The following is a 142489-nucleotide window of genomic DNA, read 5'->3' as shown; positions in this document are numbered from 1 at the left end:
GCATGATCTGGGTGAGTTCCAAAAGCTGTGTTCCACAAACAGAAGATTTGATGGAGCAAGTTGTTCCATAGGCTGTGTTCCACAAACAGAAGATGTGATGGAGCAAGTTGTTCCATAGGCTGTGTTCCACAAACAGAAGATTTGATGGAGCAAGTTGTTCCATAGGCTGTGTTCCACAAACAGAAGATGTGATGGAGCAATAACAACTATCACATTAGTATCACATCAGCATGCTGACTAGGACCATTTCAGAGCCTGATGTAGCCAGTAAAACCTACCTTTACTCCACCTGGTTTGTCCAAGGTAGTCATATATGCAATGTTCTCTCTAAGCTGCCTCACAAAACAAATGCCAGAGGCACAAGAGGTTGAACTGAGTTCATCCCATTTTTTTGTTTGTTTGTACTATATATACTGAACAAAAATATGAATGCAGCATGCAACAATTTTAAAGATTTTACTGAGTCGCAGTTCATATAAGGAAATCAGTCAATTGAAATAAATTCATTGGGCCCTAATTTATGGATTTTGCATGACTGGGTAATGGTACAGCTATGGATGGGCCAGGCCCCGCCAATCAGAATGTTTTTTACCCCAGAAAAGTGCTTTGTTACAGACAGAAATACTCCGCAGAACTCTCTAAAACAATGTTGGAGGTAGCTAATGGTAGAAAATTAACATTGAACATGCCAATTGCATGCTCCCTCAAAACTTGAGACATCTTTGGCAATGTGTTGTGTGGCAAAACTGCACATTTTAAAGTGGCCTTTTATTGTCCGCAGCGCAAGGTGCATCTTTGTAATGATCATTCTCTTTAATCAGCTTATTGATATGCCACACCTGTCAGGAGGATGGATTATCTTGGCAAAGGAGAAATGCTCACTAATAGGGATGTAAACAAATTTGTGCACAAAATTTGAGAGAAATAATTATTTTCTGCAAATGGAAAATTTCTGGGATTTTTTATTTCAGCTCATGAAACATGGGACCAACACTATACATGTTGCATTTATATATTTTTCAGTGTAGATAAATGTTTTTTCTGTGATCAAATCAACATTATATCAGTCCCTTTTGAATACAACAAACCAAAACAAATCTAACTTTGCAAGATTGAGTCTGTGATTTTGTTGAAGGCAGACCCAGAGCGCAATGGACTAAGAATTCGGGCTCGTATCCCTCGAGGGGTCTTTCAATCACCTGCGAGTGAATCGTTTTGCTATCTCAGGTATAAGAGATTGGATGATGAGGGCCAGAGACAGGGAAACCTATAGTTTATTAGGTACTGTGAGAAGAAGAGGTAGATACAGTGCCTTCAGAAAGTATTCACATCCCTTGACTTTTCCACATTTTCTTGTGTTACAGACTGAATTTAAAATTGATTAAATTGAGATTTTGTATCACACAATAACCCATAATGTCAAAGTGGAATTATGTTTTTAGACATTACAAATGTACTAAAAATGAAAAAAATGAAATGTCTTTAGTCAATAAGTATTCAACCCCTTTGCCTAGATAAGTTCAGGAGTAAAAATGTTCTTAACAAGTCACATAAGTTGCATGGCCTTCATCTCAGTTCCACTTCCCTTCACCATGAATAGGTTTATTGTCTTTTTAAAGAGGATTTTTGTCTTGGACCTGAACTGGTAGTGTGCTGTTTTGAGGTTTCTTTTGCATTGTGTTTGGAGAGTATTAAGGCCTACAGTATATGGGAATAAGGAGACAGGAGGAGAACGTTGAGTCAGTGTGTAGACTGTGGTGCTGGTGGGTGTGGGTGGGTGGGTGGGGGGGTCAGCGTACCCCTCTGTCAGAGCTGTCAGGGGTAGAGGAAGACTGATGAAGAGACTATTTTACATTGACTGGTTGAGCTCTCAGTAAAGCCAACTCACAACCAACCAGCCCTGCTGCTTACAAACTACAATTCCGTATGTATTTATTTGGACAGTGAAGCTACATTTTAAAATTTGTTTCTATACTCCAGCATTAACTTTCTCACTCATCATTATTCACGATTCATTCATGGTTATCCGTAATCATAGAAGCATCCACATTAATGTAAAAGTGTTCAGAAATATACAGTACCTTCAGAAAGTATTCACACCCCTTGACTTTTTCCACATTTTGTTGTGCCTAGATATAACATTTATTAAATATTTTTTTTGGGTCACTGGCCTACACACAATACCCCATAATGTCGAAGTGGAATTATGTTTTTAGACATTTTTACAAATCAGTTAAACATTTTTAAGCTTAAATGTTTTGATTCAATTAGTATTCAACCCCTTTGTTATGGCATGCCTAAATAAATGCTGGAGGAAAAATGTGCTTAACCAGTATTATAGTAAGTTGCATCAACTCACTCTGTGTGCAATAATAGTATTTAACATGATCTTTGAATAACTACCTCATCTCTTTACCCCACACTTACAATTATCCGTCAGTCGAGGAGTGAATTTCAAAAACAGATTCAACCACAAAGACCAGGGAGGTTTTCCAATGCCAAGCAAATAAGGGCGCCTACTGATAGATGTTTGTTTTTTAAACGGACATTGAATATTCCTTTGAGCATGGTGAAGTTATTAATTACACTTTGGATATTGTATCAATACATGCAGTCACTACAAAGATACAGGCGTCCTTCCTAACTCAGTTGCCGGAGAGGAAGGAAACTGCTCAGGGATTTCACAATGAGGCCAAAGGTGACTTTAAAACAGTTACAGAGTTTATTGGCTGTGATAAGAGAAAACTGAGGATGGATCAACAACATTGTACTTACTCCATAATACCAACCTAAATAACATAGTGAAAAGAAGGAAGCCTGTACCGAATAATAAATATTCCAAAACATGCATCCTGTTTGCAATAAGGCACTAAAGTAAAACTGCAACCAATGTGCCAAAGAAATTAAGTGAATGTCCTCAATACAAAGCATTATGTTTGGGACAAATCCAACACAACATATAACTGCGTACCACTCTTCGTATTTTCAAGCATGGTGGTGGCTGCATCCTGTTATGGGTATGCTTGTCATCGGCAAGGACTATGACGTTTTTTAGGATAAAAAGAAATGGACTAGGCCTCCCGAGTAGCACAGTCTAAGGCACTGCATCGCAGTGTTGCAGCGTCACTACAGCCTGGGGTTCGATCCCGTGACCGAGGGTCCCATAGGGCGGCGCACAATTGGCCCAGTGTCGTCCGGGTTAGGGGAGGGTTTGGCCGGAGGGACTTTACTTGGCTCATCCCGCATTAGCGACTCCTTGTGGTGGGCCAGGCGCCTGCAGGCTGACTCCAGTCGTCAGTTGAACAGTGTTTCCTCCAACACATTGGTGCAGCTGGCTGCCGGGTTAAGCCAGCGGGTGTTAAAAAGAGCGGTTTGGTGGGTTATGTTTTGGAGGATAAATGATTCGACGTTCGCCTCTCACGAGCTCGTTGGGGAGTTGCAGTGATGAGACAAGATCGTAATAACGGAATTGGGGAGAAAAACGGGGTACAAAAAATGACAAAATTAGAAACGGAATAGAGCTAAGCACAGGCTAAATCTTAGAAGAAATCCTGGTTCAGTCTGCTTTCTAACAGACACTGGGAGGAAAATAAATGTGCAAATATTATACAATCCAGGTGTGCAAAGCTCTTAGAGACCTACTCAGAAAGACTCACAGCTGTAATCCCTGCCAAGTGGGATTTTAATGCCTATTGACTCAGGGTTGTGAATACTTATGTAAGTGAGTTATTTCTGTATTTCATTTTCAATACATTTGCAAAAAATTCTAAAAACATCTGATCACTTTGTCATTATGAGGTATTGTGTGTAGATGGGTGAAGAAAAAAACAACTATTTAATCAATTTTGAATTCAGGCTGTAACAACAAAATGTGGAATAAGTCAAGGGGTGTGAATACTTTCTGAAGGCTCTGTATATGGAGTACATATTGTAGCAAATGTAAAGAGTAGCACTGATTGGGATTTGAACCCAGGTCCAGTGACTATCAAGCCAACACCTTAACCATTATGCCAAGAAGTCTGAAGCTCTTGATAACATCTCCATTTGTTCAGTTAAAGTAACAACAGAATGGTGTGGGCATATACTGGTCATTCAAAATATTAACGCCAATATATCACTGATTGGTCAGCTCGTTCTCCTAAGGATGACATCCTCCTCTGTGAGGAAATAGCAAGCATTTTGAAATGGCCTGTTTGAGATACAAGTTTGAGGTGGTGTTTTTTAAGTGTTTTTTTGTTGTCAATTTACGCTTTGACTACGAATATGAGTATAGGATGAGTCAACAACGTTACTAGGGTAAGAGTTAACAGAATAGGCTATTAACTTTTAAAAGTGAGATTTTCACTGGGAAGGGGAAGGCCGACTTGGAATTTCCGAGTTGGATGACCGTTGAATTTTTGTTGTTGACTATTTGTTTTATTGATCACAGAAGTAGACGGTCAAATTTAGTTTAAAGTTAAAAGGAACTCAGTTTTGGTATAAGCCTATTTGTTTGTGGACAAGCTACATCACCTATACCAGTAGCCCAACAGGCTCCTAATGCCGCTTTCATGTCAACGATTTGGAGCTTTCAGGTGCTCGGAAGTGACGCAAGAACCATTCTCACCATTGACAGCTGAACTCACGGCCATTTTTGTTTACATGTTCAGTGGTCCGTGGTCCGTGACGTCAGAGTTCAGCATCTGGGAAAGATCTGGGTCCAAAGATCATACCCGAGTTTCTTAGTCATAAATACGAGTTGAAGGGGCGTTCAGGTGCATTTTTCCCAGTACGAAGGTCGTATTTAAGATTTCCCACCATCACTTGAACGCAGCATAATCTACGCGAAGTTCGTTGTGTTTCCATCTCGCCCATTCATAGATAGGTAATGTAACACATATACCTTCATATCATGAACCTGCCTGCCACCAAATGCACCGACGCTCCAACGCTGTCCCGAAGCTATGTCTAAACGTCAATACGCCTCGCTTGCAATATGGTTTTAGAAACATTTGGAACTTTCACATCGGCAAGAATTAAAACAAAATAAAATGTTAATCAGGTTACTACGCACCTTTATAGGGCTATGGTTCCCACAAGGCCACGTTACAGCGTTTTGTTTACAGAAGACAGAGGCGACCAACTGCTCTAATTATCTCTTGAAGCATCTCCTAACACCTGTGGGTAACGGAGGACACCAGAATAGTGTTGTAACCGAAAAATACTGTCGGCTACAAATGTGTTCAAATCGGTTCAAACGATGTACAGTAGGCGGCCCAAGTGTATATTTTCTAGTTGCGAAATTATTTTCATGTGATGTGAAAGTAGAGGGCTTTATGTTTCCAAAACCATATCGCAAGGGAGGATTATTAAGGCTTCTAAACGTTCAAACAGAGCGTCGGTATTGTAGTTCATAACCAGCCATACCTTCAGCTGAGAATCCAAGAGAGGAAACTGTAAGCGCCCTTGAGCCCCCTTGGGTTCTTGAGAGCTATAGTGTTTCCCAGAAGTGTTAGTGGAGAACCGTTTGGGTGAGTATATTTGATAAAGAATCATGTGAAATAAACACTGAATTATGTAAACGTATTGACTTAAAAGACAACGATGGCGTTGCAAAAAGAGGCAGTTTGAAAGCATCCCCCTATCTTGCCTCTTGCCAGCCATTGCTTTATTCTTGTCTCTGGGGCTACATTGTGTGTAAACATATGGTGTAAACATGCATACATAAGATATTGGGCCATGAAACTCTGGCTTTATATCCATACAGCTATGTTAGGTGAGGGGAATTGTTATGGGCCAGTCTGAATTGACTCGCATAAACAAACGCTATAGCTACAACCTGTTTAGTTCCACCTGAATAAAATAACCGGAGACACCCCAACTCTCTCATGTCACCAGCTCTGAGCAGCGCGACCCTTCTACCTCCTCCCCCCTCCCGAGCCCGGCCCGGCATTAAAGCCCTCTCCCGTGCGCCGTAAATAATGTTGATAAAGACGCCACCGAAAACGACTTTCACGCGTCGCCCGATTGATTTAACGTGACCTCCGTTTCCAAATGATATTGGAAGTCTATTTAAACAGATGAAGGCTTAAATTGTCTCGCTTGTGTGTGCATTAATTCCCCATTCATCATCATTACTCTGTGATTGGTCCATCCACGCCTCCTCGCCAGCCCCGCGCACTACGACAAGGGCCTGTAAATTAGAATGTAGTACAATTTAAACAGCAGCCGCAGCCTCGGATAGGATGGCTGTGGTTTTTTCTCTATTCAGTGGACAGCTGCTCTGCACCTCCCCTATCAAAACGCTTTGTGCTAGTCAGGGTGTCGACGAGCCCTGCGCCAATTCTCACTAATAACATCTTCTAAGGCCGAGGTAATTGCTGTTACGTGTGCAATAGAGAAGCCTATCATATCTTGTAGTTCGGTCATATACTGTCTTCCAGCGATTACATTGAGTGTTAATGGTGGATTAGGCCATTGAGGATTCAACGTAGTAAGGGGTAGCTGGGGATCCATATGTGTTGTTGGGTAAATGTGGTTGTAATTTGTTTCACTTATGTGTCATTCTGGCTCTGTGATGCGCGTTTGAAAAGAGGATGACATGGTGGTGAAGGCTGCTACTGTCTGGGCTCATCCAAATCAGCCCCAACCAGTCCTGGCCACTAACCAGAACTCACACTGCCACTGTCCAATGGGAAACAAGCAGTCCTGGCCACTAACCAGAACTCACACTGCCACTGTTCAATGGGAAACAAGCAGTCCTGGCCACTAACCAGAACTCACACTGCCACTGTCCAATGGGAAACAACCAGTCCTGGCCACTAACCAGAACTCACACTGCCACTGTCCAATGGGAAACAACCAGTCCTGGCCACTAACCAGAACTCACACTGCCACTGTCCAATGGGAAACAACCAGTCCTGGCCACTAACCAGAACTCACACTGCCACTGTCCAATGGGAAACAACCAGTCCTGGCCACTAACCAGAACTCACACTGCCACTGTCCAATGGGAAACAAGCAGTCCTGGCCACCAACCAGAACTCACACTGCCACTGTCCAATGGGAAACAACCAGTCCTGGCCACTAACCAGAACTCACACTGCCACTGTCCAATGGGAAACAAGCAGTCCTGGCCACTAACTAGAACTCACACTGCCACTGTCCAATGGGAAACAAGCAGTCCTGGCCACTAACCAGAACTCACACTGCCACTGTTCAATGGGAAACAATTGTGAAATGGCCAATGCATTTCAATATCTATTTCGTTAAAATTTTATTTTTTCTCTATTATTTTATTATGCACAAGCCAAAACATTTTATTTTCGTCCTGCAATCTCCGTATAAGGCAGAAATATGGCGTGATGGCTTACATAAATCTGCCTTGTGGCTTCTGCCGGGCGGCTTAAACGGTGTATTATTCCAAACATATGCATTTTAATCAGCTCGGTCACACTTACAAGAACTCCAGTTAATAAGGCGATCAATCAGACGGGCGCGGGTAGGTGGAGGGTATTTCAGAGGGGGCTCGCGGGGGCTGCCTGATTAGGGCGAACCTTTTACCTCGTGACACACCGGAATGCACGCCGGATGGGAGCATGATTTAACGAATAATTAGCCAACACATTATTTTCTCTTCAGATAGAAAAATAGATATAGGCTAATATATTTTAGAAACGTGTGTTTATAGGAAAGGGAAAGGTATCACGATAATAAGGCCGTATTGTTTTCTAAAATGGTAGGCTAAGTTAAAACAACAGTAAGCTAATGCTGTCTCGTTTATTCGTTAGATAACGATTGAAAATGTATTAACTAGAGCACGACCATGACTTAGTTTATCTAATTTTACCCTCAATACATAGTTAGGCCTATATAGATAATTTGTTACTGCGTTTTATAAGAGCATTGAATATTGGAATTTCACATTTCATGTTGGAATGCTTTTATCAATCCTCGAATTAAATGTCACACATTTGCACTACTAATTTGCTGAAATAACTTTTAATCTACCCTCTCGACAATTTAAACACCTATTAAAAGCCCCTGAGCTCGTGGTGCTACAGCCTGTTTCTAGTGTTCCATTATATACAGAAATATCTCGTTTACGGAGAGCCTGCGCCTCAATTATGCGTCAAATGCAACAAATTAAGCTCGCGCTGATTGGTGGGGCCAGTTAGATCATCGATCTTTTAGCTTTCCAATGTCTTCTCGAGACAACAAATTCTGCCGTTGTCTATTAACCGGCGGGAGAGAAAATAATGACTGGCCTTAACGGATCCCGGGGACCGCTTAGCTGTTATATCCTCTCGCGCGCCCATCACAAGGCGACGCCCAGCAATTCTGTGTTTTGACACCGACCACTTCAGTCAAATTACTGCTCTCCTCAGGAGCAATATGCAATGACAATGCCCTGGACCTTAGACCTATTTTATATTCTATTGTTCTATGGCATTTGTCTATAATAGTCCTACAAGTAAATACATTGCTAGGAAGTTACATAGGCCTACTTATATTATTTTAGGCCTAACAATGTGCAATTAATTGGTTCTATATCAATAGAATATGAATAACATTTTGGAATATCATTGTTTTGATTTGATTTAGATTACGATTCTACATGTAGACCTTCCCTTGATGCCCAGGCTGCAATGAAAACTTAGAATGCCTATTCCGTGAGTTGTAGAATAAAACATTCGATTGATTTTGTTGTTTGAAATGCTGTTTATTGCAAATTTGAAGTCCAGAACAATCCAACAATATATTCAGCAAAAATTACCAGAGAGTGAATTCGCTCTCTTGAGCCTTTTTGCAACAATTTCCCTAAAACACGACAGGGTTATTTCGATGAAATACTATGCCAGTAACAGTGCAAAGCGATACATGGAAACAAAGAAATAATAGCAATTTCCTCAAACTATTTTAGAATGAGTATAATAAATATAAGGCTTATAGTATCAGAATCAGTCGTTATAAATGCATTTATCCAAGCATTCGGTCTTCTGAACATTGGCTGAGGGTAAAATAGAATGGGGGAGAGAGCTGGTGGCTAGTGTTCAGTCGAGGGTATATGGGTGAGATGGGCAGCTAGAGCGAACTCGGCCTAATTTGCCTGGTGTGATTGTCCAATGGCTTGTCTCTCTCTCTTCCCCCGTCAAGCCAAAGCGAGCTAATCCGTTCCCCTGGCGCCTTGTTACGGTTTGGCAGAAACGATCCCTCCCGGTCTCCGCGCGCGGCCGGTATTATCATTAATTCAACACTCAAAATTCATCTGCCACGTACATATACATCACTTACTAATTTTACCAGCATCTGCACATTTCCGCCCCAGACCTTCAAAAAAGGGACACTCGAGCAGAGAGAGGGAGCCATAATGAGACGGTGCAGTCTGTTAACAAATTCCCTTGTTAAAAAAAGAAGATGGAAATCATCATTCTAGTGTAACTAGCCTACCCATATATGTAGGTCAATTTGGACATGTGAAGAGACTACAAATAATGATAAACCGTTAACACCATCCATCACGGAGATAAACGTTTGTCTGTAATTCCCAGTCCGCCTGGGCTCTCTCTTTCCTCGCACCAAATTAATCTTAGATAAATCAAATGTGTTTTTTTGTACGATCTCTGAATATTTGATGGTCTGCATGGGGTTGTGGATAGCGTGATGTGTGAGATCATCGCGTTGGTGCTTGAAAACATATAGCTTTAAAACTGGGTAGGCTATTCTCTGCACTCCGAGCTCGCTCATCTCTCCTTTTTGTTATGTGGCAGGTGTATGTAACAGCACGCGCTGCAGTACCTGTCGTTTATGCTGCTGCGGGTATGGAGTCTGCTCCACACGAGCGTTCTATTCATGCTGTTTGAGTCTTGTTCATGTGTTTTCTTTAAGTTTGATAAAAGCTCATCATGGTAAAAGCGTATGGCCCTCTTCTGCGCTTCATTGACTCAGTCCAATGAACACATATGGCTGTGCTCTCTTGGTTTTATCTGGTCAATGGCACCTCCTCTCTCTGGTCCAAAGTCACCGGCGAGGACTTGCTCAGCACCGACGGTGTAAACGTCAGAAACGCGTCAGTCCTGCTCGTTGGGGAGCACGGGAAGTCTGACCCGGTGGGCCTCTGTGGAAAGCCGTTTGTTTGAGCGGAGTGACAGGCGAGGCAGGAACAGGGGCTCCCCCCGGGACCGAGGCTGTGGGCCGGGCTGGGGTACAGGGAAGGGTGCCTGAACGCACACAGCAGCTCCGGCCTCTGGTAGGGATGAGACAACATCCGGAAACTGTCGAGGGACCTGAGTGGGTTGGAGAATGGGGTGGCGGAGGAGGCCGAGCCGGCTCCGACCCCAAGGTGGGAGTAATACGGTAATGGCAGGTGGGACGGGAAGGAGTAACCGAGATTTCCGGTGGCGGCCGCGTGGTTCATCATGTAGGTGTAGAAGGCGGGGTCGGCGGGGTGAGGCCACGTCATGGCCAGACGCTGCCGCTTGTCCTTCATTCGGCGGTTCTGGAACCACACCTATGGAACACAAACATACAGACAGGCGTGGTAAAATATGAACCTTCATACGTCTGTGATGAGACAGATAACAGATTTACAGCTGTTTTTGTACGTTTACCCAACGGTTCCAAATGGCCTTACAGTTAGAGAGCAGTGGGGCAGACCTACACTGAGTGTACAAAACATTAGGAACACCTGCTCTTTCCATGACCTACACTGACCAGGTGAATCCAGGGGAAAAAGCTAAGATCCCTAATTGATGTCACCTGTTAAATCCGCTTCAGTTAGTGTAGATGAAGGGGAGGAGACATGATAAAGAAGGATTTTTAAGCCTTGAGACCATTGAGACATGGATTGTGTATGTGTGACATTGAGGGTGAATGGGCAAGACAAAATATTTAAGTGCCTTTGAACGGGGTATGGTAATAGGTGGCAGGCAGGTGCACGGGTTTGAGTGTGTCAAGAACTGCAACGCTGCAGGGGTTTTCACTCTCAACAGTTTCCTGTGTGTATCAAGAATGTCTGACCGCCCAAAGGACATCCAGCCAACTTGAACCAACTGTGGGAAGCATTGGAGTCAACATGGGCCAGCATCCCTGTGGAACGCTTGACACCTTGTAGAGTCCATGCCCCGACGAATAGAGGCTGTTCTGAATGCAAAAGGGGGTGCAACTAAATATTAGAAAGGTGTTTCTTAATGTTTTGTAAGCTCAGTGTGTGTATATATATATATATATATATATATATATATATATATATATATATATATATATACTATAGGCCTATGTGCTCAGTGTGTGTGTGTATCATATATATATATATATATATATATATATATATATATATATATATATACTATAGGCCTATGTGCTCAGTGTATATATATATATATACTATAGGCCTATGTGCTCAGTGTATATATGTATATATATACTATAGCCCTATGTGCTCAGTGTATATATGTATATATATATACTATAGGCCTATGTGCTCAGTGTATATATATATATATATATATATACTATAGGCCTATGTGCTCAGTGTATATATGTATATATATACTATAGCCCTATGTGCTCAGTGTATATATGTATATACTATAGTGTATATATATATATATATATATATATATATATATATATATATATATATATATATATATATATATATATATATACTATAGGCCTATGTGCTCAGTGTATATATATATATATATATATATATATATACTATAGGCCTATGTGCTCAGTGTATATATGTATATATATACTATAGCCCTATGTGCTCAGTGTATATATGTATATATATATACTATAGGCCTATGTGCTCAGTGTATATATATATATATATATATATATATATATATATATATATAGTATAGGCCTATGCAAATTCCAGCTCATTAATGGATACATAAGCTCGCCCCTCAAATGTTTTCTGTTTAATCATTAACACAATGAATTAACGTTTCATTTAGGTAAATATTGCCCGTGAAATTGCATTTACTGTATTGTTTTGAGAACCCAAATAAATATAGTGGTTAGAGCGTTGGACTAGTAACCGAAAGGTTGCAAGTTCGAATCCCCGAGCTGACAAGGTACAAATCTGTCGTTCTGTCCCTGAACAAGGCAGTTAACCCACTGTTCCTAGGCCGTCAATGAAAATAAGAATTTGTTCTTAACTGACTTGCCTAGTTAAATAAAGGTAAAATAAAAAATAAATAGGCTGAGTAGCCTAGCCCTCGATTTGTCTGATATGATTTCAGGTGAACTCATATTTTCTTTTTAGATTTGCAACTAAGATATGTCCTTTCTATGCCAAATGTGTTATATTGGCAATAGGCTTATATGTTGTAGAGAAACGTTATGATGTTGAAATAGGTTACTATTAAAGCCGAAGAGCCTTATTTTACCTTGATTGTGGTCTCTGGTAAATTTAGTGAAGCCGCCAGTTCGCATCTCCTCGGCCTGGACACGTAATTCTCCCGGTAGAATTCCTTCTCCAACCGGCCGATTTGCTCCCGAGTGAATGCTGTCCGGTACCGTCGCATCGCGTCGGCCCCGTAGGACAGCGAGCCCTGTCCCGAACCCATCTTACCAAGATCCATGCCGCTGTCACTCGGGTGGCAGGGGGAATCCCCGTTTCGACCTGGAATGGGTTTAAAACATTAATCAGATTATTACTTATAGAATAGCCTAAAGTAAAGGTACATTTGATGACAATAGTATCCTACAATTAAGTGTTGTACAGGTTTTCTTTTGTTATTTTAGTTTTTGTATAATTGTCACTGCAGCCTTTATTTTTCGTTTGACTGAGGTTGACAAAAATCGAAAGCAGAGCACCACAACTAGCTAAAATGCATCTCATCATAAATGAAAATAATCCAGATGAATGAATACCATAGCTAACTGCAGAAGATATAATTATATTAATCCATCATTGTGATAGTTATATTTTATGCAGAACCCGATTTAATGTGAAGAGAATAGCATATATAATCATTCGATCAACATGTAGGCTATTTCTTCCCATTAATTTGAAAGCACGACCTCAAAATGCATATGGTAAGCATTAGACAATTCATTTGGAGCCTATTTTTCATAAAGACATGACCAGTTTGATGTCACTTCTCCCGGGGTTTGGTCCCTAGATAATTCCAATCAGTCTACCAACGGATTAATAAGGTCATTTAGTGTTTTGGGGTCTGCCATTTTTATTTGTGGTTTGTTTACTTAAAATCTCTACTGGCAGTATGCGTGCAAATTGGTTCATTTGCTACAGGGTTTCTGGCGCCGGGGCGACTCGTTTTAAAAGTGACACTGTGGTTAAAACCCTAGCTAAGGGGGTGTAACCCAATAACAAGCTGAGATCTCTCATGAGTGTGGATGTAACAATCTATAGAGAAATTCATTCATTCCAAATGAACGTTGTAATAAAAACAACAAATATGTTCAGTAAATGGTCACTCCCTATCCATAATTCAATCGTACGGAATATCTTGCATATGTTACGCCATAATTGACTTTTTTCATTCTGGACGCTGCATGCACAGAAATAGGCTACTAGGAATCGATTGTAGACCATGTTTACACCGTCACATCGATTGCATTCAATAATTTACATTTTCCCACCTTCAAAATCACATCCATGCAATGTGTTGAAGAAAACGAAATGAATAGTGTCATGCCGTTTTTTTCATTACCTTTCCCATTGGGGTAGTCCATGCTTTCTGGCGTGCAGCTCACATCAATTTCCTCATAGAAGTCTGACTCAGTGTCCGAGCTGCTGATTTCTTTGTTGGTGTGATCTATCCGGCGTCTCTCGGTAGAAGAGGACATGCCAACCGGCCTTACATCAGCGCACACGCGTCCCTGTGCGCCCTCCACCTCCTCGTCCGCTCTGTCTCGCGAGTAGGGTGCAGAACCCGGGCTCAGGCAGGTCCTGTGGACCGTCTTTCCTTGCGGTTCTTGCGCGGGGCTTCCAACTGCTTCCGAGAAATTAGAGCCCGTCTTGCCAACCACGGTGCCAAGTTGACCTCCCTCCGCGAGCATCACCATCTCCTTTCTGTTTTCCATTACCGACGAACGAACGAACGAACGCGCGTGGAATGAACGGGCGCCAAATCACTATGGAGAGAACCAAGCTGTCTGTGACACTGCAGGCTACGGATGGCGAGGGGATTCAGTCGTGAGAGTGGAGAAAAAAAGAGTAGAGGAATTGATTGAAATGAGAGAAGAGAAGAGAGGGGGATGTACGTTCTGATCCTGCGAGGCGAGAGCTTCAGAGTGCGGCACAAGCCCTGGGAGGGATCACCATTGCGTTCTCTTTCTCTCGAGCTGTCATTCTTAATAGGGCAGTCGTCATAATGGCACCCCTGATGACGCCACGCATCGATTGGATGTGGATAAACAGAGAACGAGCAATCACAACCGCGGGATGAGAGATAATAGGGAAGACAAGCAGCTTTGGACAGGAGTGTTGGCTACAAGCACATTATCACCACATGAGCTAACGAGCAAATGATTTTGTGCAGGTATAAAGAGTATATATAGTCCTCTGAACGTCAATGTTCTCCAATCTTCAATTTCCACAAGGAAACAAAACCGTTCGTAACGATGAATTCTGAAAAATCTTCAAGATTTCAATTATATATATTTTTAAAACGTTCTAAAGGTCATTCTTAAGAGGTACTCAGTTACTAAAATGATGAACAACATTGATGTCAATTATAATGATAAATAATTATTCACTAATTTATAGGACACCAGGTTATGTGTAATGTGATGCCATGAAATAATCCATATTATTATCCCACTATTTACATGACAAGGGGAAAATGATTTGCGTTGTTTGTTGTGACGTGGTCATCAAATAGCCCACACAAAAAAATTTGGGGGAAATATTATAGTGTGTATTTGAAGCTAATTGGTTTAGCATTGTGATATTTGTAATCCACAATAGGAGCACAATATGACAGTATGGTAAGGTTTGTTGCAACGTGCAAAGGCTCCCCTTAATTGTGTCATGAAGTACTGTATGTGTGAGTAAATCTGAAGTCGTCAGCATACAAAACGTATGGCTTGTCTAAAACAAAACTCTGTGCTTTTCAAACATCTAATGTGAAGAACAATGCATGACAATATAAGGCCTGCTATTCAATTGAAAATCTGATTGCAGTAAACTGCACTGGACAGAATGAAGACCATATTAATGTATTTGCCAAGTTATTCAGTTTAAAGGAAAGCGTTGCAAGTATTACAATCAAAAGCATCGGAAAGCGTAACAATCAAAACCGTCGTAGCCACCAATGCATAGGAAGATCTTATAACAAAATAATCACGTTGTTATAATACATTGTCCCTGAGAATTCAATTCCAAAGGGAAGTTAAATCAGATCTATTCTCAGTGGTGCTTAATAGAGGTGTTTAAAACATGTTCCATTTGGAATAACATGCTTCATGCGCGCCTCGAAGCGTCTAATGAAATGAAATGGAGATGTCCACTCTTTAGTGGCCTGTCCAAGTGTCCGTAGCACCCTGCGTAATTGGAACGGAACACGCAATCTTCGTCACATCTCAATGGCCCGTCCTATCACTCTCCACCCCCCCTCTCCATCTCTCACCCCCTCCTCTAAAGTGGTGTCAAGTAAAGTGCTCAGAGGTCAAGTCCTGGTGGCCAGAGTTAAGATTACCTACCATTTGACATATTAGTCTGAACAACCAACAACATGGGGCTACACAGCCTGGTCTCATAGACTAGAGGTAACATAGAAATGTAAATCCGGGACACTAAAATTAGTATATGTTACTTGGTATGGTTACCTAGATGGTTGCTTAAGGCGAAAACGAAAGTAGGGTGGTTGGTCAGGGTGGGTGGATGGGTGGGCGTATAATGCAAACATCTAACAACCCAAAGGCTGTGGGTTTGAATGTTGTCATGGACAACTTTCACATTTTTCCTAATATGCAACTTTTATACTACTTACTACTTTTATCTACTTTGCGACTACTTAGCATGTTAGCCAATTATTCCCCTAACCTTAACCATTTGAGCTAAGCCTTCCCCTAACCTTAACCTTAACCCCTACCCTAAACCCTAGCCTAGATAACTTTAGCCAGCTAGCTAATGTTAGCCGCCTAGCCACCTAGCTAGAAGATATTATACAAATTCGTAACATATAGTACTTTTTGCAAATTCGTAACATATTGTAAGTTTTTCTAATTCTTAACTTATAATACGAATTGTAATTCATAACATATCATACGAAATGGGTGATGGACATCCAGAAATGAACACATACCATACCAAACTTAATATATCATACTAAATCCGGTATCTCTCGGATTTAAGTACAGAATAATACGAAATACTGTGAGACCAGGTTGGGCTACAGGAAGAATTTTGATTACAACCCAAGGCCTATAATTTAGGAAGCATTGTTTTACTGTAATTGCATAGTTTTACCAGGTGTACTATAGCCTTCATTATGGCTAGGCATTATTTGAACATAAAGGGTGAAACTTTAGAAAATACAAAATAAGCATGTCACAAACATCTGTAACTTCAGAAATATTAGAGGGCTACACATTAATGGACTAGTCAACCATTTGATTATTGTGAATTTTATTTTCTTTTCTTGTGCAGCCATGTCTCCCGAGTAAAACAAAAACAAAAATATTTCTGACATTCTATGCGCACACACGCATGTGTTCTATGGGGGATTGCGCACGCGCAGATAAAGGCAACGCCGTGCATGTTTTCTGTATGCGGGACGTCTCCCAACCTCTCTTTGATCTATGTACTCTAGCGCAGTAAAAAGTCACTAAACACAGTGATAAAGGACAAGGCTTTTATTAAGGCTATGGCCTTTGGGGAAGGTTGAACTTGATATTACCACTTTAAAGATTTCACGGTGTTTTAAGTTGAGCCCTGGAATCGTAATGGGGCCCATTACAACTCTCTGGCTGTTTGTTTTCTGCTTATGCGTCACGCATTACGCATAGCATCCTCAGTATTCTTTCTCGATACTATTGAAGGATGGGCTCATATAATTAGGGATTATGATACCTCATTTAATATAATAGTATTTCTATGAATAGGCTAAATATAAACATCCAGATCAAGTTGTTATTACCTCATTGACGGAGATGAAGTATGGAAAGGTGAGTCCCTATTCTCCAAACGTCTACCAAAGTGCACTTGCACAACAATAACCATCATGGATAAAACATGGTGCTTACACCAATGCAATGCTTTTCAATTCCTGATGCGGAGTGTACAAGTGCTAATCATTCTTTCTCCACTCCTCTGATTCCACTGTTAGACTGAGCAGGTTAGGGATGGGGCAGCAAACATGTCTGTAGAATAGGTGCATTGACTCATATTACATGTCCTACAGTTCATACACAGTATCAGTGTACTGGGGACTAGGATGACGTCAAGGGTCGTCGTGACAAGGGGATGCCACCAAGCAGTCTCGCGCAGCCATTGCTGTCCTCGTGCGCCCTCGCCTGTTGAAAAATAGGAAGGCACAGGAGCCCTCACGGATTCTTAGGGGGGCGACTGACCGAGTGAAATTCCTCTCTCACAGTGCACACTGGCCCATCTCCCCCCTCCTCCCTCTGCCTTCCTTTTCTTCTCTAGCTCTCACTCCCTCTACTCTCCGCTTACAATCACAGTTCACAGTAAAGGTGTTTGAGCTGGTTCTGTAAGGATATTACATTCCGTTTTTAAGGTCTGCAACTTTTATCTCGCGATCCTCTGTATCCATCTGAAATACACTACATTATATTGTTAAAACTAAACACGTTTCGGATTGGATTATACTCTCATTCCATTGTCTAATCATAGGCTACTCTCTTTCCCCATAGGTCCATTTAGAGTTGCATAGGAATTGTTGTTTTCTTTATCTCCCATCTGATGATGCTCTGTCTGGCAAAAGCAGGAACTTTTTGCACAAGAATTTTGAATCTTCTGTACTAAAAAGCAGTTCTGCAAACAGGCAATTCTATCTTTTAGATTTCTATTTCTGCCTGTCTTTTCATTTTGTAAGAAATGAAGGCTATGCCACTTCAATCATTTTAAGCCCTAGTAGGCTACCATACAATTATTCCACCTGTGTGATAAAATGGAAGTTCTTGAAATGAAAATGAGAACGTGGAGAAAATTATGTTATGTTATTGTCCCTCCATGAGAAGTTATCATTGAGGACGTTGTCCATGCTAGATAGATAGATAGATAGATAGATAGATAGATAGATAGATAGATAGATAGATAGATAGATAGATAGATAGATAGATAGATAGATAGATAGATAGATAGATAGATAGATAGATAGATAGATAGATAGATAGATAGATAGATAGATAGATAGATAGATAGATAGATAGATAGATAGATAGATAGATAGATAGATAGATAGGCAGGCAGGCAGGCAGGCAGGCAGGCAGGCAGGCAGGCAGGCAGGCAGGCAGGCAGGCAGGCAGGTAGGTAGGTAGGTAGGTAGGTCAAGACAAGCGCTAGAGACATAAACGTTTATGACGTGTCCGATCCACCCAGTCACAATCGGAACCATAGTAATAAAATGTATCATTAGAACCTAACTAATATTTCGCTTTTTACTTCAGCAGATACAATTCCACGGTTGGGAGAGAGACGGAGAGGGGAGTTATATTCCTTAAGCCTATGTTCAGAGATAGGGACCTGGCTACCTGGATCAACCAACACTACTGAAAGTATGTAAGTTCCTCGATGTTTTCAAGTTTGAGTTATCAACGAGACATAGCCTACTATGTTTTAAACTATTGTGGGTGGTTTGAGAAACTTTGCGTTATAGGCTATACCCTATATATGCTGTATATGCATAATATATAGCCTATATTCCATTGAGCGTTGTTGTATTCATAATATTGCATTAATTGATACCAAAATGACTTATTTCTTCAAACTGTCTTGCTTGGATTTTGTTAACACTTAAGAATATTGCCGTTAGTCCTACTGTGTAAATAATCATTACAAGTACTTGTCCAGATTAAGAATGACTTCCACACCATGATGCATGTTGGGGTGAAGTTTAGGGTTAATCTGCTGCCATAGGTGTAATAATGAGTAACTAACTACAATACTAATTAATGCTGACCACTGTACCACGGGGGTCTAGGCCTGCTTATAATGCCCCCCTTGTATTCATACTATTGGATGCATTGATCATTTAAAACGGATTGCATTTAATACTGTGTAAACCGGAAAATCACAACGTTTCCATTCCAAAAACATCTGTTGGCTAGGCCATATGCTAGGTTCCACTCTCATTCAACTGTTTCCCCTCCATTCATCTGGGTTCATGGAAATATACCGACTTGTCTGAGAACACTGAACGTTATTTTATAGCCCAAGGCTAAATATTTGAAGTAGACATACCCACAATCACAGCTAAATGTAAACCCTCTGTGTATTTTGGCAGTAAAGCATACTAGGCTACTCCATAGTTCCTAGCTACATAGCTGGTTATCACGTGTTTTATTCTGAATCTCTGATCTGGTGATACCCCCTGTGGCATAATCACTAAGTATCTTTTAGGTTTCTATTTCTGCCTCTCTTCGAGTTTTGCAAGATCATTTTGAGTTTTTAAAACCATATAAACTCGTTATACATTAAATATGTATTAGCATAATCCTTTGTGTGGGGTGAAATACAAATGCATTTTTTTTTGTACTGTAACGCCTATTTAAAAGGCAATTCCATTGATCTGTATTTGTTTCTATATACCAAGTAGACGGACATTTCGTGAAATACTTTTTTGCAAATTTCGAGTAGACCTACATCACAGGTTTCCATTTCTTGTATATTAGTTAGGCTGCTACACGTTTTGTAATTCATTTTCTTCAGGTTGCATCGGGTATATTAAACATCTAATATAGAGAATCCTTGCAAATATACATTTTTAAATTGATAGTCGTGTTTTATTTTCAATGAATCCCTAGGGTGAATTCGGTATAAGTGGGACCCAATTTGCATTTCGGTCTTCTGTAACCTCTTCAGACATCTATCCAACATATTAGCCCAACAAATGATACATCTCTGAAATCCTCAAGATGTCTCCTAATCACACTCACACACACAGGAGGCATGACACACCCATTTGTGCTTTTGGGAAACAAGGCACTAATACTCTAGTGGCGGCTCTAACAATGAAAATAAACGTCTTAAACATGCAAGGCAAGATCAGGTGGGACCATTCTAGCCAATGAGAAGACACATACTCGTGTGACCAACGGACTCCACTAGTTACCACAGTCACAAAGTCAGAATTGGTTATATCATAAAAATGTATGAAAACAATCATTTGCTTTTTTGTTTCAATTTAAGGTTAGGGTTAGGCATAATGTTAGCAGTGTGGTTAAGGTTAGGGTTAGCTTTAAAAACACATTTTAAGGAGCGACATTTTAGAAAGACGGGGTTTACGACTTTGTGGCTGTGGTAACTAGTGAGAACTAGCCACAACTCCGATATAAAGTGTTTTTTCTAAAAGTTGCCGGGATCTTAGGTGTCTCACTTATATCAGTGCACTTCTAACAACCTAATAATTACGAATCTTCTATTCAATCAAATAAGCAACACATAGCAAATAAGCCATTCAATTTATTGTTATCCAAATTCGACACTCTCTCATTGACCTCCATACAAAAACTGTAGAAGACAGATTTTGGCCTCAGTTGTACCTCTCGCTTCACCTCTTCCTCCCTGGTTAGATAAATGGGACACTATTATTATAGTCCTAATTATACCCCAATGGGTTTCAGAAATGTATCATGTGTTGGGCTAATATGTTGGATAGATAGATGTCTGAAGAGGTTACAGAAGACAGAAATGCAAAAAGTGTCCCACTTTTTTTAAATTCAGTCATATAACAGTACAAATAACAGTACTACAATAAAACAATGAACAGGATATAGCATTACAAGAAGCAGAGCCCTGCCTAACCTAAGTACAGGGGTCCCTAATGTAGACTGGATATCTTTCCTCCATTGGAAAAGCCTATCAGATTGTCCCACTTTAGCTACTCCAAGCTGTCCTATTTTAGCTAGCTATGGTTGGTAAAGCGGGACAACAACAAAAATACAGATTTATAAAATTGAAACATAAAATTGTCAACTTGTTTTATTTATTTTGATGCACCACTACATAGTATGCACATTTACATCACAATGTGGCACTGTGCATCATTTATGACAGTTTTATAACCTTAACATCAAAACAGAATAAAAGCTATGTCACTGATCATACCATGTGCTTCGGGTGGTGAGCTTCCTGTTTGAAGCTTGCTCTGCCCACCCCTATGATGTCACACCAACTAAGTAATGTGGTTTCTCTGCAAGGGCTTTAACAATAGCTTTAATTGTCTCTTGCCAGACCAAGAAATTAACACATCAGGAGTAAACTGTTATGATGTCCCAATCTTTCTGAATTCACCCTACCTCCTCTTTTTCATATAGGCATATCTCATGCCCTCTTGGGATATCCTTGTTTGCCACTCTTTGTGCTATAGGATACAAGATAGCCCCTGTGTTACCTGTGAGGAGTTATGCAACTTTGCAGTCAAGACAGATACTATCTTGTGATCTGTCAGCAGATAGGCTAACACTTACAATGCTCTTTTGCGCAATTCAAAGATGACCTTGTTCGTTTACAGTAGTGGCACTTTATTGTATGTGTTTTAGATAATGGGACTGGGAGGACAACGGATGGGTTAGTACGACTCGTTCATTGTTGGTTATATCCAAATACATGTCTGTTCTCCATATAGGTGGGCAACATAAGTGCAAGAACCGAAAGGAAAACGGGACACAGCGTGTTGTGGTTTTGCTCTGGTGTTTGCTATAGTGTCTTATACACCGCGATTAAAAAGAAGCGGCCCTCTCAGCAGACATTGCAGATTGCGCCCCTCTCGGTTTTACAAGCGGGCCTAAAGTGAACTTGACCATGGAGTCTGCGCAGTGCGCGATAAAACCCTGTGAAACCCTGCAACCCTACTGTCTCAGTATTTTCGTTTTGAACGAGACTGCGCTATTCCATCAATACCCACCAGGGCAAAACAAATCAAACACGTTCAATTTCAATGGATTTGGTTAGGATTGTTAGTAAAGAGGATAAACCAATGGAAGAATACGTGTTCTGCTATCCTAGCACCTCCACCATCCCGGCTTCAACTTGGCCTTGAAACTGGATGACGCAGCCACCAGAGCTTTTAATGCTTTGACCTTGAAACGCGCCCGGAAATATGTCTAGAGAGTGCAAGGTGGCTCGAGCTGGAGATCTCTTCTCTCGCTCATCGCGGCTCTATTTGTTACCGCTAACTGGTCTTCTCACACGCACTGCATTTCCGTATAACGAAGAGATTAACGAGCCACTGAAACCTACATCACTCCATTAAACCGAAAACACAATTCAGTAGCCGACGGTATGTTTTACCACAATGTCATCGGTAGCGTGGAAAACCGTGACGCTCAACACTCACCTGGCACGACCCTGAAACGCTCCATAGGCCTACCTGTTTTCATCTTTATAACTAGAACTCTGCTGACCTTGTATTTCCAGATATGGGGCTTGAAAGTGACTCGTAATAATATATAGGCTAGTATATCTTTCACCTTCATTCTACCGCTATTCCAGTGTATGAAATCAATGTAGAATCCTTATCGACCCGAGTTCTCCTTTTGAGTTGGTAAAGCCTATGGAATACACAAAGCTTGGCTAACTGAAAAGCCAACACACCTGATCGGTAGTCTTATGGTCGAGGAGATTCACATGTTGGCTTTGGGAATCGAACATGGAGAACCCCTTGCCTTTTCTGTACCTTTCCTGGATATGAAGCCATTGAAATGATCGAATTTTAGAAATATGGCCTTCAACGAATGTCCTGACTTTATGTAGCCTATTGCATCATGGTCACACGTTTATTTGTGTTTATCTTTTACAAGTTTGACCAGGTTCACCGAAACCTAGTTTCACTGAAGACCAAATGTTGACCACATCATTTGTAGCCTATGTGCAAATGTTATATTGATAAAGAAGGTGAGACGAGGTGGGTTTGTGCGTTGGTTATATAACAATGCAATTGGAATGTAGCCTCATTTGATATTAATTGTATTGTGTCCAATACATCTTCATGTTGTTATCGGTGTGTTATTGTGTCTACCTGTGATGTATTGGGAGTTCTGTTGGGTCGACGACCCATTGTAACTTATTGACCTGATGAACTGAATGTGACATTGTGCAATACTTTGTGTTTCTTTAAGAATGTATATTTGGTTTATGTGAAATCGAAGCTCGTTTTAATGTGACTAACATGGCATGTCTTTGAATAGATTTTATTTGGCATGTTTCAGAAAGTGAAATGAAAGTTCTATTTTATTCGATCTATTCATTTTCCCCTTAGAAAATCGTGTATAGCTGATAACCATGGCAGCATGGATGGGTTGTTTTACTAATGCAAAACATGTAGGAATTTCCTTTACAAAAATGAATTTTCCTTTGGAATGATGAGACATGCGACTAAATCACGACGGGTTAGAGGTATTTCTTAACCGAGGACAAAGTAAAACATAAAATACTATTTCGTTCACTGTAATCAAAGGTCTGTGAAGTTTGGACATGTTTAATCAAAACCAACGGATGTCAATAAAGATGTATTTAAAGTTTGGCTTTTGCACAAATTATGTTTGTTTTCTTGAAAACTAGGAATGGTAAAGCCCATCTAAAAATGTAGGCTAGCCTATATATTTATGCGAATGGACATTATTGTTGAACAATTGCAGGCTATAGGTTATATGTTTGTTGGTGTAATTTGTAAACACTTTTTTGATGTTCGTTTCCATAAACTATTGTGTAATATAGCCTGCTGCGTTTTAATAACTTTATTTTATGTTAAAGCTAGTGGGACATTCTGTTTTTGCTGTTTATTGTTAATGACGAATCGTTTGGCCATACAAAAACGCAAACGGTTATATAGTGAAGCATCTGTGCCATAGTAATAACGTCATCAGGAAAGAAATTGGTAAACAAAAATGTTAGCCTAATTCCATGGTGTCTCGATCTGAGTTAACTTGTTGATAGGTAGTGAGTGAGTGACTGGATGTTCTGCAACATATATATAGACGTCTTGATTAGAATTTGCGTTAAACATAATGCATTTCCCTTTGTATGTTAACTGGAAAGAGGTACACGGCCTCATCCCTGGGACAATAATGTGTAGGAAGGGCCCTTGTCAACAGAAAGAGCTACAGTATCTTACAGGGGCTGGTGAAAATTAGCCTAATCCGTCCACTGATGGGGGACTGGTAGCGCTCGAAAATACAACAGATGTGCAAATGGCTAGCGGCTGAAGTTCCATTGAAATGAACTGTAGGCCTATATATTTACTGGGATTCCATTGTGCCAATAAATGTAACATGTAGCTTACAGTTTTAGCAGCCCGTTAACAAAATGTTTAAGACTTCTACTTTGTGACACTTTGAGTCAGAGCGAATGTATAACGGACCTGTCAGTCAAAGGCGCGATTCAAGAGCCACCCTGTTGACTCTTATTTGCCAATTTCCTTTTTATTTTATCCTTTAGTGCTGCATCACGTTGCAGTCCGGGGAACATAGAAGAGTTACGTGCCAGGCCGCCCTGTGGTTCACTGGCTCTACCGCAGAAACATATTTTTATTTATTTGGCTTTACTTTCTATACCACAGTTTAGTTTCACATCACACTACAACAACTGGATAAGCCACATTTTTCTCACTTTATGGATTGGAAAGAATAGACGGGTTGGGAATAGGTCCGCATCTTTGCAACGTATTCTACATATCACCAATTGTTATTAGAAATCGGTAATGTAACGATAACGTTAATTGGATTTCTTTCCACATGGTTTCGATTTTTCTTGAATGGTTTTACAATTATTTTGTAGGCCTATTGTTACGTCACATAGGATGAAAACATTGTTATTTGCAGCGAAATGACAATGCCAGTCGAAACTAAGAGTCTATGCTCTTGGTAATGACTTTACAGACGGGTCTCCCTAGCCAGTAGAATGTCTGGGCATTGTTGTGGCGCATGGCGGTGGTCTGTTCCTCGAAAGGGATGTCTGTTCTGGTCAGACCACCAAAACAGACTGCATCTGCGCGCGCCATGGTCTCTGTGACAGCTCCCGATCTGTTTTGATTGCAGGCCCCGCGCCAGAAAACCCGGGTTTAAGACAGAACCTTGCTTACATTGCCATTTATTTTACAAGTTCATGTAAATATTTAATGTCATGTATTACCGTTTCAAACGTTTGATTTTGGAACATCTTTGTTGGTTCAAGCCATGTTAATGTGAGCAAAAAGAGAAAATCCAAATGTAGCCTGATGATTCAAACCTGATTCACAAAGCCGTTCTATTTGTGTCATAGCTTCATTGTTATAGGTTAGTTAGGCCTTTACACATCATGGTTAGCTACATAAGAAAATAAAAAGAAAATAGCTAGATATTTGATGACGCTAAATCGTGTCATTTCACGATATATATTGAATAGCTTTCTCAAATTTGTTTATGACTAATTAGGCTATAAAGATCAAGTTCAGCACCGGATGTGGATTATGTCTAATCTGAAAAGCTGAAATATCAATTTATGGATCACAGATTCTCCTTCCCGTAACATGAAATTGATCACACATAGGCTATAGATTGGACAGATAAGCCACATATAAACCACACACATAATTGTTGGTTAAAAAAACACACACTTATTTCAATATTGCAAACTTTCACCAAAAACTTTCACAAAAAAGAGTTGGGTTAGATGAATCAAGTTTATCTAGGAAGAGGATATACATCATGTAGAATCTAGGCTATCCTAACATATGTATTGATGTGTTTTAATGACATGTTAACATCTGAGTGCATGCGCAATCTCTGTCATAATATTATCTTTTTTTACATTTAAATAGGCAAGTCAGTTAAGAACAAATTACTATCTACCCTGATGGCCTACCGGCGTACAGTGGGTTAACTGCCTTGTTCAGGGGCAGAACGACAGAATTCTACCTTGTCAGATTCCTACCTTGTCACCTTTTGGTTACAGGCCCAACACTCTAACCACTTGACTACCTGCCGCCGGTGACTGCGATAGTTTATTAAATCCCTCATCCATCCAGAATATACAAATAACTACAAAGAAATAACTGGTTTGGATCTTGCCTATATAGCCGACAGGTTAAACAACATTGAGTACATTTGTATTGGAAATCATGTAGAATACTAATGTTAATCAATAAGGTTATGTTTTTCAACGTTTTTCGGCTTCAGATAGACATTGTTTGAGGCTTTATGTTCTGTCTCATATCTGACGTCTGATACATTGTAGTAGTATTTATTAGGATCCCCAAATAGGGGATCTACTCTTCCTGCTGTCCAAGATCCCTCATCCATCAAGAATATTCAAATAATAGGCCTACAAAGAAATAACTGGTTTGACGTGCTAATAATGCCTACGTTTGTTATTACTGTGTAATGGATCATTTGGACCCTGCACGCGATCTAGCTTTAATATCGAATTCGTAATGGTAGTATTTATACTGTGGCTGAGGCACAGTGCTTTTGACGTTTTTATTAACATTATTATGACGTAATAATAGATGAGAATGCCTATGGAAAAATGCTTCCTGAATTATGTGATTGCATCACAATAATAGTATTATGGCGCGAAAATAGGCAAGAATGCCTATGAAAAATGCTTGAATTCTATATGAATGAATCCTTGAGCACTTTTGTTGGGTTCCATTTATAGCCTGAAACAAACTTTGCCATTTGACGGCTTGCATTATTTCATTTAGGCCTATTATTGGTTTTACAGCGCTAACTACAACCAAATGACCATATTTTTCATGGCATTATACTGTACCAGAGAAAATAGGCTATAGGTAAGTCTAGGCTGGTTTTGTTTAGAATATTCTTGCTTTTTTCTCCTGAAACAATATATTTGGAAGGAGAGCCTTAAGGAGCGCCGTAAACACGACAAAGCAGACAAAACACTACGACATGCCTATACTACTTCACATAATGTTCACCCGTCTTCACCAAAAGTCTCCAAAACACGAGACTGGCTTGCAAATCCAACTTTCCGATTAGCCTACTTTTCAATGTGAGAGACAGAAGTGTGCAAAACACATGATGCATAAAATGTTTCCTTAGACACAACGAGAATAAAACGTTCGAGAAAACAAAATGATAGTAAAAGTTAATGCCCTCCAAAGCTTTCATTAGGCCAGGAATTCTCACCCCTCTTCCGCCCTTTTCAAGAACTCAGACGGGTCCTTCAAAGACTGAATAACCCAACAGACTCGTCGGCTAGACAGCAACTTTCAACTTGACCTTGGCCTCTAACCGCGTCTACCCCGTAGGCTATGTAAAAAACACCCGAGTTGCCAACCTTGATAACTGTTTTCTGTCTTTGCATATTGTAAACATGTCGGAAGAGAGGGATCTGGTATTTGTTGGACACACTGTCTATCCGAATTCTCACTCATTTCTTGAATGCTCGAACCTGTCGCTCTAATTTGAGTGATATGAAAACGGGGCATTTTGATTGAGAGAATCTCCCATGGATTTGAGCTTAATTATCTTTAGTTGAAAAATGATGGACGTATTCCAAGTCTATACATGTTTTTTTGTTGTTCTAAAGCCTTGTTTATTTTCCTTCTTTATTTCATGTCTCTTGGATGAGTCATCCGTGTTCCCCACAGTGGTTCGGTCTGTTCAAACACTGTTAACATTAGCTAGTAGTCCATCTCCATCGTCGTTTATGGGATATTGGGAAACGTGTCCTTGGCGACCATTCCTTACGCTATGTACTAATTATGTGAGCTGTATTGGGGTGTGTGGCTTTGAATGGATTATACTTTGTGGAATTAATATAGGCCCACCATGTACAAAATAATCAGCAATGACATTGTGTCATAGACATGTTTACACGGACTGCCTTTATGTGCGTAAAAGCAACGTGAATGGATGTATTTAAGTTGGTGAGTCACCGCAGTCTTTTGAAACCGTCTGGACTACTAGGTCCTTTTTATTTAGCTTTCCAATGATAAAATAAAAACCCTTTTCCAACCAATTTAGGTTTGATGTGTAACCGTATATAGGAGTGATATTTATATATATATGAGTGATATATATATATATATATTATTTTTATTTTTATTTACTCACGAAACCCTCTCGTTTTGAGCGGCAAAAAGACAAGCCAAATCCCTTGATAGGTACGGTCATCTTACAAAGCCGCATTTTTTCTACATTTAATTATCTGCACTGGGAGATATTTATCGTCCTCTTTGCATAGCCTATCACGTGGCCCCTTCTTGGCCAATAGAGGCGCGACCTTGGTGCACCCGGGCGCGTCAGAGTCGCTTACTCTCTCGGAATCAGTATCTCCTTTTTTCAGCCTCTATGCTTTTTTAAAAAAGAGCCAGAAGCCTCAATGCTGGATGTCGTGCTATGACAACGTCACTGCTCTTCCGTCCTCGCTGGGTCGACCCGTCGGTGATGTTCCTCTACGACAACGGCGGCGGTTCCGATGAAGTGAGCAAGAACATGGACGCTGGCGGTGGTGGTTTTGCGGGAGGCAACTTTGCGGCGAACCAATGCAGGAACCTGATGGCGCACCCCGCGTCCCTCGCTCCGAGCACGGCATACTCGTCAAGCGACGTCCCAACCTCGGGAATGGGCGAGCCATCCAAGCAGTGCAGCCCTTGCTCGGCTGTGCAAAGCTCCTCCAGCGCGTCCCTGCCCTATGGATACTTCGGTAGCGGCTACTATCCGTGCAGAATGTCGCACCACAGTAGCATAAAGTCGTGCGGCACGCAGCCCCCCTCTGCGTACGGGGAGAAGTACATGGACACATCCGCTTCGGGCGATGACTTCAACTCCAGGGCCAAGGAGTTCGCCTTCTATCCGAGCTATGCCTCGGTCCCATACCAGCCCGTACCCAGTTACCTGGACGTGCCAGTTGTACCAACTATGAGCGGGCCAGCAGAACACAGGCACGAGCCCCTGCTGCCCATGGAGAGCTACCAGCCGTGGGCTCTAACTAACGGCTGGAACGGGCAGGTCTACTGCACCAAGGAGCAGCCTCAGCTCGGACACATGTGGAAATCCTCCATACCAGGTACAACATAGGTAGAGAGCCCTCAGGTTTTACGCAATAAACCAGAACGACTTTTCATTGTGTTTGTTTTTGCTTAATCCACAACAAAATGTTAGAAACGATGTGTTTTCTGTAAAACGTTATAACGCGTGTTTGTAAATTCGTTTATCAGAATACACTCTTAGAAAAAAGGGTTCCAAAAGGGTCATTCGGCTGTCCCCATAGGAGAACCCTTTTTGGTTCCTGGTAGAACCCCTTTGGGTTCCATGTATAACCTTCTGTGGAAAGGGTTCTACGTGCAACCCAAAGGGGTTCTATCTGGAACCAAAAACGGTTCTTCGAAGGCTTCTCCTATAGGGACAGCCGAAGAACCCCTTTATGTTTTAGATGTAACCTTTTTTGTGTATGGCTTGTGAACGGCTTACTAAATCCATTTCCGTTTTGCTCCACCAGACGCGGTGTCTCCTGTAGGAGGGGACCTGAGCTCCTTCCGACGTGGAAGAAAGAAGCGCGTGCCATACACCAAGGTGCAACTGAAGGAACTTGAGCGCGAGTACGCGGCCAATAAATTCATAACGAAGGACAAACGAAGGAGGATATCGGCCCAGACGAACCTGTCCGAGCGACAGGTCACTATCTGGTTTCAGAACAGACGCGTAAAGGAGAAGAAGGTGGTCGTCAAAGTGAAGAGCATCAGCTAGTTCTGACTGACATACAACAATGGGATGGGAATAACACACACACACACACACACACACACACACACACACACACACACACACACACACACACACACACACACACACACACACACACACACACACACACACACCCACACACACACACACACAATATGCTATTCACGCTTTTTGATTGGAACAATTTAATCCTTATTTCCCACCGAACATGGTTCACAAATGTACTCTGCCAAATGCATGCCGGGACCTTTATGGAACGAAAATGTAGAAAACTCTGGACCTTCCATTTTCCTCCATGGTGTAAAATATTGTTTTCGGTGAATGGAGCCCAAAGCAAGGAGAAAGTTAGGGCCGTATAATTTTTGCAACTGGCATGCAATAACCTCAGGAAAACAGACACTCTAACTTCACCGTGTGGAGAAAAAAACCCATTTGGAAATCCCCAGGAAGTGACGGCATTTAGGATTATAGCTTCCACGGTTAAATATTAATCCGTTCCATTTCCCCTTCAACACTCCACTAAACACGTGCATGTTAATTTAAAGTTTAGCTTCTTCAAACGGTTCTCATGCTCTTACTCATAACGAATTCAAGGTGCAATCCCGCTTGTAATGCATACATAGTTGTCTGGGAAATGTGTGCCCATGTGAACCATATGTCTTTTATATTGTGTGTGTATTCATGTGGTTGTATATAAAGGTAAACTATACAGACAAAAATATAATATGTCAAGGCTATCTGTGTCTGTTAAATATGTAAAAGTATTGACACAAAAATCTGTCCCAATAAAACCCGGACATTGTTGAATCATACATATCCACGACCTCTGATTTGAACATCAGTCCAGTATATTACACAGATGGTTTAATTTTTGGTGTGACATTTTGAATGTCAGTCGTGATATTTTGTCATACCTATTGAAATGTGAAAGGATTTGTCATGAATTGGTTGAAGATATTCTGAGATTCAGAAGCAGTGTGAGAGGCTCAATGATCAGTGTGTTGGCCCAGTGTGTTGGCCCAGTGTGTTGGCCCAGTGTGTTGGCCTGTTTACCGTGTGTGAGGAACATGTCTGTCCGGCGTATGATTTTATGCTTGAATGCGGAAGATCCGGGTTTGTCCAGACTGTGTAGAACTACTCTGGGCTCTATCCATTTCGACGTTAATTCCAGGTGTCGCCTGAGTGCGAAGGTATTACGAAGTGTCTGAATCTACCTGTTGAGTGCATCGAAAATGTCTCACTCAAGCAAATAATGGAAGTGTTATTGTGTGTATGTGAATTATTATAAGGCCTATATCGCCATCTAGTGATGAGATTGTCTCAAGCACTACAGGTACCTATTAGTGGAGACTTGCATCTGAATAGGCCAAGTCTACTAGGCTACTTCAAGTAGTCTTACTACCACAGTCTGATAATAATAATAACAACAACAATAATAATAATATTAGGCCTATATGCGACATTTACATGATAAGGTTGTGGAAATATTTAGGAACAATACAAACATTAGCCTATTTGAAACGATAAGGCTACTTGCTCCAACAACTCTTTGTTTGGCCTATAGTGTTTCCTGTAGACATCAGTTATGTGTACGTTCAGTTATTTTCGATTATTTACATTCACTTACATGGTCTTGTTATTTAAAACATTTCCATAAGCATTCTTACTTATCATCACGTCGTGATAAGATGAATAGAATCTTTAGTCGGATGCACGTTGCCTCAGCCACAGCTAAAATATCACCACTGGTCACAGATTTCAACTATTTAAAAATTGCTTCCATATAAACGCTTCAGCGTCACAGAGGTATCAAATTTGGGGTTTTGAAAATGAGTAGAGCAATGTGCTGCAGATAATATCCATGCGGCGTTTATTGTTGTTTTCGATTTCCTTGAGGTCTTGCAATTAGCTTTGGTTTTTAAATGTATTTTCAATCATTTCTTCAATCATTTCGTCATCCCAAGGACAATGCATACATGAATATGTTTACCATTTTGGCATTTCTTAATCCCCAATTATGTGACTGATCATATTTTGTTATAACTGGTGACCGTCTCGCTATCATGTCTGCTGATAATAACAGGACTACAGTATCAGTGAGGTAACTTGATGCACAAGGCCATGAATGCAATACCATTTCAGCTCTCACTTTTTAATTTTAATGGAAAACAAACTAGCATATAGATTTGGGTTCTTAAAGCTAACTGTTTCAGTGTAGGCTGATTACATGCACATCTGTAGTATGTCATGTAGGCCTACAGCCCTTGAATGTGACATCGAGAGAAAAAGTGGGCCTCAGCATTTTGATTCGCTAATGCTGCAGTATTCCACCCCACCAGCCGTAGCAGTACAACTATTAGCCTATACGATTGTGACTAATAAGGGGTTTAAATGGATCATTTCAAAAATATCAATTTCTTAAATACAATTTTGGCTTGACCATACTCTGGTGACTGATAAAGATCATCATTTCTACCGTGTTGCCTACCACTTATGGTTATATTACTGTATTAGTGACATCATATCCGTTTAGTCTCTGTGCACTAGGTTTAGGCCTGTATCATAAATATATACTATTGCACAGCTCACTGGGCAAAAACTGGTTAAATCAACGTTGTTTCCACGTCATTTCAACAAAAAAACGTAAATGTGATGATGTTGAATCAACATGGAACAATTATATAATTTGAAAAAAGTCATCAACATAAGGGAATTTCGTATTTTTGTCACCCAGCTTTTAACCTGAATCCAATGACATGGTACAATGTTTTGGTGATTTCACGTTGAATTCACGTTAGTTCATAACTTATTCCAAATGTAAATCATAACTAGACGTCGAAGTGACGTCTGTGCCCAGTGGGAGACCATTCTGCAAATATAAAAAAACAACGCTGACATGAAACTAGCAAAGCAAACAAACACATGGTGATTATAGAAGGGAAGAGGTTTGCACTTACAGATGCCAAAAGCTCCTTGTTTTTATCGTCGTGATTGCAGGCTATGCACATTTACTACAAGCATTTCATGATCAAATAGAAAAAAATGAATCCTGTGGTCACTGAATTCAGCCAAAAAATATAAACACCTAGAAAAAAAGTGAATGAAAAATGTTTTTACAAGATGTACTAAAATTTCTCCCACGAATCACACTGTGCCAAGTGTGGCTACATATTTCAATTTCATTGAGGTAAGTTATGTTTGTTTTATGAATAAATATGCTGAGTGTAGGCTATGTCGCATTGCACATACAATGCGTTTAACGCATGAACCAGCAAAGTAAACCATAAAGCCTGTACAGGGAAACATACCAACATATTCGATGTTTTCTCCCTGTAAGAGTTTGTACTATCCATATTTTGTAAAGATATTGATTCCGTTGCTGCGGGAGAGTAGGCTTTAACAGAAAATGTATATGCTTAAAGAAAATGTAAGCATTTAAGAAAAGCCATGTCATAGGGCGTAGGGAAATAAAGACAACGTAGCCTACTCTACACATTATTGTAAGCTACCTGTAGCCTTGCCTTTTGCTATTCTGAATCAGTGGACATGCATGCATCACAAGTGTGAGTCCACTGATTCAGAATAGCAAAAGGCAAGGCTACAGGTAGCTTACAATAATGTGTAGAGTAGGCTACGTTGTCTAGCCACCTCTCATTCGGAATCACACATGCATTTGGATTAGAACCGTCTCGTCCTTATATTTTTGCTGGTTCAAAAAGTTGTTTCTATGATGACAACGATTAAACATCGTTGTAGATTTTATTTGTCATAGTCTATAGGCCTAGTCAAGGCAATACTAATGGGTTATCACATCAAAATGGTGTAACTAAATCTAACCCAAATGAGGCTATAAGCTTAAGGCCGCAAGTGCTCGAAATAAGTTGTTTATACTTGTATTTAATTGTGTATTAGGCTAATAGTAATACATTAATAAAATATGGTTTATGGTTGATAATAAATTATGATTTTTTGTTTATTAAAACATTTTTTTAATTGGTAACAAGCTATGTAATAATAACTGTTTAAACAATGATGAGCAAAACATCAATCAATGTGTTGTCCAAAATTCATAAAGAATTATAATGTAAAAATATGCTAATATATAAAGACATTTAACGTCTTAGTTTGTCAATTATTATTTATTAGACATTACACTATTCCTCTTTCTGATAAATTGAAGTCAGGATCAAGAATGCCTCAGCTGAGAGCACAGTCTGCGTGCGCTTTACACGGTTCAGACGCAAACACACGTGAACGTGCACACATCCCAGGGAGAGAAATATTCAAACTGTGGCAGGCGGCCAGAGCAGAGCAGAGCTGGACTGGATTCCATATTTGACACACTCCCAGTGCTCACTGCAGCATTGTTGGAGTTTTGCTGCCACCCAAAGGCAAAACCAGGAATGACAGCTTCTGCAAATAATCCATGGAGCAATTCAATTTGGCATTCCCTGTTGCGTAAAATGAATTAAATGGGTTGAGAGAGCTTCACATTACTCACTGTCTTGCTTGATTCACGCTTAGCGGCAAATGGGCAACGTGAAGTAAGAAGTACATGGTCGTCTGTAAATCTTTTTTGCTGCGTTATCAAATCAACCTGACGTGTTTAAAGGCTATATCATTTCACTATACATTTTCCATTTCATATCTGCACTAAAAATTGTTGCCTTCTTCCATGGAGTACGACTTTTTTAATCCGTTTTAACGGCTGTTGGTGTCTATTCACACAAAACAAAAACATACATTTTTGTAAGCTTTCAAACATGATTAATTAAATAGAAATCCACATGAATAGACTATATGTAGGCCTATTGTATTAAGCGAATAGTTGTCTGCTGGAGGAGCAGCCTATACTCTCACACTGAGCCTCGCTCTCCGCAGTTTGTCAGGCGGGGAGGAGATGAGTAAAGGCCGGGGCTAATGGTGTGCTCTTTACTTTGACCTTCACTGTCTACCTGGGTAATGGAGACTATGGCGAGGGCTGTAATCTTCAAATGGCAATACCCGAGATATACCGATGGCGTTTTCCATATGCCTTGCCTGCTTGCCAGAATAGCGCATACAGTTGTGCCTTAACCCGGTCGACAACGTGGGATACTCCGTTTTAAAAGCAGTCAACTTTAGGCTGGTAGACACCGTGGGATACCGGTGTTTTAACAACAGTTAAGCAGAGGATCTTGCCCGAGACTATGTTCACCACGCCTCTGTAGGCTGCGCTCATGCCCTGGCCTATTCATTTACTAATTTGTGTAAGCGGTGGTATTTTATCCTCTGCCCATATAAATCCGTAGGTCTATGCTCAATTTCCACGAGGAAGGTCTATGGACACCAATACATGATTTTGTAGTCCTCTCCAAAATTAACCTTGTGTGCGCGCAAAGGAGTCAGGCTGTGTAGTCTATTCTTTAAAAATGTGTAATTAGGTCTTACTTACACACTTTGTTAGTCATTTGTGTCTTAATTACATGATGCTATTGTTCTCCACTTTGTATTGACTGAATATAGGTAGCCTATTCATTCGTTTTCTTGGGCATTTTGCTTTGTTGTCGATGGAATTCTTTGTTATTTTGAACAGCAACACAGATCATATAAACTAAAGAATAATCTGACCCTACGTATCATTATAGACCCATGCGGTTCGTTTTCGTTTCATACCAATCCCTACATAATTTCTTCCCGTATTTATTTATACTCTGAACTCTAAAACATGATATTATTTTATGCTATGCTATACTTAGTTTCATATTTAGTAGTCTAGTTGAACACATTGAGTTGTATGTTAGCTAGACTATATTCTCTGTTACTATTCTAGCCTAAAAGAATATCACGCAGAACATAGGCCTACAAGCAAGTCATACACACGCCATTTTTTTATTTTGTTACTCAGATATAGGGTGAACTTAGAATCGGAGAGAATTAGCGTATGTATGATTTAAGGCCTGTTTGTAGGCCTATGTTCGGCGTGATATTTATTTCAACTATAATAATAACGGAGAATGTAGCCTAGCTAAAATACAGCTCAATGTGTTCAACTAGGCTACTAAACATGAAATAAAAAAAGGCTACAGTGGAGACATAATCTAGCTTTTGATTGAGCTAAATGTCGAATTGACCCAAGGAACAGTGCACGCGTATACATTGTTGTCACACCTCTATATGGTCAATTCATTTTACTATCCCATTTTTTTATTTCACCAGTGAATAATGTAATAGAATAATCACAAGTGACGTCCATATGAGAAAATCAAGTTCAAACGCAAGAGATGCGTCGACAAAAAGCAGGCCTGTTTTTGTTGCTTCTGTCGTCGTCAGAGAAAACTCTGAATGGGCAAATTTGGATATGCATAGGTTGCTGCCATTAGTGGGTCTACTTTACCCTATTTTAGACTACATGCCCAAACTGCTGTGAATCCTATAGAAGGCTATAAAATGGAGAGAAAAATACGCAGTTTTGTTTCACAATTTATTAAGCTATAGCCATTGCAACATTATTTACATAGGCTAAGCCAAAGGTCCATGGCGAGATTTTTTTAAATGTAGCTTTTGCCTTGTGAAGTTATTTGCGCGCCAATTTTGAGCTAAATCGACAATGATTATAACCCATATTCCAACACAAGGTTAGTTCGGTTCTTGCGGTTGTCCACTCTCCATCGCTGATGTCATTTTACATGTTTTGTGGCACTCTGTCCATGGGAGTTCGATGAGAGACTGATATCAGTCGTATCCCTTGAATTGACCCAAGAGATAGTACGGCTAAAGCCACGTCCTCCCATTGACCATGGAGTTGAATCGTGTTCCCACTAGTCGAGGTTTGTCCTTGTGTGGTCCCTCCTCTGTCCCTCTGTCGTCGCCATCGCCCTCTCCCAACATTTCTGTGACCTGTGGATAAATCAACAGTTCTTTACTGATTTAAATAAAGTTCACGCCTCCTGGTATCTTCGTGTTTGTTAATTCGTATTGAAGTACATGCCAGGGCTTTTTGCTCAAGTTTCATATGAATATATCTGTGTAGTAGTAATCGCCCTCCTTGACGCCCTCTTCGCTTATAGTCATAGACTTGATAACGGCCTACAACTCAACAGCCAATATGGGATATAAGTTAAAAAACACCTATATTTTTTTTTCTTCTAATCTGGGCATGAGATAATCGTAAACTACATTTGAGTTCTACTTTTTACGAATCAACATATGGAAAGGAAGCACATGTTTGTATGGAAATCCAGAGCAGTCACGTTAATGGTAAAGGCGATGTGTTTTGTGTTGAGGCTGTGCGTAATTGAGTAGCACCTATATACAAAATAAAAAAAGGTCGAATACTGTTCATTAACTGTTAAGTTTCAAGTTGTAATGTCACGTGCACAAGTACAGTGAAATGCCTTTCTTGCAAGCTCCAAACCTTTTATCAATATCAATATAGCACTAAAATAACATAACCTAGAACAAAAACACACGATCAATACAAATAAGAAATAAAAAGAACACGATAACGTAAGAAGCTTTATAGAGGGTCAGTTCCAATACCATATGAACAATGTGCAGGGATACTGGAGTGAGAGAGGTGGATATGTATCGGGGTAAGGTGACTAGGCATCAGGATATACCATAAACAGAGAAGCAGCAACGTGTATTAGGATTTTATTTTTGCACTTTCTCTATGCACACTCACGGGACTCTACTCACTCACGCACCCTGACACTCCACACACACATAATATGCTCACACATTTATACGGACTCTACACAGAGATATTCTGGGTTGGGGTTAGAATGAATGTTATTGTAACGTGAGAATGGGTTGATGAGATAGATACATTATGCATATAGCCCCATTGGAGGAGCGTATTCGAGGTTTACTTTGAACATGTAAATAATCATTCAACTGCAATTGCTGAATATGTATAGGACATTACCAACGTTTTTCTTTGAAAACAGTGGACTTTACGCCTAATGCAAGGTCAATTTAAGTAGCCTGCGCCATTTTGTTTCCCTTTCATCGACTCTAAGCTGAACAAATAAACGGTACACAAAACATGGTACACACCACTTTCTGAATGGTAAAATCGCACTTTGATCAACAACAAAAGTTAATGATTGTCAACCTCTAACTTGCTATTATTGTGTAGGCTATCAATAATCCTTGAGCTTTAGTAGTACGTTTAAATTTGTAAGTCGCTCTGGATAAGAGCGTCTGCTAAATGACGTAAATGTAAAATGTAAATGTAATTGAACAACAAAGACAGAAACAGTGTAAAATGTAGGGACATTTTAAAGACATATCCTCGGACAGCAAAGATTGAATTGTTTCTTCATGTAAAAAGATTTGTGCCATGTGTGCCATATTTGTCAAAGGAAACGACACCAATACTGCAAAGTATCTAATATTGACTTAGATATGTCTAAAGTTAGTGTTTGGTCTTTCTCTTTAATAATGCTTGCTCTGGCAGTCCTTTCACCTTTATTACCACCAGTGGGACTATATAAATGCCTATTCATATCCCTTTGTTGAGAACAGATCTAGTGAAGTGAATATTTTACTGTGCGTAAAGTGCATTGTTTAATGTAGCAAATGGAGAAGACTATAATCAATGTGTTCTTGATCATTACAATTCTCTGAAGTAATATCAAGTTTCCTACTAATCTCAGTGTAAACTTACTGGTGTCTAGGGCTCTACTGAAAACTACACCAAAACATCTGCTATTCCAAAGTCTAGGACGCAGTCCACGAAAGTTAAGTTCATTTTTAGACCTCACTTCACACATGCAGACGTCGATCGGTCTGGTAACCTAAAGCCACCTTCTCCTTTCCTTAACTCACAGAGTTGCTGCCAGGAGCTGAAAATGCATTTATAATCAGGGAAACTTCATCCGGGGCATACCGTGCCCTTAAATGGCGTCTGCAGTCCTCACTTTAAGGGCCTACCCCGTGGGCGGTGACCCTGTCCCTCCCCCGAACTTGAAGTCGACCGCACAGACAAAGCTATGGCGTGGGGGGCTTTTACGCAGAAATGCCGTCTCGTTTTTTGGCCACGGAAGAAAAGCCACAATAACTAAAGAGGGATGTCGTAGGGTCGACATGAATCAAGTGTGTTATGAAGCGTCTTCCTCGAACATAAAAACTGTTTACATGAAATGTTGAAACTTAAATGTCTATCTATTTCTTGTTTCTGACTTTAGCTAACTATTTAAAAAACCGGGGTCAGTATAGACATTGTTTACATTGACAAAAAAGTGTTTGCAGCTCATTTCAATTTTGATAAGAGTAAGTTAGAATCTTACCTGTTTAGGTTTAGAATGTCTATTTTTTTTATTTGTCGCTGGACGACTTTGGCTCCTTAGTCCGTGTAGGTGGCAACTTCCTAACACGCCTGGTCGGTTTGATGGTGTCTGGCGGAGATGGAAAAATAGGAGCTAAGGCACTATAAAAACTCAGGTCTGTGCAGAGCAGCCCCTGGTTTTCCTGGGCACCCTGTGCTCAATTACGGCTTAGCACAAGTCGTAGAATGTGTCTGGTTTGACGAAGAGGCGGAGCGTGTGGTCGCGACGGCACGGTGTTTGTTTGTGTCCCCATAATTATTTAACGTGACGATGCATGGACGGATAATCAGGGATATTCTAATGCTTCTCGTTTTTTATATTTTGGAAGAGGGGTTTAGCTCATACTTACCGTTGCTTTGTACATGTTATGCTTTCGAAGTCGTATTACATTAGGCCTACATGTGTCATGTTGGCGCGTCCTGAAGCTCCGTGTGTGTGGAGGGAAAGGCAGAGTAGATTTGGGTAAAGCGCTGCGGGACAAGGAGAGAGTCCCCGCGGTCCTAATCCGTCCTCTAGTCGCTCGTTCACAGAACATTGGAGTCAGATTCCACAGTCTCACAAGGCACAACACACCACTGTGGTCCTTCACACTGTTGTTGTGCTTTAGAAATAAACGCATAACACGCAGGGAGACTGATATCTTAGCTATCCTATAGTCAAGACAAGAGGATAATGCTATACTCTTAGGATTGTAATGAAAAGGTATCATCAAATAACACACTCCAAAAGGATACATCTAAATAGATGTTGTTTTTTATTTCAATGCGACAACTTAATTGTATAATATACTTTATTTGGTTGTTAATGATTCATATGCATATGTGTTTTCATTCTATTTAACGGTTGCAAAATGGGTAGGCCTACAACACTCGTGAGGAAAATGCACTTTATTGTATTTTGTGTAATTATGAGATAGAGCGGTGGCCTTTTTTAATGTTTAAGCATTAACCTTTTTTGACTAGTGTTCCACCTTTGGTTAGATTGTCTATACATCACGTGTTAATGATGAAGTAAGTGTTTACACAACATGGTCTTTAGAACGAATAATGGTTTCGAAAATAAGTATTGCCCATAGGCCTACGGATTCCATGAAAATTGTTTAAACCTTTCTCGGGAAATTGGGTTTAAACGAGGATAATATCTGGAGAAATCATTAAAAACAAAAAGTTGATTCAACATCAATGCATTCCACAATAGTGGCAGTTGTAGTGTGTTGGCGTTCTAACCAAGAATTCCAATATTGTCTGGACCGCTGAAGGGGGCTCAGTCGGTAAAACCGAATTGTATTATATTTCACAATGTCTTGTAGATCATAGAGAAATGTTTATTTACTCAATGCATAGAAATATCTGTGCGTGAAACGGGAAGATACGCATTGTGCGATCTGTGTGTATTAATATTCTTAGCCTTACTTATACGCGGTGAGAGCTATATTCGTATAGGCCTATCATTCACAAGTGATGGAGTTCAAGCTGAAAACAATCTAACTGTGTAGTAGAAGCCTAATTGTGTAACCTAACTAGTAATGAACTATAATTTGTATAATATGTATGATTCAACAAATGTCCATTTCCAATTAGGCCTTTTATTGGTCTAGCTCTGGGTTTTTCCAAATATCCAGACAGACACCCACAATCGCACATTTCTCTCTATCTATTTACATACTTCCTGCGTTCCAATATGAAGTAAGCCTACTGATCCAGTGGTTCCTTGGTTATTGCTGTCGTAAACAATATTGTGCAATATTGGCAACTTTTTAAATACCGTTTACAAAACGTCCGTTTTTTTTTAGGTGGCAAAAGTGAGATGATCTAGGGGTTTGGATTATTGTAAAAACCAAGCGTCGATATGAGCTATGTCTGTTGGTGTTGTATACGTGCTGCACAGCCTAAAATGTCTGTTTGGTAGCCGCGCCGTCGACACCTGCCTGGAGACAGGGCCAAACATGAAGGCTTACTTCAACATGACCCTGATTGACAAATGTTGCCGTGAAGCCAAACGGTCATGATATAATGTTGTAAAGTATGAGCACACACCTGTGAGAAACATCAAACATAACAAGAAAATAATATTTTAGTTGGTGTTTTTGCAACTGGGGCGGCAGGTAGACTAGTGGTTAGAGCGTTGGGCCAGTAACCGAAAGGTTGCTAGATCAAATCCCCGAGCTGACAAGGTAAAAGTCTATTGTTCTGCCCCTGAACAAGGCAGTTAACCCACTGTTCCCCGGTAGGCCGTCATTGCAAATAAGAATGTGTTCTTAACTGACTTGCCTGGTAAAAATCATATTCAGTAGTATTGGATAGATAATGACTTTATTATCCCCATGGGAAAATGTTGGTTGCGGCTCTGTGCATACATAAAAACACATAAAGATAGACAAGGAAATATACAGTTAGAAAAAGTGCAATTCATGAGCGATGAGTGATTGTCTGTACACTACTCACTGGGCACAGATGTCAGTTCAACGCGCGATTTACATATGGTTGTGTTGTCAACGTGAATTCAACGCATAATGAGCAAAAACAATTCACCATGTCATTGGATTTAGGTTAAAATTTGGGTGTAAAAAAATCGAAATGCCCTTACCTTGATGACTTTTGGCAAATCCAATTAGTTTTCCACGTCATCACATATATTTTTGGGGGTTGAAATGATGTGGAAAAAACGTTGATTCAAACAGTTTTGCTCAGTGGGTATACACAACAAAACACCATGTCAACTACAATGTTAGCTGTAGGCCAGCCCGCAGGTCCCACTGGTCGTTTTCAACATTCAGGAGCCTTACTGTCGCTGGGACAAAGGATTGCTTGGTACTATTTCTTTATGCCCTGGTGGCCTGTATCGTCTCCCTGAGGGGAGTAGCTCAAACTCCTGGTAAAGAGGACGTCTGTGGTCCATCAGTACATTTCGGGCTTCTGTGAGGGCTCTGATATCATAAATGACCTCCACACCTATTGATTGAAATGCTAGTCCTTTGGTCAAGTCCAGAGGATACAGATATTACACGTGTTGGCACGCCTCAAATGCATAAGGTTTTTACCAAAGACGACATCAAACCCTCAGGAATACCATAAAGCTTACAAGACGCATGGATTCAACGAGCCCTCCAGATTAAATGTCGAAATGCACATAGCATCTTTAAAATTGATATTGAATCAGGTTAATCCTTCGATAGCAATATGTCACTTCTCTACATTTTAACAACCAATGCAATTATATTTTTTTCTCTGACTTGCAGCATATAAGGGAATTAATTTTAGACCGACATAGCGATAAACCACCAATGTCAAGCTTCAGGACAACTTGCAGTCTGTCCCTCACTCAAACTCACACTCATTCACTGAATAACTCCTCGTGCTCGCGCACGCGCGTTCACACTGACTCGCACACACTCACACACCCTCTCTCATTGCGCACACACACACACGCTCTCATACACGCGAAAGCTGTCAATTTCTGCCGCTGGTCACGTGACCCACGCCTCCCTGGAATGGATGTAGATTGCTCTCCACGTCAGCCTACGTCTAAAAATTTCTGCCTCGCGGACCTGCTTCAAAGAGGCAAGAGCCAAGGCGCTCCAGAGCCATGTAAAGGGCGGCTATAGAGGCATGACCCACATAGAGTAGTAGAGTGAAGGAGTGATGGATTTTGACGAGCGGGTCCCCGTCGGTTCGAACATGTATTTGCCCAGTTGCACCTACTACGTCTCGGCGGGGGCAGACTTCTCCGGTCTACCCTCGTTTTTGTCCCAGACCCCGTCTACTCGGCCCATGACATACTCGTACTCCTCTAACCTGCCTCAGGTCCAGCCCGTGAGAGAGGTGACGTTCAGGGACTATGCCGCCATTGACGCGTCCGGTAAATGGTCACACCGGGGGAACCTTCCCCAGTGCTACCCCACCACGGAGGACATGGTACATCGGGACTGTCTGTCCTCGCAGCCCACCATGGGGGAAATGTTTGCCAAGAACAACCCTACCGCCGCTGCTGCGTATCACCACCACTCCGGCGCGGGCTGTGCAGTGTCCAATTTCTACGGGAACGTTGGCAGAAATGGGGTGCTGCCCCAAGCCTTCGACCAGTTTTTCGACACAGCGTACGCCAACGCCTCAGAAACTCCGTCGTCTAACGACTACTCAGGGGACAAAACGGCCACCAAGCAGACAAGCTCCGCCGCAGAACACGCGCCATCGTGCCGGGAAACGGAGGGGAAGGAGCCGCGCGAAGATACCAGCAGCCCGGAGTCCTCTTCCGGCAACAATGAGGAGAAATCGAGCAGCAGCAGTACGTATTAAGTCAGCACCCTGGTTATGAGAGAAAGTTTGCAATCTAGCGCGCTGCAGTTAAATTTTTTATATGCTGTTTTATAAGCGTATAAGGTTTATATAGGGCCTGTAGATTTCCCCCAACAAAACTTTGTTATAAACTACAGGATCACGTGCTTTGAATTGAAATTGGCTGTGAAAGACATCAGGGCTAGTGATTTTTCTAAACATTCCCTAAAGTATATAAAAAAAGCACGTAGTTATGACTGTGAATTGTAATGTAGCCTTAACACTCCTGGTCGAACATTCATCTTTTGAATCATAAATGTAGCCTAATTTCACGGGTTTCTTGGCGTTAAAATAGCACTCGCGTGTAATGAGGGTGGTGCCTCTGGTTTAGAGGTTAGCACATTGGAGCTCGTGCCCTAAAGCAATCAGGCAGACTGTGTTTTACACTAGTATGATGTTAGTTACTAATGTGAGAAATCACGACGCTGATCAAATATCATCTATTGATGTGTTATTACTGTTTATATTATTTTTAAATTAATTGCATTTTGTCTATACATACTATAGTCTTACATGCATGCTGCAAACTGCAAACTGTCAATGATCATGTATCAGTGTTCATTCCTATCCAGAACACTGCATATGCTATTTCATGCTTTCATATTGTAATTTAAATCACTGCATAATTAAGTTGTAGCAATATTTTCTTTGGATTGATTTGGCCAATGCGTAATTATAGTCTACCTAAAAGCCTATATAACCTTGCTTATAAATCCTATAACGTAGTCATGGATGATTTGAGATATTTCGATTTTTTTATATGACCGACATTTTCTTCTCTTCTAGATGGACAGAGGACTCGTAAAAAAAGATGTCCTTATACAAAATATCAGATCCGGGAACTGGAGCGGGAGTTCTTTTTCAGTGTGTATATCAACAAAGAGAAGAGACTGCAGCTCTCTCGTATGCTGAACCTCACCGACCGCCAAGTGAAAATCTGGTTTCAGAACCGAAGAATGAAGGAAAAGAAATTAAACAGAGACAGATTACAGTATTACACCACGAACCCGCTGCTTTAGGAGTGACTTGTCATATGCGTTTACAGACTTATTGACTCGCTGTGGTCTCTTTCCCCTGACATATGTGTCAGCAACAACAACACAACAACAGCAATGGCTGTAGCTGCAACACGATGCTCAACTGTTCATTTCAAGTTCGTGGACAGGCAGCAGAATCTCTCCTGATTTCAACCCGTTTGAGAATGAGCATGATTTAACTGACACACTGACGGCATTTTGGCCATCAGACTTTGTTTCAAAAAATATTTCTGCGGATGTTGTCCTCACCAAGACTATGAACTCTTTCTTGTGTATCCTAATATTATTGTGACACAGTCGCCTTCATTTTCTTCTCACAAGGCGGACAGCCTTATCAGTCTACCAATGACTGACCGAGGTGATTAAAAAAAAACATTAAAAAGCCTCTTGTAAATTAAGTTTTCGGTTTTTAAGATCGTACAAGTGGTGACGTGGTAGGCCTATAGGTTTCCTGTGACAGTGAATATGTGATGTTGTGCATTTAATAATGGAGGCTAGGACTTTGGTGTGACCAAATAATGAGACTTGGGAGGGTGAGATTGTAAAGCGTCTTTTTTTGTACGGTTATTTATTTTGTAGCCACTAATTTCCTAAAGAATACCAACTGCAAAGCTTTATCAGTAAAATGATAGGGATTCTGTGTTAAATTGTGTTGACCCCAAACCGTGACTAAGTCATTCTACCATTGTAATAGTTTCAAAACAACACATGTAATCTGGCTGTTTATATTTTGTGTACTTGATTACCACACCCAATTTGGATTTGAATTTGATGTTACTGCACGGAAAGCCCACAATGAGAAGAATGTTAACCCCATACAGACAGAACCAGATATAAGCTTGTTTAACCTCATTGCTGTAGCAGCCTATAGTCGAATTGTTGCCTTGCGACATGCGTGTAGATAACACAGGTAACGGACGCAACAAGGCCGCAGTCTTTTGATAACCAGATTGAGAAAATATGCATCCAGGTTTTGTTCAAATAGGACGAAATCTTTTTTCCATTATTCACAGGTCTTCATGTTTTTCATTGAAGTAACATGAATGTTAAATGCGTTTAGAATATACTGTCAGGGACATAATCTTGGATCAACTGCTTGTTATGTCCGACACATTCTGTATTATCCTATATTTCCAAATTAAAAATGAAAATATTATTGAAGGAATGTACAAATGTGACTGGTTATTGTACTCAGACTCGAAACCGTTTTGAAAGCTGTTATTTCCGCACACTTTACCTTCGCATAGGCCTTTTACGCACAACTCAAAACATTTTACGCACAAAAATAAGACAATAAAATATAATTTTGAATTGTTCAACCTGTTTTGTTAATTCATAATTGATAGATTAAACATCCAACATTTGGTAAGTATATTTAAGAGTAATTTACTAGAATTTGAAACCTTATTCGTGTGAACTATATTTATGTGAGAGATTTATTGATTAATACCATTATTTCATCAAGCTACCAAGATTACTTATTTATCGTAAACGTTGATTTGCACATACATGTTAGGCTACTAATTAGTTAGACTTATATTTCTTATTTGTGTGAGGTTCTATTTTGTCATGACTTTTGCTCATTGCAATTTTATAGGGTGACATGCACGCTTCCCACTATAGTCAAAAACTGGTTGAATCAACGTTGTTTCCACGTAATTTCAACCAATACAATCAATGTGATTACGTTGAATCAACGTGCAAAACGGATTGGATTTGCAAAAAGTCATACATTTAAGGGATTTCTTCCCCACCCAACTTTTAAAGTAAATCCAATGACTGGGAAATTGTTGGTTGACTTTACGTTGAATTCACGTTTGTTGACAACTCAACCAAATTTAAATCAAAACTAGACGAACTGATGTATGTGCCCAGTGGCTTATCGCTCAATGGAGTTCATTCATTGGCTTTGAACTTTGAATATTTTTGTCTCAGTTACCCACAACGCTGTGGTAAACAAGCCTAATACAGTCTCCATATGCATCTAATTTTAATTCACATACTTCTGACTTGTCTCTCACAGATAAGATTAAAACCACCCCTTCTTCCACAACATCCTCCTAAGTGAGAACCGCCATATTTGCTGTTATTATGACTCTGTTTATGAGTGCCAGCCGCAGCGCAATGGCGTTCATATATGACAGTCAAATGGGCCATTAACGCAGGGAGAGAGAGGCTGAAGTTTATGGTTGCCTCTCTCCGCCATAGTCCGGCCTAGCCTTGCCTGGCTCATCCTTTATGGCGAGCTGGAATTCCGTCCCTAATTACTAGACATCCTCCCCGTTGCCGCAGCAACGCGACCATAAAACCTGTCTGAGAGTCTGGAGCATTTGTACAATTGGAGTGCAGTGCAATAAACCGTCTGAGACCCAAGGTTATTCACTCTCTTACCAAGGAGACGAGAGCGACGATTGAGGAGAGGACGGATAAGAAAAGCCTCTGCTCACTGGCTACTTCGACTTCATTTGAGAGTGCATTTCCCCCATTGCAGGTTGTCCTCCTTGGATCGGAGTAGTGGCCATGGCCTGGTGCACATTCGCAGACGCTTCCTCCTGCCACCGGGCGGCGCTGTTGAGATCAAAGTCATTGCCGTGGATCTTTTCATCTGCAAGAAGAACCCAGCGTAATAAACCTTCAAGATTCTCGAGGGAAACTTGAAACGCAGGTAAATTCTCGAACAAAGCCCTTGCATAGCCTCATATTCTGTGAGATTACTTGCTTTTCCCGTAAGTCGATTATTTCAACAGTTTTATTATGCCCTGCTGTATTTAAATATTTATTTAATTTAGCTGTTTTGATAATTCGGTTGCACATGTCAATTTGGTGGTCAGCATTAGAGAATGATTGGCAGTAGAATTGTTGAGGGCCTAGCTAAGATATGAAATGTAGTAACCTAATAATGCAACACATCTGTGTGATGCTGTGTGCTCTGCTCATTTTGTTGGACTTGTATATTTTATATGTAGGCCAAGAGCATGGCTCAAAATATCTTGTAAAATCTCTGCCCAAAATATCCAGCACACAGGCCTAGTTTAATATATCGATGTTATTTACAGGCTGAAAGTATTCTTTCTCAATCAGGGACAGATGGAATTAATGTCTTATCTGAAGTTTTTCATTATTAAATATTCAGTCAGTGGGTGTTAAATATATATATATATATATATATATATATATATATATATATATATATATATATATATATATATATAGAGAGATATATAATTCATGATTTTTCTGATGACCTGGAACTAATGTACGCCCTCTTAAATCACAAAAATCACCTATGAAGTCACTACTCTCACTCAAAGCTTGGCTTTTTGGAATCAATCTGCCTTTGGTGTCCTTCCAGAATGCATTACACTCTGGGCGGTGCCAAAGTATAAGTGATGTGATTGGGAAAGTATTTGATTGTGAAACGCCAGGAACGTGTGTCCCTTTCCTTCCTGTTATAGAAAGCTAAAGAGAGGGGGAGAGATTCGGTATCAGTCCAAGAGGCGAGGGGGGTTCTCCATGGCTGTTGCATGCGCGTGGACTCCCGTCTCCTACTCCTTTGTTTCTCGTGAAAAATAAATACTTCCGCCGGATGTAATAAAACTCCGCATTATTGTTCATAACTGCACACGCGACGAACATGATCCGTTCGAAACGGCCTCCCCGGCCACCATTATATGAGGTTGATCAAAGACATTGGCCAGAGTAAACTGTTTTGGTGGAAATGATAGCTGGACAGCTGTGAAATGAAGATTTAGTAGCCACAATTAAGCTAATAACTGTAACACGGAGATATAACTGATAGGCTACAAGTCAATACAGGAGCGTGGGGTGTGTGCTGACGTTTCCGAGCTGCATGTGCACAGCATTAATTATTGTCAACATTGAGTGTTGAATTTCCAATGGCTGATACCTCATAAGATCATAGGATATTTTTTGCTGATGGTGTTTTTGCTGATGTGTCTGGTAGTTTAGTTCACACATCATGTTATGCTAAGTTTACTCACTGTTCATTTTATAGAACAGGCAAAGAAATGTTTAGCGCACGGCATTTGTCCCTGGTGTATAGTCAACCCCAGTTATGCATCATATAAACATGTTCATTCCTTATACTTTAGAATTGAATAAACTAATAACAGTTTCACATCTATGTTTAATTGTGAGACATATTATATTAGATTTTTCCTGAGAGTTGAATTTGAAATAATTTGTGAACCTGTATAATGATGTAGAAATGGGCATCTAATGGGCATGCTGTTTAAACATGTTAATGTAGAATTCTATTTCCATTTTGCCTTCAGATGGACACCACAGGGTGAAAACCGAGGCGGAAGGCCACAAGCCACCTGGCCCTGGTAATGGTCAAAGCTGTCTGATATTAACTTCAACCTGGCGATGGAGAGAAGGCGCAGCTCACCATGGACGCAACAAAATGGAGGGATACCAATTGTGTCCCTATAATACCCCTAAAAGGGAAAGGGAATAACCTGAGCAAGTACGTAAACATGGTTATTGAAACCCCCAAAGCATAAATGTGGCCTTAAAGGTATAACCCACAGCGATGTTATGCACGTGTGGTGAGTTGTGTGAATAATACATGTATTGATAGGACATGGCACACCTTTTTATATTTTGATAAAATCCTAGTAATGAACATCTGCAGTAGTTTTCATTTTACAATGCCTTTAGGCTATAACACGCTTTTACACATGGTAATCACACACAATTTACATCAGCTGGCTTATGTCCTCATGCTTCGATGCTAAATGTACAATTATTTACAATTAATCAGACACCCAAAATAATCTAGTGCTGCTATTTAAGTCAGGAATACACAGTCTCCTTTGATATCACCATATTTATATATATATATATGAAATAAATGTAAAGCAACAACTGCTTTGAACACCGATACAGTTGCCGTGCGTGAAGCTTATGATCTTCCTGGTAATTAGGCCTACCTCCTTTATCAGTGTTTTATTTCTGTAAAATCCATTGACTTGTCAATGAATTAGACCCACGCAGTGATCTCTTTTATTAAAGCACTGTAAAGGAAAGTGTCGTTTTATTTTCTTCTTTACGCCTTGTTTACTATACCTGTTTGAACCTGGGAACCTTAATGTTGCCTTACAGTTGTCACCTACAGTTGGTGAAGATTGTTGAAAATGTATGCGCGTGGAAAGGTTTAGGCCTTTATTGGGCCTGTTGTTGCGTCTGTTTCTTATTTGAAACTAAAATGGTTTCCATTTTGTCTTCTTCTGTGAGATGTATGCATATGGAATGTATTAACTATAGAGGCATAGGGAGCAATAGGGAGCCATATAGGGCTTATAGCAAACGAATATTTGATAATAATTATTTTATGTTATGCACAGTTCAAACGGATAGGGGTTCAGACAAACTTCTCTTAATGCTGCAAACCAAATTGATAGTCGATAGGTATGCTGCACAACTTCCCTATGCGCATGCATGGGCGTGCATATACCTCTTCTTTATTTTCGAATGTTTGCATTCTGCACATAGAGCCTCGCCCCTCCGGCGTTATGGTGGTGCATTAAAGCAAGGTGAGAGATACCCACTGATTGCTGTGCTGTCTCCTTTATCTGCTTCAGACCCATGATGGATATGGCCCCGGTTGCTACGTGGCTCTGGAATGGGAGGGGCTCTGCGTATCCGAGCGTTCCTATTGGCTCCAGAGTCTGCACGGTGGAGAGGGGGGTACCTCTAATCATATCCAGCATGTTTTGCACAAGAAATGTCAACCAGAAAGGGCTATCTTCTCCCCTCGCCAAAATACACCACAATAATGGCATGCTCGGACAGCCCCGCAGGAAACGCGTTTTTTGTGGATTCTCTGATCAGCGGTCGGACGGAGGGTGGAGGGGGACACTACTACCCGGGCAGCGGCGTGTGTCTGCCCCATAACGCCGCATCAGAGGTGTCTTACGGGCTACAGAACTGTGGATACTTCCCAGGTATAGGCAAGCGGAGCGACGCAGGTCCCCAAAACATGATGTCTGCCGCGTCAGGCGCGTATATGTCAGGCATGGAGATGTGGATGGACGCGCAGAGGTCGTGCCGAATGGATCAGCAACAAACTGTGGGTCCCCAGGTCGCGCCCTGCTCGTTCCCGCCGAGTATTAAGGAGGAGAGCGCGTACTGTCTCTACGAGCCGCAGAAGTGCCCCAAAGCCTCGACCGCCGAAGACCTGACATACTCCAGGCTAACCACGACAGGCTCAGGTTCAGGCTCGTGCACAGTCACCGACGGCGGTGGTGGTGGGGGTACTGTACCAGTGCCTGGCTACTTCCGCTTGTCTCAGATGCACGCACACTCTCATAAAGTTTACCACGGCGCCCAATCGAACCCCTCTCATTCTCACTTTGGCCTACACCCCCCTGCACAGACTCGCTTCCACAGCCCGACCCCCCCACCGTCCTCAGCCTTAGCCTGCTCAGCCACGGCGGCTTACAAGAGAAGAGACACGGAGGAGGCTCTGTCTTCCGGTACCGCGTCCCAGCCCCAGCAGACGCACGCCCCACTGGGGGACGAGGAGGCACGAGCGTCCTCCGACGCGGAACCTTCATCTCCCGAGGAAGCTGAAGAGGAGCTTGAGAAGGAGAAGCCAGCGAAAACACCTAAAGGTGAGCTGAGGTCATTGAAAGGTGTGGTCACTCACTCACTCTGCCACGGTTGGTTTTATAGCGTGCTGTATAGTAAAGCAGGTATGGGGATGCGTAAAAAGGTTATATGGTAACACCTGCGGAGAGACTGATTTCGTCTTTTGCATTCTGAGGTCATTCAGGTGTTTGTTTTTATTTAGTGATTATATATGGTTTATGTGGTCTTGCCGTAACCCAAAGGCTAAATGTTTTGTCATTGGCATTAGCAGAGGAGACACCACGCTTTAGTTGAGAGAATTTCGCTGCCTAAAAGTCAAGCTGGTGTTAAAGTTTTGAAAGAATAACAGAAGTAAACCAGTAAAAATGCTGTGGTAAAAAAAAAAAAACTTGTATTATTAAAAATAAATGCAATTACTTGCTTAGGCTTAGGCTACTGCAGGTTTATTTAACATTTTAGGACTTTGTTTCTTTGGACAAAAAATGACTTGACTGCCGCCCAATATAGGCCTAACAACCCATAAACAAATAGGCTACTAAAACCGTTTTTATTTTGGGGCGGTGATATTTGTTCTTGTTATAGTAGATCTAGAATGATAGAAAATGTTATACATTTCAGATTTGTTTTTGTTATTGTTAGCAAATGTTTCAAGTTCAAGCAAAGTACACAAGGCCGTTGAACCTTCCTTATGAAAAGGCCTATATCAAACCATTGACTTGCACAAAACACACACACACACACACACACACACACACACACACACACACACACACACACACACACACACACACACACACACACACACACACACACACACACACACACACACACACACACACACACACACACGCACGCACACGCACACACACACAACCTATCTTACATACATAGTTGATAGCCTAAAAGCATGTATACCATTTTCTTTAGGAGACACAGAAAGCGAATGCACGGCCAACTGGCTAACAGCAAAAAGCGGACGGAAGAAACGTTGCCCATACACCAAGCACCAAACACTGGAGCTCGAGAAGGAGTTCCTCTACAACATGTACCTGACTCGCGAGCGTCGCCTAGAGATCAGTAGGAGCGTGCACCTGACGGACAGGCAGGTCAAAATATGGTTCCAGAATCGCAGAATGAAACTGAAGAAAATGACCCGGGAAAACAGGATTCGGGAGCTCACGTCAAATTTTGGTTTCTCGTGATAACTTCGAATGTTTTCAATAAGCTTTGTATTGAACTAGCTTTAGTTCTAATGCAAGATGTAAAGGGCACATCTTTAGTAGGCCTACATACAAACCTAGTCTTTGCATCGTCCTATATAAGCTAGTGGTAAAACGTGAATGTTTTTGGGTTGTCTCTTTTTCTTAATATTTTGTTAATTGTTCGTTGATTCGGTTCTGTTGCTGTCACTTGTTGGGATAGGTGTCTTGAGTAAAACAATGGAAGGAATTTGCTTTGGGTCGTATAGGATTGTAGCCTACCAATACTTAAAAATATATATATGTTTGTTGTAGATACAAATATAGATCACAATTGAGATGTACGTTTATATTGCATATATGTGGGGAGTTTCCTTTACATTTATACTGCATGAAACAACATGATTCAAATCCATCTTTTCCTGCATTTTGCAATGTGGATCACATTAAAATGTAAGGCCTATGTATCCACAGTAAGGGAAGAAGATGAGTCGCCCTGTCAACGTATTCTTCCGATGTAAAGTATATATTATGATGAGCTGATTGTAAGTGTACATAGAACAACATATATTTGATCCACTTTAGGATAATATTGTTGTGTAGACTCGAACTAAGGGAAATGTAGGCTACATGAGCAGTCCACATTGTGAAATAGTTTTTATTGTGTATATCATTATGTACATATGAGGTTGTGTTTTCGTGTATTGCGTAATAAATGATCAGTTCACATAAACTGGATTAGTATGTTTTTTGATGTCCTTGTTCATAACTCTGTTCTTCTCGCTCATTCTTTGTCTGTAAAGAGAATAGGCATTTTGTACAGGCCAGTTGAGGTTGTAAGTGCACTTTGGGTTGCTTGTGCATTGCTTGGCTTTTGTCTTCAGAACTGTTTTTAGGATCCATGGAGTAGCTCTCGGAAACGATTTAGATATGACACCAGTCATTATGTCTAGGCGGTATAGGCATATAACACTGCAAGCCTAACCGGCTTCAGTAGAGTTTTATGACTGGCTCGTATATAGCGATTCTCACTCTCCCCAAAGACTGGCTTCAGTCGAGAGAGCCGTTAAGCCGGAGAGGAGGCTATAGACAGTCGTAGAAAGTTACACTGCATTTAGACACAATTGGACGAAGTCATCTTCTTTTCTCTTGTGATTGGAATAGCGCAATAACTTCGATGAATGGGTGAGTCAATTTGTTATGTTGGATTTGGGTTTTCGGGACTCCACATGTTTAAAAAAGCAGGTTTCCAGCGGAAAGATTTGATACTGAACATGTAAAAACATTGTAGGCTATTTTTAATACAGTCCTCTTATGAACAGCATGGGTGTTGAGATCGATATGAAAACGAAAGAAGACGTGGCGTTATGCATTGGCTGCTGTGCGTCTTGAGGCGTCGAGCGGACTGTGGAGTGGTTTAGGTAGTTTCATGTTGTTGGGATCCATTTTCTACCTCTACAACACGAAACTGTCTGAATTGGCCCAGTTTAATACATCGAAACGTCAGTCAACTTAATCTGGGACACGTGCAATCTAACTGGATTTGATAGTATTGAATAGTATTGGGAGTGTTATTTGTGGTGATATAAATAAATGAATAAAAAATAGGACATTTCTTATTGCCTTTACCTGTTGGGAAAGACTTGCTGTCGTGTATATCTCTTAACATATCGTCAGTAATATTTATACAAACTCTTCTTGTTATTTTTCATCGTTAAATTAAGCCCCTGAATGCCTGCGTCCTATATTTACATTGGTAAAAGCTCAGCTATAGGCGGGTTGGACTTGGAATTAGCGTAAAGCTATAAGCATGTTTTCTGTCAGTCGTGACGCGGCGACGTCAGACAAGGCCTCGGTTACGACCACTGCATTGGAGAGGAAGGGGAAGTTGAGTGGGCAACAGCGACCTCAGTGGCGCGCCGGTGGGCAATAGAGCCGGATGCTTCCGCTGCGCAATACAGCCCGGACACAAAAGAGGCGAAGGGCTTTATGGTGATATTTAGATCCGCCAGACGAGCTGTTATCTGTGGGCAAAATAAGTAAATAGCCCCTGCGGTAAACTGGGTCCGTGTTGAAAAACACCCTGATTTAGTTTACAGCCTTAAAGTGCCTTCCCTTGTGTCTTTTCTTTTGAAGATGCCTGTCTGCTCTGTGTTTTAGTGCGCATAGCCTTTCCCTATCCACTATCCTCTTTGTTTGTTTCTAATGTCTCTAACACATTTTCATCCATGCCTTATCTGATTCTGCACAGTGGTATACGTTCGAGGATGAAATATTATCTGTTACGTTGTAGGTGTGTGGCATAGCCTACTGTTTTTTCATTCAGTAGGAAAATATGCTGGAGTGGATTCTTTAGCAGCAGTGAACCGCCTGTGACCATGTAGGGTGTTGGCCTAGCTTTCCGTTTTATTGGATGGTAATAAATAGAACACGTATTCTGTGTGCAGCTATCTCCATTCTCTAAGGCTATGGTGGTGGTGGGGGGGGGGGGGGGGGGGGGGCAAGGTTCGACACAATGTCTGTAAAGTGTTACGCAGGCGTTTCCTCTCTTCCTACTAGTCCATATAGTATCATATGTTGTGTCCAGACTTGGGGTGCACGTTCAGTAGCTTCTCACCCGCTCTTGAATTACCCCTCATGTATTAGTTACCCCACAAGTATTAGTTTGTGTTGTATTGCTTATCCATTGAAAAGATACACCTGGAAATCAAATGCATAGATAGTGTAGGCTTGACTATCATTTCCGGCGTTCCTGTCTTGGTTTATATGTCGAGTTTCAAGTTTTAATGTCACATGCACAATTACAGTGAAATGCCATTATTGCAAGCTCTAACCCCAACAATGCAGTAATCAATAACAATGTAATACTAAAAATACAATGAGGTAGAACAAAAACACACAAGAAAAGAAAATAAGAAATGAGAAGTATACGAGAAAGTAAGTACTCAGTCCGATGCCATATTAACAATGTGCAGGGATACTGCAGTGGTAGAGGTAGATATGCAGGCAGGCCTATAGGGGCAAGATGACCAGGCATCAGGATGTATGATCAACAGAGTAGCAGCACTGTATATTATGATTGTATGTCAGCGGGTGTCTATAGAGTCACTATAAATGTATGTGCATATTATGTGTGTGTGAACAAATGATGGAGTGAGTGTTTGTGTGTGTGTTGGATTGTCAGTGTGCGTGAGTGTGTAGTACCCTGTGAGTGTGCATAGAGACTTTGCAAAAATAAAATACAAGGGTCAACTCAGATCTAGTAGCCATTTTGCTAGCTATTTAGTAAGCTATTTAGCAGTGTTATGGCTTGGGGATAGAAGCTGTTCAGGAGCCTGTTGATGTCAGAATTGATGCACCCGTGTGGAAGCCAAGAGAACAGTCTATGGCTTGGGTGGCTGGAGAATGAAAACGTGTTAGATTTCTGCTTTCAAATTTGATTACAACGTGATCTATGTGTCTGAATAATGGCATAAACAACTCCATTTGTAAACTATCTATTATCTATTAGTTGCATGTAATTGTCACGACGTAGGCCGATCTCCAATTTTTTGTAGGGAAACTCCTAAACTTCTAAGTGCTTTAGTAGTTTACATAATGCTATCTTTGTTATAATTTTCTACTTAATAGTGCATTGCTGTTTTCGTTAGCCACGGCGGAATTCATAATTGGCACGATAGTGCTGGTATTTGTAACAGTGCTAGTGGTTCTTATGATAGTGGTCTCTCATAATAGGCTAATAACATTCCTAGTAATAATAGGATAATGTATTGAATAGGATAATGTATTTAATAGGATAATGTATTTAATAGGATAATGTATTTAAAGTAGAAGCCAGGTATCGATTTACATGCTACTATGTGCACACTATTTTCTACGACGAGTTTTCACAATTGTCGTTTATTTGTTTTAGCTTAATTATTTAAATATGCCACAACTAGGCTATGCTTTTATGCTTCACAATTAGGCTATTGAGATATATGAATAAACATGTATGTTTTTTTTCTCTAGGCGTAATATAATAGTTGTTTAATTCCTCGGTTCTGTTTAATAACCAGAATTCTCTTGTCCATGGATATACCAATGTAATATTAGCCTAGAACAATAACATTGTTTTTTCCAAATGTATTTTTTGAAGACATCAGTGAATAAACGACCATATTAGGGTTCTATAGGTGTGAGTAAATAGGTCTACTATGCAAACACAAATACAATTCTATACCCCTTTCCATTTTCATGCTCAAAATAATCTTACATTTACTGAAATAATGTTTTTTTTCCCAGTAGGTGATATATAAACAATATCATAGGATGTTGATGAAATAACAAATGAAACTAGTCAGATATTATTCTGAGCAGGGTTTTAGTCCGATTAGTTTTATTGTATAATACCAAACTAATATGTTAATAGGCTATACTAAAGAGCAGGTTATAGCACAACATTATGTGCGTAAAATGTTTTTTCTTTGGGAATGTTTGGTCATAACTTTCTCTGGTTCGAAGACAATGAAAATATGAAAGGTTGAAACATTTTGACGGAAGATGAAAGAGGTTACATACTAGGATGGAAAGCGTCCCAGAGCATTATTTTTAAGGAAGAATATCAAAATAATTTACGTTCTTTGGCGCCATAGAAAGAATGCAATTTAAGACATTTGGTTTCGTTAATAAGCCCCAATATGGAGAAGTTATTCTGGTTAATTTCAGCCCCTGTGGGTTTTGTTGTGAGTATCATTGGTAATGCTTATTATCCTGTAGCATATGTGTAGATATCCCTCGCTAAAGGTGTGTTTTACCTCATCTGGGAGGATTATTTGGGGGATTTCCTGACCTATGCTAACAGACAGATACTTTCAATGGTATTTTCAATTGTATTTTTCTCAATGGAGTTCAGCCTCTCCCTTGTCATAGCCCTACATTTATATCAGCAATTGCGTACTAATCATATCAAATAATAATACTTTGCTTTTAAAACTAGACGTGGTCACGTTTTAAGACAAGAGACCCGCTAGCATTTAATAGTCAAAGAGACTGATTTATTATTTATTGTTTAGCCTTTGTGATCACGTGCGCGCATCACCCAATCGAATGGCAGCCCTGCGTCCGAACTATTAGTAGACTGTAGTTCTTTGTGGTGCCAAGTTGCTACTTGATTTCTTTGTTATTTTGTGAGAGTGGGGTTTAGTGCGTGTGTATGTGTGTGTGGTGTGTGTGTCGCGCTTGTTTTTGTAAGTATCAGTGTATGTGTGCGTACATGTGAAAGTCTCTTTTGCCATGTCGACATCTGGAACATTGACTAGCTACTACGTCGACTCCCTCATCTTGCCTGAGAGTGAGGCGCTCTCCGCGCCCAGATACACCTCCGGTCCGGGGGGGCTGCAGCACGCGAGGCAGCCCACATTGATCACCGATCACACTGAGCTTGGGCCCTGCACCTTCCCGACGAAAGCCCCGGTCTTCAGCCCGTCCTGGGACCATGTACCGGCACAGTTTCCAGGCGCCGTGTCGTCGATGTACCACCACCCGTACGGGAATCACCGAAGCCCAGCTCCAGGCGACGTGGAGGGTCGCTACATGCAGTCCTGGCTGCTGGAGCCCATGTCAGGGTCCTTGCCTTTGACTGGATTACCGACGAGTCACCACTACGGGATCAAATCCGAGAGCCTGGATGCGGGAGCGGACAGCGGCTCCCACACGGCGCTGCTCCTGTCCGATTTCGCGGACGGAACGGTGGAGACGGCATCCCCGGTGGACAAGGACACGCTACCAGGCCAGACCGGGGACCTGCAGGAGGGAAAACCTGCCCTTGATCCAAGTAAGTGCTGCTTCATCCTTTGACATTTGGCCATGCTATGTTCTGTAAAGCTGCAGGGATGCAGGTACAAATGTGTGAGTAGTAGAGAGGGCGCGTGTTTGAAAATATGCCATTCAAGGCGTGCCATTCATTTATAGCGACTTGATAATAGGCTAGCTTTCTCTCACTCATTTCCGTCTTCTAATACTATGGGTTTCAGATTTTAAACAGGAGCAAGAGCCAAGTATGGGAGTGCATTGCTACTTTGGAACGCATTTAGATTTTTACATTCAGAATTGATATACAGAGCTTTTGTTATCAGCCTCGTCCCTTGTGGGTCATATGTTTTTATGACATTTTGCCCAGCAGCACCGGGCTCACACCAGTCTCGTCTCGCACTCCCTCTCTCCAGATAACCCGGTATCCAACTGGCTCCACGCTAGCGCCACGAGAAAAAAGCGCTGTCCATACACCAAGCACCAGATCCTCGAGCTGGAGAAGGAGTTCCTCTTTAACACGTACCTCACGCGGGACCGTAGGTACGAGGTCGCGAGGCAGCTCAACCTTACGGAGAGACAAGTCAAAATCTGGTTTCAGAACCGCAGAATGAAGATGAAGAAATGTAATAAAGATGGTGGACCAAAAGATGATTTATAGGTGAATGAGAACGTAACAAAAATATCCGAAATTAGGGGGATATCTGTGAAAAGGCTCTTTCTCTGCTGGACTGCATTTTTATAGCCGTTGTCTCATTGTTTTATCCCTAACAGAGGCTGTTATGTGTCTTGTAAAAAGCATGTCCGGTTCTACTCGTCGGTTTGATGCAACTAACTACCTTTATATTGCACAATTTAGCAGTGCGCATTATTTTTTGTTATTAGGATGTTAATGAATGAATTAAAGGCTCGGCTGTGAGGGCATCTGTGTAAGGCATGTACCCTATTAATAGGCCTGTTCTCTGTGCTCTTTTGTGTGTGGATGTCTGTAGCTATGTGTGTGTTCTCTGGTTTGTAGATATAGGCCTATGTGTATTTCAGGTTAAACTGAATTTAGTTTCAAATGTTTTGTTGTGGTCGTTATTTCAACTATTGGTCAATTTGAGTTGGAGGTACAGGCTAACGTAATGGTGGCATTTTGAAGCGGGTGCATGAGCATCAAAAAGCCTCTTTAAAATGCATATTGAACTGTTGATAATGTTACTAGAAGCTACATAACAATGATATTGTCTCTCAACTACCTAGAATTGCAAGAACCTCATTTCATTTTAACATGACTTTTCGTTGTGAAGAGACAGAATGCTTATATAGATAGTATACTATGTCTGAATTTCAGGGAGTAACATTTGAGAGGACATATTTGTTAGAAAGGGAGAGAGACTAAATAATAACTGTATGCTACCTAATGAATACCTCATGGTCTGGGGACCTTCACATGTTTGCTTCTCAAATGTAATTTGTACTATTTATTGAATAAAACAAATTATATCTGCGAATGCAGCCACGTTGAATTATTATAATTTCTTGTGCATTTGCATGTCACTGTTCAGTCTAAGATTTAATTCAAATTAACGTGATGCTCTAAAATAAAATGATCAAATTCTTAAAGCTATTGACAGTCAGATGTATTGTAGTTTACCAAATGTAATGTGCATAGGACTATTCTAACATTAGTTTGCACTTATATTTTCTCTCAAACAAAATATTGGAACAATACTAGCAAAAACACTATTAATGGTGTGTTAGAAAAATAATAACAATTACCCATTTATTTAATTTTCCGTGAGTGAATTCGATATTGTGAACGCGCACTTTGTTATTCTTTCTTCAAGCTCGCTCGCACGCAACACACACACCACACACACACACACACACACACACACACACACACACACACACACACACACACACACACACACACACACACACACACACACACACACACACACACACACACACATATACTCTAAAACGGTGTATGTGTGGGGGGGTTCAAACAGTCTGCAGTCCGGGCAAACAGGCAGGCCCGGCGGATCGCTGCACGCTTGCTGCTCTGCTCCGCTCCGCGCGCCTTGGCAGAGGAGGTTGTTAGCTGTATACAGCCATAAAAGACAATTACCACTATAACCGTTTATGGGGTGCAAAGCGCTGCAGGGCGAGAGGACCCAACACAAGAAACATGTCGAAAGCTTTGACAGCTGATGCCTAAAATAATGTAGTACATGTATTCTTCAGCTATGATATGACTCCACCGCTCAGTTTAGACTCGGTGCTTCTGGACACATCATGGTCGCTATGTTTTCAAACCGTCAACATGAGCAGGGCGGTCGAGGTATTCAGCGTTCAAAGATTTACTATTTAAAATGTAGCTTTGGCGGCATTCAGATTACAATATATTTGATCTGAGCTTCTATTTAACATTTGTATCAAGAATGAGTTAGGTCTATTGATGTGGGCCTGCTTCCACCGAAAACCTTTGGTTTATAAATCTTGAGAAGTTCCCTCAAATCTGCGCTGTAGTCTACCAAACATTTTATATCGACAAAGAGTAGCTAATAAAAATAGAAATTATAGATAGGCCTACTTGTGAAATAGGCTACAACTGGACCTTGGAACTGTAAAGACACATCCTCACAGAACCACCCTTGTTTTATCAGACAACATCATTCACATCAGACAGGCACATATATTTTAATGCACGAATATATTAGCTTTAGTAAATAAAAACAAGGAAATTGCAGTTGTATGGAGCCATATAGTGGTGTTGTGACGCGCTGGGCCTCGAGGACGCAGATGGACCCCAAACTTCAAAGGCTCAGCCAGAGACATAGCAATAAAACGCCTGGTCTGCTATACTGTCTGGCATTCCACTTTTAATGGCTTTATGGCCGTCCAGACACAATTAGACCGTTTCCAGAACTCGGCACCCATTTGTTTTTTCTCTTTTCTGTGGGACTGCAGCATGGACAAAAGGCCTAGCGGAAATGATCCGCTTTATTGGCGTCTCCCCGACTGTTGCTCGCCGGACTCATGGTCATCTCGGGCGACCCTTTGTTTGTACCTGGCCTGGGAAAGTTCTCTCAGTTTCTCTGGTGGTAGCTAGTGTTCTGTTCACGCGCTGAAAAAACAGAAAGGGCAATAAAACAACAGCGTTATGAGTCAAGACCTAATCTCAGTATAGATGAGAACAACATGAACATTTTAGATATACTATTCTCGATTGTCATCATCGGACCTCCAAAATCTGTATTCTATGTGGAAATAGAACTGCAGGCAATGAGAGCCAAATACATTAATCGCATTCCTATTATGTGATTTATTTATGTATTGGCCTAATGGGGAATGGGTGTGATTGCAGCTCTCTGGGCACTGCACCTTTTCCACCCTGCAACTACGTGTAGTGACCAGAGGATGGCGCTGATGTTCCATAACAAGGCTCAAAATGGCCTCGTTTGAACACTTACCCTTTCTGATTACTTCCTGATGAACATATTTTGACATGTTTTGGCCTATTGGTGTATTTTCGTTTTCTAACATGGTAATTCTAATTGTTGCTTGCTATTATAGTCTTTATAATGATGTTAGCTCTTGTAGACGTTGACACATCCGCGGCAGTATTTAATATTTAATAATAATATACATAAAAAATACAAAATATTATGCCTTAGTCTAGTCACAAAAAACATTTGCACGGTTAGGCCTATCTTTGATTTGACGCTACAGAAAAACCTGAAACGTAGTTGTTCCGCGTGTGAAATGAAAGAAATCAGGCTTTTAGAAGGCCTAACTATTATCGTTAAAATGTGTTTATTTCATCTTTAGTTTAGGCCTATAGGAATACTAAACATAAATAGTGCTTTCTCAACAAATCTTTTGTACATATGATTCGTAAAGTAATTGGAAAATAATTTTGCCCTTTTCAAATAGGCTTATCGTTCATCTACATTTGCAATAGCCCTACATAAAATGTGACATGTGTTGAATTTGCATTTAGGCTAATCAACTTTGGAATATTTTGATATGGCGTACTAAAATATCATATGTTTGGTGGTATTTAGATGAGCCTAAATGCTCAGTAACTCCACATATAGAATTTCGTTTTTTTTTTTTGTCCCTTCTGTGTTTTTTTCCAGATAACATTGCGGAATGGGAAAGAATTTACATAAACGTTACCAAATTAGGCCACGGACTATGGCATATAAATATGTATAGCTATCCCTCGTTAAATGTGTTTTTTACATAATTTGGGAGGATTCTTTTTGGGATTTACTGACCTATACTAATAGGGACAGATACTTTCAATGGTCTTTTTCAATGGTATTTTTCTCAATATATATATATATATATATCGGATTATTTCAACATAGTGCAACCTCCAAGAAAGCAACATCGTTGTTAGTTTTAAATATTCAAATTGACTTATTTAATTTGCTTACCTAACTTTTATGTTTTGAGTTAATACTTTGCTTAATCTAGCATCAGGTTACCACTCAAAATAATTCTCAAATATTTCACTTAGGCCTATACTTACTTGCAACAATTACTTTTATATTATCTTATTTGAAACGTAACAATGGTAACTGAAAATGTTTACAATTGTAAATGGTATTATTTCAATCACCACAATATCAAAAAAACTGTTGTAAAATGTTTCAACTTTGAATTGATCAGTCCTTTGTAGCCTATAATCTAATTATCATGTTTTGATGTTTGTTGTGTCATGTAGTTCAGTTTTACCCATGGACAAATGTATTTATATGAATTGAACAAAACCTTTTGAATGAGTACACAATGCAATTTTATACTCTTAGTTGTGTATAAATTACAGATGTTATGAGGTGGTGAAAACGATTGTATTATGGTAGTATTATGGTGTATTATGGTGTATTATGGTGTGTTATGGTGTGTTATGGTGTGTTATGGTGTGTTATGGTGTGTTATGGTGTAGTATGGTGTATTATGGTGTATTATGGTGTATTATGGTGTATTATGGTGTATTATGGTGTGTTATGGTGTGTTATGGTGTGTTATGGTGTAGTATGGTGTATTATGGTGTAGTATGGTGTATTATGGTGTATTATGGTGTAGTATGGTGTATTATGGTGTGTTATGAAATGAAGGCTAAATGCAACAGTATACGTTTATTTTATTTTGATTACATTGTATTTTGTGTCATTTCATATGTATAGGCTTCCCACAGTGTTTATGAGAGGGTGTGTGTGTGTGTGTGTGTGTGTGTGTGTGTGTGTGTGTGTGTGTGTGTGTGTGTGTGTGTTAATCCTGGGAAATTCCATGGTAACAGAGTGATCCTGAGACTCAGATTGTTCACTTTAAAATGTCTAACAAAAAACAATGATTGCAAAGTTAAATAAATCATACAACTCTATGCACAATGAGTACTTTAATCAATTTCCACTGTTTTTTGTTTGACATACATTTTAAAGTGAAAATTCGGAGTCTCAGCATCACTCTGTTACAATGGAATGGCCCTCCTACTCTGCAGTCTGTGCGCTATAATGAAATCTCCGGCCCCGCCGGTGATTGGCTACATCGGTCACAGGGCTGGATCACGTGGGTGAGTTCTTTGGTCCTGGGGAAAATGGGCTTCGGTGTAAATCCAGGGTGTATTGCTGTCATATATCACACTACCTCGTAAAAACGACACTGAAGATTCTGGCCCAACAAATCACAGAGAAAAAAATATGAGTTCTTATTATGTGGATGGTCTTTTTAACAAATATACGGCGAGCGGTTCTTTCTTCACTAACGCAGACCTAGGTTCGTGCACTCTTGGACCCGATGGAGAAGGACCCGCATCTGCTCACAACGCCGCAGCCCCTGCCTTCCCACCGTCCCTGTCCGGACTTTACAACGTCAACAATGCAATCTACCAGAGCCACCCGATGTTCAGCCCTGGTTATGGCCAGGGGCCGGACATTCGCAGTCTGCACTGCAGCTCCTTCGACCAGAGCCGTCTGTTCGGGGACAGCTGTGTCCAGCCGGGGCCCCTCACCTCGCCAGAGGACAAACACTACCGGATGTACCCCTGGATGAAAACATCAGGTACAGTCTAAGATGAGTCCTTCCTTCCCAACCTGCTCCTGCAGAGCTCTGCTATAATGTCAAAACCTTGGGATAGTTACCGTGGTCTTAATGGCGCAATTAATTACTTGAAGCCATTGGTATTTCATGGAAAGAATTGTTCAACTTTTATTGCGCAAGTAATGAGTTCTGTGGCCATAAATGTATTATCCCTTCGCTTCTGCAATGCTTTTTGCCTCTGCTTTCTTACTGCTTCTACTCCCCTTTGTGACAATAAAATACCAGACTATGTAACGCCAAAATAAAGGAAACACCAACATAAAGTGTCTTAAAGGGCTTTGGGCACCACGAGCCACAACAGCTTTAATGCTCCTTGGCATAGATTCTACAATTGACTGGAACTCTGTTGGAGGAATGCAACAACATTCTAACACCAGAAATTCCATCATTTGGTGTTTTATTGATGGTTGTGGAGAATGCTGTCTCAGCCACGCTCCAGAATTTCCCATAAGTGTTTAATTGGGTTGAGATCTGATGAATGAGAGGGCCATCGCATATGATTTACATCGTTTTCATGCCCATCAAACCATTCAGTGAACACTCTTGCCCTGTGGAGAGGGGCATTGTCATCCTATGGGGTTATAGCCATGGTAGCCAAAATAATGGCCTACCCAGCATTTTTATATATGACCCTAAGCATGATGGGATGTTAATTGCTTAGTTAACTCAGGAACCACACCTATGTGGAAGCACCTGCTTTCAGTATACTTTATATCCCTAATTTACTCAAGTGTTGCCACTATTTTGGCAGTTACCTGTATGTTATGGTGTAAATCAGTGATCGTGCGCTCTGCAGTTCAACCTTTTGACTGGGATAGCAGATGTGATTATCCTCATCAGTCTCAGAAACCTTTTTGTAGACATGGAGATAATCTATATTAATGGTGGTTGTAAATAATGGCAGTGGTTGGAGCAGTGGTAGCCTATTAATAGTGTCGTTTCTGGCTAGTAGGGAATTGGTAGGCAAGCCAGTGTTTAATAAAGATATACCCTACCAATGAAACTAGCAGTAGTAATTGCTTAAGGGCTATGTGGGAATGACCTAGTAGTGGTGGACAAACACATGCTTCTGATTGGAGAGGCATGCAGTGCATTAGCTACAGGCTACAGGCTAGACTCTCAGCTGGAATATTTTTAATGGAAGGAAGTCTTTAAAAAAAGAAAGTTTATTGAAGTGTATATAGGCTACATGAGGCAAAACATCATTGACTGTCCTAAAACATTTTAGTAAAAAGACATCTTAGTAAAAATGGCAAAGACACAAACTGTGTCACAGACACAATGTTTTTATTTTTATTAATTGATTAACTTGTATAGAAATAATACATGAATGCAAGATCACAGAATTGTCACATATGTCATTATCAATATCATGATATTATCAGAGTTATTACATATGCCATGCTTGTGTAGGACATGGTCTTATGCATGGCAGAGCAATTTGTAGTATTTTTATTCTTGGACCTAGCAGATTGAAACCGTTTTCTCTTGTAGATCCAAACCGAAAGCGTGGTCGTCAGACCTACTCCCGGTACCAGACACTGGAGATGGAGAAAGAATTCCACTTCAACCGGTACCTGACCCGCCGGAGGCGCGTGGAGATAGCACAAGTGCTCTGCCTGACCGAGCGCCAAATCAAAATCTGGTTCCAGAACCGGAGGATGAAGTGGAAGAAAGATCACAAGGACGAGTCCTCGAGCTCGACCCCCGGTGCCAACGGCGAGGACGTAAACGAGGATGATGACAGTGATCCGGTAACAGACGGACAGTCCAAGGCCGAGGACGCCGAGTACGGAGATTCCCAGTCCACCGGTGTGGCGTCAGAAACCCCTGCAAGAGGAGACGGAGACAAGGAGGCGATTAGAAACACTCCATAAATGTTCATATTGGTCACTAAGGAAATGTTCTAGATGTAGACTATCACAGAATCGATACACTCTGTTCGATCATGCTATTCAGAGCTTAGAAGCCTGATTGAGGAAACGACTTGCAGGGCTGAAATTGAGACGCACTAATTTAACGTATACAAGCTAGTGAAAACACTGGTTATAGCTATAAAATGCATATGGCTATAGGAAGATGAAAGGGAACGGATACTACCTATTTACTCTGCGCTATTACTATGAACACTCAATTTGATCTTTGAATGTAGAACAAGTCTACTGTAAATGTTATACAATATTTAATGTTAATCGTTGGGAACTATTAGATATTTTACTACTTAAATAACATTCCTGAACAGAGAACTACCTAAGGCGACAGTTGCATTCACGCAACTTCAGAATTTACCTCCAGTTTCAATTGACTTCGAAGAACCTTTTTCGCACTCTTTTTGTCTCTATTTCAAAGCGAAATAAATGCAAATGTTGAATCCACTGGTGAATATGGCTTTAATGTTTAACTGTCGCTTATTATCGTTATATTGCGCTGCTGTCTGTTATCATGTCTAATGTTGTGAGAGCTTGTCTTTTGGGGTCATGTAAAGATTTGAATAGATATTTGCATGATTTCCAAACAGCAATCAAAAAAATGAATTGTCAAATTTGTATACCCTACCTCAGATTTTACGTTAGAGACTAAACCTATAGCCTACCACTGTCTCACTGAATTTCAGCACTGCATAAGAAGTACTTATAAACACTGCATTGTAACGTCGTGTTGTTATTGTATTGTCATCTCCTTTTTGCTTTCAATTATTCTAACTAGCTATAGCCTAGGGTCAATAACATTTTCATGGACGTGAGTGTGTCTGCTTGCACGTGCAAGTCTGTAAGTTAGGGAATTGGTGTGTTTCTAGGCTATAGCAGAGAAGCGGTCCAATGTTCAGAAATTAGCATTTGTTTTGCAATTTGACTAGTGCTTGGATTCGTCCAGGAATTTGCATTCGACACTCACCGCTTTTCCTCTGCGGTATTCTTATTGTGACATTATGTAAGATGCAATAGTAATCGAATAAAAACAAAAACATTCATTTTGGAAAATAGCTTCGTAACGAATTTCCTGTAACCCAACCATGCATTGATCAAATCTTTAGCCAAAATGTTATGAAATACAACCTACATGCCAACATCGATGGTATACCCTACATTAGGCATGAGTGAACATACTGCATCTTACCTTTTCACATTCATTTAGTTATACTAACATTTTAACATTTAAGCCATTTGTTTTTATATGACAAGAAATACTGAGCCTACAAAAACGCTATTACGCTACTACATAAGAACACGGTGGCCTATTTCTAACGTGAAAATAGATGAAACCAATGCAACATTTGCTTAATAAAGAGACTAAAGTATGTAAACTATGAGGACACAGACTGTACAGGCTAGCCTACTGTGAAGGGGAAATGACTGCATTCCCCCTCCTTTCGGTAAAATGGCGCCTAGTTTTGACCTGCCCCCTCCTCTCCCTCTCTGTTTCTTCCTCTCTCCCCCTGTCGCTCTCTCACTGGGTCATAAATCCGTTGTTGTTTATGAAAATTTACAACATTGCAATACAACTTTACGAGGCTCCTCGGCTTCCCATTGGTCGCCGCTGGTCACATGGCATAGAGCCGTGAACATGAACTTTTTATACATAATTTCCTTTTCCAGAATAGAACCGCACTCATTTAAAAGTGTCTGCCATCCAACCCTTTCTGTAATGTAAAGGCTTTCGCTCTTCCATTTCTTTTCGTCGTGGGTAACGCTGTTTTGCTTTTAGTTGTTTTTTATACGCAGTGCAAGGAGCAGTGCCCTTCTCATGGAAACGGACGGTTTGGATTCATTACCGGGGTCCTCGTGACGGTTTGGCACAATGGACGGGTTGAGTGCGTCGTTGCCTGATCCCGGGAGCGCTTGGATTCGTCCAGGACCCAGCTGTCAGAACTGGGGATCTGGTCGCTTTGCGCCAGCAGCACTTGTCTGTCCTCTACCTGTGACATCACCACACACCAGGAGACCCGAACACCTCACATACGGTAAGAATACTACACGATTGGATATGATTTTGTAATAATGCATTAAATAGAGTGAGCATTCAAGTAAAAACAACTTTCTATGCTTGTTTAGTTTTAAATAGCGACGGCTTTCAGAAGAGTGGTTGGAATGTTGTGTTGTAGGGTTAAACGGGTTATGTCCGAATATTTGATTTGATAATAACAATATGATCATTATTTGCATGATTAAGATCAATGCTATGGTTCGTTGATTGTGGTCTCTGGGCTTGACCTATCTAAATATGTTATTCAATACTAATGTAGGAAAATGCTTTTTCAATATCAGGATTTGAATAATTTATTGGCGATGCAGGCTATTTGTGTTTATTTGTTGCTATTCAAATGGAATGGTCTTTCACCAGCTCCGAATTGGAACTGTGGCCAATAGGCCTACTCATTGTCGCCCTCTGGTGGGAGAAGGGTGGTGGTGTTTTGGTCACAGCGTTTTGTCCATTTTCTCTCATTTACAGTCTATGCGTTAATTGCGCCAACACAGAACTTTCCTTTGTCTTTTTTATTCGTGCTATTGGTTAAACCATAAAACAGGGGTGTACATTGCTGTTTGTATCATGATAGCATGGTTTCGGCAGATGTAGCAGTTGTTTTGATTTGAGGAAATTATAGATTAGCTTAATCTAGAGTATCCTCGCTCCAGTTTTCCTCTCCTCCATGATGTAACATCAGCACCACATCATCGAAACGACCTTCTTATCAATGACCCATTCATCTCGACCATGTTCACGCTTATGATATTTAGAAACGATATGGACACAAAAAATATGCTATTAATGCTATTTTGCTGGTAATATGCAATTCATTTTCATAAGAGTTTTAAATCCTCTACACTGGCACTGCATAAGGCCCAATATAGCTGGAATGTATTGTTCTGAATAGCAGTAGTGCTCAACGTTTTTTTATTAAGCTATATGATAGGTGAGGTAATACTACATATATTTTGTCTGTGTAAATTCAGACTACATATAGAAAATGGTAAGGTGTAGGGTTATGCAAATAACCTGCAGAATGGTCAAACATCAAGACCTCATGACCAGATGACACCGAAAGAAATACATGCAATCATTATGCAGAAAGAAAATACACACCCCCATAAAATGGAGTTCTGATTGTGAACAGATGTTCAAGTGTTCTTTACATAAGATCACTGGACATCACAGAGAGACAGAACGTCACAATAGACACCATTCATATAACAATAGATTGTCACCTCCAAATCATGTCATAGAATAGAACCTGCGAGACCGAAACGTCACAATTGATATGGCAAGATTATTACCTCAAAATATGACACAAATTGGACACCGAGAGACCGAAATGTCACAATAGGCATCAATACCAAGGAAAATGTACAACACAATAGCCTATTGTTGTGATGCATTTTATTACTGTATGCGTGCGTGTCAGTTTGCATAGTTTTCTTCGACGAGTTTGCGTCTTAGAATTTCATCCGTTATGGTTCACCTCATAAATGTGTTTTTAGAGTTCCGTTTACCTTAGTGGCTCCAATTCAATATCCTCCTCGATATTTACAGTGGTAATGAAACTAGTCGAGAAAACATGTCATATATTCAGATTAAGAGTGTTTAATAGTCACATGTACAGGGTTGCAGGTGTGGTTGCAGGGTACAGTGAAACCCTTAGGCTTCGAGCTCCAAACATTAGAATATAGCCGTGCTGCTACTCCCCTACACTATACAAAGGTATCTGAAATTCTGCTTGAACAGTTTTGTCTGTTACGCACGAAATACATCCTATGTAGCTAATGAAATGTATGAGCAAATAAAACTGAAGCATCGTGACATTTTACTCACTCATCAAGGTTTGAAGCTGCATTTCAAATTGTTAGCATTTTACCATCTGGAGAGCACGCGCCCCTCCCTGCTCTGTGCGCCACAAGCACGCACACAGAGTCCCTAATCCTGATTCTGTTCTCTCTTTTTTTACATCCTGACGTTTCTAGCAGATGCAGACACTTGAGTAGAACGCAACTAGTCCTGTCGTTTTTTTACTCTCGCGCTTCCTGATTTGCCCCCTTTCTCTGGGTGGGATAATTTCTTGGTAACTTTGTTTCTATTGGCGATTGATAAATCAGATGTTAGCTCTTAGACTCCCTAACAACCTCTTTAAAGTCACAATCACAAACACTCCTGCACATTCTAAAGCACAGAACCTATCCTTGCTCCTTCCAGCATCCGGACCATGCTTGTATGCGCTCTCAAACTATCCCTGAAATTTAAGACCCGGGCTCGCATACAGGGCTCCTTTAGACACCGCTGTACACATCTGGTCCTGAGTGCAGCTTGTTCCTCGGCTACTGCAGTGCCTGAAGGGGCCCTATTACCGCTGTGAGTCTGCATCCTTCGTACAGCGTACTTATCCATCACGCAGTTAGTGCCGACGCTCTAAACTGGCTTTGTGGGGCGTCGTATAGCCTAAATATCGTCTTTTGGGGATTATAGGACCAAGAGGTCCAATGGATTTTGGAATATTAGGGCCTTCGTTGCCAAAACGAGACTACTGTAAACCTGCAGTCGCGTGCCCCAGTTTCTAGTAGCCTAAATAGACGTTCCAGATTAACTGCACCATTTTCTGCTTACTAGCCACGTCTCTTTTGTAAGGCTACATTATTTAAAAAGTTATCGCTCTGCCTGTCCTGCCTGTACACTAATATAACCCTGCTCCAGCTATAGAGTCACATTCTCATCAACTATTATTATAATCATCACCACTGCTCCGATTTTAGCTTAGGCCTATATACAGTTTATCTCTACGTTACACCAACAAACCAGCAACTCAACACCGATGAACAGCAGCTATAATCAAATAGTGCTAAATGAATGTCGTCATATGTTTGTTATTGTTATTGCTTGTATTGATTGGGCCTACATTATTATTTATTCTGCTGTTACCGATATATGTCTTTCTTCATATAATATTTCGAACCTCATTTTAGATTGTCATTACGTAGTGCCTTATCTTTGTATTTTGAAAACTTGACAACACTTATCTAGGCAGATTCCAGTCCTGTCAGTTCTTTCGCTTCCTCACTCCGAGGACGTTATTGATGGAAGGAAATGGGTGTGGGGAAGATGCCGAGCAAGGCCAAGGGAAATTGTTTAATTTTCCCTTTGTTATTTATCCATGTAAAATGAACGAACATTCTTATACAAAAAGATCATGTTTATTTCGCCTATCGTCAGACATTCTCTGAAAATGTATCTTCTAATCTGTGTTTAGATTACAACATGTGTTTAGATTACAACATGTGTTTAGATTACAACATATGTTTAGATTACAATGTGTTTAGATTAAAACATGTGTTTAGATTACAACATGTGTTTAGATTACAACATATGTTTAGATTACAATGTGTTTAGATTAAAACGTGTTTAGATTACAACATGTGTTTAGATTACAACATGTGTTTAGATGACATGTGTTTAGATTAAAACATGTGTTTAGATTACATGTGTTTAGATTAAAACGTGTTTAGATTACATGTGTTTAGATTAAAACGTGTTTAGATTAAAACATGTGTTTAGATTACATGTGTTTAGATTAAATCATGTGTTTAGATTACAACATGTGTTTAGATTAAAACATGTGTTTAGATTACAACATGTGTTTAGATTACAACATGTGTTTAGATTAAAACATGTGTTTAGATTACAACATGTGTTTAGATTACAACATGTGTTTAGATTACAACATGTGTTTAGATTAAAACATGTGTTTAGATTACAACATGTGTTTAGATTAAAACATGTGTTTAGATTACAACATGTGTTTAGATTACAACATGTGTTTAGATTACAACATGTGTTTAGATTAAAACATGTGTTTAGATTACAACATGTGTTTAGATTAAAACATGTGTTTAGATTACAACATGTGTTTAGATTACAACATGTGTTTAAATTATAACATGTGCTTACATTACAATATGTGTTTAGATTAATTTCAAACAAACCTATATTTTTCTGCTCCTCCTTTTCCTGTTCTGAAAATGGACTTAAATTATCCATATTTGCAACAAAAAAAAAGGTATATTATTGTTATGCCATCGATGTTTTCTAGAGATTAGGCTATTCATTACACACAGCTGCAAGATTTTTTGCAGATTATTTTTGTGCCTAATTATCGAATTAGCATAATTCAGTCATTCGGACTTCTAAAAGTATTTATGGATTTCACTTGAGGGGTGAAGTGTTGTCTATTGAGACTACTGTATTGTAGCCTACTTTCTGTCGTCATCTAAAAGACGACACTTAAATTGTTTCAAATGCCTCATTTTTAGCGTATCTAACATTTAGGAATGACTGCCTTTCTATTCTATTGGATTATAAATGCAGGTTAACCGCTCTATGCACATCAGTAAACTAAGCTTCACCTGTAAAATCATTATTAGTGATAAACACATGCAATGTATTCAAATGTCCAAAGAGTTGATTCAACTACATTTAAGGTTCTAGACAATTATTTTTTTAATATATTTTTCTTGTACTTGTTTTTTCTTGTACTGTACGTGTTTTATTCCCAACGAGAAGGATAATGTTTACCATCGACGAGGATAACATTGAATACCGATTTCTCTCTATACTCTCTATCAGTGGAGAGGTTGCATATTCAGCATACACTGCGTTTCTTGTTGTATTGTTTGGGGAGACCATGCTTTTGCCGCAATGGTCGTTAACCTCTGAACGACCCCGTTCGGAGCCCACGCCTCAAACACTGTCGCAGGCAGTGCCAGACTGCGGCCAGAAGATGGCGCGCGACGACAATCCAAGAGACGCAACCCGCGCCCCGCGAGCGCCGTGCCTAGGCGCATACCCAGGCGCGCCTCCCTAACATCCCACCAAGATTTCCTATTTGTGCACGAGTTTACCTCTGGAGGTCATCAAGCAGGATTTACGACTGGTCAACAAAAGCACGTGATTCTTAGCCGTACCCCATATTTGGGTGCCTACGTAAGAGAGAATCAAGTACATGTTCTACTCATTTCCATAATTCATCATAAATTGTGCAAGGGTGCTATAGAACGCGCAAAACCATCAAGAGCCACAAATCAAGTACACACGTTATTACTTTCAACACAAAAAAGCAACAAATACCTGCTAAATAACAATATTGGAATTATCAACAAATGAGCTCCTATTTTGTAAACTCATTCTGCGGTCGCTATCCCAATGGCGCGGATTTCCAGTTACATAATTATGGAGACCACAGCTCTGCAAACGAGCAATACAGGGACTCCACGACCATGCATTCCAGCAGGTACGGTTATGGCTACAACGGGATGGACCTCACTGTCAGTCGCGGTAACGGGCACTTTATGGCCAGCGTGCGGGCACAGGGCTACTCCCCGAACCAGTCGGTGGCGACAACAACGTCCTCTGTCGAGACGCCCAGGTACACCCAGCCCGGGAGCGCCACCGAGACGACGTCCCTCTCGCCTCCACCTGACCCGCTCCCGTGCTCCTCCTCTGTCGCGAGCTGCTCGTCTCCGGTCAGCGAGTCTCAACCTCAACACCGAGACATAAAGAACTCCATAACGAGCCCCTGCACGACCCCGAGTTCGAATGGAGGCACGCTGTTGAACCGGGTGTGTGTGTCCAAAGCGTCCCCCCTCCAGGAAGAGAAGCCCGCGGGAAGGGCGCAGACAACTTCCCAAAATGTCACCGACGGTGCCCAGCCCCATATTTACCCGTGGATGAGGAAACTGCACATAAATCATGGTAAAACAGCTTTATATTTTGTTTAGGTCGACGTTTGTGTTTGTGTTTTGTACTTGATACAGCTCGTCTTGTCTCTGTGTGGGTTTGTGGTGTGTGTGGCGATGGTGTGCCCTATAGCCATTTTAAGATGTGCTTGTTGCCATTTTCGGAGCTCAACAGTATTTCCCCAAATCGTTATATGAGAGAAAAATCACATATATTCGATATTTTATTAATGGTAGTTTTAAGGGGCGTGTGTAATGGCGAGATTTACGCCACCTGTTTAACTGCATATTGTACCCCAGGCGTTGGGAAAATAATTCAACGTGGCATGAAAACACAGGACATTTTCTTCTTACCAAAATGCAGGAGGGGAACATTTGATTTAAATATATGATTATAGGTTTTCTTTTGCCATACTTTCGGATTATTCTATATTTGTATGGTATTTTTATAAGACACACTTTGGGAAATGAATTGGCACTTCCACTGCGTTTTAAGGTGTATGTGAAATGTGTGTGAATAGTGTTTAAAGGTGTGTTTATGTGGGTAAGGCTCCATGGAAGAGTGATCAGTAAAATGTATAAGCGTTGTTGCTAAGTAACCCTGCATAAAGCGTTAGTAAACATTATTGTGTAGGTTGCTATTTTGATTGTGGGCTCATGGTTGCATCCTGTGTGTGTTACCACCAGACAGTCTGACCGGACCAGAGGGGAAGAGGGCGAGGACAGCCTACACACGTTACCAGACACTGGAGCTCGAGAAAGAGTTCCACTTCAACCGTTATCTGACCCGCAGACGGAGGATCGAGATAGCGCACGCGCTCTGCCTATCAGAACGCCAGATCAAAATCTGGTTCCAGAACCGGAGGATGAAGTGGAAAAAGGACAACAAACTAAAAAGCATGAGCATGGCAGCGGCAGGGGCTATAGGTTACCACCATCCCTGATATTTGGTTCCCCGGTGAGCACTAATAAAATAATACAAAGCTTGGGAGAACTTCCCATCATGTCAAAAGCCCAAGAGACTTTCCAAGGGCTTCTTAGGACAGTGAACATCCACGTGTCCATGCAAGCTCCAGCCTTTAAAAAAAAATCCTCCTTATTTCTTTTATTTTGACCATGATAATGCTTGTGTGAGTAAAAAAAAGAGAAACCTGCGTTCTGTAAATGTTTGTCTTAAAGGAAAAACCAATGGGAAATACATGTTTGTTTAACTTATTTTTGTTCAAAATTGAATAAACTTAAAGTTACCAGAAATAAGTCTATTAACAATCCAATAAAAGTTGTGTAGCCTATTGCACTCATAAAACAGTGTAGAAACTCAAATAATGAATGACTTGATAAGAAATGTAGTTGCTTTTGTGTATAGCCTTTGTTTTCTATGTATGTATGTAAGTAGGCCTATGTATTTATTTGTTGAATGTATTGTACCAAAGTCAGATAACGTGTTCCTTATTGTAGACAGACGTAATAAGCCTCATGTGATTGTTGTGCGCTGTGAACACGTGATGGAAGCGCAGTCTGACCCAGTGTTTGTCGCTGTGCCTATGTATCCTTCTTTTGCACGAGCTGCTGTAAAGTTGTTTCACCTGGCGCATCTTCTTAGAATGTGTGTTTCTGTCTTTTGTGTATACGTTTTCTTCCTCATTAGTTTGGATGTGAAGGGTTACATAGTGGATCCCATCGCGTAAGCGCCATCGTGAGCTTTTTGTAAATGTTTTTAAAGAATGACTGGAAAATGAAAATAATATTGTTATGGTGATGCTGATTATAATAAACTTTCTACGGGAACAACACAGACTGTAAATTATTTTGTTTTTTCGATTATTTCTTCATGTGCCTAGGTGGGAAAACGCATGTTTGTATGTCTCAGAATTGTCCAACATTTTAGTTGTTGAATGCAAACTTCATAGGCCTGCTGTAACTTGTTTTTGTAGGTCAAGACTATGCCTAACTAAAACGCAGTCCTGAAATATTCGTTTTCCCCCTCAGTGTAACCCTTTCACCCCATTGATTCCATTTGAAACTTAAAAAGCTACACTTTCCCAGCTAGTTTCAATGTCGAGAAAATCAACAGGTAGACAAATCTATATGCGCTTTCTTTACTCACCTCTGCACGTGGGTCTAAAGCGGGTCCTAGCCAGTGACCTGCTCTAGGGGCTCTGCGTCCCCTGTGCTCGAGCTCACTACTCTCATGAAATCCGTTCGACTTTTCGAGCCGTAAACTTTATTAGGCCGGTTCCGGCTCCCTGACATTTGGGTGCCAAATGAATGGGGGTTTTGTCTATGAATTAGATCGTAAAAATCACCCAGAGCGCGGCCAGATAGGCTCACTGGCCATAAACGGTCACGTGGTGGCCATTAAAGTAAGTTTTATGGTTTTGGGGAGTTGACAGTATATTGCACATAACATATAATCGCACTGACGCGAGGCTTCGTCTGACTCTCTCCTTGCAGGCTGTAAAAAGTGTTCCTTGGCGGTTACAGCCGCTCCTCGTTCACCAGAACGCCTCGCGATGGACCCTGCGCACCGGACTCACACAAGGAGAGAGCTCCTGTCTCGAGGTAAGTTTCTGCCTCTATTTCCCTTGGGTAGCCTGTAGGCTTCCATTCTCTTGGCTCTGAACAGCCACCCTGTTCGAAACAGCATTATGATTGTATTCGGACGCTCTATTTGTCCATATTAGCCCATTACGCTAATTTGTCAGATGGTTATGAGCTGAATACTGGTCTTTCTCGGCAGATGTTGGCCAGTGTTGGGTCCGGCTCATGGATATTTAATTGCTTCCTTCCCAGTGGAACTTGTTTCCCTCCATCTGTGGTGAAACTCATAATCCATTACTGCGTGTGGGATAATTATGCTTCTGTCCACTTCCACCCCCACAAACTTCACTTTTGAATACGTTGTTTTTTCACTTCCTGTATAACACAAGGGGGGTTATTTGGCCTCTTCATAGCTATTCATGTGCTGGACAAGACAAAAAGCTATTTGAGCTGTTTTATGGTGTTTGCATTGTCATTGTTTAACTGAAATATGTTTGTATACAGTTCTTGACTATCATATAACACTTTCGGTATAATGTTTTTTGGTGGTTGAGTGTGAAGTTAAAGCACAACTTCATAACTTTGGCGCTGCAGTTGTCGCTTTGGTCAGCTTTCCTCATGTGTTCCATAAACATTTTTACATTTTAGTCATTTAGCAGACGCTCTTATCCAGAGCGACTTACAGTAGTGAATGCATACATTTCATTTCATTTTTTCTGTGCTGGCCCCCGTGGGAATCGAACCCACAACCCTGGCGTTGCGAACACCATGTGTTGCAAACACCATGCAAACACCATGCTCTACCAACTGAGCTACAGGGAAGGCTAAACACACTGTAGAGTAAACACAACACATGACAAAAGCAGCAGGGCCACATTTGAAAAGGAATTCCGTTTTGTGTCAGCCACGTCATTTTGTGTTTTGGGGTTATAAAGTTGAGTTGACCTCTTGGAGAGTGTCACTCTCGCTGCATGGTGACCTCTTTGCAGAGCCTGGGCGGGTGCGTCCGTGCGGAGGTGGTCACTCAGATACCAGTATCTCCAGTAAAGGATTGATTTATCAAAGTAGCCAATTTGTAAATGCGTCACAAAAGTGTGTGTAACTTTTGTCTTGTGACGCATTTTCACAATCACAATAGTTTCCTTTAGATTGCGTTTTTTTCGTTTGCTGGGAGAACTGCTCTGCATCCGTTTCTTATTTCGCTTAGTATATAGCCTAATTACGTTGTTGTTTTGGCAGTAATGTAGACTTTGTTTAAGCCTACCTGTGGCAACAGTCTAGGTTTTGTTAAACTGTGTTTCTAGTACGTAGCTATGTGTCAGGCCTATTTGATGTGTATAACAGTGTTTTACTGTTTGACAGTTATGGATTTCGGGAACTCAAATTCCATCGTTGTGTGTTGCTTTTATATGTTGACACATTTAAATTAGGCCTTGATCATGTCGTGATGATTAAACCATTTGGATAATGGGTAATAGTGCATAGCTGGCAAGCCTTTGCCCATGTTTAAGAAGTTGACCTACTGTATGTAGAAAACATTCTATTTCAAGTATCAGAAATGGTTATCTAGCCTTTTTTTTAAAGGTTTCATAAATCCTTTAGTGAGTCTAAATGAGTTCTTACAGTCTATTCATAACCTTTTTTTCATCAGTGAATTCGATTTCAATCAATGTAATCTCAAAATCTTTATTGAAATTCAATGAATACATCTGAAAAAAATTATCTTCAAAGGACTTTATATCAACACATCGACTGAATTCAAACTGACTCATCTGGTGATTTGACGTGGTTTGACCCCATCCATATTTCCCATCCACCCCTTCACCGCCCAGCAACCTAATAGTTGACATATATCACAAAGTCGTGTAAACAAATAGCCAATGCAACAAAATGTAACTTTATTTCCATTACAGTTTGTGGTGTAGGTAATGTAAGTAAAACCATTATTCTATGCCATTATCATTGTGACGTCTGGGGAGAAAATTACACCATTGTAACACAATTAAAATGTCCAAATCGGGTCCTTTATGCGTTGCACAGCAAGGCAGACAATGCCAGGCAGAGAAAAAGAACCGTCCCCAGCGCGCGGTTCACCGCGAGGTCAGCCATAACAGAAAGATAAATCCGCATCCTCCCGGAGCCACCAGCAGAGCTCGCTTTAGGCCAAGTTCAGTGTCATCCGCAGCCAGATTCTGATAGGAGGAGAAACACACACACACGCACACACACACACACACACACACACACACACACACACACATATATATACACACACACATACACACACACACACACACATACACACACACACACACACACACACACACACACACACACACACACACACACACACACACACACACACACACACATACACACACACACGATAGTAGGATAGGACACACATATACTTGACCGGTTTGCTTGCCTTAATACACATTGCAGTGGAAAAATAACATTTGCATATTACATTAGGTTTTTTTTGGATAGCCTGTGGTACATTTTAGCAGTACTGCATAGTAGGTAGATGTGAGGCACACACAAGTATGAAGGACACACATGCATCCCTGAGTGGTTCGCTTGATACAAACGACTGAATAACGTAAGGTGTTCTGGATAAGAGGGCCTGCTAAATGACTAAAATGTCATTATAAACTGGGTGGTTCGAGCACTGAATGCTGATTGGCTGACAGCCGTGGTATATCAGACCATATACCACTGGTATGACAAAACATTTATTTTTACTGCTCTAATTATGTCGGTAACCAGTTTATAATAGCAATAAGGCACCTATGGGGTTTGTGGTATATGGCCAATATACCACGGCTAAGGGCTGTAACCAGGCACTCCGCGTTGCTTCGTGAGTAAGAACAGCCCTCAGCCGTGTCATATTGACCATATACCACAACCCCTCGGGCCTGTTACTGAAATATCATTTACATACTGTATTAGAGGTATGCAGAGCGGTGTATTGTAACCAAAACCCACAGTGAGACAGTACGGAGATACAACTACAGTTATTCTGTTATAGGCCTGCCTTTATTGTTACTATAGGATACCATTAATTGTAATATTCATGAGAATAATTACAGTAATGATAACAGAAATGAATATAGAGCAAATACATTTTTCGTCCCGAGCAGCCAGAAACCTCGCCTGTGCAGCACAGCCTCGCAGGGGTGGGACTGATGAACTCGAGATAGCGGGGAAGAGGAGGAAAAATTGGGGTCAAAAGTTTACCCGCTGAACAAGTCTCCTTCATCTGTTCATCCGGGGCCTGATGCCAGCGTTATAATAGCGATCTTGACTCTCCACACAAAAGATAGAATAGCTTTGAATTACATATGTTTGACGGTGCACTCCAGGTGAACCCTGAAAGCGGGGTGACCCCGAGTTAGGGACCGAGGGGAGTGGACCCCCGCCCGTCCCCAGACCCAAGATTGAGTGGCCAGCATTTTATTAAGGCTGTGGATTGGTGAATTTCCTTTGAATAAATTGCATTGGTTATGTTTAGGGACAAGGGCAAAATTAGCATTTTGAGGATTGATATTCTTACCCCGGTCATAGGGTGATGGGTAGGCTATGGTCACAGCCCCCCAAATGGAGCCCCCGGACTCCTTAAAAAACATTTAGTCTTTCTCTCCCTCTGCTTAGGAACACGTCTTGTTTTTAGCCTTACAAAAAGTCACCCACAAGTTGATTTTGGTTACAAAGAAGGAATATGTAAAAATCATAATAATAATAATGAAAACAGTAAACCGTTATAACCTTTTCTTAATAAGAACAAAAACACCGTTATAATTGTATTAGGTTTTGAAAATGTGTTAGGCTTTAGGGTATGAAGCTTCTAAAGGGATGGAGCTGCATAAAGAGATCGAACACAGGCGCTCTCCTTTCCCGTAAGACTGTGAGAATATGAGCTCCATCCTTATCTAATTCTACATGAAAACTGCGAACCCAATGCGCTTTCATGGGGATAGTTTTTCTGAAAATATGCACCTAGCCTATATTGTAATAGATACAATTGGTTTTCAAGACATGGCAACATGTAGGCTAATGTAGGCTATTCTCCTAAAAACGTCTAATGAAACTGTGCACTCGAAATTGTGAGATCTGCCTTAGCCATGTCAGTAACAATTTATTCCCAAATTGTTCATTCATATTTCGTTTTGTTAAACAAACAAGTGGCCTACTATAAAATAGCCTAACTATTGGTTATTCAATGTTCATTTATTTAAAAAGAGTCAAGAGCTAAAGGTATAATATGGCAATTGGTGGTGTGTCTTTATCATAAATAAATAAGGAAATAGCTCCCGCAAGTGAACTGTTTCTTTTAGGAGATAACGAATTGGGTTATGGCACAATTCTAACAACTGTTTATTGAAGAACATTTAGTATATGTTCTGTCGTGTAAGTTTAGAAGATACGGATTGGGCAAAATAGTATGCTTTGATAACACAGACCTAACTAAGGCCTTGTTGTTCGAAACGTTTGTGTATCACTAAAATCTCCATAAAACACTCGCTTGATGCAGTTGCTTTTGCTTTGATTTATGTCCTATTTTTAAGACGACAACTTAAACAACATGTTCAAAGTAATACACTATTTCACCCACCCATCTTCCTCTTAAGGTGTACTGAACGTGCAAGGAGCTCTGTTGGTGGCCTTCCTGTTTGAGCAAACATATCGATATATCGTTATGTTATACAAAACTCACAACATGTGGCATGATTAAAATCCTTATATTTGCAACAATAATTTGCACCCTTACCTTAACCACCTAGTGAATATTTTCCTCTGCAGCCTGGTCCTCCTAACAGACAAGGGGCCTTGTAGCTGCCATGTGTGTTCAGTCACTATCATCAGAACACTTTTCTTACTGTCTACATTTACAGCACTGGGTCAGTTTGATATATATATATTATATTCGTTATATTTGGGAAGGACCGAAGGAGTGGCAATACACTTGTTTCTCACACATTACCTTAGCAAATGAATGGAATAGTTGGCCAGATTTTTCCTACTTATAACTAGACTTTTTGCTCTCTTTGCTAATTAATTTAGATGCCTTGGACGAGTTTAATTTAGAATAATTGTTACAGAAACGTTGCCATAGCCTAAGCCACATTGCAAAATTAAGATTGGTACCACTCCCATATATATTAATGCTTCTATTTTTGATATTGTGAAAGTCAATTTATCATATTTCACAATTTCCATCTAAAATCGTAAAACACTGAATGTGGTTGTTTAAATAGCATATTTAAGTCGCTGAAAAGTTTATTAGATCATCACGTTTGAGAAGTGGCAAAAGAAAACTTGTGATTTCACCTAAGTTTAACATTAGGTCATAAAAAAAACATGTTGAACTTCAGAATGAACACGTTTTCCCATCTCAAGATGTTAAATGAAACATGACTATAGTAAGTGCCTGTTAAATGCAAAAAGCAGTGTATTAAACGCAATCAACTGTAAATAGCTGTAAAGCATCGCCGACTTAGCCGGTGTCTCATTCAGGGTAGGCTACTGTATGGCTAGAGAGTGGATAACAGCCAACCCTGCCCATATTTATATATATATAACACACTGACTGTACATTTCATGTTTCATATTTATTTGTCACATGCACAAGTACAGTGAAATGGTTAAATTGCTAGCCCTTCCCAACAATGCAATATTTAATATCAAAGTACTATAAAAAAAAAAAGAAGAGAAATAAGAAATATGAGACAGAATTTTTGTTGTTGTTGAGAATGTCAGCTATATTCAGGGTCAGTGTTAGTACCACATTTACAATGTGCAGGGATACTGAAGTAGTTGAGGTAGATATGTAGCTTACATGTAGGCAGGGATCAGGAGAAAGTGACTGGTAGCAGGATAAATAACAATAATAATACACCATATGGCAGCAGCATAAGTGGTGGGTGGGTGAATGTGATTTAGATATCAAGTCAAGTATTCTTACCTTGGATATTATGCTGATAGATAGGCTCTCAGGTGGTCTTGGCTACATGCGTTCTGGAGGCCAGATCTTGAGAATAAAATATCCCCCCTTGTCATTCACGATGAGTTACAGGTGCAGAATACATTAAATCGTAATATAACACCTGTCAACTTTGGCTATTTAGATGCGTATAATGCCATAGGCCTATATCTGACAAAAATACAAATCCCATAGAGATGGCTTTCATTTCCGTCTTACACATACAAAGCTCGGAGCAGGACCTTTTTGAACAGGAAAAGCAGGAGCCTAGATGAGCAACAATAACATAAGCCTAACAGTATGATACAAATTGAATAAATATGTATATCCTTCTAAATCAAACCTTGACATGGATACAATGAAACGTCCCTTCAGTTGGCTAACATCGCCACAGGAGTGCCACAATCGACGTAAGTCTTTTTAAGGTGGACTTACGTGGGTTTTGTACTGTTTAAAAAATATATATATATTATTTTTGGGGCGCTGTTGGGTGCTGACCCGTACTAAGTGCACCGTTATCTCCCCAGAGTCGAGTAGACCCGAAAACCGAAGTCCAAGTCCGGGGTGAACTTCAGGTCACTGCGTCTAACAAATATGAAAATGTCGCCTCTTTGGAGAAGGGCACGCCTTGTTGTTTAACAAAGACTGTCAATGGGCAAGATTAATCAGAAACAAAATGGAAACGGTGTCACTTTGGGGTCATAGAGAAGTTATCGCTGTTTAGGGGAGCGAATAGAAAGCGGGAGCGAAAAAATAAAGCTTTCAATATTTTCGAAGTTTGGCCTCCCCTTACCACCGCGCACCGGGCCTTCTTCACGTGGACAGTCGCGGACACTTTCCTTAGAGTTGCTCGTGCAGTTGAGGAGGCTTCCTCGAGATTTTCACCTCGGATTCGGAATAGTGAGATGGAGGGCAAGCAGGTCGTGGAGATGGCAGATGACAAGACACTGATGGCACAGAAGAGATACGGTCAGGGATGCTGCTATTATAAACTGTATAGAATTGCACTTTTGTCATAGTGAAATGAATCGAGAAGTGTGTTTGGTTAATTGTAGGATACATGGTCGTGAGGTTGAATATATTTTCAGGTGTTGGCTTGAATCTTGGTATTTTAGTTCTAGTTGTTTATTTCAGTTGTTTGGTATTGTACTTATTAATAGTATACTATATTTATGATTATTATTATTATTACTATGCCCTTAGTTGTGTCTTATGTTGTAGGCCTAATTATTATCTGACATCCACCTCAATAGTTTAAAATGCTGCATAAATGATGGGTGTTTATGTTGGATCTTTGAGTAAAGACAACAACTAACCTAGTAAAGTCAACTAGGTTAGTTCTAGTCAATCGCAGGCAGTTACTTCTGAAAAGGAGTCGTATAGGCCTATCTTTGTGCTTACTGACAAGCGCTTTGTAAGTAGACGGTGCGTCGGTAGATAGGCCGATGCATGTTGATCACTTACTTTTGTATTGAGTTGCTTTTAATTTTAACACAAGTGTTCATTTCTCATCTACTAACATAATTGCAAATTCGGAACCTGTTCTTTGGCCTTCTTTTGGCCTGCTTTTAAGATGCCATCTTGTATATGATGAGCCAAATATAAACTATTTGATGTTATAATTAAAATGCAGTTATCATAGGTTTAATTAAGTGACTGAATGTGAACCTCAGAGCCGCGTGACTGCGCCCAGGCAATGTTTTATCTTTGCTTCGCTTTGTTTTTTGTTTTTGTTTTGTGGCACAAATCAAGTGAAATATTTGACTCTTCCTCGATTGTGCGTGCACATAATCTGTCTCTCTCTAGTCTTCATTTCACGATCAATATCAGTATCTATGTAAACAAGTTTCCATTTCATTTAGTTCATCACCATCAGTAAAATGTTACAATACACATTTACATTTTACGCACGGAATTACCAACTGAGAATTGACTTGAAAGGAAAGCATTTTGGAAAGGAGTGGATTGGAAAGGCGCTCCAATGTCATCTTTGACAGAAAATAAGACACGTACAGTTTGCTTGTTTCCAAAGAGCCCGTCCTTTTCCTGGGCAACAGTAAGAGATACCCTTCACCATCATCATCTCCTCAAGGCCGTGGTCTACTGTGGGTTACTGCTAAATAAAGGCTTTACTTACTCTAGTTGAGTCTATGTGCTAAACAACTCTCTTCATCTAGTTTGATTAAATAAGGAAAACACCAACGTAGGCTCGTCTGAGCCATTTTCGTTGTGCCAATGCCAGGCTTTCCATTGGTTCCTGTTTACATGATGCCCACAGGAGACGCGGTGATTGGTGGCGGTTTACACGTGACCAGACAACTTTGTACATTTGACAGAGAGTAGGAGGGTTTTGTGGAGATCAGAATAACGACAGAGCGATAAAAATTAGTATTGTTGCACTTCACAAATTAATGATCATGAGTTCATACTTGATAAACTCGAACTATATCGAACCTTCCTTTCCTCCATGCGACGAATATCAACAGAACGGATACATCCCCGCCCCTACTGAGTACTACGAACGGCCAAAAGATTCGGGCTTTCCCCATCACGACGAGGCGTCCTATCCGAGGTCAAACTACACAGAACCGAGCTACGACTACGGTAATGTCCCCAACAACGCTCTCGACGATTTCACCGACAGGCATCACGCACAGGCTCACCCCGTTGCCCAGAACCATGGCCCTCGCCTCAACCCAGTCCCAGACAGCGGTGCCGTGGCGGACGTGAGCAAAGACTGCAGCCTCGCCACTGAGTCTTATTCCAGCGCACAGAAGGGAAAGGAAGTGCCGGTGGTCTACCCCTGGATGAAGAAGGTCCATGTTGGTGAGTTATCGCCACGTTTAAATACCGGAACCACAGAGCAAGCCACCACTGGAACGTATGCACGCCCATTGAGGCAGCACTAGTAGCATCCCTTACAACGGCAATTTACGACCATCGAGCAGCGGGGTCGGTAATTAAGAACCCTCATAAATTTTATTGCCTGTGTTTGTCTGCCGGGGCCATGTGTCTATGTTGTCTTTTAACTAGAACTATACCTCCATGGCTGGACACCAGCCAAACTGTAATATACAACCCCGCCGATTCTGTTAATCATTTTCTAAGGCTTGATTTGTCCCTGGATGCGAGCGCTTGTACACATGGAGTCTCCAAATTAAGGTCCTTCTATGCAATAGAAATGGAGGCGAAACCCCCAACAAAACATCGTAGGCTTTATTCCCCCATTAGACTACCAACGAGCCTTTATGGAGAACAACACTTGTAATGTATCCAGTGGAGATGGTCAGTGTTTGAACTGTAGTGCTTCATGTGGCAGTAACAACTGCTTGCTTGTATGTATGTGTGCTTGCTTTTCTTCAGTCAATGCTACTTACAATGGAGGAGGAGTGCCCAAGAGGTCTCGCACTGCCTACACCCGCCAGCAGGCTCTCGAGCTGGAGAAAGAATTCCACTTCAACCGTTACCTGACCCGGCGCAGGCGCGTGGAGATCGCGCACACGATGTGCCTGACCGAACGTCAGGTGAAGATCTGGTTCCAGAACAGAAGGATGAAGTGGAAGAAAGATCACAAGCTGCCGAACACAAAGATCCGCTCCTCAAGCTCAGCCTCGTCCTTGGGAGCCCAGCAGGAGCAGCAGCAACAACAGAAAATCAAAACAGCCACGCACCAGCAGCTTGTTCCCACGCCTTGCACCGCGAGCCTATAGTGATGGAACCCTCGCGCCAAACCAACAGACTGAGAACAGAACACAGAAACTGAATTTTGTGGCCCGATTCTCGAGTATGGCCCCCATGGTATTACCCCATTCCCCTGGCCCTTGGGCCTGTCGCGTCCTTTCAAAACCATTTCCCCTCTCAACCTCCTCTTTCTGTTTGTTCACTCTCTCCTCATTATTGAGCTCGAAATCCGCCACGTACTGCCCAAGATGGCAACTGAAATGTCTGTACTTGTTTATTAAGACAGAAGGTTAACGCACATTCAAATGCACCACAGGACTTTGGATTTTATGTATCATTGCATAGAATAAAAAGAAAGAGAATGAGACGAGAGATATGTGAGGCCGCGTATTTCTTTTTCTTCTATGCAATGTTTTTGTTTATTCTCGTGGAAAGTTTTAATATACTTGAAAGAATGACGATGTTTTAGGAAAGCTCGAGAGCCCGGTCTGAGACCAATCACGAGGTTTAGAACGGGACAGGGTCGTAGTTAGGGTTTAGCTCGTGATGTGTGAATGAGTTGGTTTACTGTTGAATGTGTTATTAAGTCGTGTAATGTCCAGGTGACTTTCACCCCTAATGTACATAGACAAATCATAGCGAAGGCACAATACTGAATCCATTTTGTCGGCTAAAAAAAGACAACCTCGTTTGTTTGTTCGTGTAGTAGTGTAGACTCGTTTTATCTGTGATAGTGTGTCCCTATTTTGTGGTGTGATCTAAACTGTGAATATTTGTACATGTTGTTTGATTAATGGACGGTGTAATAATGTATTGTAGTTTAGGCACATGCAAGAAACGTTTCCCGTGAAATAAATATGTACTTCAATTGTATGGCTGATATTGGTTTGCATATAATATTGTAAGATATTTCAGAATAATATGCATTGAGTTAGATGAAATGATTGAATGCTATGGTAACAATAGCATAACTTGCCTATAGCGTAGGCCTATGTCAAAGGCCGCACAAAGGTTGTGGATGATTTAACAAGGCTCACAAAGTCAATACGCATAGTGCTTGTTTCTTTAACGTTTATGACATAACAATACTTTTCATTCAGTTTCTAATGACGTTACACTATTCCCGAACAGGGATTGAAACCTTTGAATGAGCTAGCCAGTGCTTCGAATGTGCGTGCGTAATGAACGTTATAAGGAATACAATTCACCTAACTATGGATAGCTGTGCTGGGTGTTACATTTTGCTTTGTTTGTCCACTTTCGTTTTTTTCTGGACAAAACAACCCAGACCAGTGATATTCCAATGGGCAATCCCTAAAACGTCAGTAAATATATACAAAAGCCCACTCCTTGCAAGTTCAGTCTTAAGACATTCAGTAAATGTAGTTTCGCAGCCAAAGACGCACAATTATCCAGAAATATCGTTGTGCCTAAAGTGGGCATAAAACTCCAATAACATTTTATTTTTCACCCAGATGCATCTTTCTCAGTGGACTTTCCAGATTGCTATAAAACTGTTATTAAACCAAACAAGTTTATTTACGGGCCATGTTTCTCTGTTACATCATTGCATACACAGTTAACACAATACAAAACTAAATCCTGTGTGCATATTTGTTAATAATCTGTAAACTACTACTATACGAAAGTATTTCGAAAGTATGAGTGTTGCAAATTGAAATAGGATATTACTTACTACCATAATAATACATGTTCCACAAACTCTATGTAGCCCCATAGAGACCTATTCTATTCTAGCGAGGTATTTGGTCACACATCTGGCTGCTACTGGTTTCGTTTTTTATTATAAGGATAATGTGCATTTTCTTCTCAAACCCTAGTATACCAGCGTGTGTTGGTCACTACCGGCTACATCTAAACAATCAGAGGGTTCAACTAGAGGACACAGCAGTATCTGACCAATCATCGACTAGCAGCACTCCGCTTGACCTCTGACCTTACGACACACAATGTCCAGTCCTCCATAGCTTTTAATATATATACATTTGCCCACGAGACAATGCGGAAACAAAAATTGCGTGAAGGTGTGCAACCGTGCTGCTCATTCACTCAAAGTCGTCTCTGCTGCTATTCGTCCCACAAACGCGTCTGTCAGATCATGAGTGCAAAAGGAAGATTGAGATAGACCACGCTTAGCGCTATATGAAAAAACAACTTTTCCGTTTACTGTAGCTATAAAAGGGACCTAGTTGACCTCTCCAAAGGATCTACTTTATTCTAGTAAATGAAAGCCATTCTTATAATTATGGACTCTAACGTTGAGTTTCGAGTAGATATGTTAACGAAATGAAAAACCAGTTATTCAAGGCCTTTATTATTGTTCTCCATAAGCAGCATTTTTTTGTCTATGTATCTGACTTTACAAGCATTCATAATCCATCCTTGATAGACGGAAGCGATGGCTATGTTATATATATATATATATATATATATATATATTATATAAGTAGGCCTGAGTGGAATGTTATAGCATATGCATAACAATCAGCGTATTTTCTTATCAAATGGCATTGGGCACAGCAGGAAAGGATTGCGTAATATGGCTACATCTTCGTAAACTCCATCTGAGCTTTAAGTGGATACAAGTGAAATTCAAAGTAATGCATTATGGAAACATTTTAAATTACACAGAATTATCTTGCCAACTTAGTCTAGGCCTTTTCTGTGCCAGCACTTGGCGTAGGCGTGGAGTTGAGAAATTGCCATTTTGTTTGATTGGCACAGGTTTTACGCAGTCTCTCACGATGTCAAGATAGTGAAATTAGACATTTGAGCTAATTTAATACCCGAATAGAGGTCACCCCAAATGTACTACATTTTAATATGATAACTCACGTGACGTATTCAATAATGAATGCCCTCGGGTCAGAAATAGATATGAAAATCGGCAGTATTTTCATTTGAAATGATCCTCGGCAGAGCACGAATCAAATATTCCTCTCTGCTAAATTCTCGCTCCTGTCCGTCCGTTCTCTGGTGGATAGAACCCATGTTGTCTGATTGTGAGTAGATTTTGACACTTTCTGTCCTAAATAACTTGTGTTTTTCATTTCATTACATAGCGATATGTTAAAGGTTGAGAGCAATGTAACTGTCCACGTCATTGATATTTGGTTGTGACTGATTTGTAACAGTGTATATTCAGCTGCTGCTTTGTTATGAGGCTTTCTTGCTCCCCAGCATCAACCTCCTGTTAACCCGCAGCTTTGTGGGTTTAGACTCCTCGGCTAGGAGACTGGTTCCTTGTGGCTAAAATGCGTAAGCGTTACCGTCACGTAGCCATTTAAAAACTTAAAAACGATACATTTCTAAATTGTTACCTGGAATCTGAATATTACTCATATGAAGATGTACTTTTTCAACGATAATAGACTATATGAGGCAGTTATTATGGTAGGATATGGCATTCAACTTGTGATCAAGGCTCACACCCAGGCGTTTTACACAAGGCGTATCAGCATGTGGAAAAGTACAAACTTCTGCATAGCATCTGTGCTTTTCCATAATATTATATTTCTGGCTAAATTTACCCTAAAATGACTCAAAAGGAAGAGGAGGGGGATACGGAATTGCAATGTGGCAGCAACGAACTTTTATTAAACTGAACATTTAATTGATCAAATATGAACTGATACCCCGTTGTTATAGGACTGCTGCGATTGACAAAGCTGTGCACTGAGACTTCTTGTTCGCTTCTGACCTGTGGCTTACATTCAAGGGTGTAGAGCCCAGAAATGCCACTTCGTTAATTGAGCATAAATAAACTAGGCCTAAATGAAAAGAAACACTGCAATGAACTCAATTGTATATTGGCATTGGACATAAGTGATCACAAGATTACCTTAGAGCAACCCAATGACCCTGAGCAAGGAAGAGGTTCCATGCTTTTTGCACACTCAACTTACTGTCACATTTGTCTCTGATGGGATAAATAAAGGTGCGTTGAAATGAATTGTAAGGATAGTCAGATTCTGGTCAAAACAATGCATTCATGTGGAAGTACTACAGTAATCATTGACTTTATATTCAGTTTTCATGAGGTAAAGATAACTGTTTCCAAAGTATTTTGTAAAAATACATTTTTATTAACAATTTATGTGCATGTTAACCCATGTCTGGTCTTGTGAGCCACACATGCAAAGTTTTAGAAGGCAAATATCAGGCTATGGTGCATAAATGAGTTGTCCACATTGCTGAATGGGCGCCTTAAACAGAGAAGGCACAAAGAACAATCAAGAACTAAGTTAAACATTAACAGATCACCATCCTGTCCACGAAAGACTGACTTTAGGCTATAAGGCTGTTATTGAACATTAACGTAGCATACAATATAAAAATGTGTAATAACGATAAGTCTATAAAAATGTTCAAAATGACTTTGAGCGGTTAGTTTTAGTTTTAGCTTGCCAGAGGCTAGTTGAATTAAATGTGCCATTGGTAATGTGTAGGCCTACTATTATTGTTAATATTATTATTATGATTGTTATTATTATTATTATTATACAGCATTATTATTGCTCTGAGGTCAAATTAGGAAGTTTAGTCTCTTGTTCTTACCCTAAAATGTTTATAATCGGCTCTTCAAAGCACTAAATATAACGTTAGCCTATCAAAAGTGGCAATTGAAATACATTTAAAAGTATTACAACAAAAAGTCAACATTAATACGATTTCATTTCTACAATACGTACTGAAACAAACCAGCAGGACAGAAGTCAGTCGGTGTAGTCGTGTATAGCGAGATCCACCGAGGCTTCTTTGTCTAGCTTGGACGCCAAGCCAGCTTAAGGCGTTGAATTTCGCATTAGCCTTGATGTTGGTCAATGTAAACCCCTGAGAAAGAGTTATCTTCTGCAGAGTGTATCGGTAACCCAAGGCTCGCTGTTAAGAGCTTCAAATGTCAACATTGTGGGGAGATATGTAGTCTATAGCCACTGCCGTCTGGCGAACACCCAAAGACAGAGGGTGTGGAGAGGTCTACAGCTCAAGTCCTCTCGGTGGCCGGGGTTGGGAGTTTGATATATCTGAAGAACTAACTCAGAAAAAGTATAAACAAAGAAACGAACCAAATTCTGTAATAGGCTAATCATCTTGTGTGGTTTTTATTCTTGATTGTATTCTGTATTATATGTTCGGTTATTTTCTATAGTATTATCACTGAATATTGGAACTAGCTCTCAAATCAAGAATTCCACTGTACTGTTTTACACCTGTTGAATCCTGTGCAGTGGCGAATAAACTTTTCAATTTGAAACTGCTGAAAACAACAAACGCCCATCCTAAAAAGTATCCAAAACTTTCCCAGCTGAAAACGGAGGTTTAGCTATGTTCGTAATTGGTTTTGTAGTCTCCATCCTCGCCTTGTTTTTGACCCCAAATAACTTCGCACTCGACTCTCTGGGCCTCGGCTTGGGTCAGGAAAAAGTTCAGGTGCGGTGGCGAAACGCGGCATGGGAGAGAGGGTCTGTTTTCCGTCCACTGTCAGCTCCAGTCACAGACGCTCCCCGGCATTGCCATGCATGTACACTCTGAGCTGGTGTAGTGGTATGCAAATCTGGCCGAACTAGAACAGAGAAAGACATAAATCACATTTCTGTATCACCAAAATGTATGCCAAAGTAAAGGCCTTTCTCTGCGTTTAAACGACGTCCCCCCTTAAAAAAAAAACAGAAAAAAAAACAATGATGCTAATCAAATCTGATTCATCCATAATTCTAACCCAACATAAATCCTAAAATCAGAACCTCCTCACTCCCAATCTTCCACAAAGTAGTCTGAAAGGTAAACTGATAAGAGATGGTCCCCTCCTGCTCGGATTTGAAAAGTTTAAACGGCTCAGGTTGTAGTTTGAGAAGACAAAGGGTGGCGTGGTGTGGGAGTGGGATGCGCTCCATGTCCGCTTGACGTGATTAATAGTTATGGTGGAACATTTCCACGCCCGCTGCTCAGTGTTGACAGAAAACAAGCGCCAAACGGCGCCGAGAGAAGGGCTGCTCTTCCGGACAAGGTTTAGGTTGTACCCGGGAAGTCTAAACGATATAATGTAGTGGGCCACCATACCGTTCATAACTTGAGTTGTGGGTCTGTTAGACATTGCAGTAGAATATACATTTATTTCAAAGATAATTATTGTCGTTGACCCTCATCTCATACGTTTTCATGTGAACAAGAAGAGTGGGCCAGTTGCCATATTACCACCTGATCCTTCCCCCTCCCCATACTGGGATTTGAGTATGCCCTCTGCGCAAACCTATAATTTCCAGCATCACTCAACTGGCGGTAGGAAATGCGTAAGAGCTGCAGGTTGAATGGAGGGTCGCTGCACTGACCAGGGGGGTAAAGAACTAGCTCATTGCGCTTACTCATGCACCCTCTCCTCTCAGATCAGCACTGACTGACTAACTGACACTCACACCTCCCGGCTACTAGGACGCACACCTTTACGCAGAGTTCGGACAGGTAACTATGAGATATTTGATTTCGATTCGGCCGCCAGTATGTGGCTATTGACTGAGTGAGTGAGTAGGTGAGTGATTGGTTGTATAGCTCGGGGATGTGGGGTGATGTATCGTGGAGTGGTGGCGATATTGAGTGCCTCTGCACACTCTGCACACAATAGCACCAGCCATATCTCTCTATAAAAAAGAAAGGGGTGACTCGGGTGTTGAGTGAGCAATCCGCCACCCATAAGGGGCTTCCTTGAGGAAAAGCCCTCTATCTATCTCACATAGTGAGAATTGTCACACCACAGCGCCAAACACATCCCTGGCTCTGCCCGTGGCTCAAGGCTAGTTAGCCTAGCATCACAGTATTTTACATCGGGATTAGCGCTCTCAAATTACGTTAATAGGCACAAAATATAGGAGCCTCCAAAACTGACAGAATACACACGCCTCGGAATCAGGCGAGTTGTGTGGAAGTAAAGAGGCACTGCGAGAGACCTGTCCCATCGTTAGATACATTGCAGTCTCATGTACCCTTCTTTTTCCTCCCTCTAAAGTGATCCGTTTTCCTCAGGGGCAATGACTGCCTCCATTAATGATTCACGGGCTCAAATAAAAGGGATTTAAGTTGACGTGGTGTCACGTGAGCAGGGCGCATAATACGGCGCGGTGTTATGGCACCGGGAGAAAACCGGAGCCCTGGTCTGGCCATACGTTGCTGATTACGCGCATCCCCCCACTTTCCGTGAGTTTAGTCGGGGCTTTGTAGACTTTTGCTGAGGAGAGAAAGAAAGAGGGAACGAGAAAGAGAGAGACAGGGAGAGAGGGAGGTTCTTGCTTGTTGTGGATGCTATTATACTGCTGTCACGGACGGATATGTTTTTCCTCGCGGACAGAGTCAGAGCTTGTGCTTGGGGATGATGGATTTTATTTTGAGGTATTTCCGCCGATTGTTCATTACTGTCGTGAGTTATTGCCGCGCGAGGCAGAGGTCAGTAAGCAAAAAAAGACTCCATGTTTTTGTCGGGCTGGAAAATAAAACTGAAACATTTTTAAAGAGTATAGATTTTCAGGTTGTTGGAGATATCGTCGATTTTCAGTGTCAGGCTACTAAAATGAATTATGCTACATGAAACATAACTTCAATTATATTTGCTTCACTATCCTGTGTGAACATTTTAGCTTGGCTTCAAAGTCCTCACAACAATCCCCCATCCCCTTACTCCATTGGTGTTATATATCACAATAAAATATAGATTTTTAAATGTTTGATTTTCAGTTTCATTTTGATCAGATTCCTAGCTCAGAATAGTAGACACTCAAGTGTTTAGCTAGAAACCCGTATGCAGTTCATGCAGCCATAGCCACAGATAGCAGTTGGCCTAGATAGCCGTTTGTAAATAAACCCAGCCATTTAAACCTCTGCTGGTTAGAAAATAAGAAAAAAAACTGAGGTGGAAGCAGTCGTGACGTCCTGCTCCGAGGAGTAATTCCTTTCCCTATAAAATACATCAATTTGTGGTGTTAAACATGGGTTTTCTCGGGAAAGGATACATCAAGTTGAGGTACATAAAAAGTGAAGAAAAGCTTTGGGGTTGTGCGGCTCTGCCACGGAAACGAGGATAATGGTAGACGGAGTGCCATATCGGACCGCGCGGCCGCGCTGAGGTCACCGCGCTCGGGTGTGATTTATGGGCGCAGGGACTTGGGGCAGCCATTGCACGAGCGCTAATGACTATTCGATCCAATTCCAATGGTGGACAAAAATACACACAAAAAGAAAAAAGCAACCAAAATGATTGTCCAAGCTACTTTTTGGGTTTTCTGGATAGTTATGTTTTTGTAACGTTAATGTTGAAATATACATGTGACTGTTTTGAAATGTATTATTTTTATGACTAGCAATAATTTGATTAATAAGAGAAAAATATGTATAATAATGTGGTTAATAAGTTTAATTTAAAGAATATTCACTAACTTTGTTGCACAACTAACACATAGGATTACAATATGATACAATATTTACATTTGGACACACAGCAAGATAGGCCACATTAAAATTCTTTAAACTACTGGGCTATAGCCTATTATCGTAAATTTGTGTATTTGCTTGACTGGTTTTGGCTGCTAATGTTGAATTAATTTATTGTTCAAAGTAATTAGTCTATTGTTAGGCTACTTGGAGATTTCATTAGGCCTAGCCTACTCTCTTCTGGAAATATGATATTAGGCTGCTAATATATTATGCACATTGTTATTATTGATATGAACTTAGCATTTACATGTTAGGTGGAATATTGGACCTATAGGTTTATTAGGGAAAAAAACAGGTTGGCTAAAGTAACGTTGATTTGAATTTTTCTTTCAGAATTGTACCTAAATAAATCCCATCCATCCCACGGTCTTCACGAGACCCTGCCCTGCCTTCGGTAAGTCCATATTATGTCCTTATTGATTTCTGTTAGAAATGCTTGACGGTCATATCCTGATTCAATTCTAATAAGTAACACTGAGACGCCTACACCAGCACACTCACACACAGGCTTGTACACACACATCCATAGCCTGTAAGCTTCCTATATAGCTTATAGTGGTGATATGAAACGCCTGAGAGCAATAATTCGTTCTCTTCCACATGTCTTTTGTAGTGTAATTTGTCACTATAAAAACGACGGGGGAATCGCAGCTCTTGCAGCGACACCTTGTTCCTTTAAAAAATCCCTCTCTCTGAAAACCATCTGCCTTGGCGTAGGCTGTAGATTACACTTGCTGTAAAGTTGGCAAAATATTTCACCCAAAAAGTAGTTTTTGGGTGGTTTGTATTCGTCCTTTTTGTATTAATATCAATTCGCCTTCTGTTCCCACTATCTCCATGACATCTAACCCGTAGTTAGGGCCCAAATTAAGGAAAATCATGAGTCAGCATTTCGAGAAAACACAAAGCAGTAAATAATTATACCAAGTCACTATTCTGCTTTGAAAAAAGAAAGGCAACGTTTGCAAAAAAATATCCTCACGCACGAATTTTGGTCCCACTCACCCTCCCACGCCGTCTGAATGTTGTACCTTTTCATTGTGTGGCTGAATCTGTCCTTCTATCCATCCACCATGCGGCCTCAGACAAGGGAAGCAGTGCTCTAGACGTGTTTACTGCCTTGAGATGCAAGAGGACATAAATCGTTTTGCTTTGTCCGCAAACGACACCATTCACATGCAGAGGGATTCCCCATGCTCTCGGTTTCTCTCTCCCGGGTTTCTCTTGTCTATCTCCTCTGTTTTCCCTTTTGGAGATGTACTTTCTTTTAATTGTCTAACCCAGGGCCCGATGGGGTCTTTCCCCTGGTTCACCCCAACCAACGCTTTAATCGGCGGCGTCCCCAGTTCATAAACGCATCATTTATGTATTTTCTAACCATTCAGGAAAAAGACGTATTCGATCCTAGGAATTTAGAAATTAGTCGAATATTGCAACACACAAAAAAAAGTTATAATCCCAGCACAATTCGTAAATGAAAGGCTTGATAGGCTACATAAAATGCAAAAGTGTTGGTTAATGATTAAGCTGCCTTTATCCCTCTCATAGTAATGGTAATGTAGCGTTGTTACCATCAGCTGTGCTGCGTAAAGCTGTGTACTCTCCCATCATTTCATCCAGTCATTATTCGATTCTGTGTTGAATAAATAACAACAAATGCCATAAAACATTTGGGATGGGTGTTCGTGGTTTTTGTAATGCTATTTTTTTTTAAGGGGGAGGGGGGGCAGGATTTGAAGTGACTTTTTGTGTCCAAGGCGCTAGTTCATTTGCATAATCTTCCTTGTCTATGGTGACGCTATGTTTCGGGGGAGTTCACTGTTCTGGTGATGTCTGCATGGTGCTTGTGCCCAAACACATAGTCCATAGCCCTGGCTAGGTTTAATATTGGTATAAGACATGGGCACTGCTCTAGCATGTGATAAGTTCAACCCCGAGGGCCGATAGCCCTTATCTGGACGACCCGAGTGCTCGCGCCTGCTTTCATTATCTTGGTTTACCCTTCAAACATCGAACAGAAAAAAAGGGATTTTGTTTCTTCTACACACAGAGCCTCTCGCCCCTTCCCTTTTTTGTTGTGGCGGATGAGTCCTGTATGAGCTTGGCGCATGCTGGTGCTGCTGCTTATACCCCAGCTCGCTCTGCCTAAACTTTTTCTCCGGACTACTGTTTTGATCGATTTCGTCGCTGAATGAGAACATATTGCCTTGTGCTTTGCATTCATCGTCAGAGGATAAGGTAAGCAGGCCAGAAATTGTCTCTCTCTCGGTTGTAAATGGCAGAGTTTGTGTCGCGCGGTGATTTATCACCGTATGACTTACATCTCGGTTCAGGAAGAGTTCACACACAACACAGGCAGCCAGATTTCTCTCGCGCGCGGAGCGGGGGGCTGAGTATTCAAAGGCTCGAACTTGTATTCTCTTCTCTTTTCTGCCCTGTCTTTCTTTTTTCGACCAGACTACTATTTATGTTGGAAATGCATCAAAAAGCTTTCTGATATGTATTCCAAAGCATGGCTTTCATAGCAGATCTGGTGTTGGGATATTCATTTTCATTCTGCGGTGTGTTGAGTGCAAGAGGGTCTGCTTTTTGCTTGTCGTGGTGTGTATTGTGCAGTAACGAGCCGTAGTTAACGAATTATCTATCAATTTTCTTAAAAAACATCTCAGGGGATCTTATATGAAAATCATGGTCATGTTTAATATTGACATTATTGATTTATAATAGTACCGCTAGGCCTAATATTAATTTTGCCCAAGTTAGTTTTATATTGTACTAAAAGAGTAGTAATATATTTATTTCTAATAAAAATGCAATGAATATCAATCATTATCACAAATATTCTCTACTTGTTGGCTATCATCATTTTATCGTGGTGGTATGTCTTTTGGACTGCCTTAACTAGGCTACACAATAGGATGTTCATGTTTTCATTTTGGATTACACTATAGACTACAATAACCTGCCTATATTTCTTTAGCTGTGAAAGTAGTTTAACATTTTAGATAGTTTGTGAATTGATACTGCTGCATCGAATAACTCGTTTATTTTAAATGATTCACATAATTACCATTAGCAGGTGTGACAATAGCTTTAGCCTAGAGTTGCTATTTTATCCAGACTACAATGCTTCACAAATTAAGCCTAAAATCCTTCTAAGGAAAACTCTATTTTATTTTAAAAACGTGTATGTTGTACCCATTTACCCACATCGAATATATAACAAAAAAACGATAATTTCAGTTGGATAGTTTTTCAATGACTTCTCATTAGATATGACCCCAGTTTGCCTACCTCAGTGAGTAAACTACTAGCAGTAGTTGAGCATTCCTACTCATTAGATCCACAATAGCTATTTCCTAGCCTAGAAGTACGCCTATAGTTCTAGGTTACATGCCGGAACTCTGTCTGCCTGAATCCCGAGCCATAGCTTAGCTGTTCACCGGGCCGCTGTCTGCAGTGCGCCATCCCGCCCTTGCATACATCACCGGGATGCGCGACTTAACCGACAGCACCGACAGGAGCCTTTATTATAGGCCTGCCAGGGAAAGTTCACGTCGTGGTCATGGAGATGCGGTTTTACAGGTTTCTTCCTGGCCCTCATCCATCTTGGTTCCACACACACATGCAGCACAAACTGGGGAATGTGGTTGTTTATGCTTTTAGCAAGGTGGCTGGGCTGCGGTAGAGACTACAGCACACTGCGGTGAGGGCATGTCCGGCTCTGTGGAGAGAAAGCATAGAGAAGTCATAGGCCCAGTTCACGACAGGCCTTTCGTTTGGTGGTTTACAATTCATTTTAATATTGCACAAATGGTATGCTTTTATAAACGTATTTAATTTGATTCAGTTAAGTGCAGATGAGGTTTGTGCATGCCTTTGTTCCCTGTGTTGGTAACCAGAAGGTAAACGAGAATAGCCAGAGAACTGTTGCCCCTATCTTGCCTCCATAGTATCTGGTGTCAGCCCTTTATTGAAAAGTAAGATGGATCGCCACCATTTCTTCTCCTCACCGTGCTTCTTGTAACCCTAGGTTCACCCGAGGAGGCCATTGGCGAAGAGGTGTCACGTGACCAAGGGGTGCCAATGTTATTCAACAAGGGTGTCAAGACCCTGTCAGTTTCTGAAATAAATATTGGGAAACGGCGAGATGCAGAAGGCAACCTACTACGACAGCTCCGCAATTTACAGTGGCTACCCGTATCAAAGCGCAAATGGCTTCAGTTATGATGCCAATCAGGTCCAATATCCCCGGGCCTCTCATGTGGAAAGTGAGTACCATCGACCAGCCTGCTCCTTGCAGTCCCCAGACGGCTTGGTCGCCCTGCAGAAGCCGGGGGAGATGGCGGAGAACTGCGATAGGGGTACGGCCATCCAGGCGGCGCAGCCACCCGTCCTCACTGAAAGCAATCAACCGCAGATGTCGGTGTCTGTCCCACCACCACCTCCCCAGTCACAGTCCCCCGGTTCTCTCAACCAGAACACGAGCAACGGCTCCTGTCAACCCAACTCAAAGAGCTCGGTGCACAGCTCGCCGACTACCACCCGGAAGCACATCTTCCCCTGGATGAAAGAGTCCCGTCAGAACCAGAAGCCTAAAACCAGTAGCTCCAGCTCAGGTATATGACCTAGACGCCACTTCTGAGGAAACACGTGATAAAATACACTCCATTGTTCATGCGTGGTTCTGTGATCCATTACTGATACATGAAACAGTTTGCCTACATACATACATGCCCCCCCCCCCCCCCCCCCCAAGTCACCAATGATCTATATATTTTCATCAGATGAACCGACCAAGGGACAACATGTTTGATTATTTCCCTATTTTGCATACATTCATATTCTCAAACTTTTCCCTCACAGTTGAACAAATCGGATCGTACATTTGTAGTTATGACTATGCTCAATAGGTGATGATATTAAAACCACATATTTATAACATTTATTTAACAATCCCTTGGAAACCGCACGTAGTTGTCAATGGCGGCAGGGTAGCCTAGAGCGTTGGACTAGTAACCGAAAGGTTGCAAGATCGCATCCCCGAGCTGACAAGGTAAACATCTGCCGTTCTGCCCTTGAACAAGGCAGTTAACCCACTGTTCCTAGGCCGTCATTGAAAATAAGAATTTGTTCTTAACTGACTTGCCTAGTTAAATAAAGGTAAAAATAAAAATGGTTTTAGCGGAGCTGGAGTCTACTTGCCCCCCAGAAGCCAAATCGAACATATTGTGACGTTTTATTGAAAACGACCTTTTTCGTATAATACCTTAATTACGCATACAATCTTGTGATGTCAATATGGTTCTTCCATTAGTATGCATTCCTTATGATCTATTATGATGTATGCATGTTCATTAGAAATACTCAATTGTGATCCATTCCTCCTAGTTTTAGGCCTAGCTCCACCATTTGTTGTCCATATGCTCTATCGTTGACTTTCTGCTAGAATAAACATAATATATTGGCCCTGATCACACAACATTCCATGCAGGACAACAAACAAACATACAAAAACAGTTGTTCCAATTTGTTCTCTTGTTTTGATTAGAGGAAAAACTAGCAGACCTGGGGGAGGAAGTTGTTTACCCAAAGTTGAAAGATGCTTAAATTCCCATGGCCTTACCAAATCGTGTTGTCTCTATAGGCTAGTAGGCCTATTTATGTCCACCTTTTGGGAATATATTTGGTCAGAAGTGAATAAGTAGGGCATCCAGGCATCTGAAAGGTCTGCTGAATCCCATTTATCATGAGTCTGTCAAGATGTCTGCCAAATTGATGCCAAAGGCACTATTTCAAACCTTAGCCTAAGGCTTACCCCAGTGGGTAAAAACTGGTTGAATTAACGTTGTTTCCACGTCATTTCAGCAAAAACATTATATGTGATGACATTGAATCAACGTGGAAAACTGATTGGATTGGCAGAAAGTCATCAATGTAAATGATTTCGTATTTTTTTAACCTAAATCCAATGACATGGTGAAATTATTTTTGATTTCACGTTTAATTCACTGCTGATTTTCCACCAAATGTAAATGAAAACTAGACTTTGAAATAAGTCTGTGTCCAGTGGGTCTGCTTTTTGCAATAATTCTAATCACAGATCCCTCAACAGTAGCTCCTTAATGAAACAAGATCATTTTAAATATTACATTTTTTATTTGGATAATTATTATTATTTGGATTATAGCCCGATTATAGCATTTTTCGAATAACAGCAGTATTAGTAGCCTAGTTTCTGAAACAGAGATGGTGAAAATATTATCTCCCCGTTTATAAAGAAGAGCTAACTCATAACATGATGGCATGCTGCATTCCTCACGCCCAGCTTCTGGCTGTACAGTAGCTAGTAGCTAGTAGCAACATTTATTAGGTGCTGGCCGACTGCCATAAACGGTAACTAGACCAACACCTTGCTGTGCAGCGGCAGAGCCCCAGCCATTCAGCATGGTGAGACTCATAGGAGATGGCAAGGTGAGATTTAGCTCATGCGTAGTGAGGAATACAGATATTTGCATTGCACATGTGTGTACTATGAGGGTTAAAAAGCTACAGTGGGAAATATGAGGTAGTTTAACACACACACACACACACACACACACACACACACACACACACACACACACCACACACACACACACACACACACACACACACACACACACACACAATTATAATCACTTTGATTTGGCTTTTGTATAGCTAACAGTTAGGAGCTGTCCTCAGCATGTATACAGTCATAGTTCATGTTATGGCTGATATAATTGCACTAGTAACATCCACAGTCTAGTTGCGGACATCTCTGATTTGTCTGCATTTGTAGAACTCTTGTTGATGTGTGTATTTGAGTCGGTCCATGTGGAGAGACGTGTGTTATCAGCTATATGTATCTTGTCACTCTGTGGGTCTTGTTCTTGTGCTTGCTGCTGGGCTTGGTTACTGATTGACTGTCTTCCCTTTCCTCTTCCGCCAGTTGAGAGTTGCCCTGGAGACAAGAGCCCCCCGGGCGGGTCAGCCGCGTCGAAGAGAGCCCGGACGGCTTATACCAGCGCACAACTGGTGGAACTGGAGAAGGAGTTCCACTTCAACCGTTACCTCTGCAGACCCCGCAGGGTCGAGATGGCCAACCTGCTCAACCTCACGGAGAGGCAGATTAAGATCTGGTTCCAGAACCGCAGGATGAAGTACAAAAAGGATCAGAAAGGGTGTGGCATGATGCCCTCTCCCGGGGGCCAGTCCCCTCGGAGCCCCCTCGGCCCATCTCCAGGAGGAGGGGGTGGAGGATACCTCAACTCTATGCATTCTCTGGTTAACAGTGTCCCCTATGAGTCCCAGTCGCCAACGTCTTACAATAAGCCCGCTCATAATGCATACGGTATGCCTACGTCATATCCCCCTCCCTTGAACAGCTCCCTAAACAACTGCCCGCCCTCTCAGAAGAGGTATCCCGGGACTGGCGGCTCGGCCACGCCCGAGTATGACGCGCATCCTCTCCAAGGAAATGGCGGCTATGGGACGCACTTGCAGCAGGTCAGCCCTGTGTATGTAGGCGGAGGTTACATCGATTCGATGCCCAACAACAGGGCCTCCGTTTTCGGCCTGACCCATCTCTCGCACCCGCCGTCCACAAACATGGACTACAATGGAGCAATCACTATGGGCAATAGTCACCATCAAAGAGTGTGTGATCCAAACCCGACGTACACAGACCTTAATACGCCGCACTACTCTCAGGGAAGAATTCAGGAAGCGCCCAAACTGACACATCTGTAGCCGGGTTGCACCCTGGATCACTCCGCACCACCTGACGAACCACCATCGCTTTGTTTCTTCTCTTCTTTAGTAGCTTTTTCCACCTTCTCTTTGTTCTAGGTTATGTTTGTTCTTTTTTATATAGTTTAATGTGTGAAGTAGCATAGGAAAGTAATCACGCTTGCTTCAAATGTTCTCTCTATTTGCTATAGTGTTATTGTTCCGCACAGACCTATTATCTGAGACAACATGCGCGGGGGCACATACGCATAGACCTATTTAATCTTTAACTTGTTTCTAAAAACAAATCAAACAGGGTATATGAACAAATCTTATGCTATTATTTTAATGTGAATGTGTTAGTTTTTTGGTATTTATCCGCAGTTGAAGATTTGTTTTGTGTTATTGTTTTTGCATTTTGTTGCACTTGTGGAAGGATCCTTAAAAAAGGGAGGCCTGGAAGCTCCAGCCTACGATCTAACCAGCTTGTGTTCTGTTGGACTTTCAAAATGTTATTTATTTATATGACGTTATATGGAGTTCTTTAGTATTATTTGACCCCCCTGTGCTCTTTGTATGTGGAGAGAAGGCTATTGGAACCAGGCCTAGGCTCTAGTTCTACCCCTTACCTGACAGCAGACAGACGACAGAGAGACAGACAGACACTCGGCAGCACACTGATATGTTGGTGTTATTTTTTTCTTCTTAGAGCAGGTATTTTATTTCTCTACGAATGCAAATCAACCAGTCACGCTTGGAAGGACGGACAGATATTAGACGTTTCTTTATTGAACAAATATTCCAGATATCACCAAGTTTCTGTTTCAGTGTCATACATTCCATGCTGCTCCAGTTCGAATAAAGAAATAAATGAATTTAAATATACATTGTATCTTTCAACCTGGATTTCGAGGGTATTTAAACATATAACACATGGCATAAACTACAATAAGGAAGCAATAATAATAGGCATAATAATAATAATAATAAACATCTTATTATCACATAGATTATTTGTGAGGAGGAAAAACACTGGTAGGACTTTAGAGGGCATGCTATTTCATCACAAAAATGTCATTCACATGATCACAGAATCAATATTACCTATAATAATCTATAACGTAATAGTTTATTTCATAGTGACAATAAATCCCGAAAACATTGTACAAAGGCCTCTCGTTTTGTCTCCTTTAGCGCGTGGGCACATCAGAAGCTTTTGCTGTGGCCTTGTTCCCGCGCCTCCTCCGCATGACTACATCCATAATAATAAAAGTGTCACGAGGATCTTCTGCAGTATCTGTTAGGATAAAATAGGTTAAATGAGAAATCGTTAAGGAAAAAAAGTTTGCCGATAGGCCTATATTCAATCAATCACATTTTGGCCCCATATTTCAAATTTATTATGGCGCTGTAGGACTGTTAAGCTCATAATTATAGTTCTTTACACATGTAAATTAGACTAAATGAAAGGATATGTAGTACAGGACGTATTAAATATTTGAGTCACAGGCTATCTGATGCAGCTAAATAGGCCTATGTGGGCCTGGATTCGCTGCACACAATAACAATTACAAGCGTTTACAAGCAGCAAAAAGTCATCGACATATTTTCAGCTGTTATTATTTTGCAATGGTGTAAAATAAGTATGAAAATAATACGCTTGTGTAGTAATAATACGCTTGTGTAGTAATAATAAGCTTGTGTAGTAATAATACGCTTGTGCAGTTTCCTTTGTTGTGGCAGGCCCAAATTCAATTCACACAAAGAACCGTCTTACATAGCATAAAACATATTTTCATCTTAATTACGTTGACTACATTCAAGTTTTTATTTTCAAATATAATTCAGTGAGTATATTGATGAAATGTAGGTCAATATAAGCCAATAATGGAGAACACAATTCCACATACAATACCATGCATTGTGCATTCAGAATTTCCCAACTGATAATCGAAGAAACAATTGTTAGTGTAGTAAAATTATAGTTATCCCCTTCAAATGCATTTCAAGATTATTGAAATGTTTTACAAAATCTGTACTCGAATTTATTTCCTTTATAATTTCGACAAATGACGTATTACAGGGATGGCACTCTCTTGATCCTGACATATGGTTAGCAGGGGAACCTAGAACAATTTAACCATGGTCTGTCAGCATAGACTGAGCAACTCTGGATCCAAAACACACACAAACACACACACGCACCCACGCACACACTCCATTGATTTGACCCAGCTTGCGCGTGCGCGCGCACACACACACACACACACACACACACACACACACACACACACACACACACATACTCCATTGATTTGACCCATATGTTGGAGATTTTAACGCAGCATAAATAAGGGATTGGGTTGAAACAAGGAATTGTCATTTTCCATCCGTGGGAAAGGTGTTCTTAATCATTCCCCCAGAATCCCCCTGTAAAAAACTTGTGTAGGTCTGAGTAGGGTTCACAGAAAGCTGCCACCCACTCCTCGCCTCACACACAAAGCCTACGCGTAATTCCAAAAAGCCATCCGTCTCCTCCTCAGGCCCGTCCTTTACCACAGACTCTACTCACCTCCAACAAACCCAAATGTATGCTCCAACGAAAAATAATTACGTTTTGTAAATACGCCCCAAAAAAATCCAGCAAGAAAATGCAGTGGCGATGTTGGTTTAGCTTACTCACCATTTACGCGCATTATCGCCCTTCTGCAAAATGTTCCATGTATTTTTAATGTCTTAAAACATCCCTTAAGCGACAGAAAATATGTGACAGCGAACAGAAACGTGTTATAATCTAAATGGCCAGCGTTGCTCGCCGCTTCCTGGCTGCATTTGATCCGGGGGAGAGTTAGAAGCCTTAAATGTGTTCTGAGGGCACCGAGCTGTCAGACCTTTTGGCGAGTAAGATTGATCGCGCGCAGGCTTCCAGGATTCTTTGTTTGCTATATAAGCAATAAACTGAGCAAGGCCTACCACTTATTTTCCTCCTCTCCCACTCACTCTTCCAATTTTATTTCCTTTGAAGCATACAACATAGCTGCTTACTGGCTGTTTGACGAAAAACATCCATAGTGTGGCTTTTACAGATTGTACTGGAAGGGTACATAGCCAAACTGTGGGAGCTGCTCAGTCGATACACATTTCCTTCTACAGAATCTCTCTGCAATGTATTCGTTAAAATGACCTGTTCCAATGGCAGGGGTTTATTAACTGTGCAATAGCACAAGTTGAAATGTGTGAGAAATAAGGTTATCTTGTCTACCACCCACCTCACCCAGACTAAGACGCCCGCTGTGACCTCGCTTATCCGGGGAAACCCCAAGAGAAGCAGCTGGAAGGCCAGGCTGGAATCTGTTTCCCTAAACTTAGTATGTTGTTAGCATATAGGTCAACCTTGCTTTAGTGGAACTGGGAGTGCTCTGCAGAGTGATATAAACGCAGGGACTGAGAAAGAGTATAATTACTCTACAAAAATTCCAGACTCAAATGAAACAGAACATGATTGGTATGCATGCACACAAAATGTGATATTTTAAAGCCTTATTCTTTTGTTGCATTAGGTACACATCATTTTAGCAACATCGGTTGTGTGTGTGTGTGTGTTTGTCTGAAGTTTGTGTGTGTGTGTGCTTACATGCTCCATGTATATTTGGGTATCTGGGCGTTAAACACAATATTTAACTACTTCATGTGTAATAAATGTACTGCATACAAGTGGATGACACTAAAATGGTATAGTAGGCATGATTAACCCATGCCTCCAGAATAGGTATGACGTTCTGTTCCCAGTTGTATGCATCAATTAGTAGCTTAACCTATAGCTCATCTGTGCTTGTATTGAAAAGAAAGTCTATGAACACGGTCTATGTTGTAAACTCTACCGTTTTGGAACACATTTGATTGTTAGGGGTTGTTGCTGTCAGGAGCTGTAAATATCCGTTTTTGGGGTGTTTTTTTTCCCAGAGAGAACTCTACATGAATGGCTAACTTAGCTAATGACTGCATGCATAGTGTGTAGCTACTGGTGTAATTTGTGTGGCGCGGGGGCGTTCTCTCCAGACATACCCAAACAATACGCGAAAATAGGAGTGCATGAGCCCGGGCACTATACATACTTGACTTTCACAGCGCTCAGGCAGCCATTCTAAAAACACATTTATAGTTTAGTTGACTAGGAGGCTAGGGGACGTTAAACTGGGGCGGGCGTAAAAAAGGTGTAAATAAAAACAGCCGTCCCCATAGAGACAAGGCGTTCTTCACCAGAGTTTTTGGATCAATCACGCAGACAGTGGCTTCTTTTGATTAAACCCCAAATTGTCATTGGGCAGAAGTAATCATGTGACTTGGCTCCAATTTCAACCTTGTCTCCATGAATTCAATAGTTTAATAGCTGTTCGGTCACCATACGGCCGTAATCAGTGAATTTGAAAAAAATGCCACCACCTCTTTCTCATTGAGCCGCTACATTTATAAAAATACGCGCAGCAAACTTTCCTCGGCTCTCAGCGAGCGGAGATGAATTACGAATTCGAGCGAGAGAGCGGTTTTATCAATAGTCAGCCGTCGCTTGCTGAGTGCCTGACATCTTTCCCCCCTGTCGGTGATTCATTTCAAAGTTCATCAATCAAGAGCTCGACGCTTTCACACTCGACACTGATTCCTCCTCCTTTTGAGCAGACCATTCCCAGCCTCAACCCAGGCATCCACCCGAGGCATAGCCGGCCCAGACACAGCCCCGATGGCTGCATCCCGCTGCCCACTGCCTCCCTACCCCCGGAATACCCCTGGATGCGGGAGAAGAAAGCCTCCAAGAAGAATCACCTGCCGACTTCCTCGGCGACTGCCATAACGAGTGGACCTGTGTGCTTCTCCCCGAAAGGTGGGTGTTTTTTATGGGGTAATTTAGAGGGAAGACATTTTTATTCAGAATGCACTTTCCAAGCTCTTGAAGGAGTGGCAATAGGCTAGTCATTACCAAGTTGCAGAGCCTATTCAAAATTCATCTGCTGGGCACAATTGTGCATTGGGTTATCCATATTGTTACTCTACTCGGAAAAGTTTGGGCAAAGTTAAGTAATGTAAAATGATTTATTTGATATCCACGGTGCCCTTCCTCGCCGAGCAGTGCCAGAGTTTTGATGTGTGACAGTAATGAAGAGTGATAGAGTAGTGTTGCCGTGCCGGGCATCTGGCGCATTCATCAGTATAGTAGCCGTCTGGAGCACACTACTGCTCTCTCTCTCTCTCTCTCTCTTTCTCTGCTGTATTTTGGGGGAAATTATGTACATATGGTGCGCCATAGGACTTCGTCCAATACTGTGCATTAATTAGTCAATAGCCATATTACAAGTAGGCTATTTTGTGGGGGAGAATACATAGGGTGCTACTATGAGCAGCCATTTTGCTGCAGTATAGCCACTGTGTTAAATAGGTTCATCTCTGGTGGTTTGTGTTTATACAGGAGTAATATTGCATTATCAAGTCATAGTGGATAATTGTGTAATGCTTCTTTATCTTGTGATTTATGTGCTGCGGTTTCAGGTTCGCCTGAGATTCTAGAGAGTGGAGGAGAGGGTTCCCGGCGGTTGAGGACCGCGTACACCAACACACAGCTCCTGGAGCTGGAGAAGGAGTTCCACTTCAACAAGTATCTGTGCCGACCGAGGAGGGTGGAGATAGCCGCCCTGCTGGACCTCACCGAGCGGCAGGTCAAAGTATGGTTCCAGAACCGGCGCATGAAGCACAAGAGGCAGACCCAGTGCAAGGAGAACCACAATGGCGAAGGGAAAGAGCCAAGTGCCGAGGACAGGACCCAGAGCGACGAGGAGGATGAGGGCTCGCTGTTTGAGCAGAGCCTCAATATAGTGACCGGGGCCCTTATGGAGAGAGGGGCCTGCTCCTTTCACCAGAACTCACTCAGTACTTCCCAGCAGCTCCAGAATGTTGGCCCGCACAATGGCGAGGCCCAGAGTTACACAGTTTTACCACTGAGCAGCAATGACAAAAATCTGAAGCATTTCCCCAACCCGTCACCCACTGTTCCAGGCTGCGTGTCAACAATAGGGCCCGGCTCTGCACCTGGCCAGGACAATGGCGGTAGTCCCGCTGCCCTGGACGTCTCAATACAAGACTTCCAAGTATTCTCCTCGGATTCTTGCCTTCACCTCTCTGATGCCACCTCGCCCAGTTTGTCAGAATCCCTGGACAGCCCCGTGGACAATCTGGACATATCTACCGACAGCTTCTACTTTTTCTCGGAGTCATTAACTACAATTGACTTACAGCATCTGAGCTATTGAAATCAATGAAAAATAGAGCAAGACTTTCAACCTGGAACATTTAAAGAAAGAAAAAAAACTCCGGTATTAACTATGAAGTTAATTTTGGTGGTTGTTTGATATGATCGGCACATTTCCTTTTTATTGATTAATTGATTAGGCCTAGTCGATTAATTCAAGGTAAGAGTCTTGAAAAATATACCATTGTGGCCTGCAATTACAATAACACAATGATTTCTTAAGATGCAATATTATGGGTATGTGAAAAGTTGCACAATAGTATGAATTCTGGTCATTTTATTTTTGTATAGCTTACAGTGCAATGGATATTTTTGTTAGAATAAATCTGACTTGCTATAAGGAACTTGCAAAATTGTGTTTTGTTATTATTATCCAAACCTTTTTATGAAGTGTAAAGTGAATTTTTGATCAAATGTATTTTTATCAACCCCCAAAAATAGAAATGAGGCATTACCTACCGATACAATGTTTAGTAGCTCTTCCTGAATACAAATTTACTCGAATTAATTTGCAAGTCAAAATAGTGTGATGAAAGCCGTATCTCGGAGTATAAATCCTTTAGTTATTCTAATAAATGCATGGTTTATATTATATTATAGGCTAAGCATAAATGTTTAGTCGGATAAAAAACGAACCTTCATCTTGGATGCCTTGAGATTGTATTCTGTTTATGTTAATTAAGAATTAGCACCTTTTTCATTATTTTTCAGTGATATAAATAGCTGTGCAATTTGACAATGGAGTTCATATACATTTTAACAATTTCTTTAATAGAAATATCAGCTTACAATTCTGAATCAGAAACTCTTTAGAAAACTTGTCTTGTCCAATTTCAAGCAGATCCGAGTATACAGAACATTTTACAGGCTACTACAATACATCGAATACATTTCCTCTTTTACTTTCCCTGGTTGTAAAGTTAGTCAAATTGTGAACATACTAGGCTAGCAATAGCATGGCTCCCTATTGCTAGCTCCCTTAGCTGTGTGCATGTGGAGAAATGCTCGAGCCATGTTTGCCTTCACTAGCTCATAAATCAAACCCCATCATGAATGAGAACGTTATCAAAGAGACCAATTGTGATATATAATGCACAAATAACAACCCTCTTTACTTTTTCAGATGGGATTCGCGAATCGAGGCCAAAAACTCTGAAGCTTTGTAAGCCTTTGGTAATAATTAATTTTTATAGCTGTTCAAACACGCGGGCTCTCCAAGCGTGCAGCAGCTTGCAGCAGTCCCTTCCCCCTCGTGCTATAAGTAGCCTAATTCAAAACAGGCTGTTGCAGGCCTATACATTAGTATTCATTTTACACGTTTTATATTTTCTAAAAATAGCTCTAAAGCTTTTAATGATTGGGGAGCAGTGTACGCCAATAAATATATTTTATTAAATGTTGATTTTCATAACAATAACCTATTATGGCAAAATGGCTTACGGCTATAAACGTGTTATGTCCTTGTGCAGAAATACATTTTTCCACAGCCTTGGAGAAATGCATGTTTTACTAATTTCACCATGGAGTTGTATGAGATTTGGTCAGAAATATTACAATTCTGTAATACTTTTGGAATGGGCTACTAGTTGTCAATATTTCACTCAACATGCTAATGCTTATGGGCATACTAACCACGGGTTGCTACATAGCATGGATCGATCGTAAAACGTATCATTGCAAAGCAAAGTGCATAACCATATTACATTCAACTGTAGCGTATCGGTGGAGTGACGTTTAGCCAATACGTAATTTATTAAAAACTGGCAGTGGACGACTGCACGCGTAGGCTATAGGTATTGCACATATTCCATGCACATATGTCAAGAGGAAAGCTACTTTACTAGGCCATACAACTCTGGTCCAACTTGGGCTTTCCTTTCCAAAGGCTGGTAACCAAATAATTCCGAAACAAAGCGCCTTTTCTCTCACCCCATTCCACGTTCGCACAAAAAGCATTCTGGAACGTTCACGGCCTGGCGAAGAGTGCTGCACCCACGCGCTATGTGCACGGTTGAAGAGAGCGAGAGAAAGAGAGAGCGAAGCGTAGGTAGTGTAGGATACTTTAGTACTGTCTCATGGTTCGAAACTAAGGAGTCTTGCTGTGTCCAAGAGGGGTTTTGCCAGGGGACATAGTGAACAATTTGCAGTTTTATAGCTAATCTCATGCTATTTTGCACATTTTGCCATGAGGCTGAGAGAAAATGTTGCTGTTTTAGAGATAATGGATTCTTAAAAGAAGGTACAATCTTAACTTTTTTTTCCCGCAAATAATTGTTTTAATATTAACAACATTTGAAATATATATTTTGATAGACCAAAGTATCAGCTATCACACCATGTAAAGAAACAACCACATTTTTATTTCATTTTTATAAAATGCAACTAACTTACATTTTTCAATTAGTGTCCAACAAGATACACAAATCTGAGGCAGTTGATGTTTTACAGAGTTGACATTATGTTCTTCATTCAAGTGGCATACACAGTAGCAATTTAGTTTTTCCTCAGTTGCTTTATGACTCTAAAACCTAATTAAATGTAATGTATTTGAATCAAAATTCATGTTCTATCTAATCTATCAGGAAGACATATCAGGAAGAGTTGACAGTTTATGGTTGTGACCATGGTTATTCCAATATTGTTTGTTTTAATCTATCAAAAGTAGAGAACTTTCCAGACCATGAGTGGTCTTGTTGCACTACATGTAATGAAGACATGAATAAGGGGTCCTTATGGTATAGTTGACCTTGCTCATTCCTGATTCATTTAGTATTTTAGATACATCTGACAGAGTTGACCAAATCTCCGGACACATCTTTTAATCACAGTTTTGAGAGAAATATTCTTTAAAGTCACAAAGGGCTATTACAAGTAACTACATAAGATCATTTTCCCAGTTAATATCCACTATTCCCAGTTTTTAGAATTGTAGACACTTTTTTTGGAGAGTTTGAAATTGGGATATTTTGCTCCAGACAAGGGCGTTAGAAAATTCAAAAAACAAATATTTTCCCTTATAAAATTCATTAAATGTACATTTTACAACAACTTCTCACAGTCTCAGATCAGAATTGGACAGTCATCCATGTTTCTCAAATCTCAAATTTCGAAGTTGTTCCAAAAATCTCATTTAAGTTTAGGCATTAACTCCACATTTTTAATGTTAGGGTTACGTTTTACCTCTAAATTCATAAGGTTGGGCATTAACTCTGAATGGTTAAGGTAGGGTTAAAGTTTGGGACAGGCTTAAAACTAAAATATAAAAAAACAACTTTCTATGCTGGATTCAAACATGCAACCTTTGGAATCAGAGGCAGATGCTTACAATGGTTAAGGTAAAGGGTTAAAGATGCACTATGCAGAAATCGCTCCGCCATTTCCTGGTTTCTAAAACTCTAATAGTTTACCTAACTTCAGTTTATGTGACAAAACAAGCTATTATAGTGTAGATAATCATTGTAACATCTAAACCGCTGGGAAATATATTTTCCATAACCACTAATGTTGTGTTTTCAGCTGTTTGAAGCTGGTGTACAAAACCAAATGTAAAAAAATGCAAAAACGAAACTTAAGCACGGGAAGCATACATAACGCAGCTTTAAGGTAAGGGTTAAGGTTTGCTATAGGCTTAAAACAAAAATATGAAAAACTATTTTATATTCCTTTGGAACCAGAGGCAGATGCTTAGCCAAAACCTACTTGGTCCCGTGTGGCTCAGTTGGTAGAGCATGGTGTTTGCAACGCCAGGGTTGTGGGTTCGATTCCCACGGGTGACCAGTACGAAAAAAAAGAAATGTATGCATTCACTACTGTAAGTCGCTCTGGATAAGAGTGTCTGCTAAATGACTGAAATGTAAATGTTGAAGGTAACAGCGTTCACTGTTGCCCCTAGTGGCCGCTTTGCACGTTATCTCTCGACATCCTTGGATATGGATGGAGGTCAAATACTGAGATGTATCAAGGTGACCTGCCTGAAATGTTTGTTTCCCTGTCAGACAAGGATTGTCCCGACTTTTAAGAATCCCTGATCTAATTTCCTGCTGTTCTACAGATTTTCCATGAGGTTGTTTTGTAGTTTTAAAGCTAATTTCCAGTCATTCAAAAATTAATAAAAGAATGGCTTCTGATATGTTCATATGCTATCTGGGGGGCCGACCCCCTTCTGAAAGAAAAGCCTGATAGAGGTCCAACAGAGGCTGTTAGAAGAATAACCACCGCTAGGCCACCGCTAGGCCATACAATCCTCTTATCATCCAGTAGGGGCGCAAACCACTATTCCCCTCTTATACCTCGGCCCCTCCTCTCTCTCTCTCTCTCTCTCTCTCCTCTCTCTCTCTCTCTCTCTCTCTCTCTCTCTCTCTCTCTCTCTCTCTGTTACAGGTTTTTCAATCGCTTTGGTACTATTTTCACGTGTGAATTTGAAAAACTCTTAGTACAAAACTCCAAACTGGTAACACTTGTAATCCACCAGGTCTTATCTTCAAAACATTTTATTGTGCTTTCATTTTGTTTGGAGACATCTTTCACCACACACCCATTGATCAAAAATATAAGTTTACTGTGAAATACCATGAGAACATTGATTTAATCACCGAAACACAACATAATGATATCTTCTCAATTTAGTTGTTTTAACAACAAGTTAATCCAATAGAAAAAAATGCCCATTGACTGTAATATGCTACATAACTGGTTTTAACATTTGGAAATACACTTGCTCTACCCATCAAAAATTGACCCATCAAAAATGCAAAATCTAATTTCCATAATTTCTATCCCATGTGTGATGAAAGGTGTGATCATTAAAGACATGTTTTACAATCACTGATGCAAAAATATATTGTTCAGATATAATTACAACATTATCAAACAAATCAAAATGAATTAAATGAATGAAATAAATAAACATAATGTTTATCAGTCACTAGTTAGCATCAAGCCTGTCTTGAGCATTTGGCCATAGGTTCTCATTAACATCGCAGTAAATGTCCTCATTGTTTATGAACATGGGGGAAAAACCTTTTGGCATGGCAGATCCAAGCCTCACATAGGGCTGGAATGATGTCATTGTATGCCTCAACCATGGCCTGGATCATATACCTTCCACCTGTATTGTAATCATGTATTGTATATTTTACAGTATTGTATTGTTGTTATGCATTGTAGTGGTCCTGTGTTGCTCAGTTAGCAAGAGCATGGCACTAGCAACACCTCGATTCTGGGGTCACACAAAAATGTGTGGACTGTTGTATCTTTGGTAAAAAAGTGTCTGCAATGTAAATAGCCTATATTACGGTACTACAGTCCTGTAATGCCCTATATTACGGTATTAGAGTAGGGCATTGGCCAATGACATGTTTGTACAGCAGTGTGACCCCCCCCCCCCCAATAAAAAACTCCCCAGAAACTTCACTTTGGATACATGTTTACTCTATAGGGGATGCATTTCTTTCTTGTTTGGACCTTCTGGATTATTTGCATATTGGTATTGTATTGTATTTCTATTGTATTAATGCACTGTTGGATCTATAGAAACACAGTCATTTCGCTGCACCTGCTATAACATCTGCTATTCTGTGTACTTAACCAATAAACATGGATTTGATTTGTTACGTTTCTGATCTTGTCAATATCAGATTAAAACAATAATCTGTGAAGTAAAATCATAATAGTCATCATCATAGCAGTACATTTGAGTACATCATTTTTATGTTTCTACTTTACAGACATACATTTTCATTATGTTGTTCTCAAAATCTGTTGACAAACCAGTTTACATCTAAAATCTATAGCTAGGTTTACCAAACGTTTAAATGATAATCAATTAAGAGCAGTCGGATTAAATAATAGTCAAATGTACTTTAACAAAAGAGAAGAGAATCATAGCAAAAGTAATGTGAGCATTGCATTGTGAAAGGCAATTACTTTGTATGAACATGGATTGCAATGTGAAACATGTATTTCTAGATTAAACTGATTACGTTTGGTGATAAAGTGACTGTGTGATTTTATGTGTTGTATTTAGTCAATAAAAAATCTGCTTAGAGTTTTGAAACTACTGCCGTTTAGTCTGTTTTGAGTTTTGTTCTAAGAGTTGTGAAAATGTAGCCTACCACATACTTGTGAAACATTGCACCAAACCGATTGAAAGGAAACTGTAACGTGTGTGTGTGATATGTGCCGATGTGTGCCTTTCTGTATGGAAAAAGAAATAAAGAGAGAATGACAGAGAGAGAGAGAGAGAGAGAGAGAGAGAGAGAGAGCATAACAGAGAGAGAGAGAGAGAGAGAGAGAGAGAGAGAGAGAGAGAGAGAGAGAGAGAGAGAGAGAGAGAGAGAGAGAGAGAGATACTAAGACAGAGAGAGAGAGAGAGAGAGAGAGAGAGAGAGAGAGAGAGAGAAAGAGAGAAAGGGAGAGAGAAAGGGAGAGAGAGAGAAAGGGAGAGAGAAAGGGAGAGCGAGCATATAGCACCAGGAATGGGAGCACCAGTCCCCCTACAGCTTCCCCTTTTCTCTGCAACATAAAATGTAATCACCATTAATTTGTCAAATGGCCTCATAACAGGATGATGAAGCAGCAGTTACTCCTCAGGCTGTAAGAGCCGTACAACACCCATATCCCGTTATTAAATCAACTGATCATTCTACATAATGAAAAGGAGTGGGCGTAAAATGACACACTGCATGCTGGCTTTTGGCGCAATGCTATTAATATTGTGTCACTGATTCTTTTTGATGGGTCAATTCTTGTGGTCTTCGAATCTCTACATGTGGCTCAGCGAGCCTGCCTCAATGAAATAAAAACCCTACAATGCCTCTCTGTCCCTCTATCAATGCAGATAACACTTAAAAGGACTTAGATGTACAGTCCGCAATCGAGTGAAACAACATCATGTACGTTGAATCATATGGCCGTGGTAAGGTGCAGTTGAGAGTGACTGGTGCACCAGACTCACGTCTCCATGCCAACCAGCTGACACTATTGACTGACAACATCACACGCATGCACGCGCAAACACACACGCAATAGTGTTATAATAAATTGATATTTATCCCGATCGAGTGTATTTAAGGATTCTTGAAAGGTTTTTCAAAATCTGTACTCGAATTCATTTCCTTTATAATTTCGACAAATGACGTATTACAGGGATGGCACTCTCTTGATCCTGACATATGGTTAGCAGGGGAACCTAGAACAATTTAACCATGGTCTGTCAGCATAGACTGAGCAACTCTGGATACTAAACTCTCTCTCTCTCTCTCTCTCTCTCTCTCTCTCTCTCTCTCTCTCTCTCTCTCTCTCTCTCTCTCTCTTCTTTCTTCTCTTTCTCTCTTTCTTCTCTTTCTCAATACATTCAGTTCTATTTTCATATTCCCCCTTTGTTCATCTTGAAATGCCACATTACCTACTGCACACTGAAATCCTATTAGTAGTTGTTTTGTTTGTGGAGGGGAGTCGTATATAACTCTACTCCTGACAGTCATTCGAGCAGGGCAGCTTAGCAGAAGCCTTGTTTGCTGTTCCCCGCTCTACATGGGACCTGAGCGCCATCCACCTTCGTCTGCCTCCCGGCTCATTGTTTGCTCCGCCAATAAATGAGTGGTTAAGCTCGTCACCTTGATCGACGAGCGCTTGGAATTTAAAGATCCACTCAAAATCTGTCACGCTAAGGGGACACTGCCGAGCACCTCACTGGCTGACCCGGGCCACGTGACTGCCCACCGTTTCATTGATAACGGTAAAGGTGATATGGTTACCCAGGGTGAGACAGATAGAAAGTCATCAGAAGACCAGGCCTGTTGTGGACTGTCTCTCAGTCCTGCTGAGACGATACTACAATGAGTATCTCCTTAGATTACTTAGTGATGAGCGGCGATGGCAGGTCCTGCTCATTGAGGTCATTCCACTCGGATCACGAAATTACAACTTTCTGGTTGTGCGCGGTCATTAGAACAACTGTGGGGCAGATGCGCGCTTCATGCCCAGTAGAGTTGGCATCCCTCACAGACATAGTCCTACCAGACTCCTACCAGCTCTCTGGGTTTAGCCTACGGTGCCCATCCGGCCTGCATCTCGGGTTATGGACACCAGGGCTTCTGTACCACCCACAACCATTACGCTCTGAACCAGGATGTGGAGTCGTTCGCGGGGTTCCCCCAGTGCGCCCGGTTAATGTACTCCAGGAACATTTCAACATCACCAAGGTTACGGGGCGCGGCCCTTGGTCAGCTCCATTGCGCTCATGCTACCTACGGTGGCGGGCACGAGCAGGCCAACCTGCGTCCATTCAATGGGTGCTCGAACCCGCTGTCATCCCTGCACGCGGCCCACCTTGACGCGTGCTGCTCGCCCCTGTCAGAGAGAGCCTCCAACTCACAGACCTTCGACAGGATGAAAGTGAAGAGGAACCCGCTGAAGACAGGTGAGTGTCATGCAGAAGGGGACAGGTGTATGCAGATTGATGCAACACCTCTCTGTATTGGGTATGGATAGGAATGTAGCCACAAAGTCATAACTCCAAGTGTAAAGTAATATACTGAAAGAAAGTATAAATGCTACATACAACAATTTCAATGATTTTACTGAGTTACAGTTCAAATAAGGAAATCATTCAATTGAGAAAAATAAAGTGTCAAACACAATGTAGCAGCCAAGTTGGCTACTATCTATGGTGGTGAAATGGACAGCACTCTCCAAGGTGAGTCAATGTAGCAGCCAAGTAGGCTACTATCTATGGTGGTGAAATGGACAGCACTCTCCAAGGTGAGTCAATGTAGCAGCCAAGTAGGCTACTATCTATGGTGGTGAAATGGACAGCACTCTCCAAGGTGAGTCAATGTAGCAGTAGAACAAATATCACAATATCGGTATATAACTTCTCCACCTCCGGCTGAATCTGACTCGCGTGTAGGCCTACTAGCTAGTGGAGGTGCCGGTGGTGACGCTGAACTGGCGGGATTAGCATCACCATCAGGAACAGTTTGCCACTCACTCCTCTCCTCTGGCACTGACAGTTCTCTGACTCGTTCTGGGTTTGATTCACTATCTTTCTCTGGATTTTTGTACATGAAAAATGTCTAACTCGATTGTCTTTTCTTCTACGTTTTTTTTTTGTCTTTCCCACAATTCAAATTCAGTAGGGAGACAACTAGACTAGGCTATGTGATGTGATTACATAGGGACCTCTTCATTAGCTGACCACCACTACCAAGACCTGAGTCAAGATCAGTTACCTCCCCATAAACTCTACATACAAATAAGAAAGCAGGTTTGGAATCAGTTTGGCAGGATAGGATGATTACACAGAAGGATCACCGCGCTTGAGAAAGAGCTCATCTTCAACAAGTACCTGACCTGGGACCGGTGCGTGGAGATCGCCACAGCGTTTCAGCTAAACGAGACTCAGGTCAAAATGTGGTTCCAGAATCGCCGGATGAAACAGAAGAAGTGCGAGAAGGAAGGCCTGCTGCCCAACAAGCCACTGTGTCAGACCTGGGGGATAGCTGCCTGGTGAAAGCAGACGATGCCGAGTCTGAGAAGTCCCTCTCTGCCCCTTCCACCTCTTCTCCCGCCTCTTCAACAGTGTCCTCTGGGAGTTAAAGAACCCTTACCTCGTGGCAACAATGGTCTACATATACCAAAGACGATATACATGTCCTAACTCGGATAGGTTAAATTCATTCTAAAAGAGTAAATATAAAATAACGTATGTACTACTTGGGCGATACTGAGACAGCGAGAGTGGACAAAGAGATTGGACTATTGTCCAGGCTACGTGGTTAATCTATGGAAGGGGTAGGCAACCCTGTTACAGGAGTACCACAAGTACTTCAGGATTTTGTCTCAACTAGGCACCACACTGAGCTACTTAGCTAATTGATATGTTCAGTGATTGCCTAAATTCAACACACTTGGTCTTCCAGGTCAGTTAAATCAAAAACTTGAAGGACCAGGGTTGCCCACCGCTGATCTATGGTGTTGAAATTTCAGCCCATTGTCTTATGGAACACACCAAGAGGTGCCGATTCTGCAGGTTCCAGATTACGTTTGGACCGGGGGAAATGTGGAAGCTATACTGTCCACTAGGGGCTACTTGAGTGACTACTAGTAGGTTTGCGGCTTGACAAACAACTTATATATGGTTTTGTAATGCTCTTTACTTTACAAATGTACTATAAGAAATCATTTAATGTTTGTGTCGATTTGAATAATTATTGCTATATGTTTTGAAATGTATGAAAGTGAACCATGTCTCAACATCCAGTGTTGCGCAACCACAATATTTTGCATGACAATATTAATCAGACTAAAATGGGTCACATAATAGACATTTTAACCATACTTTTCTAATCTCACTATAATGGTCATGTAGAAGGATGTTTCTCACCATTTTCAATGACTATTCATACTTAGTCCTACCAATCAGGTGCACTCCAGATGTCCTTGTCATTCGCGCTCCTTGTCACTTGATAAAATAAACATTTTTATTCTCTTCACAAATGCTAAAATCATGAGGCTCATCACATTTCCATGGCTTGACGAGGTAATTAAAGATATTTTTAAACACTAACCTGTCGATAAAAGCTTATGTGAGAAGCTGATCCATCAAGTCAATTGATTAAGGCATAATTCTTTTATTTATTTAACCTTTATTTAACTAGGCAAGTTAGTCAAGAGCAAATTCTTATTTACAATGACGGCCGATACCAAAAGGCAAAAGGCCTCCTGCGGGGACGGGGACGGGGCCTGGGATTAAAAATAAAATATAAAATATAAATGTAGGACAAAACACACATCACGACAAGAGAGACAACACAACACTACATAAAGAGAGACCTAAGACAACAACATAGCAAGGCAGCAACACATGACAACACAGCATGGTAGCAACACAACATGACAACAACATGGTAGCAACACAAAACGTGGTACAAACATTATTGGACACAAAGAACAGCACAAAGGGCAAAATAGGTAGAGACAACAATACATCACGCAAAGCAGCCACAACTGTCAGACTGTCAGAGTAAGAGTGTCCATGATTGAGTCTTTGAATGAAGAGATTGAGATAAAACTGGCCAATTTGAGTGTTTGCGGCAGCTCGTTCCAGTCGCTAGCTGCAGCGAACTGAAAAGAGGAGTGACCCAGGGATGTGTGTACTTTCGGGACCTTTAACAGAATATGACTGGCAGAACAGGTGTTGTATGTGGAGGATGAGGGCTGCAGTAGATATCTCAGATAGGGGGGAGTGAGGCCTAAGAGGGTTTTATAAATAAGCATCAACCAGTGGGTCTTGCGACGGGTATACAGAGATGACCAGTTTACAGAGGAGTATAGAGTGCAGTGATGTGTCCTACAAGGAGCATTGGTGGCAAAACTGATGGCCAAATGGTAAAGAACATCTAGCTGCTCGAGAGCACTCTTACCTGCCAATCTCTAAATTATGTCTCCGTAATCTAGCATGGGTAGGATGGTCATCCGAATCAGGGTTAGTTTGGCAGCTGGGGTGAAAGAGGAGCGATTACGATAGAGGAGTCTAGATTTAACTTCAGCCTGCAGCTTTGATATGTGCTGAGAGAAGGACAGTGTACCATCTAGCCATACTACCAAGTACTTGTATGAGGTGACTACCTCAGGCTCTAAACCATCAGAGGTAGTAATCACACCTGTGGGGAGAGGAGCATTCTTCTTACTTAACCACATGACCTTTGTTTTGGAGGTGTTCAGAACAAGGTTAAGGGTAGAGAAAGCTTGTTGGACACTAAGGAAGCTTTGTTGTAGAGCGTTTAACACAACATCCGGGGAGGGGCCAGCTGAGTATAAGACTGAATAATCTGCATATAAATGGATGAGAGAGCTTCCTACTGCCTGAGCTATGTTGATGTAAATTGAGAAGAGCGTGGGCCCTAGGATCGAGCATTGGGGTACTCCCTTGGTGACAGGCAGTGGCTGAGACAACAGATTTTCTGACTTTATACACTGCACTCTTTGAGATAAGTAGTTAGCAAACCAGGCCAAAGACCCCTCAGAGACACCAAAACTCCTTAGCCCACAAGAATGGAATGGTCTACCGTATCAAAAGCTTTGGCCGAGTCAATAAAAATAGCAGCACAACATTGCTTAGAATCAAGGTTAATGGTGACATCATTGAGGACCTTTAAGGTTGCAGTGACACTTCCATAACCTGAGTGGAAACCAGATTGCATACCAGAGAGAATACTATAGACATCAAGAAAGCCAGTCAGTTGATTATTGACAAGTTCTTCCAACACTTGATAAACAGTGAAAAATAGAAGTAGGCCTATAACAGTTAGGATCAGCTTGATCTCCCCTTTAAATAAAGGATGAACCACGGCTGCCTTCCAAGCTATGGGAACCTCCCCAGAAAGGAGAGAGAGGTTAAAAAGGTTGGAGATAGGCTTAGCGATGATAGGGGCAGCAACCTTAAAGAAGAAAGGGTCTAAACCATCTGACCCAGATGTCTTTTTGTGGTCAAGTTTCAGGAGCTGCTTTAGCACCTCGGACTCAGTGACTGCCTGCAGGGAGAAACTTTGTTGCGGGACAGGGGAAAATGAGGGATAAGCATCGGGGATAGTCACATTAGAAGGGGTGGGAGATGAGGAAATGTTGGACGGGCAAGGAGGTATGGCTGAGTCAAATAGGAATCCTGACTTAATGAAGTGGTGATTAAAGAGCTCAGCCGTGTGCTTCTTGTCAGTAACAACCACATCATCAACATTAAGGGACATGGGCAGCTGTGAGGAGGAGGGTTTATTCTCCAGGTCTTTAACTGTTTTCCAGAACTTCTTGGGGTTAGACCCACAGAGAGAGAACTGCTCCTTAAAGTAACTAACTTTGGCCTTCCGGATAGCCTGAGTGCACTTATTTCTCATTTGCCTGAACGAGAGCCAGTCAGCCTGAGTATGCGTGTGCCGAGCCTTTCACCAAATGCAATTCTTGAGGTGGAGTAGCTCTCCAAGATCACGGTTGAACCAGAGGCTGAACCTGTTTTTAATTCTCATTTTAATTCTAATTTAACAATACCACTGAAAATATCAAAAAGGAAAGTCCAACCGTCTTCGACAGAGGTGATCAAGCTGATTCTATACCGTTTTACAGAGGCCAGTTCATGAAGGAAGGTTTGCTCATTAAAGTTTTTTAGCAAGCGTCTATAACAAATCAGGACAAGTCGTTTCACTGTGCAGCCATTACGAACACAGGCTGTAAAACAGTGGTCTCTAAGGTCATTACAGAAAACACCAGACTGATACCTATCAGGATTATTTGTGAGGATAACATCGAGAAGAGTAGCCTTTTCTGGGTGTGTGGAGTCATACCTTGTGGGATTGGTAATAATCTGAGAAAGATTTAGGGAGTCCCATTGCTTTAGGACTTGGTCAGGTGGTTTAAGCATTTCCAAATTTAGGACAAATTCAGACTTAGTGTAAGGGGCCAGGAGAGAGCTTAAGGCAGGTAGGGTGCAGGCCGGTGCTGATGGAGGACAATAGCGCCCAGCAACAGACAACAAAGAGCTATTTGAAAGTTTAATGCTTAAAACCAGCAAATCAAATTGTTTGGGGACAGACTTGGTGGAGACAACCGAGCACTGATGGTGGTCCTTGGTAAAGATTGCCACTCCACCACCTTTGGAAGATCTGTCTTGCTGAGAAAGGTTAACATCAGTATTCTAAACACTCTTTCTTAACCACGTCTCAGTAATGACCAACACATCTGGATTGGAACTGTGAACCCACACTTTCAATTGATCCATTTTAGGTAATAAGCTTCTAGTGTTAACGTGCAGAAAACCCAGGCTTTTACGAGAGCAGAAATCAGTGAGGCAGATATCAGAGCACAAGTCAGAATTGGGGCTAGCAACTGTAGATGATGGGCCAGGGTGTACATGCACATTTCCAGATATCATCAACAGTAATACAATCAAGGCATGGCATAGTACAGGGAGAGCTCTGCAGTGCTGATTTATGACATCTGAATGTGCATCAAGTGGCAACAAGATCCTATTGTAAAGCAATTTCATCAGGTAACATGAATACAAGCGGTGATTAGAGGTGATTAGAATGAGATGGGAGGCCAAAAGACCGTGTAACCAATAGAGAGTCAGAGTCCTGAGTGTGGGAACAAGCATAGTCTGTCCCACGGTTGGGTAAAGAAAGTTCATAGTCAACAAAGCAGGCAAATAGTGAAATAGCAAAATGCACAAGATAAAAAAAAAATATATAACGACTTGGGGCTAACCATTGAAAGTTCAGAGTCACTCGCCCCAACAGTGCCTGTGTGCTGGAGGAGCAAAAGCTCAGGAGAGGGGAAGGGGGGGGGGGGGGGGGGGTGTGAACAGTGAACAGATCATCAGGTGGAATCCAAGCAGCAGTGCAGCTGGCAAAGGGAGTAGGTGTCACACCCACTTGGGAGAAGCTTTTATTTCTGGAGAGAGATTTCTTGTAGAAAATGCCATTCTAGTGATGTCATATATAATTTTGAAACATTCAGTCACTTGTTGATATTTTGCTAACATTATACAAGCAATATGAACTAGAGGAGACATTGGCCTGTCACTTAAACTTATATTTTATTTTATTCCATGTCATCAGTTATCATTGTGCTACTTTCGTCTCACCCGTGTCTTCTCCCAGACAAACACCCACGACTAGCCAGCATGATACTTCAAATCTACGCTGTCATTTAGTCACTAGATGGGGTAAGAAAATGACCTGTTTGGAACCTTAAACAACTAAACAAAACTCTACAACAGAAAAACATGACCGAGTCCGTTTTTTAAAACTTACTGTACATCGCTCAAAACCACCTTTTGGTGATAACTGGGAGAAACATGGTCGGACTGGGCTGTGTTTCTGCAGGGAGCTCGTCTTCCGCATTAGGAACATGCTGACTTCACTACCTCATTGTAGCTTCTGTCTTATTTGAGAAAATGGGCGTGCTACTTTCACCCCTTGTTACTTTAGTCCTGGCTCTACCCTAATTCTATTACTGCAGTTATGCCAAGGGTTGGCGTTGTATTTGGAGATTAGGTTGTGTAATTTGTGGTTTGAACAGGGTAAAATATCTAACCAGCCTATGGAGTTGTGAGTTCAAATTTGTCAGATTTGTATTCCACTAGTACGTTCATGTGTAGAGTAATGCTATACTCTCCCAGGTCAAAAGCTGCAGAGTGTAGTACCATTGTTACGTAACAAGCTGTACTAAACAAATACCTGTGTATCAAATTGATTCATCGAAAAAGGCATCACTGACACAGACAGTTGGTTGCACTTGAAGTTGTGTTTTACGTCACAATCAGCGAGGAGAAGTCATATGGAATCACTGCTGGTACATTCTTAGAATACCTACTGAATCATGTTCAAACATGTGTTTCTGGCCTGTGTTTGTAGCCTGCTATCCTAGTGTTGTGTGTCAGTCTGAATGTACTGTGTGAGGTTTGCATGATATGCCACACTTTCATGTTGGCTATACTTGATTGGACACAGTTTTATCAGTTAGGAGGTTGATTATGTATTATATGCTTGTGTCTGTTACTATCTATTCAAGCAGAGCACATGAAAAGTGTTTTTCAGCACGTTGCTTACAGGTCAGAACATGTGTATTAAAGTGCTTTTGCCTCTATGACATCTTGTGGAAATGTTTATTGTGGCGCAAACGGTGCAGGCCCTTTGTCTTGCCATGTACGACCAAGTGTTCAAATTTGGATCTCTCATCAATGTAATAATAATAATAATTATTATTATTACTAATTTTATAGCGCTTTTCATTACAAAGATAATCTCAAAGATGTTGTAAAAATGTATAAAAGATCTGTCAGGTCTTGGGCGATGGTCTTCCACAGATTCAGATGATAAGGTGTTGTTCATACAGGCAGTTCAGAAAGGCTGGGCAGTAGTTTAAGAGGAGGGAGCAGCACCAGTTACTTAGACAGGTCCAGACTCTGAGCTCTTCATCAGGCAGTTCAGAAAGGCTGGGCAGTAGTTTAAGAGGAGGGAGCAGCACCAGTTACTTAGACAGGCCCAGACTTGGAGCTCTTCATCAGGCACCTCGTCTGTTGTCTCCTCCTCCTCTGTATGTAGGCTAGATAGTCCCCTACTCAAGTGTAGCACCCATCTGAGTGATGCTTCGGCAGCTATAAGTGCCAGAAAGACCGCCACACCTCGGCAGTAGTCAGGAAATAGTCCACTATGAAGCAGGCCTCTCTCAACCCCTCACACCACAGTCCTCATCATTCATGAAACCATGGTCAGCCTGGTCTCATAGACTAGATGTAACATAGTAAACCTAAATCTGGGACACTCAAATTAGTACGATATATTTTGTTTGGTATGTCTACATAAGACAGATGTTTACTTAAGGCAAAAACGAAAGTGGGGTAGTTGGTCGGGATCGATGGGTGGGTTTATAGCATGAACGTCTAGCAACCCAAAGGTTGCGAATTTGAATCTCATCACGGACAACTTTAGCCTTTTAGATAATTAGCTACTTTTCAACTACTTACTACTTTTTAACTACTTAGCATGTTAGCTAAGCCTTCCCCTAACCCTAATATTAACACTTTTAGCTAATCCTTCCCCTAAACCTAACCTTAACCATAATCCTTTCAGCTAACCCTTCCCCTAACCCTGAACCTAACTTTAACCGTTAAACCTAACTCCTAAACTTAACCCTAACCCCTAACCCTAACCCCAAGACTAGCTAACGCTAGCCACCTAGCAAGAATTCATAACATATCATGCATTTAGTAAATTCATAACATAATGTACACTACCGTTCAAAAGTTTGGGGTCACTTAGAAATTTCCTTGTTTTTGAAAGAAAAGCTATTTTTTTGTCCATTAAAATAACATAAAATTGATCAGAAATACAGTGTAGACATTGTTAATGCTGTAAATGACTATTGTAGCTGGAAACGGCAGATTTTTTTTATGGAATATCTACATAGGCGTACAGAGGCCTATTATCAGCAACCATCACTCCTGTGTTCCAATTACATGTTGTGTTAGCTTATCCAAGTTTATAATTTTAAAGGCTAATTGATCATTAGAAAACCATTTTGCAATTATGTTAGCACAGCTGAAAACTGGAGTTGACTCTTCAACAGTGAAGAGGCGACTCCGGGATGCTGGCTTTCTAGGCAGAGTTCCACTGTCCAGTGTCTGTGTTCTTTTGCCCATCTTAATCTTTTCTTTTTATTGGCCAGTCTGAGATATAGCTTTTTCTTTGCAACTCTGCCTAGAAGGCCAGCATCCTGGTGTTTTGCGGGTACTATTTAATGAAGCTTCCAGTTTAGGGCTTGTGAGGCATCTGTTTCTCAAACTAAACACTCTAATGTACTTGTCCTCTTGCTCAGTTGTGCACCGGGGCCTCCCACTCCTTTTTCTATTCTGGTTAGGGCCAGTTTGCGCTTTTCTGTGAAGGGAGTAGTGCACAGGGTTGTACGAGATCTTCAGTTTCTTGGTAATTTCTTGCATGGAATAGACTTAATTTCTCAGATCAAGAATAGACTGACAAGTTTCAGAAGATAGTTCTTTGTTTCTGGCCATTTTGAGCCTGTAATTGAACCCACAAATGCTGATGCTCCAGATACTCAACTAGTCTAAAGAAGGACAGTTTTATTGCTTCTTTAATCAGAACAACAGTTTTCAGCTGTGTTAACATAATTGCAAAATGGTTTTCTAATGATCAATTAGCCTTTTAAAATGATAAACTTGGATTAGCTAACACAACATGCCATTGGAACACAGGAGTGATGGTTGCTGATAATGGGCCTGTGTACGCTGATGTAGATATTCCATAACAAATCTGCAGTTTCCAGCTACAATAGCCATTTGCAACATTAAAATGTCTACACTGTATTTCTGATCAGTTTGATGTTATTTTAATGGAAAAAAATGTGCTTATCTTTCAAAAACAAGGACATTTACAAGTGTACATTTTGCAATTTCGTAACATATAATACAAATTGTAATTTGTAACATATCACACAAAATGTGTGATGGACATCCACAAATGAATACATACCATACAAAATGTAACTCATCATAGTAAATGGAGTCTCAGATTTATGTACAGAATAATACGAAATGCTTTGAGACCAGGTTATCAGGGTAGGTGAAAAAAAGCCAGTGCTATATTGATGCATCAAATTATTGAATAGCCAGCTAGCTACTTAACTACCTAGCCAAGCCAAACTAACTGATTTCCTATTAATCCAGCAACTCCATGGGTCAAGATCACCAGATATTATAGCTCAGAAACAATCAAGAAGTCAAGAAAAAAAAGTTTGTTAAAGAAATATGGCACAGAGAGGTTTTTTAATGACAAAGGAGACCAGTGGAAAGTAAGACACAAGGGCTCATAGAGGCTGTTACAATAGTGTTCTTTTTATATAAGAGCATTGCAAGTTTATAAACCTATGAGAATGACCCGACCATAATAATGGGCTACACTAAAATACACTCTTAGAAAAAAGGTTTTGGATAGAACCAAAAAGGGTTATATATACTTGCTTCATATATGGCACCCCTAAAGGTTCTATATATAACTCTTTTTTGGGGGGTTCTTTGATCAGAAACTCAGGGGTGCTTCTTCACTGAACCAACATTGGTTCCATATATAACCCTTGGATATGGAACCAATTTTGGATCAATATAGAACCTTAAGGGGTGCCATATATGAAGCAAGCATAGAACCCTTTTTAGTTCAATCTAGAACCTTTTTTTTCAACGAGTGTAGCTTAACCAACTGGGCACAGACGTCAATTCAACTTCTATTCCACGTTTGTTCAACGTAATTGAATTGAAATGACTTGCAAACAACGTTGATTCATCCAGTGTGTGCCCAGTGGGAAGGTTTTTCATGTCCAAAGTCCAATGGCAGTATGTCTCCAGCATAGGGCTTTAAGCGTTCCACTAAAACACTGTCAATGCATGCAGCAGTGATCGCATTACCCCTGTCTCAGGGAAGCATTATTGGCATAATAAAGGCATGTTTATCCATGGAGGGGATGAGAGCGCTAACATCATTGTCATTCGCGATGACAACCTTATCGAGCTGCTGGCTTATTGAATGGACAAAAAGAAAGGCCATTGATTAAAACATCGAGAGGATGATATTGACACAAATGCGCCCCTTGGCCCTGTCATTATCATTGTGTCTGTCAGGCTCCTCAAGGTACCAGAGAGGTGTGTCATCTCGATCTGATGACAGAGTGCTGGGAAAAGACCAGTCAGAAAGGATGCTCCAGATCCAAGGTTGAACATGAGCAGTGACTTGGTTGTGGCAATACACATACAAGTAAGTATTGCAATGTAAACACTCCAATGTGCCAAGTGCCAACGGTGTGCAATCGGAGTCATGTTCTTCCAGATCTCCTGTCCACATTGAGCAGCAAAAATACAGGACAGACGTAGACCTGTGTCCAATATATGACCTGCAGAGAAATGTAAATATGTTGAGGTAATTCCTAAGGTGCCATTATAACGCAAGAAGTGTCTGTCATAATTACTGGAGTGTATAAAGTCAGCAATAAAGTCAAGTGCTGAAACACACACACACACACACACACACACACACACACACACACACACACACACACACACACACACACACACACACACACACACACACACACACACACACACACACACACACACATGCAAGTGAACACACACACACACACAAATGCAGTGTGTTTCAACAAACAACAGACTTCCCTAGGCCTACTTGTGCTTAGCCTCCCAAATATTGATTGGGTTCAAATCAAATCAAATGAAATCTTTGACAATTTTTAGGGCCTTCCTCTGACACCGCCTGGTATAGATGCCCTGGATGGCAGGAGCTTGGCCCCAGTGATGTACTGGGCCGTACGCATTACCCTCTGTAGTGCCTTGCGGTCGGAGGCCGAGCAGTTGCCATACCAGGCAGTGATGCAATCAGTCAGGATGCTCTCGATGGAGCAGCTGTAGAACCTTTTGAGGATCTGAGGACCCATGCCATATCTTTTCAGTCTCCTGAGGGGGAATAGGTTTAGTCGTGCCCTCTTCATGACTGTCTTGGTGTGCTTGGACCATGTTAGTTTGTTGGTGATGTGGACACCAAGGAAGTTGAAGCTCTCAACCTGCTCCACAACAGCCCCGTCGATGAGAATGGGGGTGTGATCGGTCCTCCTTTTCCTGTAGTCCACAATCATCTCTTTTGTATAGATCACGCTGAGGGAGACGTTGTTGTCCTGGCAATAGAGATCTGTGGATCTGTTAGGGCGGAATGCAAACTGGAGTGTGTCTAGGGTTTCTAGGATAACGGTGTGTGTTATCATGGTGTGTTATTTTAATACATGTGGGCTGGTACTAACACCTCTATTGTTCCTCATTTCAATAGCTTCTAGAAAATAAATAGAAGAAACATAGGCAGTGACATGGTTGTGGCAATACACATACCAGTAAATATTGCAATGTAAATACTGGGTTATTAAAGGGTCTGAATACTTATGTGTATGTCATATTTCATTTTTGGGATTTTAAGCATTTGAAAAAATTAAAGCCTGTTCTTGATTCAGCAATATGGGGTATTGTGTGTAGATTGATGAGAAAAACCAACAATTTAATAGATTTTAGAATACACACACACACGCACGCACGCACGCACGCACGCACGCACGCACGCACACACACACACACACACACACACACACACACACACACACACACACACACACACACACACACACACACACACACACACACACACACACACACACACACACACATACATACACAAATGCAGCATTAGGCCTATTTGTGCTTTGCCTCCCAAATGTTCAGTGTGTGTTATCATGGTGTGTTATTTTAATACATGTGGGCTGGTACTAACACCTCTATTGTTCCTCATTTCAATAGCTTCTAGAAAATAAATAGAAGAAACATGGGCAGTGACTTGGTTGTGGCAATACACATACCAGTAAATACTGCAATGTAAATACTGCAATGTAAATACTGCAATGTAAATACTGCAATGTAAATACTGCAATGTGCCAAGTGCTAACAGTGTGCGATGGGAGTCATGTCCTTCTGGATGCCCGGTCCACATTGAGGAGGGAAATTACAGGACATATGCAGGCCTATGTCATTTGATTTATTTGAGACTTACAGTGCATTCGGAAAGCATTCACACCCCTTGACCTTTTCCACATTTTGTTACGTTACAGCCTTATTCTAAAATTGATTAAATCATTTTTTCTCATCAATCTACACACAATACCCCATAATGACAATGTGAAAATATTTTTTTTTTAGAAATGTTAGCAAATAAAAAAAATAAAAAATAAGAAATTCCTTATTTACATAAGTATTCAGACCCTTTGCTATGAGACTAGAAATTGAGCTCAGGTGCATCCTGTTTCCATTGATCATCCTTGAGATGTTTCTACAACATCTGTGGTAAATTCAATAGACTGGATAGGATTTGGAAAGGCACACACCTGTCTATATAAGGTCCCACAGTTGACAGTGCAACATGTCAGAGCAAAAACCAAGCCATGAGGTCGAAAGAATTGCCTGTAGAGCTCCGAGACAGGATTGTGTTGAGGCAAAGATCTGGGGAAGGGTACCAAACATTTCTGCAGCATTGAAAGTCCCCAAGAAGACAGTGGCCTCCATCATTTTTAAATGGAAGAAGTTTGGAACCACCAAGACTCTTCCTGGAGCTTGCCGCCCGGCCAAACTGAGCAATCGGGGGAGAAGGGCCTTGGTCAGGGAGGTGACCAAGAACCTGATGGTCACTCTGACAGAGCACCAGAGTTCCTCTGTGGAGATGGGAGAACCTTCCAGAAGGACAATCATCTCTGCAGCCAGACAGATGCCACTCCTCAGTAAAAAGCACATAACAGCCCGCTTGGAGTATGCCAAAAGGAATCTAAAGGACTCTCAGACCATGAGAAACAAGGTCTGATGAAACCAAGATTGAACTCTTTGGCCTGATGGCTAAGCGTCACGACTGGTGGAAACCTGGCACCATCCCTACGGTGAAGCATGGTGGTGGCAGTACTATGCCGTGGGGATGTTTTTCAGCGGCAGGGACTGGGAGACTAGTCAGGATTGAGGGAAAGATGAACAGAGAAAAGTACAGAGAGATCCTAGATGAAAACCATCTCCAGAGCGCTCAGGACCTCAGACTGGGGCGAAGGTTCACCTTCCAACAGGACAACAACCCGAAGCACACAGCCAAGACAATGCAGGAGTAGCCTCGGGACAAGTCTCTGAATGTCCTTGAGTGGCCCAGCCAGAGCCCGGATTTGAACCCGATCGGACATCTCTGGAGAGACCGGCAAATTGCTGTGCAGCGACGCTCCCCAGACAACCTGACAGAGCTTGAGAGGATCTGCAGAGAAGAATGGGAGAAACTCCCCCAAATACAGGTGTGCCAAGCTTGTAGCGTCATACCCAAGAAGACTTGCAGCTGGAATTGATGCCAAAGGTGCTTCAACAAAATACTGAGTGAAGGGTCTGACTACTTATGTAAATTAGCTATTTCATTTTTTTTTATGCATTTGCAAAAATGTCTAAAAACCTGTTCTTGCTTCAGCATTATGGGTATTGTGTGTAGATTTTTGAGAAAAAAACATCAATTTTATAAATTTTAGAATAAGGCTGTAACTTAACAAAGTGTGTAAAAAGTCAAAGGGTCTGAATACTTTCCGAATGCAATGTATGTCCAATAAATAACATACAGAGTAATATAATTATGTTGAGGTAATTCACAAGGTGTCATTATTACGCAAGAAGCATCTGTCATAATGATGGAGTGTATAAAGTCAGTAATAAAGTCAGGAGCTGAAACACAAACAGACACACACACACACACACACATATCATACACACACACACACACACACACACACACACACACACACACACACACACACACACACACACACACACACACACACACACACACACACACACACACACACACACACACACAGACACACACACACACGCGCACACACACACACACACACACACACACACACACACACACGCACACGCACACGCACACGCACACACACACACACATGCACGCCAATATTTTCCATTAGGTTCTCAAAACAAGGTTAAAAATGCAGTGTTTCAAAAAGCAACGGACTTTGCTAGGTCTATGTGCTTAGCCTCCCAAATGTTGACTGTGTGTGTTATTTTTATACATGTGGGCTCCTACTAACACCTCTATTGTTCCTCATTTCAATAGCTTCGAGAGGAAAATAAATACATGAAAATGATATGAAAATGAACCAGAACAGTAGGCTTTGTAATTGATCAACATCACCACTCTCAAATCCACCTGACTTTTTGCTTGTGTCTTTTGAATTTGGATTGCAATTTGGTTATCTGCTGTTGTAAAGTGGCATAGCAAAATATTTGCATGAATTTGATGAGTTTCAAGCTGTCACAAAACAGCATGGAATCCATTAATCATGACTCGATTTCAACCTCGAGCTCTTCCTTTTATGGCAGGATCGACTCGCACCTTGCACACTAGGAATGAAAACATCAAAGAAATAGAATAGGCCTATTGCCAGCTAGCAGACATGTTTTCATTGATAATTGGAAAATTAAGTGTTCAAATGTAGGCAATAGATCTTTAAATTAAAATCTCTATTTTTAGGTCAATGTGTGCATGGCATATGGACATAAGCACCTGCCTCTGATTTCTAAGGTTACAACTTCAAATCCAACAATAGGAAGTTGTTTTATTTTTGTTTTAAGCCTATCCCAATCCTTAACCCTTACCTTAACCATTTGGAGTTAATGACTAACCTTAAACACTTCGACATTTGAAGTTTGGGACAACTTCGAAATTTGACGTTTGAGAAACATGGATGAACCTCTAATTCCGATCTGAGACTTTGAGAGCTGGTATCAGCCCCCAGACTGCATGGGGCCGCTTACTTGCACTCCCCGCAGATTGCAGAGGCCAATGGGACTAGATTCATTAGTAATGCTATTGTATTTATTCAGTGGAGTTTGGGTCATTTTTTGTTATTTCTAATTGTCCTTATTTTTATTTCACATTGTCCTTACTGGTTTGAAATTACGGGAACATTTGGTCAGTTTTGGACCAAAAAATCGGGATTGTTTGATTTGACAAGGGCATTTTGTGGTCCCATTTAACCTTCTTGTGAGGGTATAAGCCATAAAGACACCCTTATTCCTGAATAGTAGGGTTGTTTCTGTGTAAATAACCATAAAAGCCATTAGTGTGGTCCCATTGATCCTTTTTGTAAGGTTAAATTCCAAAAAGGACACCCTTATTCCTGAATAGTGTTTCTGTGTAAATAGTCATAGATGTAAAAAGCAGTGTTGATCAGGGGTTTGGTATTTGTGTTGGGTGACAGAGCATGCCAGTCATGTTGGTCCGTAGTCCAGCCTCATTCAAACACGACTACCAACTCTTTTAGGCCCTAGGCTGTGCACAGTCAAAGTATATACACTGTATGCTATTTAGACCTATACATTTAGGCCTATGCTATTTTCCTATAGCACACTTTTCCTACAATGGTTCATATTTGTGACCAAAAGTTCCCAATAGTCAATTAACTTAATTGTCGTTTTTGCTGCTCATACTTTTGCCTACTTATAGGCCACTCGTTTTCACTCGTGAATGTTACATTTTATTTATTATTATTTTTTTTTTTATTTAACCTTTATTTAACTAGACAAGTCAGTTATGAACAAATTCGTATTTACAATGACGGCCTACATAAAGAACATCCTTACGATAACATGCTACACCAAGGTTGAGCCTGTGACATATACAAAATAACATAATAGTCTTACTTGATTTAAAATACAATTATATTCCTTGCTTCACATTTTTTATTTGAAATAATAGAAATACAATGTATTCAAATATTTACAATATTAGGGACTTTTCTATGATATTAAATTCGACAAATAGCCTACGTCCAATATCCTTTCAAATAGTAGGCATACCGTTCCAGTAAACATTGGTCCTTGTTTTGGTCTCGAACCTTTCGAAATGTAATCAATATCAACACAATTACCTTTGGTGGGCTATTATATTTACTTTCTTTCTGCCATGAGGATAGAGATCTCTAGGTTCAGGCCTTTGGGTCACGGTTCAGGCCTTTGCGTACGAAATCATTAACGCGATTACTTGTTTGGACTTGTTTAAAAAGCCAAAAATGCACGAAGAACACGGAATAAATGACATATAATAACATAGGCCTATTGGAAAATAAATCTATGCCGATGTTGATTGTAAAACATGTCAACGTAATTGTGCATGCCAGAGAGTCCTGTAGCTAAAGACAAAGTCGGCTGCAGGGTATTAGTCCACAAACAAGGTTTTATTCATTTATTTGTAGTTTGACAATTTGAATCTCAAAATATATCTTATTTATATATTATAATGTTCTAGTTTCATCAAAAAGAAGTGTCCAAAATAGAAAATATAATTTCCAATACTATTTGGAATAAAACTTTGCTCTTGCAACATTAATTCGACAGTCTTAATTCTTCAGTATTGATCCATGGTTAAATTGAAAATGTATATATTTTTAATGCAATAATGTTTCACAATTAGGACAAAGTGTCAGATATTACTATGGTTATTGTATCACTAGGTCTACTACTATAGCCTATACTAGTCAACATATGTTTGGCAACTACTCTACAACTATTATGCATGCTATTATATACATATCAATGTCTGTTTAGGTTATATGTAGGCTGGACTTATATACAATAGAATTCAAAATACCTTTTTACCATATTAACCCAGCAGTAGGCTATACCAAAGCTCGTCCTTTTGAGTGTTCTTTCCATCTGTCTATAGAGCCCTATCCTCTCCTTTCATTATCTTCATTAATTATGTAGCCTGCATGAGCCCGTTGGAACCGCTGAACTTTCTCTTGCACTAGCTACAACCCCGCCAGAACCCTCGGTACCAGGCGTGATGCGGATTGGATTAGAAACACACAGTTGACCCCCAAAAGGAAACTCGGGGTCGTTCGGCGGTCACCGTTCCTCTCCGAGTTTGTTGTCACAGCAGCCCCGAACCTAAATACCAGTTTACAGACCACACTGGGCAAACAACAAAGTCACAGTCTAGCTACAAAGCAACACTCAGTCTCTGTTTTAGCAGGACGCATCTGTTGTATGTATAATTCACGTTTTTAAAAGCCTGCCCACTGGGCAAAAACTGGCTAAATCAACATCGTTTCCACATCATTTCAACCCCAAAAATCTATGTGATGACAGTGAATCAACGTTTTTCTCACTGCTCTGACTATTTTCCTCTGCTCATACAGGTGTAATAAAGGCCCAGTGCACTAATTTAGTGGGCATTTACATTTTTTATATTACTTTAAAAAACAATCTGTGATCAGGGGGTGCTTTAGCACCCTCGGCACCCCTACTTCCCACTGCTATGCTCAGCTGGTGTTGCAGGTCTGAATTATTCCATTATTAGATGGAGAGGATGATAACCAGAAGTGTTTCGGCCCTCCAGGACCAACATTAAACAGCCTTGGTAGAACCCTTTCACTGGCTCGGGCTAGTAGATTCTGCTTACCGGTGTCTTCTTGTGCAGTTTGGTACCCATTAGGCTTGCAGATAAATCATTATGGCTTCATGACGAGGGAATAGATGTTTAAAGACTTAAGGAGGTGAAGTAGATTATGAAAATTGAATAAATATTTCATTGTGAATCCCTCCTGTATTTGGACCAGGATAGGAAGGACAAATTGTGCCAAACAACTTGAGTGTTGGAGGACGCAATGCAACAGTTTATTCTCCAAATGTTAAACAACTTTTTGACAATGAGTGCTCACATGAAAGTTTCAAGTGAAATCAAAATGTGGCTGGCCTATTTGTATTTGTCTTGAGGTATGCTAGGGTAGGCCTACTGTTAGCCATAGTCTCATTTACAAACCAACCATTACGTTTTTTACCGGGGATAAAAGTATTTGAGCAAGTGGTTATAACTGATTTTCGGGTAATTTATTATATACATTTATTATATATTTATTATATACACTGATCAAAAATATAAATGCAACATGTAAAGTGTTGGTCCCTGTTAGTGACCATTTCTCCTTTGCCAAGATAATATGACAAGTGTGGCTTATCAATAAGCGGATAAAACAGCAAGATCATTACACTGGTGCCACAGATGTCTCAAGCTTTGAGGGAGTGTGTAATTGCCATGCTATCTGCAGGAATGTCCACTAGAGCTGATGCCAGAGAATTGAATGTTCATTTGTCTATCATAAGCCACCTCCAATGTCGTTTTAGAGAATTTGACTGTACATCTAACTGGCCTCACATCCGCAGACCACGTGTATGGTGTCATGTGGGCGAGCGGTTTGCTGATGTCAACGTTCTGAACAGAGTGCCCCATGGTGGCGGTGGGGTTATGGTATGTTAAGGCATAAGCTACAGACAACGAACACAATTGCATTTTATCAATGGAAATTTGAATGCACAGAGATATAGTGATGAGATCGTGAGGCCATTCATCTGCTCCCATCACCTCATGTTTCAGCATGATAATGCAGGGCCCCATGTCTCAAGGATCTGTACACAATTCCTGGAAGCTGAAAATGTCCCAGTGTTTCCATGGCCTTCACACTCACCAGACATGTCACCCACTGAGCATGTTCGGGATGGTCTGGATTGATGTGTATGACAGCAGGTTCCAGTTCCCGTCAATATCCAGCAACTTCGCACATCCATTGAAGAGGAGTGGGACAACTTTCCACAGCCTGATCAACTCTATGCGAATGAGATGTGTCGCGATGCCTGAGGCAAATCTTGGTCACACCAGATACTGACTGTTTTTTTTATCCACATCCCTACCTTTTCTTATAGTATCTGTGACCAACAGATACATATCTGTATTCCCAGTTGTGAAATCCATAGATTAAGGCCTAATGAATTTATTTCAATTGACTGATTTCCTTGTATGAACTGTAACTCAGTAAAATCTTTGAAATTACTGCATGTTACATAATGTTCTCTCTCCCAGTGTAATAGAGCAGTTTCAGACAGATTTCTTTTCTCTTTTGACTCGGTCATTAAGCTCATAGTAATGTCTCCAGAAGAGTTTTATTTTCATTTTTTTCTGGAACCATTAGACCAATATAAAAACTCATCTTGTAATATGCAATTCAGATAAATCATTCTAAATCTCCACTTTTCAATTTGACTCAAAGTACAGTATGAGTTGATGCATCACAGTACCCACTGGGCACAGACATGTTTAACATTTCGTTTTGATTTACGCTTGTTGTCACTCAACTCACTCTGACATTTTGATTTGAGCCTGGTTGAGGCAACTTCCAAACGCATTGTTAACAACAAAAATAAAGAAGTATTTGTTCAACAGTTTACTTTAGTTTCTAACTATGTTTGAATCTGTTGCACCAGGCAATGGTTTCAGGACCTATGAGGTGTTTCTCTACGTGGTCTGAGAAAGAATGATTGAGTGAGGCTGTCATGAGGAGGTCATTTGGGTTGGCTTGCCCACTTGTTGTGCCTCCAAAAAATGTTGCAACAATTTGTAAAACTTAATACGTTCCATTTATAATCCATAACCCTCTCTGAAGTTTGAAACGTTGTTTTTCATGAATCTGTCCATTTAGTTTTCTATTCATCAGACTCAGACTGGTTTTACTGAGCCTGTTTTCTCTGTCAAGGTATTTTCTTCCTGACACATTTCTCTTTTTAACTCAACGTAATTCAAAGTTGTGAAAGTGATAGCGTCTCCAAGGGCTATGCCGTAAACGGTTTGCAGTTTGGCATTGGTGCTCAATGGCAAGAATAGCAGGAGGTCATGTTTAAACATGCCAAATGTAGCCTACAATTCTGAGACACCCACCGTTGAAGTCAGTGAGCTCTCTCTCGCTAGCAATGTCTCTGTCTGTCTGTCTGTCTGTCTGTCTGTCTGTCTGTCTGTCTGTCTGTCTGTCTGTCTGTCTGTCTGTCTGTCTGTCTGTCTGTCTGTCTGTCTGTCTGTCTGTCTGTCTGTCTGTCTGTCTGTCTGTCTGTCTGTCTGTCTGTCTGTCTGTCTGTCTGTCTGTCTGTCTGTCTGTCTGTCTGTCTGTCTGTCTGTCTGTCTGTCTGTGTGGAACTATTTCACCTATACGTAACCTAGAGACCTGAACATATTATGAAGCAATGCATGATCAAGCAACACTTTCTCTATCTGTGATTAGGTATGATGAGTATCAGTCTTTGGGTAGAGCTGCAGAAGACTCATCTGATGGTGAATAGAAGCTGATAAAGAGATGACAGGAGGTCATCGGCAGCCATCAGAGTATCGAAGGGACAGGACACACACACACACACACACACACACACACACACACACACACACACACACACACACACACACACACACACACACACACACACACACACACACACACACACACACACACACACACACACACACACACACACACAGAACAGATGTCACCGACGCAGTGTGTAATGGATACCCCTCCTCTCGAAATCCGACATATAGATTTTTGGCTCAGAGGGGTGAGTGGAGTATGGGCATACCAGAAAGTGAGAGAGAGAAAGAGGGAGAGGGAGAGGGAGAGGGAGAGGGAGAGGGAGAGGGAGAGGGAGAGGGAGAGGGAGAGGGAGAGGGAGAGGGAGAAAGAGAAGCCAGAGAGAGATCAAGAGAGTGAAATATAGGGATCACATTTACATACATCTACAGTGAATATTTACAATATGAATTGGCTTACTGACTCTACATTGAAGATTAATTCATAATGACTATTTGCCACATGACATGAAATGTAATACATATTCTCTCCACTCTCTCTCGTGATTTTGAACGCTGTGCCAGGTGTGAAAAAGTAAAGGTATGGATGGGACATGAGATCCCTCTCACTGCAGCTCCTGAGGGGTCCTGGCTAAGAGCCAGGTAGGGCTATGACCACACCTGATCAGCATATGTTTTGATCCACAGTACATGTGAACACCCACAGCACAAAGCCCTTAGGGCCCTCAATACAACTGATTGCAGCTATCTCACACACGCGCATGCATTTGCACACTATGTTACAAATGCACACACAATTTAATATATACTGTAAACAATGTTGATCAATTTGGTGTTATTTTAATGGACAAAAAATGTGCTTTTCTTTCAAAAACAAAGAAAGTGACCCCAAACTTTTAACGGTAGTGTATACACTACATGACCAAAACTATGTGGACACGTGCTCATCAAACATCTCATTCCAACATCATGTGGAGTTGGTCCCCCGTTTGCTGCTATATTTATTCATTTATTTAACTAGGCAGGTCAGTTAAGAACACATTCTTATTTACAATGACAGCCTACCGGGGAACAGTGGGTTAACTCCCTGTTCAGGGGCAGAACAACAGATTTTTACCTTGTCACCTCTGGGACTTGATCTAGCAACCTTTACGGTTACTGACCCAACACTCTAACCACTAGGCTATCTGCCGCCCCAGCTATAACAGCCTCCATTCCTATGGGAAGGCTTTCTACTCCACTACATATTGGAACATTGCTGTGGGTGCTGGCTTTTATTCAGCCACAAGAGCATTAGTGAGTACGGGCACTGATGTTGGGCAATTAGGCCTGGCTCACAGTCAGCGTTCCAATTCAACCCAAAGGTGTTCGATGGGGTTGAGGTCAGGGATCTGTGCAGGCCAGTCAAGTTCTTCCACACCGATCTCGGCAAATAATTTCTGTATGGACCTCACTTTGTCATGCTGAAACAGGAATGGGCCTTCCCAAAACTGTTGCCACAAAGTTGGAAGCACAGAATTGTCTAGAATGTCATTGTCTAGAATGACCCTTCACTGGAACTAAGGGGCCTAGCCCGAACCATGAAAAACAGTCCCAGACCCTAATTCCTCCTCCAACAAACTTTACAGTTGGCACTATGCATTCGGGCAGGGAGCATTCTCCTGGCACCTGCCACACCCAGATTCGTCCGACGGACTGCCAGATGGTGAAGAGTGATTAATCAAATAAAAAATAAAATAAAATCGAACTTTATTTGTCACATGCGCCAAATACAACAAGTGTAGACCTTACAGTGAAATCCTTACTTACAAGCCCATAACCAACAGTGCAGTTCAAGAAGAGTTAAGAAAATATTTATAAAAAAAAATAAAAAAAATAAATAAATTAAAAAAATATTATAAAAAATAACACAATAACATAACAATAACTATACAATGACTATACATAGATAATAAACAGCGAGGAGCAGCAGTGTACAAAACAAATGGGGAGGGGGGGGGGGTGTCAATGTAATAGTCCGGTGGCCGTTTGATTAATTGTTCAGTGGTCTTATGGCTTGGGGGTAGAAGCTGTTAAGGAGCCTTTTGGCCCCGGACTTGGCGATCCGGTACCGCAAACCGTGCGGTAGCAGAGAAAACAGTCTATGACTGGAGTCTCTGACAATATTAGGGGCTTTCCTCTGACACCGCCTATTATAAACAGTTGAAGTCGGAAGTTTACATACAGGTTGGAGTCATTAAAACTCGTATTCAACCACTCCACAACCACTCCACCACTCCACAAATTTCTAATTAACAAACTATAGTTTTGGTAAGTCAGTTAGGGCATCTACTTTGTGCATGACACAAGTAATTTTTCCAACTATTGTTTACAGACAGATTATTTCACTTATAATTCACTGTATCACAATTCCAGTGGGTCAGAAGTTTACATACACTAAGTTGACTGTGCCTTTAAACAGCTTGGAAAATTCCAGAAAATTATGTCATGGCTTTAGAAGCTTCTGATAGGCTAATTGATATCATTTGAGTTGGAGGTGTACCTGTGGATGTATTTCAAGGCCTACTTTCAAACTCAGTGCCTCTTTGCTTGACATCATGGGAAAATCAAAAGAAATCATCCAAGAATTCATAAAATAATTGTACATCTCCACAAGTCCGGTTCATCCTTGGGAGCAATTTCCAAACGCCTGAAGGTACCACGTTCATCTGTACAAACAATAGTACGCAAGTATAAACACCATGGGACCACACAGTCGTCATACCGCTCAGGAAGGAGACACGTTCTGTGTCCTAGAGATTAACGTACTTTGGCGCTTAAGTGCAAATCAGTCCCAGAACAACAGCAAAGGACCTTGTGAAGATTCTGGAGGAAACAGGTACAAAAGTATCTATATCCACAGTTAAACGAGTCCTATATCGACATAACCTGAAAGGCCGCTCGGCAAGGAAGAAGCCACTGCTCCAAAACCACCATAAAAAAGCTAGACTACGGTTTGCAACTGCACAGGGGGACAAAGATTGTACTTTTTGGAGAAATGTCTGATGAATGAAAAATAGAACTGTTTGGCCGTAATGACCATCATTATGTTTGGAGGAAAAAGGGGGAGGCTTGCAAGCCAAAGAACACCATCCCAATCGTGAAGCACGGGGGTGGCAGCATCATGTTGTGGTGGTGCTTTGCTGCAGGAGGGACTGGTCACTTCACAAAATAGATGGCATCACGAGGAAGGAAAATGATGTGGATATATTGAAGCAACATCTCAAGATATCAGTAAGGAAGTTAAAGCTTGGTAGCAAATGGGTCTTCCAAATGGACAATGACCCCAAGCATACTTCCAAGGATGTGGCAAAATGGCCTAAGGACAACAAAGTCAAGGTATTGGAGTGGCCATCACAAAGCCTTGACCTCAATCCCATAGAAAATGTGTGGGCAGAACTGAAAAAGCGTGTGCGAGCAAGGAGGCCTACAAACCTGACTCAGTTACATCAGCTCTGTCAGGAGGAATGGGCCAAAATTCACCCAACTTATTGTGGGAAGCTTGTGAAAGGCTACCCGAAACGTTTGACCCAAGATAAACAATTTAAAGGCAATGCTACCAAATACTAATTGAGTGTATGTAAACTTCTGACCCACTGGGAATGTGATGAATGAAATAAAAGCTGAAATAAATAATTCTCGCCACTATTATTCTGACATTTCACATTCTTAAAGTAAAGTGGTGATCCTAACTGACCTAAGACAGGGAATTTTAACTAAGATTAAATGTCAGGAATTGTGAAAAACTGAGTTTAAATGTAGTTGGCTAAGGTTTATGTAAACGTCCGACTTCAATTGTAGGTCCTGGATGGCAGGAAGCTTGGCCCCAGTGATGTACTGGGCCGTAAGCTCTACCCTTTGTAGCGCCTTACGGTCAGATGCCGAGCAGTTGCCATACCAGGCGGTGATGCAACCAATCAGTATGCTCTCGGTGTTGTAGCTGTAGAACCTTTTGAGGATCTGGGGACCCATGCCAAATCTTTTCAGTCTCCTGAGGGGGAAACGGTTTTGTCGTGTCCTCTTCACGACTGTCTTGGTGTGTTTGGACCATGATAGTTCATTGGGGATGTGGACACCAAGGAATTTGAAACTCTCGACCCGATCCACTACAGCACCGTTGATGTTAATGGGGGCCTGTTTGGCCCTCCTTTTCCTGTAGTCCACGATCAGCTCCTTTGTCTTGCTTACATTGAGGGAGAGGTTGTTGTCCTGGCACCACACTGCCAGTTCTCTGACCTCCTCCCTATAGGCTGTCTCATCGTTGTTGGTGATCAGGGCTACCGCTGTTGTGTCGTCAGCAAACTTAATGATGGTGTTGAAGTCGTGTTTGGCCACGCAGTCGTGGGTGAATAGGGAGTACAGGAGGGGACTAAGTACACACCCCTGAGGGGCCCCGGTGTTGAGGATCAGCGTGG

General features: G+C 41.0%; 10 protein-coding genes, 5 long non-coding RNA genes and 1 pseudogene across 24 annotated transcripts; 10 read left to right on the top strand and 6 right to left on the bottom strand.

The window, feature by feature from the left end:
* Positions 1-8702: 8702 nt before the first annotated feature.
* Positions 8703-14330, bottom strand: LOC106588852 (homeobox protein XHOX-3). Its single transcript, XM_014178329.3, has 3 exons — positions 13674-14330; positions 12384-12619; positions 8703-10489 (listed from the first exon to the last, which is right to left on the bottom strand). The coding sequence occupies exons 1-3, from the start codon at positions 14044-14046 to the stop codon at positions 9962-9964; spliced, it is 1137 nt and encodes a 378-aa protein (XP_014033804.1). The 5' UTR covers positions 14047-14330; the 3' UTR covers positions 8703-9961.
* Positions 14331-28460: 14130 nt separating this feature from the next.
* On the top strand, positions 28461-29871 carry hoxa13 (homeobox A13). Its single transcript, NM_001139564.1, is given in 2 exon segments — positions 28461-29161; positions 29594-29871. Coding segments are annotated over 2 exon segments (918 nt in total). The 5' UTR covers positions 28461-28491; the 3' UTR covers positions 29842-29871.
* Positions 29872-36287: 6416 nt separating this feature from the next.
* On the bottom strand, positions 36288-39495 carry LOC106588851 (uncharacterized). The gene is made up of 2 exons (XR_001324722.3): positions 39114-39495; positions 36288-36717 (listed from the first exon to the last, which is right to left on the bottom strand). It is a non-coding gene; the product is annotated as an uncharacterized LOC106588851 (long non-coding RNA).
* A 3141-nt stretch (positions 39496-42636) lies between these two features.
* hoxa11ab (homeobox protein HoxA11ab) lies at positions 42637-44839 on the top strand. Its single transcript, NM_001139565.1, is given in 2 exon segments — positions 42637-43436; positions 44273-44839. Coding segments are annotated over 2 exon segments (876 nt in total). The 5' UTR covers positions 42637-42793; the 3' UTR covers positions 44506-44839.
* A 5192-nt stretch (positions 44840-50031) lies between these two features.
* Positions 50032-75738, top strand: hoxa10ab (homeobox protein HoxA10ab). Of its 2 annotated transcripts, XM_082969945.1 has the most exons (4): positions 50032-51161; positions 52066-53522; positions 67935-68190; positions 74637-75738. In XM_082969945.1, exons 1-2 carry the CDS (start codon positions 50273-50275, stop codon positions 52338-52340), a joined length of 1164 nt encoding a protein of 387 aa, XP_082826071.1. In that variant the 5' UTR covers positions 50032-50272; the 3' UTR covers positions 52341-53522; positions 67935-68190; positions 74637-75738.
* LOC106588846 (homeobox protein Hox-A9) lies at positions 54839-59638 on the top strand. Its single transcript, XM_014178328.3, has 2 exons — positions 54839-58152; positions 58544-59638. Exons 1-2 carry the CDS (start codon positions 57612-57614, stop codon positions 58786-58788), a joined length of 786 nt encoding a protein of 261 aa, XP_014033803.1. The 5' UTR covers positions 54839-57611; the 3' UTR covers positions 58789-59638.
* On the top strand, positions 63740-66209 carry hoxa7aa (homeobox protein HoxA7aa). The gene is given in 2 exon segments (NM_001139561.1): positions 63740-64190; positions 65724-66209. Coding segments are annotated over 2 exon segments (744 nt in total). The 5' UTR covers positions 63740-63829; the 3' UTR covers positions 66107-66209.
* LOC123730939 (uncharacterized) lies at positions 65500-68157 on the bottom strand. The gene is made up of 2 exons (XR_006762413.2): positions 68002-68157; positions 65500-66059 (listed from the first exon to the last, which is right to left on the bottom strand). It is a non-coding gene; the product is annotated as an uncharacterized LOC123730939 (long non-coding RNA).
* Positions 72790-74906, top strand: hoxa5aa (homeobox protein HoxA5aa; the record flags this gene model as incomplete). Its single annotated transcript, NM_001139562.1, is given in 2 exon segments — positions 72790-73961; positions 74633-74906. Coding segments are annotated over 2 exon segments (849 nt in total). The 5' UTR covers positions 72790-73369.
* Positions 75739-78362: 2624 nt separating the features above from the next.
* LOC106588847 (uncharacterized) lies at positions 78363-84695 on the bottom strand. Of its 2 annotated transcripts, XR_014382937.1 has the most exons (4): positions 84483-84695; positions 83263-83416; positions 82452-82517; positions 78363-78678 (listed from the first exon to the last, which is right to left on the bottom strand). It is a non-coding gene; the product is annotated as an uncharacterized LOC106588847 (long non-coding RNA). The 2 variants fall into 2 exon arrangements; XR_006762412.2 differs by having other exon boundaries at positions 82452-83416.
* Positions 83174-103282, top strand: hoxa3ab (homeobox protein HoxA3ab). Of its 8 annotated transcripts, none has more exons than XM_014178295.2 (4): positions 83174-83438; positions 94983-95043; positions 98683-99268; positions 101623-103282. In XM_014178295.2, the coding sequence occupies exons 3-4, from the start codon at positions 98800-98802 to the stop codon at positions 102420-102422; spliced, it is 1269 nt and encodes a 422-aa protein (XP_014033770.2). In that variant the 5' UTR covers positions 83174-83438; positions 94983-95043; positions 98683-98799; the 3' UTR covers positions 102423-103282.
* Positions 84826-86348, top strand: hoxa4aa (homeobox protein HoxA4aa). Its single transcript, NM_001141624.1, has 2 exons — positions 84826-85295; positions 85833-86348. Exons 1-2 carry the CDS (start codon positions 84881-84883, stop codon positions 86177-86179), a joined length of 762 nt encoding a protein of 253 aa, NP_001135096.1. The 5' UTR covers positions 84826-84880; the 3' UTR covers positions 86180-86348.
* Positions 90175-98300, bottom strand: LOC106588850 (uncharacterized). The gene is made up of 2 exons (XR_001324720.3): positions 97944-98300; positions 90175-91734 (listed from the first exon to the last, which is right to left on the bottom strand). It is a non-coding gene; the product is annotated as an uncharacterized LOC106588850 (long non-coding RNA).
* On the bottom strand, positions 103167-105243 carry LOC106588848 (uncharacterized). Its single transcript, XR_001324719.2, has 2 exons — positions 105085-105243; positions 103167-103698 (listed from the first exon to the last, which is right to left on the bottom strand). It is a non-coding gene; the product is annotated as an uncharacterized LOC106588848 (long non-coding RNA).
* Positions 105244-106739: 1496 nt separating this feature from the next.
* hoxa2ab (homeobox protein HoxA2ab) lies at positions 106740-108737 on the top strand. The gene is given in 2 exon segments (NM_001141625.1): positions 106740-107280; positions 107943-108737. Coding segments are annotated over 2 exon segments (1122 nt in total). The 5' UTR covers positions 106740-106916; the 3' UTR covers positions 108701-108737.
* Positions 108738-116537: 7800 nt separating this feature from the next.
* On the top strand, positions 116538-118213 carry LOC106588835 (homeobox protein Hox-A1a pseudogene; annotated as a pseudogene).
* Positions 118214-142489: the final 24276 nt, after the last annotated feature.

The sequence above is a fragment of the Salmo salar genome, chromosome 27 (assembly GCF_965601325.2).
Source record: "Salmo salar chromosome 27, fSalSal1, whole genome shotgun sequence".
Lineage (NCBI taxonomy): Eukaryota > Metazoa > Chordata > Actinopteri > Salmoniformes > Salmonidae > Salmo > Salmo salar.
This window is presented reverse-complemented; position numbering and strand designations above follow the sequence as displayed.

Excerpts from the sequence above, each read along its gene's own strand:
- hoxa3ab (XM_014178295.2), top strand. The coding sequence starts at position 98,800 with ATGCAGAAGGCAACCTACTACGACAGCTCCGCAATTTACAGTGGCTAC. Across the intron at positions 99,269-101,622 it reads AACCAGTAGCTCCAGCTCAG|TTGAGAGTTGCCCTGGAGAC; the intron begins GTATATGACCTA and ends CTCTTCCGCCAG.
- LOC106588846 (XM_014178328.3), top strand. The coding sequence starts at position 57,612 with ATGTCGACATCTGGAACATTGACTAGCTACTACGTCGACTCCCTCATC. Across the intron at positions 58,153-58,543 it reads AAAACCTGCCCTTGATCCAA|ATAACCCGGTATCCAACTGG; the intron begins GTAAGTGCTGCT and ends CCCTCTCTCCAG.
- hoxa10ab (XM_082969945.1), top strand. The coding sequence starts at position 50,273 with ATGTCAACCAGAAAGGGCTATCTTCTCCCCTCGCCAAAATACACCACA. Across the intron at positions 51,162-52,065 it reads GCCAGCGAAAACACCTAAAG|GAGACACAGAAAGCGAATGC; the intron begins GTGAGCTGAGGT and ends CATTTTCTTTAG.
- LOC106588852 (XM_014178329.3), bottom strand. The coding sequence starts at position 14,046 with ATGGAAAACAGAAAGGAGATGGTGATGCTCGCGGAGGGAGGTCAACTT. Across the intron at positions 12,620-13,673 it reads GGACTACCCCAATGGGAAAG|GTCGAAACGGGGATTCCCCC; the intron begins GTAATGAAAAAA and ends AACCCATTCCAG. Across the intron at positions 10,490-12,383 it reads TACCAGAGACCACAATCAAG|GTGTGGTTCCAGAACCGCCG; the intron begins GTAAAATAAGGC and ends TGTGTTCCATAG.
- hoxa4aa (NM_001141624.1), top strand. The coding sequence starts at position 84,881 with ATGATCATGAGTTCATACTTGATAAACTCGAACTATATCGAACCTTCC. Across the intron at positions 85,296-85,832 it reads GATGAAGAAGGTCCATGTTG|TCAATGCTACTTACAATGGA; the intron begins GTGAGTTATCGC and ends GCTTTTCTTCAG.